The 130,794-nt window shown below is 44.0% G+C and overlaps 4 protein-coding genes and 2 non-coding genes across 17 annotated transcripts; 5 read left to right on the top strand and 1 right to left on the bottom strand.

The window, feature by feature from the left end:
* Window positions 1-1,588: 1,588 nt before the first annotated feature.
* On the top strand, window positions 1,589-28,348 carry NAP1L4 (nucleosome assembly protein 1 like 4). 10 transcript variants are annotated; one of them, XR_011698093.1, is made up of 18 exons: window positions 1,604-1,694; window positions 3,461-3,501; window positions 4,517-4,575; window positions 5,498-5,529; window positions 6,734-6,795; window positions 8,190-8,289; window positions 9,210-9,351; window positions 9,452-9,538; window positions 11,045-11,164; window positions 11,731-11,802; window positions 14,893-15,032; window positions 16,970-17,115; window positions 18,560-18,582; window positions 18,925-19,044; window positions 19,259-19,288; window positions 20,520-20,597; window positions 21,728-21,765; window positions 27,073-28,348. XR_011698093.1 is itself a non-coding variant. In XM_071558820.1 (18 exons), exons 3-17 carry the CDS (start codon window positions 4,573-4,575, stop codon window positions 21,731-21,733), a joined length of 1,140 nt encoding a protein of 379 aa, XP_071414921.1. In that variant the 5' UTR covers window positions 1,604-1,694; window positions 3,461-3,501; window positions 4,517-4,572; the 3' UTR covers window positions 21,734-21,765; window positions 27,073-28,348. The 10 variants fall into 10 exon arrangements, 8 of the variants coding, with proteins under 8 accessions (XP_071414922.1, XP_071414921.1, XP_071414917.1 ...); XM_071558820.1 differs by having other exon boundaries at window positions 20,541-20,597; XR_011698094.1 differs by lacking the exon at window positions 21,728-21,765 and having other exon boundaries at window positions 27,073-27,104.
* Window positions 9,741-9,868, top strand: LOC139673777 (small nucleolar RNA SNORA54). Its single transcript, XR_011698202.1, has one exon. It is a non-coding gene; the product is annotated as a small nucleolar RNA SNORA54 (small nucleolar RNA).
* LOC139673778 (small nucleolar RNA SNORA54) lies at window positions 12,964-13,083 on the top strand. Its single transcript, XR_011698203.1, has one exon. It is a non-coding gene; the product is annotated as a small nucleolar RNA SNORA54 (small nucleolar RNA).
* Window positions 28,349-45,532: 17,184 nt separating the features above from the next.
* PHLDA2 (pleckstrin homology like domain family A member 2) lies at window positions 45,533-47,041 on the top strand. Of its 2 annotated transcripts, none has more exons than XR_011698181.1 (2): window positions 45,533-46,125; window positions 46,607-47,041. XR_011698181.1 is itself a non-coding variant. In XM_071559499.1 (2 exons), the coding sequence occupies exon 1, from the start codon at window positions 45,645-45,647 to the stop codon at window positions 46,041-46,043; it is 399 nt and encodes a 132-aa protein (XP_071415600.1). In that variant the 5' UTR covers window positions 45,534-45,644; the 3' UTR covers window positions 46,044-46,077; window positions 46,607-47,041. The 2 variants fall into 2 exon arrangements, 1 of the variants encoding a protein (XP_071415600.1); XM_071559499.1 differs by having other exon boundaries at window positions 45,534-46,077.
* A 1,436-nt stretch (window positions 47,042-48,477) lies between these two features.
* Window positions 48,478-128,461, bottom strand: SLC67A1 (solute carrier family 67 member 1). Of its 2 annotated transcripts, none has more exons than XM_071558813.1 (11): window positions 128,167-128,461; window positions 109,621-109,855; window positions 107,460-107,557; window positions 105,373-105,518; window positions 104,071-104,203; window positions 72,874-72,989; window positions 72,274-72,384; window positions 67,611-67,711; window positions 57,677-57,778; window positions 53,791-53,911; window positions 48,478-48,773 (listed from the first exon to the last, which is right to left on the bottom strand). In XM_071558813.1, the coding sequence occupies exons 2-11, from the start codon at window positions 109,801-109,803 to the stop codon at window positions 48,586-48,588; spliced, it is 1,299 nt and encodes a 432-aa protein (XP_071414914.1). In that variant the 5' UTR covers window positions 109,804-109,855; window positions 128,167-128,461; the 3' UTR covers window positions 48,478-48,585. The 2 variants fall into 2 exon arrangements, with proteins under 2 accessions (XP_071414914.1, XP_071414913.1); XM_071558812.1 differs by lacking the exon at window positions 128,167-128,461 and adding an exon at window positions 109,984-110,118.
* CDKN1C (cyclin dependent kinase inhibitor 1C) lies at window positions 126,995-128,909 on the top strand. Its single transcript, XM_071558815.1, has 3 exons — window positions 126,995-127,893; window positions 127,985-128,111; window positions 128,215-128,909. The coding sequence occupies exons 1-2, from the start codon at window positions 127,443-127,445 to the stop codon at window positions 128,104-128,106; spliced, it is 573 nt and encodes a 190-aa protein (XP_071414916.1). The 5' UTR covers window positions 126,995-127,442; the 3' UTR covers window positions 128,107-128,111; window positions 128,215-128,909.
* The last annotated feature ends 1,885 nt before the right edge of the window (window positions 128,910-130,794 follow it).

Below are 130,794 nucleotides of genomic sequence, written 5' to 3'. Positions count from 1 at the left end.
AAACTTCTCTTACATCTCTGTAGGAGACAAAGTTTGGAGTTTGTACTCAATATCTGAGTGGAAAGGGGAAATGGCTTTTAACAAAATGGAGATAGACAGAAAAATCTTGATAGCTATAAACCAGCCGGAATACCTTCAGATAAATCCTCCTTTCAGAATTCCTCCTTTGGAATACAGAGAATCAAGTGTAGCCGTTATCATGAATAAAGTTGTCCCAAAATTAAGAATTAATGGAAATATGAGAAGGCTATTAACCTGCTGATGTTGGAAAAACGTCTGGTTTGGAGAAACGGGGAAAGAGAGCTGGAAGCAAAGATAAGAAGGGGGAAAAGAACCTTGTACTGAACGTGTACCCTGGCCCACCAAATCTGCTTGTTTGTGCAACTGGCTACAACATTCCTGCAGTTCTTTAGCTGTTTGAACGCAATTCAAAAATATTTTTTTAATTACAGTATTGGCATAGATTTAATCAAAGATTCCTTAGTTATTCCTGTAACTTAAATTCCTCCCATAACCAAATTAATCCAACATTAATATATTGTTCTTAATTAATAAAACACTGGTCTCATTTTTTCCGATTTTTAATTTTGTCTGTGAAAGGACTGTGTTGCTAAACACTAGTCATTGATTACTTAAATCCAAGCTGCAGACCTGGAGAACACCTTTTCTAGAACAAGGGCATCCCCCGACAGAAGAAAGGATTGGAGGCGTTTCCTGCGGAGTGAGAGATGACTAAAACTCTTCATGTGGCTCCAGGTGCTCGGGGTTGCACTGTGCTAACACCGAACGGGCACAGCATCTGCTGCTTGCGGAGTGCCCTGCACACCCCACGCGGTCGGGGCTTTCCTTGGCTTTCTGTGGCAGGAATTCCTGTGCGGGCAGAGGCGCTGCTGGTGCTGCACCAACCCTGCACAGGCCGGGCCCTGCGCGCCTCCCAGCGCGGATCATCGTGACAAACTGCAATGACGGAGACATGGTGGGAGCTGCCGTGCCGGGAGAGTTGCCATGGGTGGTGTGTGCTGTTTAGGGTAGAGCAGCGAGGGTGTATCGAAGCACACCCGGGGGCAGGTGTAGGGAGAAGGGTGAGGGGCTTACGCTGCTCGGGGTGTTCTGGCGGCCCCGGTCAGGAGGAGGGAACAGGGGCAGCTGGAAATGTCCTGGTGGTCACGGGCCCTGGTTCTCCTGGGGGACGCCCATCACCCTGATATTTGTTGGAGGGACTGCACGGTCCAGCACACAAGGTGCGGGAAATTCCTGCAGATTTTTGAGGCTAACTTCCCGACGTAAGCGCTGGGAGAGCCGCGGGCTCAGTGGGTGCTTCTGGCCCTTTAAGGGCGCGGGCGCGCGCCGCCCCCCCCCCCCTCGCGCCCCGCCCCCCCCCCCGCGCCCCGCCCCGCGCGCATCACGCGCTCGCCCCGCGCTCCGCCAAGGCCGCGCGCCACCCCCACACCCCCCCCCCCCGCCCTCCGGGTCTCTGATTGGCTGAGCGCCGCGAGGCCCGACAGTCAACATGGCCCGCGTGCGGCGTGGCGGCCGCGGCGCCGCGGGGGCCAATCGGCGGCGCCCTTGCTGAGGGAGGTGCCCACTCCGCGACCAATGGGACACGAGCTTGTTGGCGGCGGCGCTGCCTGAGTGAGAAGGCTGCGAGGAGCGCGGCGGCGCTGCGGCCTCTGCGGCGTGAGGGGCGCGGGCAGGTGAGGGCGGGCGGCACCGCCACGGGCCCCGCGCCACGGGCCCTTGGCGGGCACAGCGCGGGCCGAGCCAGTCACTACCACGCGAGGCTGAGGCGGCCGCCAGGGCCCGTGTCGGGGCGGAGCGCGGCGGCGGCGGCCGGAGCCTCCCGGTGGGGGAGGGGGACGGATGGCCTGGGCAGGTCGGGTCAGGCCAGGACAGGCACCATTTTAAGGTTTGTTCGAGGAGTTTGGGCTGAGGAAAGTGAGGCCCGCGCTGCCCTGAGCCTGGCGGAGGGGAACGCAGCGGTTCCGGCCGCATGTATGGCAGCGCTGAGCTGGCACCGCGCCCGCCCTGTCCCCGCCCTCCCGAGGTAGCGGGGAGGAAAAGGGCGGCAGGGGAAGGCGGCTGTTTGTGGCGAGCCGTGACCCTGACACTCGCACGCCGCCGTGCTGGGGTTGAGTCGGGCTCTTGGCCGCTCGGCTGGGCCGTAACGCCTTCGATTGACCTCATCCACAGTCTTGTGTTCCCACAGCGTGGTGGGAGAGTTCGGGGCCTGAATTTCCATTTCGAGTTTCTTGTCTCCCCAGTGAGGGCCTGTTCAAAATTTTCACTGCCGTTACGGTTGTTCGCTACACGTAGTACCAACGCTCGTAGGATTTACCGCACGCCGTTCCTGTAATATCTGCTCAGGAGGCTTCAAAACACAAAGTTAGAGAAGAGAGAGTGTGAGTTATGGGTGAAATCAGAATCACGAGGCGAATTTTTATAACGTCATCTCTAAACCAAATAGCATTCCCTCAAGAAAACTTCCATGTGGAGCCCAAATATTGCTGACGTTTGGGGCTTGTGGAACAGGTTAATGTGTTCCTTCCACTTGACTATTTTTCTCAGGATCCTTTCTGATTTTCCCTACAGAAAGTAACAGACTGTTGTGTTTGTGGCTTCCCACGGGGTTGCATCCCAGTGGCTCTAATGCGGAAGTCACAACTTTCCCTTCTGATTGGTTACAGTTATTAAAAACAGCAACAGCTGTGGGCAGGAACCTTCCTGTGAGGGCAGGAGCCCTTCGGTTTCCTGCCTTGTGTTTGAGCTGTGTTTGGAAGGTTTGTGTAACAAGGCATAGGATTTCCTAGCAGAGGAGATATATCTGTAGACATTCCTGTTTATTAGTGTGTCTTGCCAATGTACAGACGTTTCCTTTAAATTTGTGTCCTTCAGGATATCAGTTGTCCTTGTAATGGACGTTTCCTGTCCTGGTGTGCAACGAGTTCACGGTTTCTTGCAATTTTCAGTGACTAATGGTGGGTGATGTTTGTGCCAAACCAGTTGCAGCAGCCTGTGCTTTGTGGGACAAAGGGTTGATCTGGTCCCTCTTCCCCCAGACTTCATGTTAGTAAGAGTCATTTGAAAGCAGAGAAAATGAGATACTAATTTGGCCTCTTATTGGTAGTGGCGGTGATAATAACGAGCCTTTCCACTGTTATTTCCTTGGGGTTCTCGTACCTTTTTGACGTCTTCATTGGCTGTAAACTGAGCTCACTTGCTTGGAAAGTAATGAAGATGATGAATATGAAGGCTCAGTGCTTTTGTACTGTGCCTTTGCAGCCAGACGTGCACTTTGTCTCTCTAAAATTACCCTTCTCTCCCCTCCCCTGCCATCAGTTTTCTTGGTAACTCTGGCAGTGGAGTCATTGTAAAACAGCTGGAATGAAACTGGGAATCACAAGCTGTTTTCGAAGAAAGTTACTTCTAATTATTTATTTATATACTTCTTTTTACTTTCCAGTTGCAAAAGGCACAACTCTAGAGAGTGAAACAAGACTTGAAGTATGTATTTCCACCAGGGAATGGTGTCTTTCTGTTTTTCCTTTTTTTGTTGTTACTGTTACTTGCGTGAAGCTTTTGTCAGAACATGCCCAATTCTTCTCTGTTCCAGTGGAGATTAGTTCAACTGGTGTTTTAACATTATTGAAGCTATGGGTACCTTTATTCCATGTTTCCAAACATGAATTAGGATTTTGTCATCCCTCAGCAGGGTTGAGAAGTAGTTCCTTGCAGGAAGTGCAGCACTAACAGTGGAGCAGAAGAATTTGCTTTTCCATTAGCCCTGTCACTGGGCCGAGGTTGGAAGCAATAAGTCTTCCAGGGTAATTTTTAAGTAACACAAGTCTGCATTTTCACTTGCTTACTGTTGCCATCTCACATAGTGACTGGGATTATAGAACTTGTTGGCTGAACTCTGTTAGGTCACTTTTCTCTGTCTTACCTTTTCAGCTGTATCTTTTTTTCCCCTTCATTCTGTGTGCTGTGAAAGTGAAGACTCATTTATGCTCCTTTATATCTTCAGCTGTAAGACAGTAAAAATCTTCTGGTTTGCCCTTAGCAGTTGGTTACTGGCAGTGGCACTTGTTGTGTTTGAGGCAAGAGGAAGTGTTTGCAAGTAAGTCTGCCTGAGTGAAACACCTTTTGTTTCTGGGTGTAACCTGTGGGGTGGGCTCAGAGGCTTATTTGGTAGATGTTAAACAACTTCCTGTGGAATAATCTGAAGTACTCTCTTAGTGCTTTTGTAAGTGAACGGAGCTTTTCAGCTCTGTTTAAAGCAGTCCTGAAGGTGTTGCTTTTCCAGCTTAGAGCAGGATTTGGCATTTTCCAGATGGGAGAGTGTGTGCAATCTCTGGATGCTGCTCAAGTTGGCATTAGCACTGAGGTGATTCTCTGGTAGCCCTGGATTGAAAGCTGGGCCTAAGATCAGCTTGCTTGGCCTTTGTAGGACCTAAGAAATCAAACCTGTCAACTCTCACGAGTGACTGAAGCTCCTTTTTGTTCTGAATTTGACTTGCAGACTAACAGCTGCTTTCTTGAAAGCTTGGTAGTGGAAAATATCACCTACTCTTCTGTATGGTAGGTGGTGATTACTTGAATTTGTGATTAGCTGTTTAGATTGAGGGTAAAGAAAAAAAGCAGTATTAATAAAATAGATGTACAGGCTTGGATATTTCACCTCAGTAAAGAAAGAACAGCAAACAAATATAGACAATCTGTCTCCCTCTGGTTTCTCAGAGAGCTAATTTAGATATTGGGGGTTGGAGTAGCTGTGCTAAACTTGGTTCCAGTCATTTCAAGATTTCAAATTCTATCTTTCTTCATTTTCTCACTCCTGATAAAAAAAATTCAAGGGAAATCTTTACATAGGGGATTGTGCCCTTGTAGCTGCTGCCGAAACCCCTTCCCTTCGGTGTTTTTCTTCTCTATGTAGCAGCAGTTTTAGGCTCACTGTAGAGCAGCAGAAGCAGCTTTTCACAAAAATAGGCAAACAAGTGAAAGGTGTTTTTCGTGATAAAAAAGTCATTTGGAAGTTGTTGTAGTTAATTCATTTGAGCTTTCATTGTTTTCATCTCAACTACGCTAATATAGTATAGGCAGAGATTAAAAATTCATTATTTACTATGATACTGTCAAGGAATTAGAAAATAATATATTTGCCTTCAGCTTATTTTTGTTTAATAGAATGCAGAGCTAATCTAGGAAACTGTGGCACTTGTCTTCAGACAGGAGATACATCATTGAGTAGAAATGTATTAGTACGTGGAGTATTTAAGAGAAAAAATAAGTTTTAGGAGGCTTAAACCACTTAACAGACTGTTTAAAACCTGAGCAAGTTCCAGTTTGCATTGGGCACTGTGGTAGATGTTTACTGTAAGGAATTAGGCATGGTGAAGTTCTTAGCAAAACCAATTTGTATTGATGTTTTAGACAATGACCTTCTGTTGAGGTAAACAAATTGCTATGAAAGTATTTTTAAACACTGTTTTTCAACTTGCAGGTGGATACAGACACACAGATGGCAGATAACAGGTATGTTGGACTGTTTTCTTGAGAGATACCTGGTCTCTGTGAGAGAGTTGGTTGGTTCTTTTTAACCTGTGAAGAGTGGATTACCAAACTTGGACAAGAATAGTGTTAATATTTTCTCTAACTGGACTCTTTCTACTTAGAGCAAGGACAAAGTGCTCATTTGATACAGGAGAGGCCGGGATTGTCGTGTATCAGATACCACATTACTCTTCTCTTGGATTAACCTTTGTTGTCTTGATTTAGTGTTTGCAGGGTTCGTATTTAAATGCTCTGAAGAACAGAAGGGGGGGACACTGATCCTCAGTGTTTCTCTAATCTGTGTGATTTAAGCTTGCAAAAGGCACCATTTATTTACTAGTTTGTATAGTACTTTTTGAATAAGTAACAGTGTTATGGAGCAGCTGCAAATCCATACGTGCTGCTGGTCTGTTGAGGCTTGCAGTGCACCAGAGTAAGCTGGATAAGCTGCTCTGTCCAGCAACTAATAATAAACTAATAACAAAACCCATTTGCATATATGATCTCTTCCCATTTTGTGTCTTGAGTTAGGGTTAATTTCAGCAATATCCCATCTGCATTTTATAATCTGTAAATTGGCAGGGAGCACAGGGGGTGCTCGCTGGCTGTTGACTTGTGCTGGACCCCCTCCCACATTCCTCCAGCACAGGAAGTGTGATGGAAGACACTGGGGCAGGGAGATGAGGAGACAGGGACATCTCTGAGAGCACAAGTGAATGCTTTTATTATAAGTCAAAACAGCTTGTTACAGAACCTTGAAACAGCTTTTATCTCTTGTTTATCTTCCTTTCTTACCTGTGTTCTTTCTCATGTTTTTCTTCATCTCTTGGCCTAAAAGTATCTTGTGTTTTTGTTTGTGAGTAATAATATTTTCCTGTGCAGATGAATAACCAGCCATTCACCTAATAAAATGAGATTAGTTTATCTGTCAAAGGTTTTTGGTTTGGGTTTTTTGAGGTTGGTTTGTTTGGTTTTTTGCCTTGCCTTGCCTTTGCATCCTGTTCATCTTAGGAGATCTAGTTTCATGTCCAGACCTTTAAGTTTTCACAAGCTTAAAGACATAAATATGTATCTTTTTTTGGCATGCTTCTTTATAAGACATGTCCTGTGATAAAATGAAAATTCAGAATAGCTCACTTTTGTAATGTGATGCCTTTTTAATATGTTATATTTTGAATTCTTATAGTAAAACGGAAGATACTGCGTCGGATTCTCTGGAGGCTGCTAAAAATGCAAGCAACAAAAAAGGTAAGAAACACAGCAGTAGGTAACAATACAGAAGTGGAATAAGGTACTGCCTTGTGTACCTACAGTTCCAAAACCTTTCCAGTCAAAACTACAGATGTGTTCACAAAGCAAAGGTTTTGAGGATAACTGTTCACTTTCTGGTATTTTCCATGTTCATTGCAGCCAAAAGCAGAATAAAGGCTATATTTTTGTAACAGTGCAAGTATTTTTGTACATGTCGTGACCAGGAATAGGCTTTTAGCACTGCAGAAAACCCAGTCTAAGACTCTCAATAAGGTCTATATAGAACTAGCTTGTAACAACATGTGATCTTTGTCAGTGTAATTATTAAAATGAGCAGTATGTATGCTAGTTCTTCACTGTCTTGTTTGTTGGAAAATGCATCTTCGTAATATGTCCTCTTGGAAGTTTTTGTTCTCTGTTTGGAAGGTTTGATCAGATAAATTAATACTTCTGTATTTGGAAACACTACAGGTCCACTGTTACTTCAGATACTCAATATATAAGTTACAGTGAAACACTTTTCCCATCAGTGATCACTGAATGCTCTTTAGGAAGCCTTTGTGACTGGGAATTGGAAATCACATATGATCTGATAGAGACACCATTGAGTGATTCTTACAGTTGAGTTGGATTGAGAAAAAACAGCACACCCCCAAATAAACAAGAAAAACAAAGCAACACACAAACCATATAAAAGCTTCATAGTGTTAGTGTGTGCTATGCAATTTATTGTTTTTTTAATGTCTGGGAAAAAAGCAGTGAGAAAGAATGGAAAGTTGTGAAAAGAAAATGTCTTTCCACCATGACAGCCTGCATGGTTATTAGTAAGGATTTTTAACTCCTGACCAGAACATTTTAAATGTGACCTCCTGTAAAAAGTCTTACAGATTGTAAAATTATTTTCATGTTAAAAAAATCAGTAGTTGTCAAAGTCATAGTGCTATGCTTATTTATTGTACAGTGCACAAAGGAGTCAGTTTTTTCAGGGGTAAGTCTGACTGAAAAGCAAATGCCTTGGAAGTGTAATTCAGTGGTTCTCCTCTTGCAAATTTTTATGTGGTTTTTAAGATACAGCTGATATAAAGGAAGGATAGAGAAACTCCTGTTTTGAACTTTCTAACATAAGGGGAAAATAGGAAATTTGCTTGGTGCTACTTGTAAAAGCAACTAATAGATTTGCAAAGAGAAGGATGCATTTTTAATCATTATTCAAGATACTTATATTTCTGAAATCTGATCCTGAAATGTTTTCGTGTTATTAGTTAACTAATGTTGTTATCTGGGATCTGAAAATACAGACTGTTTTTACTGTGATTGCTGTAGGACACAGTATAACAAAACCACTATAAATATATGCACATTTGTTTGAAAGATGTTTTCTGTCTTTGTAGAAAAACTGGCAGACCAAGTGATGCAAAATCCACAGGTCCTGGCAGCTCTACAGGAACGTATTGACAACACAACACTTACTCCTTCAAGTTACATTGAAACGTAAGTATTGGGTGTAATAAAATTCTTGAAAGACTGAAAGCATAATAGAATGTTATTACTGAAGAATTAAGGTAGGAAATTAGAACAAATGATTCACTAAGAAAAATGGTTGACTTAAACCATGATTCATAATGGCCTACTTCTGGAAGGAGAAGTCAAGTTTTAGTTTGCTTACGTAAAACTGCTGACAAAATTTTGTCAGGTTCAGTATTTACCTTGGCTATTATTGCTTTGAACAAAAGTAACTCCCCTCTCATCTTTTATTTCCTTCTGTGACCCTTATTTTGGCAAGGCATGTGCTACATTGACAATTTCTGTTCCATTGCTGTCCGTGATGGAGTGGAAAGTTCAGGACCTGTAAATCCCTAGTTTGAAACTTAATTTTATAGTAACTGTAAAGTGGATTTAATTATTGCATTTAGTAAATATTTATACTTTTATTTCTTCTCTGACAATAGCTGGTTGTAGGTCTCTCTTTTAAAAAATATGTTCTTCTCACATGACTGTAGCTAAATGTTTAATAACATAAAAGTGCAGATGGGCAGTATGTGCTTTCTGAGTATGACCCGTGAATCAAAACTTTCCCCTGTAAAATGCACAGTTCTTATTTTTCATAGATGGATCAACACAAATTTAGTCTCAAAGTTTAGGTGCAAACAAAGGTATTAATTTCAGATCTCTGAACTACACGGGGAGGGTGGTGGCCCCAGGGAATGGAACAGAAGACAACACCTTTGAGAACAACTTGGGTAGGAGAGGATTCTTTGAACTTTTTGAAATAGGTTTTGAAGAAACATATATTTGACATGAGCCTTTTATTTAAAAATTGCACTTAGTTATTAGCAGCCTATTTCACAGTGATATGTTAAATAATGCTTGCAGCATTAACTTTTAACCTTAAATAACTGCTTGGGTTTTAGTTTTCCAAAAGCAGTGATAAGAAGAATTGATGCCTTGAAAAAGCTCCAGGTGAAATGTGCCCATATAGAAGCTAAATTCTATGAAGAAGTACATGATTTAGAGAGAAAATATGCAGCACTCTATCAACCCCTTTTTGATAAGGTGAGAAAACTAAATATACAACTTCTGTTTCATGTTCTGGTCAGTTCTGGTTGCATATATGTTTACATCTTCAATTGCATTCTTGATTTTTCTAACATAGAGAAGAGAGTTTATTAATGGAGAGGCTGAACCCACAGATGCAGAGTCAGAATGGCACAGTGAAAATGAGGAAGAAGAAAAACTGGCTGTGAGTACAAGCTGAGTGATGAACTACTGCTATGTTTGATTGTCAGAGTTAGTTTCTGTTCTTTCCTTTGAGAGGCTCATCTCTTTTATCAGTAATGTGTTCCTGTGATGAATACATTGCTATGTCCAATGAAAGCTTCTAAACTATTAGTTCAGCCTTTTGTCAGATTTGTAACCTGAGTGAATTGAAAAGTTGCCTTTGTTGGCACTGTTCGTAACCTGTTACCAGCATCTTCCTGGTAATGGGTTCCATTCCAGTGCTACATGATACCCCAGGATAATAGAAGGCTGGTTGTTTGTCTGCCTGTTCCCATTATTTTGGGGGACATAAATAGCTTTAATTTTCATAAATACAGGTTAGACACATGTCACAGAATCATGAAATGGGATTGGACCTAATGAAATGTGTGCTGGTTAGTGGATTCCTACTTGTCTTGAGTAGGAGCTATCTCGATTTAGGAGGGCTACTTAAGCTGCCTGTTACTTTCCTGTCATCATTTTTGCAGGTGTCTGCTCACGGCTGGCTTTTTCTCAGAGAAATGACCTACTTAGAAAGCTGTGTTTGCCATTCTGTCATGGGGTTTATTTGCATTTTTTTCTTGGCCTGATTTTATTCCGTTTTCTTTGGGTACTGTTCTGTGTACAAAGCAAATTGTTCTTTGTTTTTACTGATCTCCAAAGATTTAGCATGACACGCACAGTACTTTGTGTGCATAAGCAAAAAATGGGTGTTAGTCTTTATGTAAATGTGGCACTGACAGGCCATAATCTGCACAATTACAAGATCAGAAACGTGTCTAGATGGAAAGTAAACTGCAGTTTTCTATTCTTGACTAGTCCTAACCCAGGTAGCTGCTGTCAAGAAGATCTTATGTATCTGCTGCTATCTAGTGGTGTAAAAGGAAAGGTGCAATACAACTAATTCAGACTGTGCATTTCCTGGGATTTTTGGGATGGAGAAATGACTAAGTTGTGTGTAGGGGCTCTTGTATCACAAAATAATAATTTGAATCAGTGTAATAATGAAAAACAACCATGGAAAGCAACATTACCAAGTATTCTCCAAAAATTAGGAAGCTAAAACAGTATTTCAGAGGGTGAAGTTAAATTTTATATTTTTAGTTGAAACACTGTAAATGGCCCATGGAGTTTGACAAATTATATTAGTAGAAAAATAAAAATGTATTTACATTTTTGTCTGTTCATAGGAAGACAGAAATGTTTTAATTATTTCTGTTTGTTGAGTCAGTGAAGCTGTCAGTCTATTTAGTCTTTACATAGAAGAATTTCAAATGAGTTGAAAATAAATCTGAATTAAGTGTGTACATGCTCAGTTGTGTAAGTAAACCTTGTATCTCTTCATTGATGGAGGAAAAAATGTACATTTCAAGTGTTCCTTAAAGACAGTTTCAGAGATGCCAATTGTTTTATATGTCTACCTCTGTTTATTAAATATACTAAGAAGTCACAATTTCGTTTCTCGAGTGTTTCTATATTTGTTTCCCAGGGAGACATGAAAAATGCAATGGTAATAGAAGAAAAAGCAGAAGAGACAAATGTGAAAGGAATTCCAGACTTCTGGTTTACTATCTTTAGGAATGTAGATATGCTAAGTGAATTAGTACAAGTAAGTTTCTCCTCTGAAATTAATAACTTCTGTTGTGTTAAATGAATTGCTACTTTTCCCACTAATATTCAATCCTTGCGGAATGTGTGTGCAAACCTTTGAGCCTTCAGAATTCCTGAAGATGCTTCAAAGGCTAATGATGGACAAGCATTGTTAATTTAGCCCATAAAGGATTATTTTTGCAAGGATATTATAAGAATACCCATGGATTAGTTGAATTAATGTTAAAAAGCTTATGTAGTTTTACACAGAGTTACATTAATTGCTTTTATGCTGTTAGGGCATGTCCTCCTGTGAATCTTGCAGGCAATAAATCCTGAATGAAGGTTCTGTATTATCAGTAGTACTCCTGCAGCCTGGCATTGTGGCACCTTTTTTACTGAAGACAAGGCCTAATGATTGAGAATTTGGCACATGGGATTTGCAACTACGATTAAGAATTTCAGATCCAGATCTTTTCTTTAGTTGAAATTGTTGAATAGTTAAAAGGTTTGGTTTTTTCTTAAGATGAGGAGGTTCTTCCCAATATTGCCTGCTGAATAGGGCTTTGGTTTTCTTCCGTTTAGGAATATGATGAACCAATCTTGAAACATCTGCAGGATATTAAAGTGAAGTTTTCTGAACCTGGACAGCCTATGGTGAGTTTTCTGCGTTTCTCATTGTACTAGATTGTACTAGTGAAGTGAACAGCATTTCAAAATTTTCATTCAACTCTTTGGCTGCAGTGTGTGTGTGAGGTTTCTTTCTAAGCTAATATTTTCATGCTTTGCCTTTTAAAGATTTACCTTCAGCTTTCTGACCCTTTAGTCTTTTATTCTTAGCCTGAACAACTCTGACATGGTTGTAATTTCTAGATTAAAATTCTGGCTCAGTTTTGTCTAGTTTTTGCTTTCTTTTTCTCTCTCACATTCTGGTATATCTGCTCTAAGTAATAAAGTTATGTGTCTGCTTTTGTTTTGAAAATGAATTGTGGGAAAAATTCTGGGTGCTGCTTGCATTTCTTTTCATAAAATATCCAATACAGTGACCTGATGATACTAATCAAAACTGATGATGAATACTATGCTATTGAAAAGGTTAGAAAATATATTAGATCATCTTTTAAAAGTGTACCCAGTGAGTATTTTTTGAAGTAAAACTTTACTTCTTTTTTTTTTAAATTACTTTCTTGTTGAAGTTCAGTGTACAGAAAAGATACTGTTTGTTGAAAAATTGTTCTGTTGCTGATTTAATTAATTCAGACCATACTTACTCCTTAAATTCCTTCTGAGAGGGAGGCAAGGAGGAGGATGGAATCACAGCCTACCCATCCTTTCTTTACATTTTATCATTGTGACTTTTTCCTTATGTTTTATATGTTTTGTTTTGCCTTATGGATTTATCGTCTTGACAATGTCCAAAATAAATGCAAGAAAAGCTTAATTGAAGAGTCACATAAGAAAGATGGAAGGACTTTCTCAGAATAGCTTTTAAATGTTAATATCAGTTGAAGCAAAGGGTTTTTTTTGTTTTTTTCAGTCCTTAAACACTTGAGGTGGTAATAGGCAAGAAAGTAGTACAGGCAGAGAAATACTGAGAATCACATTTCTAAGTACTGCTAGGGCTAAAGGAGGGAATACAAGTTTTATCAAGAAAATCAGTTACTTAAGCACAAAGTAGGGTATTCTAAGAAGTTGGCTGTTTTTATCTTGAAGCTTGTCTATTTGGTGGCATTTGGATGATTTGGTAACAGTTGTTTTTACCTACATCACTTCTGTGTTGAAGAATTGCTCTTAAAACGTCAGTAGATTTATCTCGTCTTGCACTGTTCGTAACCTTTTGACAGCACATTCTGCAAAGAGGTTCCATTCCAGTGCTACATTAAATCCAATAATGGAAGGCTGACAAATTCCATATCCCTTCTGTTTTTGGAGACAAACATTGCTCACAGCTTGAGTGAAGCCTGCCCTCCAGTTGTGTGTGACTCTTGTCTGAAATTCTCTTGCTGTGTAAAATGGGTGCAGCAGTGGCTGCTTTGTAGTGTAAAAACTTGATATAATCAGTGTGTAACAAATACACTAATTCTGTTGGGGGTTACATTTTGCTGCTAAAAGAAATACATGATAGCTGGGAGTTTTCAGAGTTACTGTTGACCCAAGGTGATTAACTGTAGTTACAGCACTGCAAAAGTGAATTTACCTGGCTGCAGTTAAAGTGTTTCCAAGTTCATTTTGTTACAGCCTGTAGGTAGCAACTTTTATCTGCATGAAGCATAAGCGTTTTCTGTACTATTTGCTTTTACTTATTTATAATCATGTGAATAAGTTCTCTTTGTGTGAACTTCATGAGAACATAGCAGATAAAAACACCAAAGATGTCCAAATAAAGACTACTGGGAAGGTTGTTACAATACTTTAAATAGTATGTGAAACTTGAAGCTTCTTGTCTCCTAATTAGCAGGTATACAATGAAATGCTGGAATCTGGCCCCTGCAGATACTGTCTTGCTAGCCCTTGGGATCCTGTGTGCTAAGTACTGCCACTGCTTGCCTATTTATAGCCCCAGTGATGGTTTATGGGATTATTTGGGTATCAGTGTTCGTCACTGGTAGTGGATAAGCTAAGTTTGTAACTCTTCCTCTGGGCATATTTGCCAGAGAGAGATTACCCTTAGCTGAAGAAGCCTCCAAACCATACAGCTGTCTTGAATTGCTTTAAAATGCAAGTAAAGCTGTAATAGGCAATGTGAGGCCAACACACATATTCCAGCATACTCTGGGTCCCAGTGGCTTCCTTTCCTTAAACAGTGAGCACAGGGCTTTGGAAGGCTGCTGTGGCCACTAAATAAATCTCCATCGTTCCTTGACCACTGTCTTTGCAGATTTCAGTCATGTGAGGCAATTCATGGGATCTTAAAAAGATTAAGGGACCTTTGTGAGATGAGCGAGGGATAAATACGTTTGCTGAACAGGCTGTTGTCACCAGGGTTATTTGTCCCTCAGCACATGGATGGCCTCGAGAAAGAGAATGGCAAGGCAGACTTGGTGACAACAGACCATTTTCTGGCCCGACTCTGAAGACTGCCTGGGGAAGTATATTCAAGGCTAGTGTTTGTGACAGTTACACCTGCTTCAGGCTGTACCCGGTTAAGATGTTGTGTGATTGTAGGATTCAGTTTTGAGTCAGTATTCTTTCGCAAGATTTTCTCCTATCAAGTGGGAGAACCCCTTCAGGTTCCTGGTGGAGCATGTGGTTTAAATAAACTCTGGCAATCTAAATTTTGTTGTAATCGGAAATAGTTTGTTTCCATCTCTTTAAGTCATGACATTGATCAGAGCTGGGAGAGTAACAGAACCACATAGTGCTGTTCTGATGTCAGAATGACTTCAGGGTAACATCATCCCTAGTGCAAGGATGATGAATGACTTAATAGAAAATGAAACAAATACTTTTCTCAAAGTACTTATTTCTAAAGTTCCTTCCAAGCCAGCAGTTCTATATGTAAAGGTGAATGAAATGTAATTACTTGCTTAGAATTTGAATGTTAGCCATGGTTGTTCTGGCTTGCACATTCAGAATTCATTGACATTCTTAAATTTCCTGCTTCTGCTGTAGTTTGAAAGCTGTGATTGCCATCAAATTCTCATTTTTTCCTGTATTCAGAGTTTGATCCATGATAATTACACTGATGTGCTATTTTGGTGATAGAAATTAGTGGTAACATATAATTATAATGGAAATTTCTTCCAGTCTTTTTCATTAGAGTTCCACTTTGGGCCCAATGACTACTTTTCTAATTCAGTCCTGACAAAAACATACAAGATGAAGTCGGAGCCAGACAAGACAGATCCCTTTTCATTTGAAGGACCTGAAATAGTTGATTGTGAGGGGTAAGAAAAACTAAATTTCAAAAAAGTTTCTAAAGTAGTAGTGCAAATTTTTTTGCTTACTGTGATAATGATCAATGAAGATAAAATTGTTACTGACTTTCAAACTGGGAATATTTGTAGGGATGATGATGATGATGATGTCAGTCTCAGCATGTACAAGTAACAGATGCCTCGATGTAGATACGTTTTAGCATAGTGTATATTTTAAATCATTCGCCCTTCAAATGTAACAGTTCACTAATCGAGGTATCGAACCTTTTATTTGCAGGTAACTAGGTAAATTAATTTCAGTCATTACGTTTCACAGACCACCTCCCCTCCTTAGTCTGATGAGTAGCCTTAGACTCTCTTGGATTCTTGTCATCTCCTCAGCAGTTTTTATTCCAGCAGGAATTGATCATATGTATCATTGGTTCTTTCAGCCTGTTTTGAGGCAGGAGTGTACTGGCGAAACAGTTTGGTTCTGGCAGTTGTGGCTAATGCAGCAATTTTTAATTTTATTTTTTATTTTTTTGCAAAATATGTTCAGAAACAAACTGTGGAATGGTGAATTCTTATGGTTGTTCTGGAAGTCTATTGAGTTGGACACCACATTAGAGTTTTTCTGGGTGAAAGATTATTTTGTCTAACCTTGCACTTTCTTCCCATCAGTGATATCTGCTCTGTAACTGAATTTTCAGTGCCACACCAGAGCAGAACTGACATAAATGAAAAAGGGGGGTTTTACCTTATTTTTCTTAGCTGCTTTGCTGGTTTTTTGGGGTTTGGTTTTGGTTTTTTACCCTTTCAAGGATATGTTTTCGTGGGGCTTTTTGGGGTTTGGGCTTTTTGTTTGTTTCATTTTTTTTTAACTAACACTTAAGAAATGCTGAGTACATACATTTTTTTTCTTAAAGGCATCCTGACAATCTCAAACCTTTTGACCTTTAGTGCTACATGTTGACTTCTGAGTTGAGTATTCACCTGAAGTGGGGCAAAACGTCTACGTGCATGTTTAGAGAAGGCTGTGCTTAAGTCACAGACTAGTCCATTTTGAAGAAAACTTTATTTAATTACAAAAAAAATGTTTTCTGTTTAAGTATTACACAGAAGGCTTTCCTAAATTGCCGATATGTCAAAACTTTGATTTTGGTTGATGTTTCTTGATGAAAGTGTTAGATACTGGTACACGTAGAGCAAGAAAATACCTCTGTGACTTGTTACACAGATTAAGTATAAAACTGTTGACTTTGACCATTTATGTACGGAACAATATATTCTGAGGCACTTGGGGATTACTGTGTGACACCATTATTTCCACTAGATATGTTTCCCCATCATTCTTTGCCATGTGAAGTTTTGGATAAAACTACAGGTGGATGGAAAGATGTTTGTACTGGAGATAGTGTCAGTTTGTAAGGTAGCAGTTCAGAACAGAGAAGTTGGCTCTTTCCATCTTGCTGTACTTGGCTGCTCGGTCAATCTGAGCACTGCTCTTTGGAGAGCTAAAACAGCCCTTTCCCTGGCCCACTCTTTGTGCATTTATTTTTAAGGTACTGGACACTGCCTTGACCTATAGTGAAAGGATGTAACATATTGTTTCCTGCTGGTCTGACTGTTGAGATTTTTTTCTCAAATAGCTTTATCATGTCCTTGGTTACCAAACTCCAGTAGTTGGGTCAAATGGGTATGGATGGGGTGGGGACAGTGATTACTCTGTGAGGACAAACTTGTGTAGCATTTTCTTTTAGGGAAATACTAGATGTGTCCAACATATGTGTCCTTTGTAGCATCATGATGCGTCCACTTTGCATCTTGACAAGTAGGTTCAGTTGCCAGTGTGTGTAAAAGTAGCTTTATCTAGAGAATGATAAGCCATCTTTGCCTTGATGTTGCTGCTCTGATGCTCAGTTCCTTATTGTCTTTGTAAAATGCTCTTTTCCACGTGTTATCTCTAGGTGTACTATTGACTGGAAGAAAGGAAAAAATGTTACAGTTAAAACAATCAAGAAAAAACAGAAACACAAGGGCCGAGGCACCGTTCGGACAATTACTAAACAAGTACCTAACGATTCTTTTTTTAACTTCTTCAGCCCTATAAAGGGTAAGCTTGGAAATTAAGAATTTCAGATTCTTAAAATATGTTGTTTTATTCATGTGTGTTTGTATCTATGCAGCTGAAACCTTCAAACTATTTATGCTGCTGCATCACATGCTGTCTTCTTACTAGAGGAAGATTTTAAACTGCAACCCATCCAAACAGTTTGTTTTGTTCTGATGTTATTCTGTAGAATTTGGCCAGTAGGTGTGCATTGTAAACAGGATCCTTAGTATGGAAAGTCTCATGTAGAATCTTCTAAAGAAGTTGACGTGTTTTACCACAGGATGGCTCCATGCATTAGTTTGAGGTTTCTAACATGCAAAAGAAGCTCTTCCATTGTCGATCAAGTTATAACATACCGGTTTCATTTAAACCTTTGTCTTAAGTGACAGAACTTCCTGTAGTTTCTTCTGTGATTAATTAGTCCTGTAGTTTCTTCTGTGATTAATTAGTGTTCCCTAATGCTCCATACAGAACCGTCATTTTCTTAGCTGCCTAATGTTGGATGTGTACTCACATATTTAAAACAGTTTGGATGGGTTCCTAAACCTTTTTTTTCTTGGTATATCTCCCATTGTGCTCTTTTGTGAACATGGATGTAGAAAATAGTTTACTTTGTGGACTAAAGGGGTCATACAGGAAAGAGTGGTAAGGGACTTTGGCAAGGGCATGTAGTGACAGGAAAAGGAGGAATGGCTTGAGGCTGAAAGAGGGCAGGTTTAGATTAGATCTTAGAAACTCTTGACAACTGTGAGAGTGGTGAGGCACTGGCACAGATTGCCCAGAGGAGCTGTGGATGCCCCATCCCTGGAAGTGTTCAAGGCCAGGCTGGACAGGGCTCTGAGCAACCTGGTCTAGTTGAAGGTGTCCCTGTGCATGGCAGCAGGGGGTTTGAATGAAGTGATCTTTAAGGTCCCTTCCAACCCAAACCATTCCATGATTCCAGAGATGTACTGAACAAAATGGACATTGGTTCTTCATTCTGATGTAGGCTGTTAAGAACTACCTGTCCCATCTAATTACCACTGCAAATCCCCAGGTACATGGAGATAAGAAACAAATTATAAGTATTTCCAGAATTGGGGGTTGTTTGGTGCAGAAATACCCTTTAAGTTTTGTTGCCGCTTTCAGAAGCAGAGGGAGATTTGTTTGAATCATGTTGCTGTTATATGGGGATTTTAAATACTTAAAGGTCATACTCTGAACGTGGCTGTATAAGAAAGGTAAGACTGTGGCATCTCCTCATAGGTAATACTTCAACTAAAGAGACTGAGCCAAATGATCACCTTTGCAATAGGATCACAGTGCCATGGCACCTGAGTAGAAAAGGGAAATCTGTTTTGGTTTTTGTTGGGGGTTTTTGTGCTATTTTGGGGTTTTTTTTTTCGCTTGGTGTAAGTTGGTTGGGTTTGTTTTTTCTTAAATTTGCTGTCTTTTATTTTTGCAGTTTCTGGTGATGGAGAGTCATTGGTAAGTTGTTTCAAAAATGGCACAATTGCTCTTTGCCACATCCTTTTTACTAAGTCAATCTGCAGTGACTGTTAGGGTTCTTTATTAAGTACTGTATATTGTTCTTTTCGCTTTTGACACAGTAGCATAGAAAGTAGGAAACTTTTACAATAAATCTCAATTCTGCCAATCCAAATTTAAACCTTAGATTTTATTGTTGAGAAGTTAAGTAACCTGAAAGTATATGTGACCTGAAGGTTGATGATGGCAGTTCTTTAAACCTGTAACTTAACAATATTTTTGTCTGCCTCTGTGTAGCACATCATATTTGTAGTAGAAAAATTAAGCTGACTTGCCTTACAGGATGAAGATTCAGAATATACTTTAGCCGCAGATTTTGAAATTGGACACTTCTTCCGTGAAAGGATAGTCCCTCGTGCTGTGCTGTACTTCACTGGTGAAGCTATAGAGGATGATGATAATGTATGTATGCTCTTAGCATTTTGTTTATTAGTCATTTAGATAAAAACATTCTCCTCCTTTTCTGATTACTCTGGTATGAAGTATTAATCTGCTTCTGGGGAAGGGACTTGGTTTCAGTTACTATATATTCAGTTTGAACATTCTACACATATTACTGCAGAAGTTTTCATGCAAATATTAGTAGAGCTAATAAAACCTTGGATTTGTTTTTCAGTTTGAAGAGGATGAAGAAGGTGAAGAGGAGGTGAGATGCACACAGTATTTTTTTATAGATAACTGATTAGCTATGCATTGCAGTACCAGAAATAGTTCTTTATGGAGCAGAAAATAATTCATAAATGCTTTTTCTGCATGATAGTTCTTTCCAAGAGTTCAGCATTCCTGACTTAAATCTGTGGCTGTTTTTCCCTTTTCATAAAAGTACTTTCTGCAAGGACATTTATCAAGATTTTTCCTAGTATTTTGAAAGCTGCTTTCTGACATGAGTCAAAAATCAAAGAAAAGCTCTTTATTTCTTGAGTGCTGCATGATAAGAACCTTCAGTCTGTTACTTTGGTGGTAGTTGAATTCAGCTGTCAGCTTTTAGTTGTCATAAGCTTGAAGACTCATTTTTACTAAATGTAAATTTATAAAAGGGGGAGTGTGCAACTACTTGGGATAAAGGCCTAATTTAGGCTGGAATTTCTAGTATACCAAGAGCTCTGCTCCATTTGCAGTAGTGTTGTATGAATACAAACATACTATGAAAGGCTTTGCACAAAACCACTAAATGTTACCACACTTAAATGAACTTACATGTTTTACAGAGAATTACATTTTTTGTTGTACTGTGGTGTTCTTGCTAATTTGTCAGAGGTGCATACCTAACTGTTGTCAAGTTCACCATTGTGGAGTACCTCAGAAGTTGCCAAGCTGGTGATCTGCTGTGAGCTGGCAGCCTTCAGCATGTTGCCTCTTTTTTGCTCTTTGCTTAGGCTGTTGAATGACTAAACATTTTTGTTCATTATTTAAGCTGGGTAATCAGGGAAGTGTATGTGTATTTTTAATTTGTCTCTCGTGGTAGGTTACTTGGATGTAGTTGTGTATAGAACAGAAAAAATACTGCAAAATCCTCTATAGGAATACATAGCCTGTCCCCAGTGATCCAAATAAACAGGCTCTTTGGAGGGAGACCAAAACAAAGAACAAAATTAGACATATATGTGTTTTACCAGAATTAAAATTCCAAATAATACGGTAGGGAGAAGTTTAAAAATTGCTGGGCATCTGCAGCAGCAGCTTATATAGGAAGGTTGTCTTAAGCCGTGCTGAAACCTTTAAATTGCCTTTTAAAGATTTTACAGATGCTGAGTTCTTGTAAATCAGCCCAATGCTGACTTCTGAAACACTCTGGAAACAGAGATAAAGAAAAATAGCAAATTATGTTTTGTCCATTACAAAAAGCTGCACTTTTAACCTGTTTTAATTTCTGTTAGTTTATCTCTATTTTGTCATAGGAGTTGGAGGGGGAAGAGGAGGGAGAAGAGGAAGAAGATGCAGAGGGTGATCCTAAGGTAAGGATTTTTGTGTGCTTAGTCATAACACAGACTGTAATCATGAGCAGTGTAACTAAGGTTGTAATAGTTTGTGAAGAGATCGATAAATTACTTTAAAAACCCAAAGCCCACACTAACTTCTGACTGCAACGTTTTCATCTTCTTCAGCACTCAAATTGCCCTTAAAAGAAAACTTAATCTTTCCATCAGTTGAGAAGATGTAGGTTTTGTCTTCCAACCTACACCAAGAAAAAGACAATTTCTGAAATGTGTGCCTTTATTTCTTAATGACATCTCTGTGTAATGCTGATACATGTTTTTCCTTTAGAAAGGTCATATTCAAATGTTCTTTGGCTGAACTTCAACTTAGAGTTAGTCTGACAAATCTCAACTTGCTTGTTTATTTTGTTTCCTTAGAATTGTTCTTTAATATTGTCCTGATGGCTGCAGGTTAGACTCCACATATCTGTACTTGGTTAGAAATCAAAAAAAGTCAGTCATCAACTTTGAATTTGAAACTTTGATATCTGGCTTAAAATTCAGCCTTGAGGGCCAGTGCTCCTTCTGGTAGGTCTTTTTCAGTCCTGGTAAAGTTTATACTTATATTTAGTGAAGCTGAGACAGTGATGACAGAGTTTGGTTCGTTTCGTTCTTAAAACATCAGCTTTTAATTTTTTATAAAGACAGATGAAAAAGTGAAAGGCATGCAAAACTGCTTGATCTTTGGATGAAAGTCTTGCCATCAGCCTAATGTGTGACTTCTGGTGTAGTTTTATGTGCTTTTTGTTGCTGCATCAAGAAACAGGTTAGTTTTTCTTTAATGAGAGATACTGTATACTAAAGAAAGTCTGTCTTGTGCAAAGATCAGTCAAGCAGGATTGGAGTGGCAGAAATAAGTATTTCAACTGCTTGGTAGGATCAAGATGCAGTGTGTACCTGTAATGGGAAAAAGCTGGACAATTGAGAAACAGGTTTCTATGTCAATGTATATATTTGTGAAGTATCAAATGTCCTTCTAAATGAATCGTATTCTGTAGGAAAAAAATCTTAGGTTATCTTGGAAGGTTATGGTTGTTGCCTCCTGTATTATTTTGTACATTTCACTTTTCATCCATGCTGACAGTTCCTTTCAATTTTTTCCCATTTAGGTGTAATATAAGTCTGTTTATCATTCATACATTTCTAGGTAAGGTGGAATTCCATTCATACCTAACTTCCAAGAGTCTCATTTGAAGTCATGCAATGTGGTTTGTTTTCTAGGATTTTGTTTTGTTTTTTATTTTTTCCTTTTATGGGAAAAAGAAATGGGGGAATGGTGATGTCAGAGTTTAGGTTTTATTAGTAAAAAATAGAAATGGGTATAGCAATGACTGCCTTTAAATTGTATAATTAAAGTAGATTTTTCGGAATGACTGTGTCTTCCTGCCTTCTGCTTTGCCTTTGTACAATCAAACTGTATTTCATATACATATGATAAAAGATACTGAGACTTGTCAGACTTTATTTTGTCCTTGTTTCTGGTTTGATGTTGCATCTCTTTGCTCTTTCCAGTGTACTTGCAAATTATTTCTTAAACATCTCTGCTCTTAAACTCTTACAAGTCATCAGCTTACTTGGTATGTCTTTTCCAACATCCTGTGTATGCTGCCTGAAAAAGGCAGTCAGTCAATCACTCTTAGAAGCCTTTTCTTGGTCTTTCATGATTCTGCACAGGTATTGTTCTGTTCATCTGTGTCTTTGTTTAAATGAAAAGGTTCCTTCCGTTTAATACTGTCATCTTTCACCTTTCTTTCCATTCCTCATTGAGAACAATGCCTGCAATAGCCTCCATTCTTTCCTCCCCCTATATTTTAGGCTGTGTCTCTTACTTTGCTTATTTAGGAGAAGCTATAATCTTTCCATCTCCTTCCCTCTGCATAGATAATGCTGTTCTTTGCCTTTGTTAAACTCAAAATTGAGCTGTGTTTTTGTGTTGGTTTTTAGTGTTGATTTTCCAGTGGGATGTGGTTTGAGGCACCAGCCACCCTGCCTCAGTATGCCTGTACTGGCTGTTCACCTGCAGGAGTAGAACACACCTTGTCTGGTGTCTTGCTACAGTCTGTTACACAGCTCTCTTCCCTCCTCACAATTAAAAATTGTTAGCCACTGGCTCCAATTTTTGAAGTCAACTTGGAATTCTCTTTTTTGTATTTTAACACTCATACCTCAGTCCTGTTTTCCACTCTTTCTTCTGTTCATCCTATTTTCTGGTCCTGTTTCTCCATGTCCCTGCCTCTTTGCCTTCCCACCCCCTTTTTTCTTACCTAGAATAGTTTTCTTTTTCATGTACAAAAAAATAATTGGTCTGTTTTCCTTTCAAATCCAGTTTCTCCTCTTCAGTCATTTCCATATTACCTATTCCTTTATTGTTACCCTACACTTGCTACATGTCAACACTTTCTGTTGTGTTTACTTTTCCTCCTTCCTTCCACTCACTCCTGTCTGTTTTAAGTACATTTGAGTTGTTCAGTTACGACCAGATTGTTATCATCTCTTACACAAAGCACTTAGATTATATATGAGTTGTGGCTTTGGAAGACTGAGCAATCAGATGATTTGAAGTAGCTTCAGAAGATGCTACAAAATGGATAACATAGCTTGTTTTTGTCTAGTACACTTGTCTGTGTGCTTGCATACCCCATTCCTTTAGCTCCCTTGTTTCACATGACTGAGGCTGTGCTTGAATTGAGAAGTAGCTGACAGGGTGATACAGAGTGTTGGTTTGAATCATGAACGAAAAAGCTGCTGTGGAGAGGGATTGCATGTGTGCTTCAAGGTGCTTTGTCTACTAAGTTACAGTGGCAGAGGGATGTTTGCTCCTATTAGGAGCACATTTATTTTCAGAACCAGTTATGGGCAGAGAATACTTGCTTACTAAACTTGGTTAGCTCTGAGTTTACAACCTGAGTATATATTTGATATCCTTTTTATTACTCATTCAGTAACATCGAACAGAAAGTGAAGCAAGATAAGGTTCAGCTGCAGGACCCCTAACAGGACTATTTCACTAAAGACATTTGAAATACTGAAAGGCTTTCTGACTTTCTAACCTTCTCTGCCAGAATGGGCATCAGCTGTAGTGCCTCCTACCTGTGTTGATCCCACTGTTGGCAGCAGAATTGTTTGGGAGTCAGATGAGATCTTGATTAGCTGCCTGTGCCTGCATGGCTGCTTTAGTAGATGGGAAGTTTCCCAAAAAGTAAGGAGATAAAGACTGGATTGCTCTTTGAATCACCTGAGAATGTATCCTGCCTAATATGTTTAAACATTGAAGACTAATAGAAATTCAGTGTTTCCTTCAATGGTAACTTCATGTAAAAAACGATCTGTCTGGAAAAAATAAAATTGTTAAAATAAATGGCAGGGATATGTTGGGCTTACGTCTGCATCTTATAGGACACCATTTTAACTGGATAGAGGTGGTGGGCTTAGTGTAGGAAAGTCATGAAAACAGTGTTATCTCAGACCTGTTCTCCATTTTACCCCTATGTTCCTGCGAATTTTAGGTGACACTTTTAATTCTGAGCAAGTGATGCAGTAAATTAGAGGCAGTGACAAAAAGCTTTATGTTGATCTTTGTTAGCAAGAGAGGAAAAAATATGTGGGAGTCTCACCTCATCCAGCTCGTTCATCTCAAAGTAGAATCCAAGACCCAGAGGAGTTTAAACTCCTTCCACAGAATAAATAAATATTATGAAATATTTCAGAGATTAAACATTTCTACATATTTTAAAATGAACTTAAGTCTTTTCTCATGGCTACTATAGATAATGTCTTTGGAACAAGAAGAGTTCTCATCTCTGTAGCACTGGTAGTGACCTTCAGTACAGGTGCTTACTGCTAAATTTATTTTAAAATAAGATGCAATTCCTCCTTGTCTTTGCTAGTTAAAGTTGCTCTGGTCTTTATTTGCCTGGCCAATGCACTTCACCACCTTTCTAAAATATCTTTGGAAGTTAATTTAGGGAAATACAGCATTAATAGAAATCATGCTAGACTGGGGTGCTAAGTGGCACAGCGTCTGTCTAAAGGCAAATCAGTGGATTGGTAGTGATTGTCCAAATGTCACCAATACTCTGGGCACCGCAGGAGAGCAGGCTCGAGCTTAACACCCCTTCTTGAGAGTGTGGATGTTGGATCTCCATCACACTCCCGGCTTGGGGTCTGGTCCCTGGTTTTACGAGCCATTAGAGGCCAGAGATAGGGTTAAACATGCACGTACCCAGTGGAGCAGCTGTAACTTAAGCGAAGTGTAGTCTTTCTGTGCTGTTGTCCTCTTGTGAGCAGGCTGTGAGATTCTTTGCATGAGGCTGATGAGAAGCTGAAGGCAGCGTGGAGCTCAATGCTGTGCTGAGGAGAACGAAATGGTGGGAGGAGACTGGTTATGTTGGAATCTGGATCTGAGATACTGTCTTGATACTAACGGCCCATCTAAACATTTTGTGTATATGGTCAAGATAAATATGCCCTCAACCGTAAGCTAGAAATAGCATAATAGTATTTGTTTCAAAATCCTCCAACAGCTGACTCAGATCTGGGAACCCTTCAAACTGTATTTTTTTTTTGTTGGAGAGCAGTAATCAACACTGAAAGGTCCTTAAGAAGGAACTCTGTGATCTCTCTGACTCCATTTTTACAGGATAAAGAGTGATATGCAATAAGTATGATTTAAATGTACAGAATTGAAGCACAAAGAAGATAGTGATCTTTATTAAAAAATATAACATGGGGTTTAGATGATCATTAAAATTTGGCCAAAATGATTGCAGCGGTCTACCTAATTGTGTCTTGATATAAATATAAGAGGTAAATAGGAAGGAGGGAAATGGGAAGATTTTAAGTACAATTTAAACAAGATTTGTTACTTTATCATGGCTCTTATCCACAGCGAAAGGGAGAGAGGAAGTGATGCTGTTCACTACTCTGTGGCCGTGTTCAAATATAAAGCAATTGTAAGAAAAACAAACCTTTAGAAAGCTTTCAATAAAATGCTGCTGCTTTTTGCCTGCCTCTAAATAAAAAAGAATAGTATGCAATGTACTACCAGTGGCAGTTACATTTTTCTTTTTTTTTAAGAACAGGAATACTAATTATGTGTTCCATGTAAACGTATCCCTCTTTTCCTGTATTTAGTCCCTGATCTGTGAAAGTTAATTCACATTAGTGTTAATTGGAATCTCAGTTAGATTAGAGAGAGCAGAGGTGAAGTTAGCCAGATGTGCTGAGTGAGGAAAACCAGAAGGAAGAAGTCTGAGAGGTCTCTGACATACCTGTGCAGAAGAGACGGCATTTGACTGTAATCCAACCTTGCAAGAGGAACAATAGTGACCACTCTAACTTGAAAGCAGTTTAGGTAAAGAACAGAAAAATAGCCTGGATTTAGTGCAGATTATCAAGGGCAAAAGTTAATGATAAGGAAGTTTAAATTAGTTGCAACTATTCTTCCTTGCTACAGGCAAAATTCTTAAGTTTAGCTCTTGGTTACTTGCTGTATAATGAACTCTTGTATGATTGTATCTTTTATAACATATAAAACTCTTCTTGAGGATAGTTACTAAGAAACATTTTACATTGTGGTCAGTGACATTCGAGGGGTCATGTTTTGTACCTGTATGCCTCTTTACTGGAATTCAGGGACTACTATTTGTTTATAATAAACTATATTAAGAATGGTAAGAGGAGAAAAAAAGTGAAAATTCACTGAGTAAATTCTCTGACTTTCTAAGAATGCTGTTTTACAACAGAAAAAGCAAGACGTGCAGTGTAAACCTGAATTAGCTGTTTGAGTACTTGTTTGCACTCCCAAATACACTTCCTTTTGCCAAAGGGAAAGTTGTTTTACTACCTAATGAAGGTGTTTCTACTTTTACATAGTCAGATTAACATATGGACTTCTTGCCCAGTGTTAAATTGTTGAATAGTTACCTGGTGGTGATGCAGAACCTACAAGAAATCAACACATTAATTACATTTTTATCAGCTTAGCAAAAAGGGCAAAGCTCCTAAGGAAAAACTCAAAACGTGCTGCAGAATAAGCAGCCTGACTTCCTTGCCTTCCTCCCTCCTCAGAGTTGGAGGAGGTGGCAGTTTATTGTTAAAATTGTTTAATGGGAACTGAAAGTCAAATAGAGCCTCTGGTTGTAGGGTGTAGGAGGTGGTTTGCTTTCTTATTTGTTTCAACCTTGGCCTACAGGATGGAGTGTTAACAACATGAAAGTAGATTAAAAATTGTCGTACTAAGCAGCCAGGTAAAGGGGGAAACACTATAAATATGGTGACTGCTGATGGACTTCTACGATCTATCCTGAGTTTGCATGTAGTGTTTTAGTACATGCTAATGATACCTAGTTAATTGGAAACTGCATAGCAAATTTCTGTTATTTGTTGAAGTGTGTTCTTAAATGTCATTTTTATCTTTAACTGTTTATTTTCTCTTTTTCCTTTTATTACACAGAAAGATTCCAGCCAACCTGCTGAATGCAAACAACAGTAAAAAGGAAATACCACTTGGAAGTGATATTTGAACAACTTGTAACAAATAGTTGGATACCTGGCCTGCAGTTCAGGATATTCCACGCTGCAGCACAATCTTATTAACAATGCTTACAATTAATTTGTTTTAAAATGCATGATTTTCACTAACTTTATTGCTTAACATGTACAGTGGCAACTTCAATGCATTTGGGAAATAAGAGGTTTAAATAAAGCACACTCTACAGCCGTTGGTACACTAGCGAAGTATGTCAATAGGCCTTTAGAGCCTTTTGCCCTATGCATAGGGGAATAGTCCAGACTACCATGTGAGGATTATCCATTTTCTTGTTAAACATTGAAAATTGTGGAATAGCAATGTGTGCTGAGAAGCTAAAGTAAATGGATTACATGTATGGTAGCTGAAACAGATAGAGCAATATGACTTTTTTGCTAGTTCCCTCCCCCCTTTTTTAATGTTTCTTGCAACCTACAAATTGAACTAATGCTTGAGCAGCTTTAAACGTCATATTTATTATCTCAGTACAACCAGTCGAGTTGAAGTAATTTTACTTCATTGAAGAGGGTGTCATATTTGAGACTTAGTTGTTCATCTTACTATTTATTTATTCATGTTTGTAAGTACTTTGACAGAATTAGTGCTTTTTAATAGTTTTTAATATACTTGAAAGATCTTCCTCTTTTGCATACAATATGGGCACTTGTAAAACAAATAATTCGAATTGGTCTCAATATAGTAGTCTAGACAGAAGAAACAAACTTGCATCAAAATGACAGCTCTTCTGGATGAAGACCAAAATGCAAAGGCCAAACTGTTGCTGTTGATGGAAGTGGGTTACAGCCAAAGAACCAGAACATTTCCAGTACTCTTACTGCTTAGTGTCCAGCATGAAAGGACCTTTCACAAAAATGGAAATTTATCGAAATGGATCGGTTCAATAAATCTGAAGTTTGGGTGTCTTACTTGCAACACTGAAACTAGTCCATTCCACAGTTTGTTTTATTTAAAGTTCTGAAGTCTTCAAAACTACCTTTTGTTGTTGTGCGGCACTTCAGGTACACGTTTCTAGTTTCAGCATCCATTGCCAACCTCTGGCGGCAGTTGAATAGCAGCTGTATCAACACTGTGACCAGGCATGTAGAGTGCTCCAGCCTTACCTTACACATTTGTAACTTAATACGGTGTTTTCAATTTGTACAGAATAGATAGAATATTCTATTAAAGTTGTGAAACATGATTGTTGGTGCCTGTTTGGTCCATGATGTTCCTAAGTTAAATGAACACCTCTTTGACTTTGGTAGGGAATGGTGAAGTGTTTAACATGGCACACTCCAGCTGTGTGGCTGTATGACTCCTGGCTCAAATCCTCCTTTGTTGTCAAAAGCCAAAGAACAGGAGCCCTTGTAAGCATTGCATTATGGAGTTCTTTGATGGAAATTGAACAAACTTGCTTAATTTGCAAGTAAACAGTCTGCAAACTTTTGTAGGATTTGGGGGTTTTAGGGAGGCAGTGTCATAAGATTCCACATTACCTGTGCAGCTTGGTCATGGACTGAATGACAGACCAACTGGTTTAGGGTGTGTTAAGATATTCCCACATCAGTAGCTTGCAGTCACAAAATGTGTAATGCTGATGGTCAGGTGACTTAGTGCTAGGCTAGGAATGAGGGAAGAAGGCAGGAGTAGGGATAGGTTCTGGGCTTTATTTTAAAAAAATAGATTTTATAACCTAGTAGTACAACTGCAGTGCATTTGGCAGGCAAGAGTGCAAAGGCATGTCTGACAAGGGAATAACAAGTGGAGCTTGGCTGTGTGCAGCCTTGCTCAGGTCAGTGCCAGGGATGCTAGCAACATCTAAGAGAGTTGACCAGGTTTGTTCCTCTTTATATTGGAAGAAGCAGAATAATAGTTAACCCCATCTTACAGAAGTACTTTCCACTACATGGTTAAAGAGGAGTGCTGGTACCTGGAGATAAACATCTGCAAATGAGCACACTGAAGTAATTTATGTGCATGAATGCTAAAAGGCTGACTTTAATTTTGAGAAAACGGGAAATTCCAGAACATGTAGAGCAAATGTGCCAGCATCTAGGGAGTGCAAATGGGATGGGTGGGTAGTGAAGCTGCCTAGCGAGATGTTTGCCCTAGGGAAAGTGATGGGAAAGCTAAGCTGGGATTTGTTCAAGCAGAGTTAATGCCAGTCAACAGCCTAATAGAAAACAGATCTTGTCAAAACCCAGTCATGCTCTTCACATTGCAGATCTTGTTGATAATGGCAAAGATGAGCATTTCTTAGACCTCTGCTTTCTATAGACTGTACAGGAAAGGTGCCTAACTGGTACAGCTCATTCCTCTAACAGAAAAGAGTATGGAGAATTGAAGAGTTGTTTGACAGAATGTCATGGCCAGATAAATGCAGGCTGGGTACTAAATACAGGCAGTATGGGTGTGCAAAAAACTAAAACTAATTGTTTGAAGATAATTCTTTTATTAAAAAATCAATATTGGCACTTTTTGGAGACTGGGCCTTGAGACAAATAAATGGGGGGCCCTGTGCAAAGCTAGTGGGAAGTTTTAAAAATGGTGAGGTGATACCAAAAATTGAGTCTTAAATGCTTCCATGCCTGATTGCTATCACAACACCCTGATAAAAACCCTGAAGTTTGAGTAGTTTAATATTTGGGATAACAGAGCTTTTGGTTCGATTTCAGTATGTTCATTTAACTGGCGTTTCCTATCTGGTTAGGATTTGTGGTAGCTGGAAAAATTAAAATGGTCTCTGTGTGTTTCCGCTCTCTCTATTAAACAAGCTTTTCCTGTTTTAAAATAAAGGAGACTTGTAATAAATTCATCCTCAGCTAAATGCTGCCCTGACAGCAGTTCCTCAAGCAGATGAAGTCTCATAAAGGCAGCCAGCTCAGCACAGCACAGTCCAGAGGAGGCCCATGCTGGAGAAGAATGTGTAAGAAGAGGTCAAGGCTAGTTACAGCATGAGGAAATCGCTCACTCCTTGCAAGCTCAGTGATTGAGGAGGTGAGTTCAGGATGCGAGATGTGCCCCAGCTGCCTGATGTTCCATTGAGGTAGCACATAACCTTAGGAACTTGCACTTGAAATTTGCACCTTTTTCTGAAGCATCTTAGCTGGAGCCCTTTTGGAAACAATTATAGCCAGAAAACATCCTTTCTAGTTGAACCATTAAGCCCAAGTGGTGGATTATGCAGTTAGGTGGAAGACTTGCTTCTGCTGCTGTAATATGTTAGATAGCCTGAAGCCTTGCCATCACTCTACTTTACCTGGTCCTGTGGCATTTTATGTCCACCAACATAGCTTTTGGAAAAACATAAAGTTTACTTTGGGCTACACAAATCATGTCTTGCTGAATAGCCTGTTAAAAATGGTCCTCTACTCCACCCTTGTCCCTCTGCTATGGTGAGACCCCACCCAGAGTGACGCATCCAGCTCTGGGGTTCCCAGCACAGGAAGGACATCGATCTGTTGGAGAGAGTCCAAAGGAAACCAAGTGGATTAGAGGAATGGAGCACCTCTCCTATGATGGAAAGCTGAGAGGATTGGGATTGTTCAGCTTGGAGAAGAGAAGGCTCCAGAGATCTAATTGCGGCCTTCAAGTACCTGAAGGGAACCTACAGGAAAGATGGAGAGAGTATTTACAAGGCTGTGCAGTGACAGGACAAGGGGGAATGGCTTCAAAGGGAAAGAGAGTAGGTTTAGATTAGATAGCAGGAATAAATTATTGACAACTGTGAGGGTGATGAGGCACTGGAATAGGTTGCCCAGAGAAGTGAATGCCCCACCCCTGTAAGTGTTCAAGGCCAGGCTGGATGGTGTTCTGAGCAAGCCGGTGTAGTAGAAAGTGTCTCTGCCCATGGCAGAGTGGGTGGAACTAGATGATCTTTAAGGTCCATTTCAACCCAAACCATTGTATGAGTCTATGACAAATGGTATAGTATAAAAAAAAAAGTGCTACATTCATAATTCTTTATCCCCTGCCTCTTACCACAGATAAATAATCTGTATTATTTCCCAAATAAAGTCCATAAGAAGTTGATTTTGTGTCAATATATCTGTTCCAGACTCCTCCCCTGAAGCTGAAGTCCTTACTGTTTTTAGCTTTGTTGCATGGTTTTCACTCCAATTAGTGTGCAAACAGCTTTGTTGCAGTAGCTATGACTGGCACATGGAAGAACCTTCATCTCCCAAACAGTTTACAGTCATCACACTAATAGCAGGCAGAGCTGGTTTTTTCCATGTGATCACATTGCTGTCCTAAATACCACCAGTCTCTCACAGGCCAGGGCCATGAATCCCAAACAATAAATGCTGTAAGTCACTGGTTTGACAAGCATCCAAAAAAAAAAAAGAAAAGGAAAATAATTTAAAAAAAAATCCAAGCTTGTGCATTGTTAATGAGGCATCATGTGAAGACTGAGCTGTTTGCCAAGTGCCAACTTTTGTTTCCAGACCGGCTTTCCTCTCTGCTGGTTCACCTCACCATTACACAAGCAAAAACGCACACTCCACCCAGCAGCGCGCTCGCCTCTTGCACAAGCCACCTTACCCTCCAGATTTTACCGTGGGAATTTGGACACCTTGTGGGGATGCCAAATCGGGTTATTACAACCCAGTGAGCATGTGCTCCAATTGCCAGCGCTGCTCCGCGCAGCCTCCTGGCTCACATGAGCCTTCCTTGTAACAGTCTTGCACTGAAAAAAATCCCTACTAGCAAGTTTTCCTTTCCCAAAGGAGACATCAGCGACACTGGGTCCTCTCACTGACTCACCCTTACCTCGCTGCTTGCCCACAGCATTTGCAAGATAGACATAACCCATACTAGATCCATTGCATCTTAAGAAAAAGGGCTGAAGAAAAGGGAAATAGTAGATAAAGGAATTATTATTTGACATGACCCAAAGGGTGGAACAAAAAAATAATAATTTGCCCCTGTTCAGGGCAGAAATCAATAGCACAGGGTGATGCTGGAAAAGAAGGACCATATTTGCACTGTGCAAATATTCCTTGTGAGCCGCTAAACTGATCTTTTTGCAAAGTAAATTTACTGTGGTTGTTGAGTCCATGTTCATCCACTTTCTAGGGATAAAGGAGGAACTTGCTTAGATGTTTAGCAATAATGTCTATTTGTGATAAGGTCATGGTTAGAAGGGGTTTGGGATAATTTTCCCCTTTTTTGATATTGTTTTTTATTTTACCCAGTTATCTGGTCTTTCTTTTTCCTTTTCATGCTCCTGACTTAAGGCACATTCCAAACTTTTTGATTTGCCTGAACAGAAAGACCATGACAGAAAGAGGTTTGGGTGAAAAATTAGTATTGGAGCTACTACCAAAGCATGCTCCTGAAGTTAGCAATGGGATATAACTTGTTAGGGGAGTTAAAGCACTTGCTGTAAAGGTCACGTAGAGCTCCTGCACACAAGTGAATAGTTCAAGGCGTTTTGATGTAGAGAAAAAACAATTAAGATATAACTGCTGCTGACATTCCCCTAAGCTGTTTCATCTCTTACCGCTTCAAAAAAGCAGGGGAAAACAAATTATGTACTTTCAATCTGAGATTTATATAGGATGGATTGTTGAATTGTGTATGAAAAGATCAAAAAGAAGACCTTTGAAGACAGATTGCCTACAAAGAACACTGGACTATTATTATACCAAAAAAAAAAAGAGAAGTTAATAAGCACAGTTCAGGTCAAAACGTAGGCAAGTGCGTGTATGCAATAAAGCGTTTGCAAGGGCTGCTTGCTCAGGTGTTTTAAAGCTGAGCTGCAAGAGGGTAGATCACCAAGCCGACATCTGGAGCATTCAACCAGTGTTTGGCTCTGCATTTGTAGTCTTAGTAGCATTTCTCTGGAAACTCCTGCAGTTGCAGAGATGACTTGGCTTGTGTTGGGATCTCCTGGCTAAGGACAAGAAGCGATGGAGCCCTCCCTCCTGCCACCTTTAGCTTCATCCTGTGCCTTCTGGGGACCAGGTGTTTCAGTCCCTTTACCTCAGTGAGGCCGAAGAGGCTTCAAATAGCCTGTTTCATTTGGGACTGAACCCTCTGGGAACTGGTTGCTTGTATGGCTAGGGACAGCAAACGAGCAGCACTCTGAATATGCACCCCCACCTCACAGCATGAAGTGGGGTTGCATGGCCCCCAAAAGCAGGAGTGGGAACTGCTTGTATGGGTGCTCCTGGCCCTGGTGAAGAGATGCTTCTGGCTTGGAAGCATCCCTGAGAGATGGAGACCAAAAGGCAGAGATGCAGGAGTCACCTAGCCCCAGCCCAGAAAGTCCCTGGCATGTCCAGGCACAAGGAGTGCTGCCCCCTAGTCCTCCTCTCCATCCCTAATTCCCCAGACTGTCCTTCTTCCACACTGGTCTTATTTGTGGGTGCAGATGAGGAGGAGGAGGAGACAGAGGAGGAAGAGGAGGCAGCCTGACCTCGCTTTCCCACTGCAATGTGGGGCAGCCTCTCCCAGCATCCAGCCTAACCTGTATGTGGGGTTTGCTGGGTGCGAGGAACTCGCCAGCACCATTTCACTCGGGGTCCAATTTCAAAGCCAGCCCTCATGAAGATGTTGGGTGAAGGCAAAGCAAACAGACACCGTAATTGTGGTGTGCTGCTTTCTCATCTCTGCGGCAAGTTGCAAAATGTGCCGCCTCCTCCCTTGTCAGCGAGGCTTTAATTGGCTCTAATGAAGAGACAATTACATGATTTCAATTTTTAATTAAAAGGGGTGGTGGTGTAGGGAAGGGGGGATCAACCCCCTTTGAGCATGTCAGTGGCACAAGGGGCAATCTCTGGGTATGGTGTGCAGTAGGGTTTGGGTGGGCTTCCCCCTTATCCTCCCTGAGCTTCGTTGGGGGCTCTGGGTGACTGGCAGGAGTATATCAAAGCCAGCTGCCTCCTAGCTATGCTCCCAGCACTTTCAGATCCTGCCCCAGCACCCCTAGGCAAACTGCAATCAGCTTCTTTTTTTTTTTTTTTTTTTTTTTTTTTTGTGCCAGAGCCAGCAGATCAAAGAGGTATCAAATAGCTAAAAAAAACCCCAAAACTAAAACAAAACCAAAAAAACCCCAACAAACCTAAACCCAAAAAGTCTTCCAAAGCCAAACCAAGGCCTTCCCACGCACTGCACCAGCCAGAAATGCCTCCTGGATAAAGTATTGGGGGGTTGTTGGCAGGGGGAGGAGCTGCTGGGGTGGGATGGATGTCTGAAACCTAAAGCAGAGCCACAATTAGAAGCTGAATTTATTTTATTTAATTTATTTTTTTATTTTGTTTTATTTTAAATTCTATTTTAATTAATGCCAAGCTGTAGGCAGCTGTCCTCTGATAGAAACATCCTCCCTGTGACCCCTCACAGTGAACACCAAGGTGGGACTGACCCAACCAGCTCATGTGTTCATTTTTCCTGTAGGCACAACCTAGTCTGTCTGTCTTAACACATGACTGAGGAGTTAAAAATGAAGGCACGTGGTAGAAGTCTCCCTTGGGAAACAGTGATAATTGCAGGGACCAAACTGCTGGCTTAGTCTCTACAGTTTATTGCTCTTTCTCGCAGCCAGGAAGCTGGAGCTTTGGCCTTGACTTGGTTCCATATGCTGGGATGTCCTTCCTCATTGTATTTCAATAAAACATCATCACTTTACAACTTCCTCTTGCCAGAGATAAAAAGTCATTAAGAAAAAAGCTGGCGGCTTTGTGGCTGCACTGTGCCCTTGGCATTCTCTCTGCCCCAGCCAGCACTGCTGGGCTTGCCCTTGGCTTGCAGGGGCAGGTGGACCTGGGACCACCGAGCTGCCAGCTGGGGGGCCCAATGCCATTCCAGTGGGGCCTCACAGAGTACCGACCATAGGCGGGCGGTTTGCCACGGAGTGCCACTTCAGGGAATGCGCCTCCAGGGAGAAGAAGGGAAAAAGAAAAGGGAAGAAAAGGGAAAGGGGGAAAGGTCCAAGGTCTTTCTGAGCAATTATCAATTCACCTGCTCTGCAAATATAGCTGGAACTGGATGGTGACTGCTGTGTGAGTGAGCTGAGTCACCCTGCTGCTGTGGCCAGCTGCCCTAGCCCCTCGCCAGACAGAAGAACAAGGTCGCCTTTAACCAAAAGAGAGGTGAAACCTGCCTTTTTAAACAGCTGGATGGAAGCTGGCACTGTCAGCACTGAGCCAGTACTCTCTTCCCCTTGAAGGCTGACATCAAGATTCCACTTCAGGCTCCCCACCAGCCTCCCCACAAACACAAACCTCCTCCCAGCCTTTCCACCTCCTTTGCCGTGTGGGTCCCAGATGCTGACAAAAACTTCAGTGCTCACAACAATCATCCATCACAGCTTGGCCTTGTGGAGGGGTCTTATTTGCAATGATCCACAATCTGTTGATCTCTCAGAGAAATGCAGTCTGCTCCCACAGGGATGGCTGCTTCTCCATCCCAGTACCCAGAACTCTCACAAAGTTAAGGCCTTTTTCCCTCTTGTCCCCTCATTACTCCTGGATAAGAAGTCACTTGATCCAAGATGACTTGCAGCAACTGCTCATGGGGAACGAAAATAAAACCACTCTCCTGCAGATTAGCCTGGGGGGAAAGGGTGCTGCATGTCAGCAGCGCTGACCAGCTGCTCTTCCTTTGGCACAGCCTCCTCCTCATCATCATCCTCATCTTCATCTATGAGCAGACATCACTGTTACAGGCTTGATCTACACCACGAGAGAAGCAGCAGAAGCAGCACAGTGGGCATCACAGGCTGATAAGTGATGGAATGACTGTGGCTAAAGGGGATTTCTGGGCACAGGTGTGGTTGTGCTCCTCCTGCCCCTGGTCAACACTTAAGAGTTTTCCCATGGAGGAGGCAACCAGATCTCGACGCACAAGTGAAACAGGAGCAGCCATGAGTCACCAAAGATAAAGGTCAAGCTCCTTATCAGTCATGGGAGAGGCCGTGGGCTGGGCATGCTGCAAAGAAATGTGCTCAGGGGCCAGCCAGAGCCAAAAATCCTAGTGCCATGGAGACCTCCAGCCAGGGGACCAGCCCAAGGGATGCTCGTTTTCTTCTTCCATTGCCTATTTCCCAGTAGCATCTGATGATGATGGGTTTCAGTGGTGCCATGAGGCAAGTGGCGCCAACAGGAGGGTGGGTAAATAAGCTGTGGGTGGTGAGGCACCCACACAGCTCCCCATAGGGTGCTTGGCTGTTGTAACACACTGCTGGAGTGGCAACAGTTGAGTCCTGTCCTTCATGGGCAGAGGAAGAAAAGGAAGAAAGGAGATGAACTCACCAACATAAAATATTTTTTCTCCTGTTCTCACAAAACATCTCACTTCAGGATCTTGTAAGAGAAGCTAAGGATGGAGAAGTGGCTGTGTAAGCCTGGAGAGGCTTTGAGAAAGAGGCAATGAAACCAGGTTGGCAATGTTCGTGTTGGATACTCCAGCTTCACTTGCCAGTATTTTGGCCAAATGTGTGATATGCTGTTTCTATTCTTTGGTTACTTTTCTTGCAAGCGCACACATTCATGGACATGACTCTCTCTTTTGGAGCTGCCCTGCCCCTGGCCCTCCCCACTGCTCACAGCCCACCACAGCTTTTGCTGCAGACATGGGTCCCACGGTTCTGACCAAGGGTTTCCAATTATGGAAAATGCGTCCGGTTCCATGACTGACTCCTGCTCTAGTAAGGCTGGAAGAATGACGCAGTCATCTTGGCTGCCTGCCAAGGCATTTAACTCCAGTTTTACTCCATTTGGAGGTTATTTCCTGGCGCCAAAGGCCAGCAGGACTCCAGACTTCAAATGTTCAATAGTCAGTCAATGGACTGAGGAAACAAGGAATTTAAAGTAGTTTATCCTGCTGTAGCAACATCCCTGCTTAGACCACCTCAGCAACAGAAAAGCTCAGATAAACCTATCCCAGCTGTTCAGTACCAGTCAGGGCTACCTCTCCTTGCTCACAGAGCTTTACTAAAGGACACCAGTAATTTGGGGTTAATAGCTAAGCTTTTGTGACAGTTGTCCCAGTGAGCTCTAAGCGATTTCCCCACAGTAAGGGGATTTCTATGTTTTAAGCTATCAATGTTAGAATGGTCCTGTGTTTTCAGCTTAATGAAAATAACTTTTTCTCCCACAGCTGTATGAGACATTCAAATGGTACTCCAGTGACCTGACAGAGGGCATGCAGAGGGGAAAGTATGTAAGCCAGGCTCCAGGGGAAAGCCCTGGGAAGGGTGGACAAAGCTATCCCCAGTAAAGCAGTGGGATGCCTTTGGCTGAGGGATACATCTCTGTCCCCTCTGATCCCCTGTGTGTGCCATGGCTGCATCCCCACGGCTTACCATTCAGGAGTTTAACCTCGGTGCTGGCTGCTCTGCTTCCAGAGAAATCTATTTTTGGCTTGTCCCCAGGGAGCAGAGCCTGGCCAAGGTTATGTGCCAAGCACTCTCATTTCCTCCTCTTAAATGCCTCCCTGCTTTATCACAAATTTTCTTGCTTCATCTTTTTTTCCATTGGTGCCTTGAGCAGCACCAGCACATGCTGACCCTGGACCACCAGGCCACCAGGCTCCTGCCCATCTTCAAAAGTGCTGGCTTTTGCTCTCAGCACAAAACACACAGAGGTTTCTGCAAACCCATTCTTTTCTCTAACAGAGCAGGAAAGAAAAATCAAATCCTCAGTTTTTTATGACTTAAGTTCTCCCTTTCCCACCTCCTGATTTGGCCAAGCAGCACAGGGACTGCCAGGAGAATAATGGCATCATTGATGCTCATCCAGCCCCAGCCCTGCAGGACAATTGGGCTTGGCCCCAGGACTCAGGGCTGGGACATTCCCTGAGCTACTTGTTGCAAATATTTGCCAAGGTGGGGCCAGGTGTTTGAGCATGAGATGGGCTGAGTAACCGTCAGAAAAGAAGAAAATTTGACTTTTACATGTTAGCCCCATTGAGGACTGCAGAGCAAGCGAACTGCTGTTATTCCCTGCTGCACAAGCCAAAAGGCACAAATTAGGTGGCACGTGGAGTTTATAAACACCATAAGCTGGAACTCAGGGCTGTAAAACTCACTCCATACCCTTTTATTTGGTGGTTGGAGTGGGGAAACAAAGCAGTGACAGGCTAGATTAGGGAAAACTAACCAAAACTGGAAAAATACACATTGCTGATTCCCCATCTCCATTTTACCCTATGTTTCTAGGATTTTTTCTTCTGTCTCACAGCTTTTGGATTTCACTGAAGCACCTAAAGCTGAAGTATGGAGAGTATATTTTGATTTTTAATCCACCATATCATACATTCATTTCCTTCCAGCCTTCCCAGCACTGCCAGCCAGGCAATATGGCATCCTCAGCTCCCACTGACTGCAGAGACCTGGCCACGGATAGAGATCTGGGGGTAGTAGTGGGGTAATTGTTGCAGGTAAAGGTCAAGGCAGTGGGAATGTTGCCAAGGATGAGAAAACCTTAGGAGAAGACAGCCAGAAAAAAAACCCTAAATCCTCTTTGAACTGCTTCCCTTCATATCTGCCATGATGCAGGGTCCTGGCTTCAGAAAGAAAAATCAGTGGGCCTAGGATGATATGAAACACAAGATCAGCTGTACTACCTGGCCTGCCACACACACCAGATTCCCAGGAGGGAAAGGATGCTCTTTCCCCTCAAGCTACTCCCCACAGCCTGGCTCAGACGGCTGCTGGAAATGATGCACTTTATGAGGGCTTTACTTGTGACAGCTTCTCAGCCTGCCTGGAGAGAGGAAACATCAAAAAGATGGACAATATCATGACCTCATCTTCTCCCCAGCTTCCTAAAGTTTGTTGATGTTTTGGCTAGGCAGTCTTGTGATGCTTTCAGTGTTTACTCTAAAAGTTTACACACTGTTTAAGAAGATAAAAAAGGCAAAAAGCGGGGTCAGGAGGATGTGCTAGGCAGGGAACTCAATCATCCACTGTCAGGACATCTGGACTGGGGTACTGGGACATGTGTTACACCGATGCCAGAGAGTGAAGCTCAACGATGCACTTAGACAGGATGCAGAACATTCACCCATATGCACTTTTCCATGCTGGACCTGCCATAGTCTTCTCATGTAGATAAAAATGAGACAAGGATGGTTAAAAGCCACTTTACTCCTCTTTGTAGATTTCAAAAGGGCAGGTAATCTGCAGTGGTAACGCTCAGTATGGCATGTGATGTCAGCATATTACTACAAGGCCTGGCCCTTCACAATCTCTGGTAAATGTTATCACTGTACCACAGCAGGGTAATAAAAGGCTGGCTGGTACCAGGCAGGCAGTGTCAGGCTGACTGGCATGAACAGTAACCACTGGAGACTTTTTATGCAAAGACCACATCAGTGTTACTTAGGGCTGAGGTCTCAGACATTTATTACTGCTGCTGAGAAATAAAGATATCCCAAATATCTGTCTCAACAGACTGTCTGGAAAATTGAACGCTTGGGAGAAGGAATGTCCCATCATTTCAAAATAATGAGTTGTAGTCTAAACCATCTCTTGAGTTCATTGGACATGAGAAAATGTTGACAGCATTCAGAGAGGCCAACAAATAACCTCATAGTTCAGAGCAGCACTTGGCAAGCCATTGACCAGTCTTTCCATACTCTTAGCAGAAGCCTTTACTGAAGTGGAAGTACTGAGTCCACAGGGGTCCCACAGCACCCAAGGGTGATGGGGCTCTCTCCTCCCTGCTGACAAAAGTCTCAAGGTATTGTGGATCTCCCCGTGGTGCTCAGCAAGCTGCATCATGAAGATGTCATGGGAACAGGCTATATCAAGGTTTTCAGCTTTTAGACAGCAATCCTGGACCAAACTCAGCTTGCTGGGTTAATATCTTCTTTGTCTGCTTGAAGATACACATCCAGGTTCCTTTGAGCTGTGCCTAGCTGAAACTTGTCACCTGCTGTATTTCTGCCACACGAGCTTGAAACTGGGCCAAGAGGCTCAAAGATATGTGTAGGGGACCAGAGCAGGGAACTGTATGACCAACAGCTCGAAAGACCAGGCTGTTTTCCATTTTTATTTTAGTAAGCAAACTAAACATCTATACAATGTCCAAGAGTGGGGAACACACTATACACATGGCCATGTGAGAAAGAGAGAAAGAAACAGTCCCTGTACCCACACTTTTTGATCCCTGTATTGAGTTTAAGTTCCTGAATCTTCCAAAGCAGGTGTGATTTGGCACATACTCACCCTTATTTGGCTGTCTCCTGCAGAGCACAGGCAAGGACTGGCTTACTGGAAATGACATCTTTTTTTTATCCTGAGCCCCTCACAACTGTGCCATGACTCTCTGCAGCAGTTTACAACATGTAATGGTAACATACTGAGTCAGTGGGATGAGACATTTCAAGTTTCTTAGGAAAAAAGAGTCTTAGTCAGATAAATATTAGTAAATTGAGCAAGCGGGGCTACGTGCTATTGCTGATTAATCCATGGATTGCGTATGGTAAAAAAAACCCCTACAGATTGAGCAAAGATGCTTCCACTGCTGCCCTTGTTTAAATTAACCCAAAAGTTCCAGCCTTGCTGCATAACATTTGCTGTAATCACTTAATGAACAACCTTGGCAGCCTTCATCTGCCTGGCTGAGACCTTTCCAAGTGAACTGGCCCTAAGACAAGAGCTTCTTCACTTTAACTTGGGCATCTTGAACTCCCTCTGTGCTCATGGAAAGACCTGAACACCCCCAAAGAAAGGCTGAGTCTCCTCACAGGGCATCACCTTTATGGACAGCTGGCCCTGTTGAGCTCCATGTTCCTCCAGGAGGTCCTGCCTGCAGTGGGTTTGAAGGGACCCAGCAGCACCAGTTTGTCCCAGAAAATTTCTGAAGGAAGAGAGTAATAAGGAAATATAACCCAAAACTTCCCAGAGATACCCTGAAATTGTACAATAAAAAGAAAAACTTAGGAGTCTGAAGATGTGAAAAAGTGGAGTAAAACGTGAAAAGCATGAAAAAAGCACTACTCCTCAAAGCGTTTCCCCAGTAGTAACCCACACTTTTCATTTACAGCTATTTAGGGCTTTTTGAGTACCAGTTTCCTAGGAGACGTGGTGGTCACTATACTGAGCTTCAGCTGGAAGTGCCTGTGGATACAGCTACACCCTAATACAAACACAGAGGGCAACAATTTACAACACAAGGCCATATGTTTCTCTGTTACTAATTGACTTCAGCTGACAGGATTATAATATGAGTCCTGTAAACCAGCTTTTTCCCCTACAGAGGTCATGTTGAAATCATTATAATAAAAGCAGTGTTACAGCCTCCAGTCTCCACTTCCTCTGCTGCTGGAAGTCAGCATTAACACCAGCCAACTTAGGGGTCCTTCTCCAGCAACAGACCCCTTGGTGAGGAGGTGAATACTTCCAGGATTACAGAGTGACAATGGGAACAAAACCAGGACAGCAGCAGGAACGCTGGTACCCTGCAATGGCTGATGGGTGCAGCTAAATCCCACAGAAAGGGCAGCAGGTCCCACCAACGGGTATGTGGGGAAGAGTCACTGTGGTGTTACATTGACAAAACCCTCTTTTTTCTTCTTCTTCTTCTTCATTTCTCCTCACTGTGAGCCTTACTCATCCTCAGTCTTGACCTTAGAGCATGGGCTCCTCCTGGCAGTGCCTGCATTGGTTGCTGTGCTTTGTTACCATGACTCACGTAGCTAAGGCAACCCAATGTTGCCAGAAGCGGGGTACATGATGCCTCATACTCGGAAATGATGATCAAATCCCTCCTTGGAGCAGGGATTCATTTAAGAGACATGTGGCATGGCAGAGCCAGTGACCCAGCCTGCAAAAGCTGGTGCCATGAGCCCACCCATTGAGGCTGAGTGTGACAATCCCATCCCACCCACAAAAACATCGCTATACACAAGACACCCGTCCCCCCATATCCACACCCACATACAAGTATCCCCCCTCAGAGACCCAATGTGTTTCCCTTCATCTGGGAGGGGGATGAAGTCACACTTTTAAAAATACCCTTAATAGAATGGAAATTGCCTTGGGGCAAAGCAGAGGGTGGTACCAGCAACCTTGGTGAGTGCGGGAAGGGGAAGATGGCCATGTGGGGCAAGACCACTATGACTTAATGTCAGTCCATTTCCCATCACCTTCCCATAGTTAACATTCCCTCTATGTTATTTTCCCTTCTTTCTAAGAACAGAAACAAGTCCCTAAACTGTCAAATTCCAGCAGATTTCTTGTATTTGGTGGGTAACAAAGAGCTGGTGCCTGATGGCTTTTATTAATGGCAATCATAGTAGTTGTATGTGGGAGCTCATACAATGTTGAGGCACAGCCACGATGATGTGGTGGGTTGCAAGAAAAAAATCTTTCTTGCTCTCACTGGTAACACAACCAAACCTGAACTAAAGACAGCTAAAGACAGCTGCCAGCCACAGCTTGGACAGAGACAGCAACAGGCACCTGAACTGCAATCAGCCAGAGCTCGTATTAGCAAAAGCTCAATCATGGCCCTTATTGTCAAAGCCATCCACTATCTACAGGTACTTAAACTGCCCTGTGACACTTGTCCCAGACTTCGGTGCCAGGGTATAGTGCAGGGCTGCATGACATCTCTTACCTCTCTCCCTAGGTGCACTGAAGATGAAATTAGCACCCTGCTGTCAGCTCTTCACCAAAGTTATTATTTAAAAAATAATTTTTATTTTAAAAATTAATTAAAAATTAATTAATTAATTAATTGAAAATTAATTAAAAATTTTTATTTAAAAAATACAGCAATATACTTCTTTTTTCTTATTAGCACAGCTAATGCTATTTACTTGTATCAGCAGTGACCAGCTACCATGGCGTGCACTAGGATTAGGGCTGTACTACTTACTTGTAAAAAATTACCATATGTTTCCCAGGTCAGATTGCTCTGAGCTCCTTGAAACTCTCCATTCATTCCTGAGACATGTTCCTGTAGGAGATTCCTCATGATTCAGCTTTGCTGCCCACTTTGGGTTCAATTAGAGTTACCTTTGTTTCCTGTCTTGGGTAAATAGATTTTAAAACTTATTTTACAGAATTTTTGCATGGTCACAATGCCAGAGACCTAAAATTATGATATTTTAATGCGTTGGACTTTCTTTTTATATTGTTCTCCACTTAACAGGCCCATGCTATGCAAAAAAGTGGAGCCTTCATACAATGGACATACATTCAAAACGAGGGTCCCTGCAAAAACCTACCTTTTTCCAACATTGAGAATTTTTTTCACTTTTTTCCTATTTTTTTTCTAGCAGTTTTCTAATTTGGTCAGTGTTAAGGCAAGTTTACTGAGGTGACAGCTGGGGGAGGCTTTGAATATTTCAAAATAATGGATGAATGTTCAAGAAAAATCACTCAGATGAAAGTAAAAGCAGAAAGGCAGAGACGAAAGCAGGCTGCTGACCCAACATTCACAGATATAAGCTTCATTTAAAAGCGAATTCAGGGTTTTTTTACTGGAACTTTTGAAGCAAGGTGTGCACAAACATGCCAAATCCTGCAGGCTTTCCACACTGGGAGCCTTCCACCAGATGTTCCTTGTATGCTCCTGACTTGCTGCCTTATTTTGTTGCTCTTTTTGAAGTGGTGTCCCATTTCCTGTTCACAAAGGCCATTCCCTGTTTCATTTTGGGGCCAAATTAAACATATCCTAATGATTTTTGCTTAAATCCATCCCCTTGTTGGCTCCAGCTCCCTTATTCTTATGAGGCCTTTTGGTCAGGTATTTTTTTTACAGTAGACCAGCATTTGCCCTGAAAATGTATATGTGCAACCTTACTGTAAGTCACTCTGGGCTGTTTGCCTCACTGAAACAAAATAAATCATAGTGAAAAGTGAGATACAGTCAGGGAAGAGCCTGCAGCTCCTCACATGCTGGGGCACAGCTACATGTATGGTCTGCAGCTGCTCCCCCATCCCATAAGCAGTGATGGCCAGTGTGGTCTGCCCAGGGCAGTCCCCAGCCCATTCTGCTCTGAGAAGCTCAACCAAACAATTCCTGGCTCATTCATCTACTCTGGGAGCATCGCACAGGCCCCCCCTTTGTTCTGACCCTCCCCACAGATGTGCACGCTGCAATGAATTATCAAAGTGTGACTGTATACTCCAGTAGATGAGTGATTTGCAGAGGAAACGGGCTTGGCTTTAGCTCTAATTTGTTTCCGGAAATGGGCTTCTGACCCTGCTGAAGTCCCCGGGAATGCTGCCAAACTCTTCAAAGGGGCCAAGCCTCACTCTGTAAACTTACGTCTGGGGTTTGGCTAGCAAACACCTCTGGAGGTGTCGGTCCTTCAAGGAAGATGATGGAGGAGAACAGGGCTCAAAGTCCAAAGGGTGATGCTGCACTAAGTATGTAGCTGAGCAAATACTGATTTAGAAACAGTGTGAGTAAGTTCATTAAGCAAAACCCTGCCCTTGGCTGCAGCATCAAGGTTGGATCCAGACTGGATCCAAGCTGGATCAGCCTTGTGTCAACGATTGTAAAAGAGTGACAAAATGAATGGCATACAAGAGGAAGGACCTGAAGGCTTACACGTGCTTCTTAAATATCACCTCCAGCTGCCATAACCTTTACTGGGCACTGGCCAGATTTCCCTGGGAGGAAGGAGGGGGCTAGGGGGAAGAAAATGAGATAAACTGAGTGATTGCAGGGAAAAAAGATAAGGGGGGAAGGTGTTATATCAAAGCTGGAGAGGTGGGCTGCTCTGAGGAAAGGAAAAAGGAAGGGGCTAATGATGATGGTGCAGAACTCACTGAATGTGGGGTCTCAAATGGAGTCAGTGGGCTTGGCCAGGTCCTGGCTGAGTGTCTTGGGATGACCAGGGCTGGAGTCAAAGCAGATATCCATGGGAGATGGCAGCAGCGCACCACAGGCCCTTCTTGGACATCTCTGCCTGAGGAGGTGATGCTGCCAGGGCAGACCCAGTGTGGTGAAGTTACCCGGGTCCAAGCCCACAGGAGCACAGTTTTGGGAGCATCATGTACCCAGTGTGGATGTGAGAAGAAGCAGTGAGTGCTTAGAGGGGCAAGGTGGGGTCTGCCTCAGGTCACAGTGGCCCCGTCGTCACTGGAGGAGGAAAATGGGCAGAGGAAATGGGGGGAAGTGGGAGAGGCAGGCAGAACTGGGGTCCCCTCATGCTATGGTCGCTGTGCCCCTGCTCACAGTGGGACAGGGATGGGGCACCTCGGGGAGACACCCACCTCTCCATACTCAGTCCAGCCGGGGCAGCCCCCAGTATCCTCCCCTTTACTCCCGGGGGAGGGGAGGCACAGCTGGCCCCCACTTCCCGCTACCCCGCTCCGGCGGGCGGGTAGCGCGGCCCGGGGGGCCGGGCGGGAGGCGGGGCGGCGAGGGGGCGGCGGGCCGGGCTCCCCGGGGGAGGCACCGGAAGGCGTCCGGCGCTGATTCATTGCAATAAATTGTTCCCATCGCGGCGGGGCTCGGTCATCGCCGCCCGAGCAGGAGTTGGGGTAACAGCCGGAGCCGCAGCGGAGCCACCGCCGGGGAACGAGGATGAAGATGCAAGCCGAGGTGATCCGCGAGGGCGAGCTGGAGAAGCGGAGCGACAGCCTTTTCCAGCTGTGGAAAAAGAAGCTGGTGGTGCTGACCAAGGACAGCCTCAGCCTCTTTCCCGACGGGCACAAACGGGCCAAGGGCAAGGAGCTGGGCTTCAGCTCCATCCTCAAGGTGGACTGCGTGGAGCGCACGGGCAAGTACATCTACTTCACGATCGTCACCAAGGACCGCAAGGAAATTGACTTTCGGTGCCCGGACCAGAGCTGCTGGAACGCCTCCATCACCATGGCCCTCATCGACTTCCAGAACAAACGGGCCATCCAGGACTTCAAGAGCCGCCAGGAGATGGAGCAGGCGGCGGGCACCCAGGAGCGGCGGCTGGCCCGGGCGCCCTGAGCTGCCGCCGTCCGCCCGGCCGGCCCGGCCCCAGGTGAGCCCGCTCGGCCCACTCCGCGCGCCTTCCGCAGCTTTTCATGAGGTTTTATTTTTATTTCATTTTTTTAAATGATTTTACTCCCCTGCGCCTACTTCGGGAAATCGGACGGACGTGGGGTTCCTCTTTTTCGCCGGAGGGAACCCCCGCCGCCGCCGCCGCTGCCGCTTCGCCTCGCCACCGGCCCGCGGGTGCCCGGCCGGGGCCGCGCAGGGGGCTCCGGGGCCCGCGCAGGACTCCGGGGCCGCGCTCCGCCGCTCCCGCTGCATCGCATGGGGTTCGGCCCCTCTTCCAATGCACCGCTGAGAATTTCTGGGGGGAGCCGGACTTACGCAATGTGCTTGGGGGTGGGGTGGAGGGAAAAAAAATTGCACCTGGCAGTGCTTTCCTCATAGTACTTGCTAAAAATATGGTATCTGTGAAAATAAGTGCTCAACGCTTACTCTCCCTTTAAAGCCCCTTATTATTTCCTGCGCCTTACTGTCCCCTTTGTTTTAACTAACCCACTTTCTCTTGTTGCCTTTAGATCATACCACTTAATGATAAACCAGATCGAGTGTCTTGGACTGAAATGGGACAGGGTACCAATGAAGGAAAGCAAAGAAGAGAGCTGGAAACAGCTTGGTTTTCTCCAAGCCCGTTGCGGCTGCTGAGCAAAGAGCCCTGAGCTTTGCCTGAGATGCATCAAAGAAAAACCAAAGACTTTCGTACAGGACTTCTAGCAAAGTGTCCACGTGTTTTGAGTGGCACAGCTTTGTGAACTATTATCTTCTATTTATGAGGCGCAAGGAAGATTCAACACTGACTGGTGGTGTTAAACACAGTTTAAATTATTTGTAGTATCTATATTTGTATTTATTTTGTTGAATGTCTTTCAGCAGTTACTGGTCTTAATATTGCTTTTGCATTAATGTGTCCATTCCAAATAAATTACTTGAAATGTTCACTTTTTATTACTGTACTCTGGGCTGCAGTAACTTTTGTTGAGGCTTATTTGTGGATATGGCAGTGGTGAAGTGGCTTAAAAAGAGTGGGTAAAGCTTGGCTTTTTGGTGCCCTGAACTGGGCAGTGGGAGGTGTAGAAAACCCAGATAATGTTTGTGTTTGACCTCCTGTCCTGATCAGGAAGGGAAAGGGTGTTGAGATTCAGTTCTGGTGAGTGGTGAAGGTAGAAGAGCCTATCATAGTTTGGGTAAGTGTTCCTTTTGAAGCGCTTTCCCATATACTCAAGTAATGGAGGCTGTAGAAGGCGCAAGAGCTACCTGCAACAGTAAAGTGCTGGTCTTTGTGAACACCCTGCATCCTCTCCCCAGCCTCCATAGCTTAGTGCTGTGCTAAGGCAGAAAACTGGATTCTTGATTTCAGAATAAGAGTGCCAGTGCTCTGTGGGATTCCTCAGCTTTGCAGCAAAGCAAGCTGAACTCGGTCTCCTCTCTTCACCTTTGCAGTCTCTAGATAGTGTTAAATTTCTCCAGGATAACTCTGAAGAATGGAGACAGGCTCTTTTCCTACAGCCCTGGCACCAAGAAGTTTGGAGAAAAAAGCAGCTATTTTTTTGGATAAAAGTAATAAAGTTTTATTTCATGAGGCTCGATTATCCCTAATCAACCTGGGCTTCTTCGAGAGCAATGCTGCAGCACATGACTCAACTCTGGCAGGCAGGACTGTGAGCTTAGCAGACAAAGTACTTGCTGCAAATTTGGTAATTTCAAGCAGGTAATTTCCCCTTCCCAATATCAGTGCAATTCTTCCACAAGACTAGAGGAAGTGGAAAAGTATGTAATTACATAAGCCTGTAGTAAGAGCAAGAGAGACTCAGTACAGGGAGGAAAAAAGCCTGGAAGGAGGATTGGCTCAGTTTCTGGAAGCAGCAGGTAGGCTCTGACACTGCAGCGTGGTACACTGGGGCTTTGCATCCTCCTTGCTTGCTCTGCTGCCACCTACCAGGCTCGTGCCAGCTCAGGGTTGCACATGACTGAGCTGTGGATGTAGCAAATCTCTGGCCACAGAGTTTGAAAGCCCTGGGCCTTATTTCCCCTCTAGCAAGAGAGGGCTGGAGGTGCATTTAAAGCAGCAAAATGATACCCCAGTTTTACCTTTCCACCCCCTCCCCCCATTTTCCTTGGTACCATTTCAGAGGGCTGAAATAAAGGGCCAAACCAAAGCAGAGGCACTGGCTCCTAATCTCCTCAGTTTTAGTGAATCCAAGCAGGAATGCTGCCTGACAACAGCTGAGGATCTGGGACTATTGCCTACAATGACAGCCACCGCTGCATTGTGGGGTGGGGGAAACCCGATAGCTCCTGGGGTCCTGTGGTCCCCAGTTGCTCCAGCATGGCTCCAAGGCCTTTGCAAACTGAAGTGCCCCTTACTGTAGATGTAAGTGTTGACAAAATGTAAAGATTGTTCCAATTGTTTTATTCTAGGCTTAAAGAATCAAAAATAAACCTCAAAATTATCTTTATTTCCATGGAAAAGTAAGGTGGTTACTGTCTTCCAACAGAATTATTGGCCTTTCATCTCTCTCACTGGGATTTTACTCTTTAAGAGGTAAACAAACAAACCTATATTGACCACTAGCTGTAAATAGCCAAAGGAGGGGACTCCAAATTGTTTATATAAAACTCCACCAATGGTTGGGCCCACCATCCGGGTCAAGGGCTGCACTGAGGCACAAATCCCGAGCATGGCACCTAGGAGAGATGGCAGAGACACACTGGGTAAGAGCAAGTCTTGCGATGGAAAAGGAGAGAAGAGCAAGCAGAATCCCCTTCATTCCTAATAGTGTTCCCCTGCAGTAGTAGCAAATCACTTCAAATAATTTCTTGCACTAATTTATAGTGGTCCAATTAGCATTGTTAAGGTTAAGGACTCCTGGAGGCATGGGGACTAGTTTCTACCACGAACCTTCTCAGCTCTTTACTGAGCCATGGGTGATCATAGCACTGCCCAAAAGGCAAGTTGGGGCTCACCACTGCCGTCACCAGGGTCCAAGAATGCCTTTGACTCAAGAAGATGCTGCTGAACATCGTGCCTGGCAGTGCCAGTAGCTACTGCATGGGATTAGGGATGGAAAGGTAATTTCTAGGATCATGTTTGAGACTTCCAAGCAAATCACACAGATTCTTCCCATCTCATAATTGCATGAGAGGTCTTGGTTTCACCCAAGCTACTACTGCCATTTATTCTCTAGTGTGGAACAGAGAAACAGCTCTTGAGGGCTTAGCAAGAGGGAGAAGTTAAGACCTAACTAGGTCTTTAAGAATAAATAAATAAAACCACAGATAAAGACTGAACCCCCTTGAGATACTCCCCCACCTCCCTTTGCAAGAAGAACAGATATTTCCATTTGGATGGATATGCGAGCCCTTCTCCCAGCTGGGCCGGTTCCCCCTTCAGCAGCCCTCATATTTGCATCATTTACAGGAACCCAGCAGATGGGGAAGCACCTCCAGTTTAGGAAAGGCAGGGTTTTTTCCACACACAGACAGACATCCAGGACATCACCTAGGAAACAAAGCTGGCCCCCACACAGCCAGTATGCTCTTCTGTATTGTGGTCTTTGTGTAGGACACTGTCATGCCCAGGGGAGCAGAAAATACCTGGCCAGCCAGAACATCATTAGCCCCAAACATGGGGAGGAACGGCAAGCTGGCAGCATATATAAGAAACTTGTGCCCCGTTCTGGAATGGTGTTTGCTGTGATTTTTTTACTATCAGTATGACTCTTAGGGCTGCTGGCATCAATTGACATGCACTGAGGTGTTGTCACCACACAAAACCACCAGCATCTGTGAAGGATGAGGAGGATGCTGTCCTATATGCAAGAAGATGCGGACCTGAGTGCAATATTTAACATGGTCAGCCATGGGGAAATGATCCCCAGCTCCCAGAGAGAACAGGCAGCCAGGTGTTCTCATAATGCCAGCCAGTGACTGCTGGGCTTTTATCAGCATGCTTAAAATACTTGTGCAATGAGCCCAAGCCGAGGGTGTAGCCATGTGGAGAGGGAAATCTCTCTCCCAGGAAGCGCTGCTGAGCACTCCTCCCGCACATGGGAACACAAAGGCGATGGGTGGGACCTTGCCTTGACCCTTTGCCAATGGGAACCATCCCACAACCACCGAACTCTCTGAGCAGGTTTTGCAATTATTTTTTCCCCTCTAGATATTTGAATTAAACTAATTACTATGTACAATTGCCAAACTGGCTCTTGTGATTGAGGAGGCACTTTTTCCCCCCTTTCCTTTTTTTGTTTTTTTCTGAAGCAGAAATCTATCCTCTTAAAAGGGTGGGCTTTCCCTCTGCACTTCTTCAACATGTTGCTGAGAAAGAAGATAATTTCTGTTTAATGCATTTAAATTAGATCCTTTATGTCAGACACCCTCAGGCTGGGACATTGTAAATCTCAGATCTGCAGCATGTCCCTTGCTCTGTTGCAAAGCTGCACATGTGATGGCTCTCATTTAAGGCAAGACCTTTAACTGGGACAAGCCACCACGTCAGCAGAAAATTTCCTGCATTACTTTGAGCAGCTCTGCCAACGCACATGCTCACCTTCTTTGTCATGGCTATCCTACTTTCTGAACCTTCCTTGCCCTTTTTTCTCACTCTCCAGTGTTTTTTCCCCCTTTGCCTATACCTGGCATGACCTGTCCCAGCCAGGAACCCATCCACTCCTCCCACCCTGGCCCTCCTCTCCTCCTGCAGGTTTCAGGGTTGGGTGCTGGCGGCTCTCCAAGATAGGCGATTCCTTTCCAGCTCACATCCTGTTGCTGCACTTAGATGGTGGTGCTGGGCCAGATCAGCCACACGCCCATGGGGCGATTGTGGGGCCTGACTTAATGATTAGGTCATCATTGCCAGTGGCTGCCTTCAAACCAGCAAAGCCTGAACTAAGCTGGGGGGTTCAATGCACCAAGCCCTTCCTGGTTGCAAGCTCTCCTCCGAAGGTTCTGATGTGCAAGTAAAATCATGACACAGTGGCCCGTTACACAGGGACACTCTGCTGGGCTTCCTGCCTCCCTCCCCCAAGGGTAGGGGGTGGGTCTGTATGAAAACAAGACCTCCATTCTTGGGGAAGGACCAGAATTGACAAGAAGTGCTTGTGCAAGGATGCAAGTCCCCCTGGGCTCGGGGCTGCCCTCCCACCATCTCATGCATCCAGCTGAACAGCACGTACATGTGTGGCTGAATTTTCTCTTCCTGCCTTTGAAGATGAAGAGAAGGAAAAAGAATATAAAAGGGAAACTAATGAGTAATTTCCACTACCTTTGTTTCAGTGCAAAGCCCCAGCCATAAGCAAAGAGCAAGTACCAAACTCATCAGTCTTGGTAGGAAGCAACCTTGGATCAGTCCTGAAAGCAGGATGATGGGTGCAAGGGATGGTGCCATCCCATCTCCCACTGTTCCCTTTCCAAGCCACCTATTTAAAATGTAAGGATGGGTGACTCAGTGTTGAGCAAGGGCGGACAGGCTATACTCCTCCAATGCCCCACCTGTTCCAGCCCTGTGCTGAGATGGACACCTGAGCTCAGCCCAAAATTCAGCTCCTCGGAAAGCCTTTTCCTAGCCCAAAGAAAAACCTCCTTTGGGCTCTACAGGCCTGAAGCTAACAAAAACATGAGGAAAAGACAGCAGCAAGGTTCAAAAGTGCTGTTTCCAAAAGGCAAATTCTCAGTGTGTGATTTCCTTGCGTTAACTAAAAGTCATTGCAAGTTAGTGCTCAGATTTTTGGCACAGCTACATCAAAGCTTTTTCATAAAAACAGATTTCCATGCTCACAGTGAGGGTTTCTATTGCACCACCAAAAAGCTCTCTTTGCAGAGCTGCTCTCAGGCTTGCATGGGAAGGTGTAGCCTTTAGGAGGCTGTATGGGTGGAGCAGCGGTTGTGGGGTGCCACCCACGGCTAGGGATGGATGTCAGGCATTTTAGTAGCTGCATTTCTCTGCAAGACACCCACGCCATCACTGCTGCAGCTGCTGTGGAGAGGCAGCTTGCTGTCTCTGCTGTGTCAGGAATTCCTGCCTTCGCCTCGGCCTCTGCATGGGTACGTCCAAAACAAGCATAAACCCATTAGATGCCTCTTCCCTCAGAAATGTTGCAAGGAAAAAGCACGGTTTGAAAGGTGAGGGCCAGGCAGGAGTGGCAGAGACAAGGGTTTTGCCCAGCACCACAATGCTCTGTGCTGGAGTGTTCCTCCTTGGCATGCCCAGTTATAAGCCAGCTATAACTCTGCAGTTTGTAGTAGCACTTGGCATGACATCAGCCCAGGATGGATGGGAAGGAGAAAGCTCCTAATAGCCCATGGCTTCCCTGATGACATGCAACGCCCTCCTGACCATCTGCACAGCTCCACTGGCTGCCTTCATCCAGTCTGCAGTCCTGTCCTACTATGTCGACACCATCTATTCCACTAAGGCACAGGCTTCTCTAACGACATACGCAAGCAGGAAGCAGGGTGAGGCAACTAAACCCATTTTCCTCTCTGACCGAAGCTTGTCTTGGGGCTTTAAAAGCCAAGCAATGCTTTGGCTTTCCTCACAAAACCCCTTTGAGAAGAGCCTGGATGAATTCCAGCTTGGTTGTAAGTCCCAAAGCCGCTTGGTGCCCTTCCCCCCTGGCTTTCCCTCACATGAACATTGCTCCAACTCATGAAACAGCAAATTTTTTTCTGGGCTGAGTGAAGGGGCTGAGACAGTTCCCAGCAATGTGAGGACTGAGAATAAGTGGTCCTCCCAAGCAGAAATACCTCATTCGAAAATCACAAGCTCCCAGCATTTGTGGGAGATGCAGTGGGTCAGCTCTACAAATAAACCACTGAAGTGATTTTCAGAAAAGCTCATCTCCCAGAAGCATCTCAAAAGTGCTTTCTAAACTCCACAAATGGGCTGTGAAAACTATAACTCCTTCTCAGTAGGCTCTGTGCAGAGGTGTCTGCTCAGATGGCTGCTAGGGAAGATGAAGGTACAGACTGGCATCCCAGGAAGGCTCACCTAAAGCACAGAGACTCTTGGGTACCTGCTCTGGGAACAAACCTGAAAGAATTTGAGCAAAAGATGTCAAACTGGGTTAAGCCAGCTCCATCCTAGCAGTAACCCAGTAAGCTTCCCATGACAATAATTTAGGCATATTTCCTTCATCGTCAGAACTAAAGCCCCAGGTATAAAGACTTATGTGTCTACAACTGCAATTCAGCTGCCTTGCACAGAGAAATACAGTAACTCTGACTGAAATGACACTGGGGGCAATTACTGCATCAGGCAAAACATGGTTGCAAAGGGTGATCCAGAATACCCTCCTGAGATGCTCTAAGTTAAAAGGTGTGAACAAGCCCTCAGTGTCACAGTGGAAGAGCAGCTTTTTTTTTTTTAACAGACCTTGGCTTTCCATGGAAAGGAGAGTTTGGGAAGGCCTTCCCTTTCTGCATCCAATATGGATGTCAGCAGGTAGCACAGGACTGGGAGCATTGGGTCGTGGGATGCTTGCTTAATGTTGTTCAAGTTCATCCTGCACAGCCCAGCCAGTACCCAGTCCTCTGCTTTCCTAACACCCATCGTATGGAACTGCCCAGCCAGATCTGTTGTGGAGCTGAGTGAGCATTCACCATGAGTGTGCTACAGTGCCTGATAGTGGTGGTGTGAGCTGGTAAGCACCTGATGCACTCAAAACTGAGAAAATACCAGTCTGATCTATTTGATGAGTCTTACCAGTGTCGGAGGAGGGAACAGCTTTGGTGAGGATGCTGTTGGTGATGGTGGCCATCATGCTGAAGGCAAACACCAGTGGCACAGCAATGATGCAGTAGTGCCACACAGTTCTCATCAGGGCCTAAGAGACAGGACACAAGAGACCACAGATCATTAGAGATTGCAGTGACTTTGTGTGAAGAAACAACATAGGAAAAAAATCATGAATCAAACCCATTACTTAAATAAACTGTGGGAGCCACAAATGATACATGATGGTGCAGCTTTGGCTGTTGCAGGGTCTTTCATAGCCTGCCATTTGTATGCAGTGAATTATTCCAAGCACGCAGAGCAAGTAGAAAGTGATACCCTACAATCTGGCAGCACATTTCTCCAGGACTGCTGTGGGTATTTTTAGAGTCTGGGTATTAGTGACGTCCCTGCACCCTTCCCCCTGTCTTCTGTCCAGCTCCTCAGGAAATGTTGAACACCAGATGTATGTGGTGTACTTCAGGAAGCTTCCATTACTTATACAAAACAGCCTAGAGAATGCTTTTTGGTTCATTATCATAAATAATTAAAACTAAACTGAGCTTGTCAAAATAAATGAGCACAGTGCATTATGTAACAACGTACCTTTGGGATTTCTAATCCTGTTCTGCTGCCTCCTTGCTAATAAATTCGCCGAATTCAGTAATCTGGAATAGGTCTTCTGGCCATAAGTGCACATTAGCGAGCATAATTAGGGAGAGTAATGATTTTGTTATTGCACATATTCTTAGCAGAGACATCCCTCCAGCTGTTTAATACTGAAACAAAAGCAGTGAGGCTCCCTGAGCCGTGGGGCTAGAGCGGCTCTCAGCTCATTCACATGCCCTGCTGGTCAAATGAATGGATTTCTCTGGGGCATAAAAAGGAAATTCACCCTTTATTGCAAGTCTCCTGCCCTCACCCATGTCTCAAGGTGTGTTATTGTGGCTGGAAAACATTTCTGTCACTGGTTTAGCCAGAAGTTTCATGCTCTGGAGTTCTCTGTCCCAAGATCTTGTCCCTGCCTTTTGGCTACAGAAGATGGAGAAGCCCAGAGACATTGCTTACTAATGACTTGGAAATGTTGAGGTTTATTCCTAGTTCCCTCTAGAGTCATGCACAGCCAGGCTTTTCTCCTCAAAGGGGCTCTTTGCCTACTTTTTGGTTAAGATCTACGCACTTCTGATTAAGGAGCCGGAGAACAAAGACAAAGGAACAGGTATTTGGTACATAAACAGAAGGAAGAAGAGTAATTCCTTGCTAGGGCAAATGTAATTGCAGGACAACGATGCAGAGTTCAAAGGAAAAATCAGCTTTAATCCCTCCTGCTTTGTACGAATTCCTTCATGGGCTGGAGTAAGTGGGCAGAAAAGAGCAGAGCCACATCTGTGTCTCCTGTAAAACCAGGGGAAATGGCTCCTCACTTTCCTGGGGCTGAGGAAGAACCGAGCCAGGCAGAGCCCTGTCTTTGCTACTCCTCAGCTGCTGGGCAGGTAGCAGTTTTTTTGACCTGAGCAGATCTGAAGGCATTTTTGAGGTGAGGGAGCCAGAACCAGGAGTTTCAGCAGAAAGACTCAGAAAGCAAATGCCTGGGAAATGCAGGCAGCGAGGCAGGATGAGGAACAGCTGTGCCTTCAGACAAAGAAAAAAAGTTCCCTGCAACGGCCAAGCCCTCCTACACCCCTGCCCACACTCTCCCGAATTGTATCTGCAGATCAGGCATTAGTTCTCCCCTCCTCTCCTTTTTCCAGGTGTTATTGCTGAGCTCCCAGCCCACCCTTTCTCTTCTCCATCTGCCTGGTGCTGGGAACATCCTGCAGCTTCTTCCCAGCTGCAGTGCAGTCTATCTGCTGCTGCTTGTGCCAGCCTTCCAAGAACGCTTCAACTCACATCCCAGTGATATAAAGATGGGCTCTGGAGTGTCTTTAACTAACAGCTAGTCTTTCTGCACACTTCCATCCTTTGGGGAGGGGAACTGCTGCATTTGGAGGCCACATGAAGCAAGAGCACAGCAGACAGGATGCTTCTCCATCAGCAGCTGTGGAGGATTAAAAGCTTCACCCATTAACTTCTGCATTTGGGTCTGCTGCTGTGACAGCACTCATCCCCACCCAGACAGAAAGTCATCCCAGAAATGGATGTTTTCTTGGCAGCCACTTAGACAGAGAACGTTTTAATAAGGCATCCTGGGCAAAGAGGGTCACAGCTGCAGTGGCCTATGAATAGTTCTTGTAGGAAGTCCCTTGTCTGCTGACCCTTGTGCCCAGGCTTGTGCTGTGAGGATGTCCACAGCCCTCCAGGCTTGATGTAATTGCCAACTCTAAGATGATTTCCTTTCCTGGCTCCCAGTTCCCTTCCCTATACAGCCAATGTGAGCCTCTCCACACTGAGATACCTGTGCTTCTCTGTGTGCCCCTCCACTGCCACTGAGACTTTTTCTCCTACCTCCACCTGACTCCAGCCTTCCCTGGGGATCAGGGAGACCTCAGTGCACAAAAGCCATTTACTCTATATTGCTCCTATGTCTGATTCCCATGGGAGTGGCATTCAACACAGGGATCCAAACCCAGCAGCACCTTGCTCTGCACCCAGATGGGGATGCTCAGGTCTCTAGATGGGCCAGGTCCACCTTAGTCCCACCTAATTGCTCCCACCCACAACAAAAAAAATAGTTAGACCTTCAAACTACTTCCCAGGCCATGCTCAGGAGCACCAAATGCTGTGCAGAAGTCTCATATTAAGGGGGCACATCAGTGACAGCCAAAACAGGGTGACACCAATTAGAAGGGACCTTTTCAAACCATTCTACACCTAACAGAATCTCTGTGAGCTCCAAAACCCCAGAGAGGGGGACGACGCTCCATCTGCAGAGCCAGCCATTCATCTGCATCCATCCTCTTTCCAGCCTCATCTCAGACACATGATTTAGCCTCAGATTAGCTAAACTGTGTAGGTGCTTCATCTCATGCATGTTGAGAACCACAAACCTGAATACCCTCCAGGACTTGGCCCTTACTTCCTCATGGCTGTGGAATGGTTGTGGGAATGGAACTCATCCTACCTGCACCAGTGGGAGCACCAGTGCGCCAGCAGCAAGGCTCAAGGCTGAATTGTGCAGAGAATGTTGAAAGGCTGATGCAGCTCAATTGTTCTTTGACGGGACACTGATGGGGACTGTGCACACCCTTCCTCCATCCCTGTGGCCTGGGCAGAGCTATCAGTTCACTGAATGTGGCTTATCTGAGCAAACACAGCTGCCAGCAGAGCTGGCTACTTCAAATCAGTTCTCCACTGCTGTTTGAAATTGGCATCAACCATCACCCAAGCAGACACAACCAGGACTGAGTAACATTGCTCACCCCAAAATGGAGGGACAAACTTATTGCCTTCCTACCACCTTTCTCAAATCATCCCACCTTGGGGAATTAGGTAAAAATAAAAGTCCAGAAGAAGAGCGCACAACCTCCACTGTCTCACAGCAGTGTACAACTGCAATGATTTATTTTCCCCACCATAATCTTCATTTACTTTCTGGGTAGTTCAGGAAATGCAGCCATTGACAAGACTAGGGCAGCATTTCTGTGCAAATCCGGTGACTCAGGAGGGACTTACTGAGTTTCTGTGCAAGATTAATACTTTTTTTAATCCCTGTAACTATTACTCACACAGCTCTTTATCATGGTTTGGCGCAATGCTTACGTTAAGTGCAGCTCTGTTTGCGCCGAGGCCCAGGAAATGTGGTTTCCTGTGTCCTGAGGACCACCCAACAAAGCCAGCAGTGGCACTTCAAGGGGCAGAGCTTGCAGACAGGTTTCATGGACCTTGTGTCACTGTGCTATTAAAGGCATCATGGATGATTCCACATCCTAACTCTTACCATGCCTAGACCTACACCGGCAAAGATGAAGACGCTGAGTCTGAGCAGGGTCATCTCTGTGCAGTAGTTAGAGAGTTTTCCAACAACCAAACCCTGGACAACCTGGGAAGAAACACAAAAGTACCATTAAGCCTGATATATAATCATTTAAACAAACTCAAAAGAGAACTGCTACAGTGCTTCAAGCAAATGAAAGGCAGCAAAGGGGTTATTCCATCAGGGTTTTGTTTGTTTTTTTTTTTTGTTTTTTTTTTTTTTTACAAAAAAAGACCTCATTACCCCAGTAAACAGTTGGAAGACAAGATCCATTATTTCAAGCATTTTGCATCCTAGGGAAGAGAGCCATTGCATCAGCTGGAAATATTTACTCAAGGTGCATGCCCGAATTTACCATCACTGTCTCCTCACTGACAGTGAGCAAAACTTAGTAAAAATGCTTGCAGTTACAAATTATTTTTTTTTAGCTTCTGATGTATTTGTGAAATATACTTAATACTAAGGTCTTCATTCTTGGCAAGTTCTTCCAAAGAAAAACTGCACCTTTGTATGCAGAGGAGAAAAATGTCTGTACCTTCTCTTTCCATTATTTTAAACTATAAATATACAAATTGATTCATAGTTTTTAGGTATGAAACAAATATGGTGGAGATGCTAATATCCAGTTCCAGCAGTACATGCAAATGTAAGGAATGGGGAACTGGTTTTCCAAATTTTAAATAAAAACTAGGGGAAAGGGAGACGGAAGGAGGAGCAAAAAAAATAAATCCCAGGAATTATTTGACTTTTCCAGCACTTGGCAAATTTCCTCTTTTATTTCTCTGTTCAGCATCTCCCATACTTGAGGTGATGCTGGTCCAAGTGGACATGAGAAGACAGAGGCTGGAAGAGATCACAGTGAAAACAAACCCTGCAATCCAGGGGAGGGACAGAGAGGAATCTACTGAGTTTCCCCTGCCTTGGAAGGATTTGTATGATCCAAATGAAAATTCCTCCAACTTGAAAAAAGAACTCTAGTTCAAAACGCTTTTTTTGGTGGCATGGTTTTGTTTTTACAGCAGTCTATCCTGCAGAAAACTTCAGTCGTCTGTCTGAACCAAGAATGATACTATGCCACACTCAACCTTGCTGTGTTAGTCCTAAGGCTGAAACCCAAATTCAGCTGAAAGGAAATGAGTGCAAATCAAATGAGAAAGTTATTAAAAAGAAAGGAAATGTTAATCTATAACAAACAGTCCAGAAAAAGCAATTTGATTACTAAAATAAACAAAAAAAAACCCAAACAAAAAACCAAATAGTACTAGAGTGAAAATAAAGTTGACATAAAGAACAATAGCTACAAAATGAATGTATTCTTGACAAGCAATAACTTAATGGAAAAACATAAAATGTAACCCTTCACTTTGTTTCAGAGCACAAAGGGTTTTTGACACAAGGGCACACCACAACAAGCAGACATTTTGGCTCCTGGGAAGTGTTTTTCCTGCCTCCTTTTTGTCCTTGTCCCTGCCTTCAGCCGCGTACCCAGATGCCGTGCATGCCCAGATGCCGTGAGACAGTGGCACAGGCCCTCGGTGTGTTTCCTGGGTTGTGGCAGCCTCTCGGGCAGTGGAGGAGCTGCTGTGGTGCAATGTTTGAACAATGAATGGGGTGACCTGAGTCATCCTGACTGAATGTCCTGCCACGGACATGAGAGGAGGCTGATACCAGCCCCAGCAGCTCCTACTTGGGGGGTGGGTGGAGAAACCTCTGAGTAACACTTCATTAAGCTGAGTGCTCCAAAATTCGTCATTAACTTCTTTCAACTTCCCAGTCCCTCCTACTGGCCCGCCCTAGCTGGGGCTGTGCTGAATCACATGGCATGGGGGCTGAGCCTCCTTGTAGGGCATGGTTTGACTCAGTGGTAGAATCACCTGAACCCCAGTTTGGCTTCACTGAGCCACTGGAGAGAAGGAAATATTTCTCAATTTGCCCAGACTTGAATGGCATATTCAATTGGAATATACCATGCAGGCACAGCCCTGTCCCTGCCCTTCCCTGACTCATTGAGGTATATCATCAGCAATGTCCCAGAGCAGTCCAATCTGCTGGCCACGGGAGTGGTGCACCCAAAAACATCTCCATCACTACATACGAGCACTTAAGCACAGGCAACATGCTCCACTGCAGCAAAGCCAGGCACTGAGCAGGCAGGATCTGGAGATGTGCAGACTAAGCTGTCCCCACAGTGAGCAAAACAGAGGGATGATCCTTGTGCCAATGCTGGCATTCCACATGGGCTTTCCTATCACTTGGGCTGTGGCAGTATAAGCACAAGGTTCAACATCACTGCTGAATCAACCAACTTGGCACTACTTCCAGGGGCAAGTGTGAACCCAAGTCACCTGCTTTGCCTTTGGGGCTGGGCAGCAATCCCTGGGTTATACAGACTGCAGTCTCCCTGATGGGTTATCTGGACTGCCTGCCTCCCTCCCTAGCATGGTTGCTGCCAATCCATCTGTTAATCCCAAGCAGGCAAGGCCCATCATCTTAATTTTGGACACAGAGCCTTGATTTATTCACTTGGTAGTACTTCCAGTCACCAGGAGCTCTGATCTCTCTTTCCAGTCTGAATTTAGAACTGAAAACTCACTACTTCCAGCCTTCAGTTCTCCCTATCTGCTGAGCCCTTGGGTTGGCATGAGTAGCAGCTGCCTATGCAGGCACATCTGGGAAGGTGAAAATGAATGATGGTTCATGTGCACTATCCCATGGAAGACTTTGGACATGTGCTGCCATTACCAGGAGGGACATCCCAGATGACTTGGCCATCACTGCTCCCATGGACAAGCTCTAGTGGCTGACAATGCAGCAATGAGATTTATCATCATTTTTATTGCTACTGCTGTGTTCTGGGCTTTTTCCTTGCACCGAAACTCCCCTTGAGACCAACTGCCATAGGCCTTCCCCTCCTGCATTTCATTTTGCCTGGATGGTGCTTGTCTTTGTAACCTGACCTTCTTTGAAGTCGGGGAAGAGCCAGTGTACCTGGCTGGAATGCCTTCTGTCATCAATAAACAAAAGAGAGAGGAAATTGTTTGCAAGTGAAATAACAGGCACTGCCTGTGGCTATGTACACATGTCACAGGAAAAACCAACTCATTTTTTTCCCTCCCTCCTCTCCTTCTTTAAAGGCAAATAAGACTCCCAATAAATGCATAAGAACAGCCAAATCTCTCCTTGTCATTATGCTGGATGCACCAAACTGGGGATTCATTACACTAATTCAGCAAATCAAATAGAAAAATACTCCCTGCTTCTATTACTGTGTTTTGATTCTGGGAAGGCAGCAGCTCCCATTTGCTCAGAGGAGCCAATTACTCATTTTATTGTTAACCTCTAACAAATTTCAGCAATCCCTTGCAGGATGGAAAAGATTGTTTCTTTTTGAAGGTTTAAGGTGCTAGTTTTTGGAAGGCTTTTGAAGTACTAAACTCACTGCATGGAGCCGCAGCTGAAAAGACCAGCACCTGCAAGCAGCTAACCTCACTGGTGGAGGTTAGAGGAACCATGCAGATGCTCAGCTGGTTCTTCATGCTCAGAGGACACAGAACTCTTTCTAAAGATTCTTCCATTGGCACCAATTGAAAGCTTGACAGAGCCTAGCAACAAAAATAAGTTCCCCTTCACCCAACAGCCTGGAAATGAAAAGATATGAGCAGGTTGGAAAGGCAGGTGCAGCAGGCCAGATAAGCTGGTACAGCCTAATAGAAAAGATGCAGGGCTCCATCCCTAGCACAGATAGTATGATTCACATCAGAAGCAGCCTCCCACGCCCCAGACCTGTATCTCTTGCCTTTGAAACTGTGCCCGGCTGGCAGTTCCCAGGGCAAGTGCAGTGCTGGTTGGGGTGGGACACATGGGTGGGCATTGGCTGGGGCAGACTACAAGGGTCAACACAAATCATGAGGCTTTTCTGCACGGGCTGAAGGTTGTACAAAGGGAAAAGGGAGTTATTTTACTGACATGGTGATACCAGAAATCATTTAAGAAGTAGTTCAGGTCTTGCAGGAGGGTGGTGGGACTGGAAGGAGAGCCGACAGTGAGGACCAAACTGCTGAAGGTAGCATTTCACCAAACAGGGGGAAGAGGATGGTATGTTTTGCAAACTCCAGTCTAATCGCTTTCTTTCCCCCTCCAGCCCGCCCCCCTCCACAGATATAAATCCTTCAAAGCAAGGAAACTGGAGAACTTTCTGTTTGTTGTTCCAAAGTCCTTTCACCAAGTGGGTTTTCCCCCTAGGCATACCTGACTGTAATTAAATCCCCAGCTCTTTAATCATCTTCTTTTGCTGTGCAGGGAAAAAAAAAGTGAGAGGGACAGACTGGTGATAAGATGATAGGCAATGTAAATCTCTCCTCCAGGAATCTCTCTCATCTTTTCAGGATCACTCTGTACCAACTTGTCCCTCCAGAAGCTGCACAACTAGAGGTGGGGTTTGTATAACAATACAAATTTAAATGCAGAAAATAGAACAGATGTCTTATGATTTCTTGATCCTCAGGGTTAAAAATATCTACCCCTTTGTCCCACACAGAATTTTGTTTGGTGCATTTTGCTTTGGGTTTTTTGGTTGTTTGTTTTTTTTTTGTTGTTGTTGTTGTTTTTGTTTTGTTTTGATTTGATTTTTTTTTAAAAGTTCTTAAAGGAAATCTTCCCCCACCCTCTCCTTCAGTTTGAAATCTACACATCAGATGTGACTTTAGATATCAGCTAGGGACACGAGGTATTTCACTTGCCTAATCCACCAGCAGTATTTTCCAAGCCACATACTATAGTTAAAAGTTCTCCATGCTATTGCACTCGCAACTCAAAAAAAAACCCCAAACAAACAAACCTGGAGCCTGGGCCCATTTCTGCCCATTATGCAAAATTAAATTATTTTAAACCATTAAGAAATTAGTTATTATCTGCAGGGAGATTGAACAGCATTTCACTCTCCCAGGCATTCACTAGGAGAGAAATTTCATTCATATGTCTTCTGAGATGAGGGGACTCTGGAAGTCCAGCCCTGGAGGACAGAGGGATTGTGTCCCTGACAGGCTCTCATACATCTTGCCTAGAGACCTACCACTGATCAGATAAAGATGCTTGAAATGTATCATAAGCAGTGGAATCTCTGCAATGCAAGCTGCCAGGCACACAGGTACCTTTCCTGCTGTCTGCCTTTTCCTCATTTTGTTATTCCCACATGGCTTCTGCTCTTCAACTTTCACTGGCACAGTCTCAGTTCATCAGACAGCCCCACACTATCAGGGTGCTTCAAGCATCAGTGCAGAGACCTGGATTGCTTGAATTATTACCCCCACTTGCTATTTTCATTTCCCAATCAGTCCACTACAGCCTCAGTCATATTCCATTTTCTAAGCAACAACTTTGTTTCCTCATCAGACAGTTCTTTGTCTCAATCTTGTCACACCAATGTCCCAAGCATCCTTCTCTGACCTTGCCTGACTCTGTCCTGACCCAGCAGCGAGCCCCCTTCCCACCTTTCTACCCTCACTATGCTTAAGCCTGCCCAGTACTTTCCTGTATCCTCTGCAACTAGATGATGTTCTTTGCCTAACCACAAGGAGTAAACTGGCACCAGCTTTATCCAGAGAGCCAGGAAGTCCCCATTCCCTGTGGACAGGGCTTGTGGACTCCCATGGGACCATTTATAACAATGTATCAGCGGATGTATTATAGTGGGCAACTCAAGTCTCTGCGAGGCAGGCTAGGAGCAGCAGCAAGGCAACCTGTGTCCCTCCATGCAGGGGGACACATTACAGCAAGGAGATGTACCACAGTGCCAGGGTGATGGGTGACCATACTGTGGGCAGCCAACCTGGTGAAGGAGAGAGGGTGCCAAGAATGCCTCATGCCATGAACAGTGGTGGTCATTGGTGCTACATGCATGGTGTTATAGGGGCAAAAGCCGTCACCAGCGCCAGCTTGAGCCACTTCACTGCTAGCCAGTGCCATGAACCATTCCCCATGGATGGAGCTGATGCTCAGAGAGGGAGCCACCAGGAGAGGTGCTCCAGGGATTGGCCAGCCAAAATACATGAGGCTCCCAGGCTTCAAACACTAGTCCCAAATCTGCTTTCTAAACCTCAGGGATCCTCTCAGACTGTGCATGGCACATGCCCCTCCCCCAAGATTTTGGGGTCCTCTGTGGACCTAAAGCAACAAGATGGGACCAAGCATGATGAAGACAGGCTCAGGAGCTCTGGATGGGATCCCTCAGGTGATGCCTGAATTAGTGGTGGGGCTAACTAACATTCTCCACCTGGAAAGGAGCAAACACTTCACATCCTGCAGGGTTCATGTTTCTGTGCCAATCTCCTCATGCAAAGAGCCATTTAAGATACTGATGACAAAGAACTTGAGTTGTCTACTTAAAATAAGGTGGACTATCTCAAAACCTCTCCAGATCTCTTCTCTAGGTACTCTGCCACTGGCTTGAATTGGAGAAATGAGGAGAGACAGATCCTTACAGTGCATTGGCCAGTTCTGACCACAGTAGGTTAAATGAGACTGAGAAGCTGAAAAACTAGATTAAGCAACTGGAGCATAATATCCTTGGGGTGGGAGAGGAAAGCAGGCAGTCACCATCACTATTTGAGTCATCCCAGGATTGCTGATCAGTCTGGGAAAGGGAGCAGCAACATCACCTTCTGTGCAAGAGGAATATGTTAATTTTGAGAACATTTAATTTAAAAAACAGAAACACAAAGAAATAATACTACTAAAACCTGCCAGGATTTGGCAGACCAGACAATGTTTTTGTCAGTGTATGACTTTCAGGGAAGAGCTGAATAAAGGGCTCAGAGAAGATTTGCTTGCTATGCTGTTCCCTCTGCAGCTTTGAAGCCTCTTGGTGCATGCAATATGTGCTGGGAACAGGTGAGACCCTGGAACATGATGCTGGTTGTATCAGCTGGCAGTGCTGTGTAGCTGCCCAGGCACCATGTTCAGTGTCTACAGGGAAATTTAAAATAAACAGGACATGAATGGATACTTATTTTCCTCTTCATTTCTGTGGCAGCCCCTTCAATCTATGAAAGTCCTTAAACACTATTCATTTTCAAGTCCAGAGAGAGATGCAAATACGGGGGACATGTTTCATCTAACAGGAGGGCTCAGAGCAAGTCCAGGAGGATGGGAAAATCCTCACTATGGCAAACTAAGGAACAAGAAATCAAAGCTGAGGATTTGGTTGATGAAATTAATTGAAAATTACATTATATTCCTTATGAATAAAGCTATCATTTACTCAGTGAATGATATCTGCCAGTCAGCAGATATTAATCATCATTCACCTATCCAGGCTGGTGGGATTTACTTGCACCTTAATCTGCATTTATATCTCAGCAGTATCAATTCACTGTCACAGCAGAAACAAATGCATCTGAAATGCCAGCTTAGCAAACAGGAAGCACATAAGCAGCTCTGGGTCTTGGCAGGACAGAGCTGGCACATGTTCTACTCCCTGCACATGCCTTCCTGTGGAGGAACCCCAAGAGAAAGCAGCCATAAAACATTAACCCAGTCACTATCCATGAAAGATATCTTTGGGTATTTCTAGCCAGAGACCTGGAATTAAAGACACAAATTCTAATGTTTTACAATAATTTAAAAGCCAGATAGCGAGAACTTAATGTGGTCCAGTTGAGGATCTTGTTCTGCTTAAACCAGAGCAGAGTTTGGAACTGCCAGTTATAAAGTGGAAAGAAGTACTGACAAAGCAGAAAGCCGTGCTTTACAAGCTCCTGGGAGAGATGGCTTTGCTGCCACCAAGAATCAGGAGTCCTGGCCTTTAAAAAAAAAAGAGTAAAGCATTTTCCCCTTGAATTTTTGGTGTTCTGACAGCAAACCTCAATGCACAAAAATGAAGAAGAGAAGTTTGTACCCTATGATCACTTCGCTCCTATATTTCTGATGTCAATAGTCATGCACTATATGAATAGCAACATGGATAGAAACTGCATGGATAGATGAAAGGAAACTGCCTCATAAAAGCCAGTTTCTGTGTCAAATGTCCCAAGGCAAAGACTCTCCAGCAAAGCAGATACCGCACCTGAGCCTGCAGGCCACTGCTGGGTTAGATCCAGATTGTGGCAGTAGCCACAAAGGGCCTCTGGGGGATGAAACTCTGTGACTACGGGAAGGGTCAAGTCCCTGTTAGCACTGACATTGGATTATCCATTAGGACGCAGAGTGGATGCTGTAATTCTGATATCTTCCAGGGCTGTATGTCTATGTGGGGTGCACCAGCACAGCAGTGTAGGTAACTTTATCTACAGTAGTTTCAACCAAACTAACCTGGGAAACAACAGCAGTAAAGACAGACAGATATTCCAGACATAGCAGTGTCCTAAAGACAGATATCCTGGACCTAGCAGCAGCATCTAAGCTCCATCTAGCAACATTAAGCCACTCCTGTACAAGTGCTGTTGCCATCCACACTACCCAACTTGAAACAAGCATATCACAGCCATGCTGCAACCCCAAATTTTATTTCAGTGTAGACATTTGTAACAGGGATTTAACTGATATGTCTAAGTTAAAAGCACAGTTGTCCCTCTACATTCAAATGGGGAAGAAGATTCACCCCTCTAAAACTTGAGTGATTCCTGTAGATCCTGGTCTAGAAGGCAGCATACATGCTCTTAACATTGGGAAAGCCACTGTAAGCAGTGGAGTTTGGGTCAGAAGGTTGCTTTGGAAATCAGCTGCTGATCACCCCTCTATTCATGCTGTTTCCATGCTACAGTCCAGCAAACTAGTCTTCTTTCCAATAAGACAGAATGGGAGAGTGCATCCAGCTGGTTGAAAATGTTGAGCTCACAGGACCAAGAGACAGCTAGTTCAAAGCCATCCTCACAGAATGGACATGGCCAAGGCCCCATCTCCTCAGCGCCAGCCAGTCTACTCTGCAGAATTCCCTTGCTGATGTACAGCCGTGTTCGCCAGCTGCTCTACCAAAGTGCCCAGATTTGGTGAGATCAGAGCAGAGCCCAAGTGACTGGTAACACTATGCCAAATCTAAATCACAAGGGAACAAACTAAAGCTGTCATTTCTCAGATGAGAAGCTCCTTGAGATCCCACAGGAACTCTGTGGCAATGCCCAGGAAATAAAGGCGGATTTAATAACAAGACCACCCGCCTTCAGGATATTGCTTAACTTGCATTCCTACCTTGAGGCTTGCTTATAATCATCTGCTGTTCTTTCTGCAAAATTATTAGCCTCTTCCTCCAAAAGGAACACTCTGCTATAACACACCACCATATTGTTTCCCTCGTGCTACTGCCAAATTCAGCTGACTTTTCCCTTTTACCCATTTCAGTAGTCTTTTAATGATGTTCTATCACCAACGTTTTTCATCCCCCCACCCCCTCTCTTTTTTTCCCCCTTTTTTTGGAAGTACAAGCTTGCTGTCCTTGTTTCCATGCAGCAGAAACAGGTTCTTCCTCTACACTGAAGGGATCTGTGCAAACACCAGCAAAGATCATGTACCTGCATAAATGTACAGGGTGCTACTAAGTAAATGTAAATCATGTAACCTGCACCAGAAAAAACCTTAGCCAAGACCTTTTAGGTTCAATGTAAATTTTGTTACAAAAACTAGCACATATCAGTCTGAGGAAATTTTAGTTCCACAGCTTAAAGATCCACAAAGAGAGATGAGGGAAAGAAAGCTTTTGGGACACTCCTTGCTCCAACTTCTTCCCATTTCAAGGAACAGAATAAATTTGAATTAAATTCTACTTTGAAGCCTAATATTGTATGGCAGAGCCAGGATTTGCCTGTTAATATTGCACCTGGATTTGGAAGAGAATGTGTCAAAACAGTGGAAAATTATATAGCAGTGTAGCTAATCTGTCTAAGAGGGGAACTTTCACTTCACTTACCATTTGAAGGACACCAAAATATGACATCAGGTATCCAGACTCCACTGCTTCCAAGCCAAAGAAATCCATAGATATGATGGAAAACATAATCATGAACAAACCTAGAAGAAGGGTTAATGTAAAGAATACATCAATATACTAGTATTGGATACAGTGGCCCAGATCCTGCTCTGAATCACTCCCAGTACAAGCCAGTAGTTCTCCTGGGTTGCCAGCCTTGGATATAAACATGAGCAGAATCCTATTCAAAGTCATTGTAGTAATTTAATCTTTAAATATTAGCTTTTCTATCCCACTTACTTTCATCTTTAAATAGTGTGACTATGTAGGCTGCAGTTTCAGTTGTTTATTATAAACTGGTAAATATTTGTATCATCAAAGCCAGACTAACCATTAAGACAGCAAGAAAACATTTGTTCAGACAAGACTGTAACCATAAAAATAATCTGATTGGATTCTTCTCCCCTTTTGCCTGACTTCAGATTTTCACTATGGGGAACAACCCAGCGATACCAGGCAAAGTGCAGTGGTTTAACTGCACATCTCAGCAATGATGTCGGTGGCATGTGAAAAATTTCTTCTGTGGACCTATGGTGGTGTTGACACAAGCAGCCAGGGAAGTAAAGACAGAAACAGCACAGGCTGAATCTGCTTTTCAGCTGAGGTGATTTCTGAAAGTATAACGGAAAATGCCCGCTCAGTCTCAAATGAAAATACGACAGTGTGCGTTTCCCCATGGCCAAACACACACAAATACAGACATGCTTACACATGCTCCCACCCCACACAAAGAGCCAGCAAATTAAAAATATTATGACAAAACATTGCTCTTCAAGCGTGGTATTGGGTAGGAGTCTGCTGCTTCCACTACTGTTTTGTGGACCCAAGACAGACCAAGACAGTAGTAAATCTGGGTGGGGTGTGTGTGTGTGTGGGGGAGGGGGTGTGTGAACAACGCCAAACATGCCTGTTAGAGACCACTGATCCTTTTGGGGACAGAAGAAGAGAGTAGATGAGGTCTTGCCTTTTCTTGTAGGATCTTCTGAGTTAAAAAGACTGGGTAAAAAGGGAGCTGTGGCCTTCTCCTTCCTGAAAAAACAGGAGTCCAGGAGACAAAGTGTGAGGACTGAGAAGACAGCTGGTGGCCTGGGAAAGTCAGTCACTAACCCTGTGGCATGGGAAGGATTTGTGAGCTTCTCCTGGAAGGATGAAGAGAATGATCCCAAATTGCTGGTTAAAATGCCGTGGAGGACTTGCCCCCTAACAAATGAGCATCCAGAAGTCAAACTGCACCACTACCAATGGAGCACCTGCAGTAATAAGGACCTCCCTCCAAGCACCCCAAGTCTTTGCCTTCAGGCAGCACTACCCTCCCACCCCAGGACCTGCCACAAAGCCTTCCTGAACTCCACCAGAGACACATCTTCCTCCTTAATGGGAGCAGCTGCACTTCAGCTGCCCCCATGGCTCTGGGGGAGAGGCATGGGGGGCAGCAAGGGTGCCCTGCTCTGCTGCTCTACAGGTATTAGGAGAAGTTGCCAGGGAGCTGGGGCTCATGAAAATCTATGGCTTTGCCACACCCCTTCATGGAGAGTGCCCTGTCCTTAACCAGTTACTTTGAAATTGCTCACAGCTCGAGCCAGCTTAAGGTAACATGCAAATAACAGTATTTACTCACAACATCCAAATCAGACAACACGGTTGCACAAGTTTATAAAAGGCACACGTGAAGAAAGAAAAACCACACTTCATTTCACCTGTAGGAAGATCAGATTGAAGCGGGCCCTTCATCCTGCTACCCTCCTGCAGGTACTACCTAGGAGGGGCTTGTCCTTCCTACATACCTGGCGCTTCTTCCTGGCACCACATACCAGCTTGTACAGCTCCTCTCCCCTTTGAAGTCCCTTGTCAAGTTAAGGCAGATTTGGATCTTTGTCCTCCAAACAAGCTGCTTTCTTTTGGAGCAGAGGGATAGACTGTGCTCTTTAGTTAGCATTATACATTGCATGACTCCCCTGAAATGCAAAGGTCTGTTTTTCAGATGGGTGTCACCCCCTGTTTCTTCATGGTCTCTTAAAGCTACCTGAAGAAGGGAGACCACTTTGCCTCCCTTCCTTCAACAGCTAAGGGGCTCTTTTCCACTGGCAACACATTTCTTGGTGAAACTTACAAGGGGAGCCCCAGATCGAACTAAAAAAGATTTTATGCTCATCGCAACAAGCATTTCTTCCAGAAATCTCAGCAGGTTCCCATGTGGGTAGACTACAGGTCAGCTGAGTGCAGCCACATGTAATGATAAGGCTCAATCTACACTGCAAGGCTCAATGTATATAAAAAAATGGAAAATGGCAAAAAATACCCTCAGAAACCTTGCCTTTTTTGAGGTCTAAGCAAGGGGTGAACAACTCAGAAAAAAAACCCTGGGATCAGTGGGATGACTAACAAGAAAGGCAGAGAAATGGTTTGAAAGAATCAGAAATGAAGAGGAAAAGCACCAAGGAAGGAAAAACAGGAGTGCAAACTGTATTAAAAAACCAACCAACCAGCCAAAAGATGTGATATCTAAAAGTAGCCTGCTTTGGAGGGCCTCACTGCAAGATGGTGTGAAAAGGCAAGCGCAGCCTCTGGGGGACCATCTCGGCCCTCCTATACTGGACTGAAGTTGTGAAGGGATGCAGAGCCCTAGGGCTCACTGCAAAATCCTGTTTCATACGTGAAAGAAAATCCTTTTAAAAATGGGATGCAGGTGCTAAAACAATTGTGTTGAAACCAGGTTTTCCAAAGGGATTAGACAGCTAAAGATTCATACAAGCAGGTATTTTCAATATAACCAGTATTTTCAAGGCCCTAGTAATTTCTGGTCTGTAAGAGGTATGTTTGAGATTTTTATCCACTTGTTTTTCTTTCTGTCTCTTATCTACCACAATGAAATGAGGCTCTCTTTTCCCAGGTCAGTTGAGAATGTCATTTGCCCATGCTGGAGCCGTCTGCTGCCTGTCCAATCCCTGTCAACTCCCCTCCTGCGAGAGGCACACAGCCCATGTCTCTGTTTTTATGCAGCACAGGATGGAGGTTCCTAACCCTGTAAGCCCTCCTGGGGAGGCTCTTTCGGTCTCAAATAAGCTAATTTTAGACAACAATAAGATCCATAAGGAACAAAAGATTTTCTTTGGTGTATATCACAAACTTGTTTACAAAGTAAATAGAAAACAGTCTATAATTTAGGCAATCTAATTAATATACATTTGCAGCCTGAAGATGAAAAGTAAATGAGTTCATGAGGAGCTCAGCCTCCAGCTGTGAGCTGCAGAGAATAAGGTGATGGCCAGATCCCCTTTAAACTGCCATCAATTGGTCAGTCACTTCAAGTGGGGAGAGACCTGCAAAGAGAAGTCACTAGAATTTTAACCACTTCTTACTGCAGCGCGAGCACTATCCTTGTAGCAGGAGTGCCTCAACTGAACTCCTTTCTATCCTTACAGAAACTGCAAGCCATTCAGTGACACACTATTAAGCCTGCCTTAAATCTCAGCTTCACTGTCTCCATTCTCTTTGCCCAGAAACTGCCTTGCAGTTTGGGGCAGGAAATGTTTATCTTGTTTGGGTGCACATTTTTGCTTTGCATGGAGAAAGAAGAATGGATTTTCTGACAGGCAGAAATTTGCATTTCAGCAGGAATTACTAAAGTGTATCTTGCTTGGCCTTTGGAAAAAGGAGAGCGCACAGGAAATTACTGTGCAGATCTCATATAGATGTGGTCTCAGGCATTTTTAAACTGAGAAATGAATGCTACTTTAAGATGAGAAATGAGCCAGAATCAGCAAAGAAAACCCTCTTAAAATATCTGTCTCATTCTATGAGACACTATTTTATACACTTTTTAAAACACAGTTTTAAAAGTTTATCTTCTTAAGAACCAAAAAAAATGCACTATTAGGCAAGCCAGCGGTGCACTGAGACTGTATCCTGTGTCCAGTGGCAGGGGTAGAACTAACTGGCATAACTGATCTCAGCCAGTGCCAACTGCACACAAAAAGGAAAAAAGAAAATCAGAAATTCTTTACTTCCATGCATGTTATTCTACAACTCCAGTTGGACTTGTTCCCCCAGTGACACAGCAAGGAATAACAGATGAGCCTGACCAAGCCCAGAAATGCCACCCCCTTCCAATTCAGCCACACTCCACAGCCAAATCTACTTTCGTTTGTAAACTGAATTTACAGTTTACAAATTAGAATTTAATTTGTAAATCATGTTCACATTAATTAAACTTCACTGACTGCTCTAGACAAAAATGAACAGGAAAAAGATGCAAAGTCTAAAAGCTAAGGTACCTTAAGTCCTCTCTTAGGATCTCTGTTTGGAAGAGACGTGTCTTAGTTTGTTCAGATGCATGATGTACACATGTTTTGATGGGCACAAAATTCAATTATTGAAATCATCATCAAGAAAAACTGCACTTTTGAGTTTGGCTGGGAATACAATTTCGACCCTCTGTACCTGAGACTATCTGAATGCATCTAACATCAGGTTAGGAGCTGAATCCTTACTCCTTCATGATCAAATGCAACATGCTTTCAGTAACTTGAGACAAGCCTGGTCTACAATGTATGTCATCTTATTTTAAATACATCAGCAATCGCGAGTAATGGGTGAGATTTACCTATGGGAAGTCCAGCAAAGACCTTGACTATAAAAACTTCCATTACTCCTGGAAACTTCATCAGACGCAGGATTTCTCTGATGCTAAACAAGCTGCCAGACTGTGATGTGCCTACAGAAGACGACAGATTGATTGATACTCTATTTATACAGGTTAAGGGTAGACAGCAAGAAACTCTGAGACTGTCTGCTCAGGCTCACCACCCTCTGTCCCAAATGGCCCATCTCTGCTGCACCAGCTTTCTGCTGATGGCAGGAGGTTGGGAGCTGGAGCCAGGTCTACATGCAGAGGAACCCAGTAAGACAGTGGGATTGCCTCCCGTGCCAGATCAAACTAACCCCCAGAAAGGGGTCAACATTTACCTTTTCTGAGATGCATGTCAAGCACTGGGCTGAACGACTGCAATTCTATGTGGCAGAGTGACCGACATATAGGGGATAATAGTCTGCCATAAGCACAGCTTAGGCATTAAAGTGTCATTTCAAGGTCAGGACCTTTTTGCCCCTAAACGCAACTCTCGGGTCCTTCAGCAGTTCTTGCAGCATGTCAATCTGTCATCCTTATTAATGTATATTTTTATCAGAAATACTGAATACTTACTGTGCTCTGTCACATGCTGGTCTGACACTGGTTTAGTCTCCAAAGGGATCCAAACCACTGCTATCAGGGTATTAATGAGACTTCCCACCAGCCCAACATATATTGGAACAAAAATGCTGCAAACAGAAAAAATACAGATAACTGGATAAATATCATGAACAAGACATTTACATCTCCATCCTGCAAAGGCTTGAGCACTTGCATGAGGAACAATCCTCTTGAAGTCATGCTATGTACGGTTATAAAAGAGCTCACATCCTTTCATGGAGGGTTTGGACATGATCACAGTTTGAAATTTCACCAAAAGATGGCTATTGCTATCAAGATAGTTTATTGTTTTTATTAATAACAGACAATGCTTTTAAATACAACACTTTTAAATCTGTGTCAGGGAAAAAGAGCTCTTCTTGGTTTAATAAAGCTTAGAATCTTCCCACAGAAAGAACACCATCTGCTTGTTAGTATCCATCTAATCCCCATCTAATCTCAATTTCATTCACCCAAATATCATCTCACTCCTTGAAATTTCTCAGCGAAATCAAATGAAGCTAAAGAAAATGAAGAAAGTAACTCAAGATGATTAAGGATGGTAGAATACAGCCTGCAACCAGAACTAAACCCACTAGATGGTCTTTAAAAGTAACAAAGGGGCCTTTAAAAGTAACAAACAGGATTCACAAAACCTTCTAAGAAGGTAAACAGCACATTGACTGATGCACTTACTTTTCTCCAGAGGTGCCCACGACCAAAGCAACAACCTTTCAACTGCCCATCAGAGCCCCAACATTGAATCTCTAACAGAAGTGGGGACACATCCTTAGAATGTAGACACAGTGAACAGCAATTATTAACTATAGCTGTACAATGGTAAAAAGGTACAACTACAACTTATCTAAAAAACCCAAACTCAAACATGAAAAAAATCAATAGAGCTAGCAATTAGTCCTCAATTGTTGCTGTCCTCTTAAAAGAGAAGATTAGGGAATGACTCCTCCTAGTCTTTAAGGATTTGTGGGAAGATTTCACACTCTAAAAGGCTTTAACTCTGACAAACACAGGTAGAGCAAAGTCTAGGGCTTGAAGACTGAAACTCAGAGAAGCTCAGCTGAAAACAAAGGGAGAAGCTTGTTTTAACAGTGAGAACAATCATCTACTAAACTAACTCATTAACAGTTTCCCCAGTCATGGGATCCCAGTTAAAGGGTTTCCCTGAATATGTACTTAAAACCCACCCCAGGAAGCAAGTTTGGGGTGGGAATGTCCAGCAGAAACAACAAAGGCTGGTGTCATGCAGGGCACAAGACTAAGAGACCTTGGAGGCATTGAAATTTAAGCACTTGGACTTCAGCAAAGCAGAGAGGGATTCGGGGTCTGCAGATCCATGCAGACTGAAAACATGGTTGTGTCATCCCTGCATTCCCACCAACCCAAGCAGTAAAAAGAAGATGTAAAAGGGAGCTGTGAGCCACCAAACAGTGCTCCCTGTGAGCCTGCTGATGAAGGACCGCTCACTGCCTGAATTTTTACTACTGATTTTCTTGTCAGTCCATGGTGTATGTTTTTTATGAAATAACCAGCAACGTTAATTGTAAATGTCTCAAATTTCCTCCGTGCTAGACAAAGGTGAAGTCTGAATAATTTTTGAAGTATTATTTAAGTCACAGAGCAAAACGATCAAGGATTAAGATGCAAACAAGCAAGGAAAGCATCAAAGAAAAAATACATATATATATATATATATACACATACACACACACATTGCTGTTAATGGCAATGGCAAAAATCACAGTTGAATATTTTAATTCTCATTAATTATTCTTAATAACAACAAAGTCAGATACTATCTTTCTGCAAAGGGACTTCATGCAGTAATTTACACCTGCTGCTTTCCATCCACCAAGCTGTTCCACTAATTAACTCAGACCACAAAATTAGTCATTTACTGGATCATTACTTTTTATTTTTAATGCAGCAGATCGCCACTTTCTAATTTAAAATTATCTGCCAAACAATTCCCAAATTACTGAAATCAAATTTGTGGACAAATTTTTATCCAAGAAATCCATAATTTCTACTTTGCATTGCAATAAAAAGTAAATTTACTAACAAAATAAAAAAGATAAAATAACAAAAGTAGCTGCAGCTGGCTAAATGTTTGGTGGTTTTTTGGTTTGTGGCTTTTTTGGGGGGGGGTTATTTTTGAGGTTCTGTATTCCAGGTTTTCATTCTGATATGGAAAAAAAAAATCACAAAAACTTTCATTGGACAGAAAAACTTCCTTTCTGAACCTATTTTTTTTAATGGGATTGTCCAGAATCCCACATACTACTGTAAATATGTTTTACTATTCACATCCAGGTAGAATTAGAGCAAGCAATGAGGGAAGGATCCCCTAGTAAGCAAATAATGCAGTATTTCACTGCAAGCATATGACAATTCATTGCTGTGAAAGGGAGAGAAAAATCTTGACATTTTACATATTTGGGAAAACTTGGGCTTGATGTAATGGATTTGTGGAATTGTCTGTGGCTGGTCACTGAAGAAAGAGAAATCCAGTAAAATATGGAGCTCAAAACTGTGTTTCCCAGACAATCCTGAAATGTTAAAAATCCTCTGAAAATCCCTCTTCTTAAGCACAGCTTCCTGTAAGTGCTTTATCTTTTCCCACATGTTAAGCACTTTCATTCCTTGATGGAAAGGGAAAGGTGGTGAAGGTACACTCTCAAGTTAGTTGTTCCACAATCTCATCCTTCAGCAGGGATGAATGCTAAAATTTGCTGTAACTCACCTGTGTCCAGGAAAACACCTTTTGCATTTGTTTGTTTGCTCATTTAAGAAACATAAAGCAAAAACAAGGGTCATAAGAGTGCCATACTGACACAGCATGTTAATAATCTTTTTCTGATGTATCTTAATTTCCTTTCTGTTTCTGATGTTTCCCTTACAACCCATGTATTACAGATGATGACACCTCCTGTACCACTCCTTCAGTATGGCATCAATAGAGTGTATCCTCTCACTCCTACAGTGAAAGGCAAGTGTTTTACAAAGCAGCAGTGCTGGGCTGCTTTCCTACCATATTGTCACCTCTAAAGTCCCACAAGGATGGCCTTGGGAAGGTTAGGGGCTGCATACACTGTCTTTTCTTGTGTTGGGAAGACATAAATATTTACACTGCAATGTAAAGGGACATGGGTGCTAAAACCAGGGCACATGTGCTGAAATACTATTTCTGTCAGTGCGGGAGGCAAATGCCACTGGGCTGACAAGACAGTATTCTTGCTAGGATGCTGCTGGATGCTCAGCTAGAGCTGTTCCCTGTCACAGTCGATGGTGAAAACTCCACTTCCACCCTTGGATGTTGTTGGGGTGGGAGCTGCAGCCTTGCAGATGTGGGTGCAAAGGAGGGATTGGTGGCTTGGAGGAGTCCAGCAAGCAGGAGGAGGGAAAGGGAGGGCTTGCACCCCACAGTAGCCCTGAGGAACAGCACTTTGGCAAGGGGTATGGTGATGCTATTGCCACCAGCATAGAAAAGAGCTGGCAGTCAGCACTCTGCTGTGCTCACTGGATCCTTTTCTGCACATTAAGCAAGTAGAGGACCCAGAGGCAAGCTGTTGCTCTTATGGCCGAATGAAGAACAAGTGGCACAAATCAGAGCAACTAAGCTAAAGGTGTGCTGAACAAGGCTTGGATTGTGGTCACTTGTCTGGTTTTTTATTTAAGACTTAAACAATGAACTCTAATCTCTGCTGATATCAGCCAAAGTCCTTCTGCATTCAGTTTTGCCGGTTTGGCTTATCAGGAGGAAGCTTCACCAGGAAGGGATGCAGTGGCACTATTAAAAAGCAAACCAAGCAGGTTGCTCCCACAGGACCTTTTCCCATCCTCTTACCCTTCCTGCCCTCCCTTCCATCCCTCCTGGCTGTCCACAAACCAGCTATGTGGAACCAGAGTGAGCCCTGCCAAAACCAGAAGCAAATTTCCTGAGCAGGGCAGAAGAACAAAGGCTGTGGGCAGGACTAATACAATTAAATTAAAGGGAGTAAAAGGCTGCAGCAGCTTTGGCAGCTGAGTTCATTGTATGACCTCTTCCAGTTTCTTGTTGATTAGTAAGAGATTAAGAATCTTACTGTCCTGGGCTTTATGGTCACAATAGCCTGGGTAACTTTATCTGTGTACTTTAGCATATTACTTATACTTTTGCTTTTTCATCTAGAGGGAGAGTCTCTTGCTGACCTTAGTCAGCAGTTTTCCTTCTCCCCTGGGGATTTCTGATGGCAAAGCCTCTCAGGTTGTCAGCTAAGACCACAGCTGCCCACTATTCTTTGTTTTCAGCCCATGAAATGGAGGAATAAAGCTCATTGCCCTGTCCTGCATGGGACTCACATATCCCAAGGTCCTATCTGTCAGGAGGATGCAAAGATTCTAGCTGCAGGGAGTAAACAGTTGAACCTGGAGGAGGACTAGTTTTTGCAAACAGGAGCAGTTGCAGCTTACCCTGACTTAAAGCTTTCAGGTAAATAAGAAGAAAACATGAGCAGAGGGACCTGGAGCCCAGGAGCCCATAACATCTGCCAAGCACTGCCTATCAACCTAAGGAAAGCCTCTCCTTTTCACTTTCCTGAGGCCATTAGGCAAACGTAGTGGACGCATTAAAAGCATCCTTTTAAAGAGTTCTGAAGGATCTCAAAAAGTGGGATGGCCAGCCCAGGGCACACTTGCCACAGGAACATGGGTGTGCCTTGGTGCAAGACTCACTTGGTAGCCTGTGGCCATGGAGAAGGGACAACTGGCTGACAGTTAGGATTACCCACCTGGAAACTCCATCCTTAATGCTGGTGGGAAGGCAGAAATGATGATGAAAACATAAATAAGAACATCATGGTAAACAGATTAAACCCAAAGAAATCCTAGCATCCAAAGCCTTCTGGAGAAGAGTTGCATTCCTACCAATCTAACACTTAACCAGCCTCTGTATTTCCTGGCAGATAAATCCTAAGGTGCACCACACCTTCCAGGTGCAGCAAAGTGAGGACCTACTTCATGTTACTTCCCAACCTGCTCCCATCAGGTCAGTTAGTGTAAGGCAAATGAATGCAATCAGGGTTCAGTTCCTGAATTAAGACATGACAGTAACAGGTAACAGCAAGGGCTCACAACCTCCAACTCCTGTCACGTGCCCCTGAAGTCACAGGTTACACACAGGAAGGATGAAAAAAATATGGCAAAGCTTATAGCAAATGCAGGTCTTGGAAAGCAAGGCCTAGCCAAACAAATATGTGTGGGTGTGTATACATACATACATATCTACAAACACACGTGCAGAGCATTTCGCAGTAGCTGTGAAGCAATGCTTTCAGCAAAACTTCCATGAAAAACTCAATCCCACAAAGGCATTGCCATGAGGCAGTGTCACAGGAGCAGGAGAGAGGCCACTGATCAGGCATTTACAGGCATATGATATTTTCAACTCAAGACAGGGTGATTGAACAGAGTCCCTGCTGGTACCTGCCAGAGACAGTCCCCAGACAGTGCGGAGCAGAGATGGGCACCAGAGCCTCCTGCTTCCACCATGGAAGGCTACAACAAACCAACAGGCTTGGGCTCCAGCCCAAATTTCAGTTCCGTGCTCTGACCTTGCTGTGCTGCACTTCCCATCTTAGGTTTCCTGTCTGAAAAGGCTGAGACAATCCCATGGAGGTACATAGGGGTTGCTGTAAGCCAGCAGGCTGCATTCAGGCTGCATGTGCCACGAGATGGTATCAGTCGCTTTCTGATTAGCATTCCAGCCACAGACCCTGCTCTGCAAAACCCAGGAGAAAAACATGCTGGTGTAATTGCACAATTGAATGTTGCATCAATACAGTGATTCTTTCAAGGAGGAAACAGTTCCCAAACATTAAAGATCCCTGAGGATTAAAGGATCAATGTGTATTTCAGCAGTGAATGGGATTCTGTTTGTTTTCTTTCTCTTTTTCTTAATAAAGTCAAAGTTGAAGATGGAGACAGCACAGATTGTTTTTTAGTGACTCACTCCTACTTCAGAACTGCACTGCATAAAGCCAGCATTCATAGCTGGCCTAGATTCCTTAAAGGGGTCTGAAAGGACTCTCAAAATATTTCTTTGATTGCAGTTCAGCCACACCATCTGCTCATACCCTTAGAGGGGCAGCTATGGGTGAAAAAGAGCTGGTGAGTTAAAAAGCAAAGAAAAGCAAAAAAACGAAGTGAAAAAAGAAAGTTCAGGTGAAATCATGACACAAAGCCATGTGCTCCAGTAAACAGCTTTAAGTCCATAAGAAAGTGAGTGGTGACCACTATGTTCCTGATAACTTGGCGATACATAAACTTAGTACGCAACTTATTGTAAATTAGTGATGGTTTCATTCAAGGAACCTTGTTTTACTGCTTTGACAATGTTTGCTAAATGCATTTCATCTTTGACCCTTTGTGGCCTGGTCTATATTGTTGAGATTCCTCCTAAAGACCAAAAAAAAAAAAAAATAAAAATTCAAAACAAAACAAAAAAACACAAACCAAGCACAAAATTTCACCAAATTTTCTTGAATAAACAAACCCACAAAAGCCTCAACCAAAAGAAGAGTTATTGAGCCTAAAAAAATTTCACACTTTTCCTAGTATGTTTATGTGAATGTACAGAGCTAGTCCAGCTTCCACAACCCAGGGCAAAAAACAGCACAGTAACACAGATAAACCCAGACAACCCAACACTCTGCAGACTTCAAGGCAGCATTGCTGGTGCAGAGTGACCAGGACCCCCTCAGCACATTAATGGTGCCTTTGAGAGGAAAACAAACAAAAAAAAACCCACCCCAAATCTTTCCTTCTGTGGTTCCTACTCCCTGTCCTCAGGGACGAAACATCACACTAAAACATGAATAAGTGTGCTATGAGTCTGTCCCTGGCTCTCCTGTCCAATGAGAAAATGGTACGTTGAGCACAGAGCACAGTCAATGCCAGTTGAAGGAGCGTTAAATACTAAGAGGGAACAAATGTAGCCTCCAAGGGAGATGTGCCACACAAAGATGCCCTTTCTCACTTGGTTAGTTGTGGTCAGGTAGAAGGTACTTTACAAGAAGTAGGACAAATCGCCTGGGGTAAATCACTGGTATTTCACCATAACCCCTCAGTGAGACTCCTTTGGATGCAACTTTCACATTATTTCACTGGGAGCCTGGAATTTCTCTAGAGACAGAACATAAAACTTGAGTGGACAACCACCTCCACCCATGCATCAGCAGGAAAAGGAGGGCATTTACTGCCCTGATGAAACTGGAAACCATGAGCAGGGTGTCCTTTTTGCCGCATGTGGTTTAGATGAGGAGCAGCAGAAGTTGGCTGCTGATGGTTTGGGGAGAGGAGGAGGCTTTTTTTCAGTTGGTAAACTTGACAGCATTGAGATTTCACATCCATACCCTCACAGGGTGAGAAAGAGACATCTGCAGACAAGTGCTCATTCTACTGCTTATTTCTAATGGCAGCCACATCTGGAAAATTCTGATGATGGGAAAGGAAAAAAATATGAAGAGGGGTATGGGCAGCTTGCATGACCTGTTTCCATCAGACCTGGGCAAGGGAGGGATGCTGATGATTGACACTGGTGCATTAGCAGGGCAAAGAGCCAAGAGTGTAACAGTAAATGTAGGTCAGAGTTGCCATGTGTTGGAGACAACAGACATGGGATGGGACACAGCCAGGACCTCACAGCCATTCCCTAAGTCATTGGAGCCACCTGTGGCTTAACTTCCCTTAAGGGACATTCATTCCTGTGTGTTGTCACTAAACCAGTCAACGGAGGGTTACTAGTGGGACCCGACACTCCATATTGAAGAAAAAACTTCAGGTCAGTGCAAGGCACTGAATAAAAACACCTGGGCTTCTTCCACGGGGAGAAATTTCCTTTGGCAGAGCTCCCTGGGTAAACAGTGCTCTGCATGAGTGGATAAGGTTGGCTGTCCATCAGGGGCTCTGCAGCAACAAAGTGATCTGTCCCCCACTAGCCCCTGCTGCTGAGGAAATCCCAGGAACAAAAAGCAGCTTGAACTAACCAGCCCCTGACACAGCCCCAGCTCAGACACAGCAGATCCTGTTGCTGGGGTGTGAAGGAGATGGTTGTGGTCAGATGCTAATTCCCAGGCAGCTGGAGCAGCCTGGCCACACCAGACTGTTCTGCTGCCTGATCCAGCACAGTGCTCTTTAGAGGAACTTGTCTAATTGCAGAAAGAGGCGTATCAGTTATGCTTCAATAAGATGTGGGTGGATTTGAATGTTTTGCTCATAATCCATCACCAATTTCAAGTATCATTTATACTCATGTGCTGTTTTCTGATAAAATACCCTATTTTCAAATACTGCACTTTTCTAATTCAAAGCTTCACTTGCATGGTGATTGCTGCTTTTCCCTATTGCATGGCATAGACAGTCCTGTTGGTGTCTCGGTGCACCAAACACCTGCACATTTACATGAATTTATAACAAATGGGGGAATAAGATGCATTCCCCAAAAGATTCTAGCCAGCTGGCTGGCCAAGGCATTGCTTGACTCACACGCATATACAGTATCACCCTGTATGTCTAGAAATGGAAAAGAGTAGACAAGGACAAGGTATGACCTACACTCCCTGAATGAGGGCTTGCAACATCTGGCTTTGATCCCAGCAGTGCTAATACCAGATGAGCTGGGGCAGGTGAAGATAGGGACAGAAGTAGATGTAAGGGGTCAGTACTCACACCAGAGGCATCCCACTGGTGAGGCTGGGACATGTGCTCTTCAACTGGTCTGTGAACAATGTGGCACAGCAGTGAGGTAAGAAAGTTTGCCAAGGATACACAACTAAACAAGTACTGGAGAAAAGCGCATTCAGTGGGGAATTGCATATGGCCTTTACAGGGCTGAGGGATTGGGCAATAACATGGCAGCTATAAGTTAGTGCAGATTAAATTTAAAGTGATGAATGCAGGGAAAACAAGTCTTAAATTCACACATAAAATTATGATTTCTGAACTGCTTATTATTACTCAGGAGTGAGACATTTTTACTATCACAGACTATTCCACAAAATCATCAACTCAGTGCTGAGCTAATCAAACATTAGGGATTGCCATGAAGGAAACAGCAAGTGAACATAGAACCTCATGAAACCATTGTATAACCCCTTGGTTCCCCATTACTTTGAATAGTGCATGGAATCCTGGTCACCTTCTCTCAAAAAGGCATCTAAGAAGGGGGACATGCTCAGAGGACGGCAACAAAGGACAATTCATGGCAACTGGTTTTATGCTTGAGAAGGCTGAGAGCCTTCACCCCAGAAAGAAGAAGTACAAGGGACATCTAATAAAGGTTCTCAAGTTTTCAAGAAATCTGGAGCAGGGATTTAGGAATTGACAAACATGGTAATTTTCACCACAACAACTGGGAAGTATCAAACTAAACTGTTTGAGACTGATTTAAAAGAAAGAGAAAGGCCTAATTCTTCTTGCAACATATGGAAGGTCAGTGGAGTTTGTTGCTGCCATTATTGGGGAAGCAAAAGGTTGAGACAAATACAAGGAGAGATTAGATAAATACTTGGAAGAATGATGCATTGAAGGTTACTAAAGAGTCACAAATCACGTTTATTCATTCGTGTCAGGAAATCCCCTGAGCTGAAAATAGCTGGAGGCTGGAAAAGTAATCAGAAGTATTATGCAAGTTTGTCCCATTCTTTCTCTTCCCTAGGACTCTTACCATCATTTATATTGGAAAAGGATAAGGATACCAAATCACATTGAGATGCAAGTGCAATTTCCTCCTCCACAGTGAGAATCAAAGCATGTCTCCACCACCATTTCACAAATCAGACAGGCAATTTTTACTCATTCCCTTGAAAATGCTTCTCTTTTTTTGCAATCCTTAAACATTTCAGAATAAAAATAAGAATAACCACAACTCTTGCTGTGTGCATGGAACATGCTGTTAGGAAAAGATAATGCTACATTTCAGTGCAAGGAATGCTCATGTATCTTACCAAATGACTACTTAACACAAAGATGCAATCACCCATCTCTTCGTCTTTTTCTTGGATACTCTAAACAAAGCAATGCAAAGTAGTATTGCAAATTAATATTTTTTGGCGTTCTCCCCTACCTTCTTCTTCACAGGGGAGCTTTGCTTTCTAAAAGGTAGCAAAACCTTTAAGATTTTTTATTTTTAAATTATTTAATTAAGCAACAAAAGCTACTCTTCCAAGCTCAGAACATGGTAAATTATTAAAACGCTCAGTTTGGGTGTGTCGCTGGGTACGGACTCCCACACACAGACTGGTTAGAAGGTGAGCAGTGCTTGCTAGACTACTTGGTGACTCACCACTGAATGCATCATTAATTATATGTTACAGCATGTCTGACTTCATAGAATACTGTAGGTGGTGTGAAATAATCTTCGAATGAGTTAAGCTTTTTCTAGCTTTTATGAGGTTACAACACTTCAGACTCCAAAAGACTCAGCTGGGCAGGAAACTGTTGAGGATTAGCTATAGTAACCTGAGCTGCACTTGCAGCACATCAAGTCTCGACTCACACCAGTGGCTTTGGAGGATCTGCAAGTTTGGCATCGATTTGGGTTGTTACCTCTCTCCCATCCACTCACTCACTCAAAGCTGGCTCAAAGCAATGTGTGGGCAGAGCTGAATTTTGCTGCCCAAGGATGTGGGGTGGAGTCCGGGTAGTTCCTGAGAGGGGAAGGGATAGGATTTGGCTGGGAAAGAAAGCACAAAGAGAGCTCTAGTGAGCCAGGACCACTGTGTTTTCTGCTGGCACTGAGGAGAGAGGCGGTGACTCCTACTTGCAATCAGACCTCTCCCACCTTCCAAAACCAGACACACCCCCCAGATGCTCTGGCTTTCTGCAAAGAGCATGCCTTCTCGATATCCTGGCACAGGCAGATAGACAACAGGACTGTGGACAAACAGACTGATGCCATAGGTAACAAGCTATTCTACCAATGCTTGGAGGTGTCTCAGCATCAGCCCACCAAAGGAGTCTAGCTTGTTCCTCTGTCAGTCCCTTTTGCAAGCAGGGATCTGGCAAGGCTACTGCAAGAATCCCAGAGAGCAATCCTCATGTCACACAAAAACAAGGACTCCCTCCACACCCCACACCCACAGGCTATGAGGTAAATAAATAATGAAGACATTGACTAGCCAAGTCTGACACTTAAATTTCATCTGTTACCCAGACTGCATTCACGTGACTGACATTTTTAAGCTATGTAATCCTTGGCAAAACAAGTTAATTCTTTACCTTGAGGTAAGTAACTGTAAATGCAGCATCCTACCAGAGGTACAGCACAGACTGATCCAGACTTAGAACAAGTAGTGGCAGCCAACACCTCTTACTTCAAGGTGTGAAAAATCTTGCCATGTTTCATCAAGGGCACCAGCACCTTTTGTTTAATAAGACCTTTTAATGAAATAGGACACATTAGGACTAATTTTGTATGGGAAGCAGTGTTGGAATGCTAATACCCAAAAGTCACAAATAAAGCATTTCACATGACAGGTGGAAGACTTTTCAGCATCCCACTCCAACCTCTCTGGTTGCACAACAGGTCCCTTGAAACCAGTCCTTTCTCCAGCAAAGCAGAGCCTGAGGGCTGTGGTGCAGCTGATTTGATTTCATGAAGAGTTTGACCCCAGAAGGAGGAATCTGCATGAGATGAGTGGGTCACTCCATTTCAATAATGGGCGAAACCATTAATTGAAGGTGCACGGTTTACTTGTTTGGGCAGGCTTAGTATGCTCAAACCAGGAGTGGTATCCCTACTACTGTATTTACTGTACTCCTCCAATTAATTACTTTGTTTCCCTCATCCATAATGACAATGGTTTCTGCATGTTAAATATATTCAGAAAGTAAGCTTCTCTGTGTTTCATAGTTGCAAATTGTAGTAGCTTTCTCCTCTACAGTTTGTAGCAGAAACACTAGCAAAGGAAGGGCTAAGAAACTTCTCACTAATATACTTTCAATTTCTTTGTTTAGTGTAGTAGGAAATCATTTGTTTGGATTAAAAAGCACCTCCAATACTAACTGAAGTTGCTTGCACTTTTTTGAGCAACAAAATGAAAACAAATGTAATGCTTTTCATACCAGTCAAACATAATTGCAGTCACTTCTATGCGTCTTGCATATTTCGGTGGATTCCAGCATTGCCAAAGCCCTGAACAAGAATATCCTTTAGCTGAAGACCTGCTGCAACAATTGCATCTCAAGCTCTGCCTCACAGACCCTTGCTCTCAGTTGAGGCATTCCCCTTAGGGAGAAAGAACACTTCATTCTTCTCTCCACATTTCATCTTGGCCCCACTACAGAGACCACCTACACTGATGCCAGTTAGTATCAGCTGCATTATGCTGAACTGGTATTTATGGGAGCGCTCGGTGGGAACCACATCTTAGGCAGCCTCATGGGCATCTTTCCACCCAGCCACTCGCTTACAGCAGAAGCCTACTCCACTCACCACCAAATGTCAGCAACTGCAAACTACTTGATGGACTTGTACAGAAATCGAGAGCAGAGTGTTCACTGTATTTTTAGTTGTGTTTAATTGCAAATTAGTGGCTGGAAGCAAGGAGGGGTGAGCAATGTGTCTGCCTCCACCTGCCTGTAGAGGAGTTTGGAAACCTCCGATTATCCAGAACCATAGAATATTCTGAATTGGATGGAACCCACATGGGTCATTGTCCCAGTCCAGTTCCTAAGTGGAAGGCCCATACAGGGATCAAACCCACAACCTTGGTGTTATTAGCACCATGCTCTAACCAGCTGAGCCCACCTGCAGTGGGCAAAATGCTGGCCCACTGCACACTTGGGATTTGTTGTACCCGGAGGATTTACATTTCGAGCCATCTGGTGTTGAAAGAGCCAGAGCCCACACACTTTTTTGTCAGAACATCTTAGGGAACACCTGCATTTCAGGTGCTACAAACAGGTGACTGAAGGCAGCAAGGGGCCATGTTATTTAATGGCTGGCAGTAACAATGATTTTAGACTGACACTTGTGATATCCTGGAGCCTTGCAGAAGCTGGCTGCTTTCAGTGCACCAAGGAGGTCCACTTAAACAGATAAACTCACTGATGAGGAAATCATTTAGCTTTTGAGGTTGTTGGCTTTTTTCTTTACAGTGCACAGGGAAAAAACTATCTCTTTTCATCTCACATTGATTTTATTTTCAGCCGGACAGAAACATGAAAACAGACTCAATAGTGCTGCCAGGCCTGTTGGACATACATCTGTATGACACCATGGAAATACTGAGGTGTCCAAAGTACACAGATTCACAGATCTCAGTCCACATCAGTCCTTGTAATAGTTCCATTACAAAGTTTTCCTTTCTTACATACAGAAATAGACCCAATGTAGTGACAGCTGAAAAACTTCACAGTTTAAATCTGAAAATTTATCTTCATAACATCCCTGTGTGTGACAGTGGTATCAACACCCCAGTTGTACTCACAGGGAAATGAAGTTCAGAAAATGTAAGTGCCCTAGTAAGGTCCCATAAAGGTCATGATGGAAAAAAAAGCCCTAAAAATCAGGTGTCTCACATGCAAGTTTAGTGCTCAGACCAGTGGACCACAATTTTCCTCTCCTCTTTCTTTACCCTGGATCCCCCAAAAGCCATTTTCTGCCCCAGCCATAAGTCTGATGCAACAGGAACCCACAACTTGCTGTGTCTTGCAGCACCATGACAACACAACACCAGCAACTACATATTACAGCACCACTGATGAGAGAAGCACACACATGTAGGTTTTTGAATTGTGTGACATCCCTATTACTGTTTCAAGAATTCCTACCCAGGAGCCTTGACATTGCACACTGGTGTTTCCTGGCCCAGCTCAATAGGAACCAGCTGTCCTGGAAACAGCCTTAGTTAGCCCAAGGGACATATCCTGTAGCCCTGACTCAATTTTAAGAATGGATTTGAGTCAGTGGAAACTTGTCTGAGTGAAAACCACAGGCTAAGAGTAAAACAAGCCATGCGGATTCTGTGGAATTAGTAAGAAACTTTGTAATCCTGGCTGCATGGGGGACATAATGGAAAAGGGGTTGAAAAATACCAACTGGGAGCATCATGGAAAAGATGCAAGTTAGTAAAAAGCAAATGGTTTACAGGATCAAACTCAACATGAGAAGTGTAGATGTGCTGACTGCCAATCCTCATCAAAATGGCAGCACCCAATAAAAAGACCTCAGCCAGAGTGCAGAGATATGGATTAGCAGGAGAAAAGGACCTGAAATTCATTGCTCTTCAGTAAGTTATCAGATGGCAGCAGTCGAGTAAAAAAGATGATATGATTTTAGTACCAACATCTTTACCTTTAATCTCTGCTTCAGATTAAGGCTAGTAGTGGCCTCAGACTAAGTCCATATTTTTTGCTAAATTACATGAACTAACCACAAGTTACTGTATTTACAGATATAGTCAACAAATCCTGTATCTCAACTACACTAATACTATGATATCCTAAAAGCAAAGCACCACGGAATTTGAAGGTGTTAGGGATGTTCCTTTGGGGTTGCTTTAAGTCTGGTTAATATTTCCCTTTAATTTCTTCCACAGACCTACTTCTGGTAAAATCCAAACATGACTCAAAAAGAGAAGAGAGTATTAAAAGATCACTAAACATGTGGAAAAAGTTATCCTAGAGGGAATATGAAAGCCATCTGCCCATGACTCCCTCTGCACTGTCCCACAGATGCGAACAGCAAGAGATTGATGCTCAGGTGGTGAACACAAAGTGGTCAACACTGGTCTTGCTGGCATAAAAAAAAAACTGCACACCCAGCTATCCAGAGAGGTTGTTTAGCTAAGAGCATATTAGCCCCTAGGCTAGCCAAGACTTTATCGGTTGGAAAGTCCCAATCATGAGTTCTAGCTGCAACGGGAGAAAAAAAGAAAGAAGCAGGGAAAGAACAGAACAGGCAGGACAAGCCTGAACATGTTCAGTTTGTCCTTCCTACATTACAATTATATCCTCATTCCTCAGAGGAAAAGGCAGATCAAAGATGCAATAAATCCCCTTCTAGTCCTATGCTTCTCAGGAACGTCACTGAAATGGAACTCAAGTGGTTCCCAGAGATAAGGCGACAAAATAAAATTAAACCCTTCCCTACAGCTACACATTGGTAAAATATCATCAGAGAAATAGAGGCACCATTCAGACATAACTGTGACATTCATCTGAGAAGACAGAACTTACCTTGGAGGTTTCAAGCTGATCAATTTCGTATGCTGCTCTCCATTGCCTCTATGGCTCATATTAACTTCATTTTATGGGTTGGATGCAATTTTATTGTCAGGAAATATGATTCCCTTTTGGAGTCCAACTTGATAAATGCTTCAGTTTAGGTCCCAAGAAATTTGGACTCAAGCACTATAGAGCATAGGATGGCTTTGGAGCAGGCAAAGCCTTAGGGACCAGTAAAACAGCCACCAAACAGGAGATTTCCAAAGCTTTTCTTTCATCCCCTCAGGCCAACAAATGGAACAAAGAAAAGAAATAGAGTTGAAAGACAAGGCAGGAAGCATGCTCAAGATGGACCTGAGAGGTCTCCAAGGGCATACCCACCCCATCCTCTCTCCCTCTTAAACCAAATAAAGCAAAACCAAAGGCATGAAACATAATGACAGCACAGGGAGTAAAGAAGTGGCAAGGGGAAAATAATTGGATTTTCAGCTAAAACCATGAGTCCCTAAACAGTCCTAGGGAGAAAAACACTTGACAGTTGCAAACTTAGACATGGATGGGACAGGTAGAAACAAAAGGCTTGATCATCTTTCATCAAACAACACAGAAACCATCAAGCACTTACGTTTAAAGGTTACAACAGAGTGAAACAACATTTTTAAAAAAATATTTTTTAATCTCCTTCACCAAGACTTTGATAGAGTATGGAAATCACTCTGCACATCATCCCAGCTCTAGGGTCTCATTTCTGATGTACTTTGATGTAACTGTTACAAACTTTAAGCTGGCACAGGACAGACACCTTTTCTAACCATAATGGGCCTGCGTAAGAACTTAATTACCCAAATGGGAAGCCATAAATACTGCAGCCTGACGCAGTTCGGGTACACTGGACTTTTTCCTGCCTTTCACTGGGTCAGGGAATTTCTTTCCACCCTACAGTCCTTAGGAAGGGGCCACATGGCTGAAGGAGTCAGCAGTCATGAATAATCAGGGAGGGACTTCTCCAGAACAAGGCAGCAATGTGAAAAAGTCTTTCTTTTGGGGTGACATTTGCATGACTGAGGGATGACATAATAAGTTCACAAACAAAAAAGGCTTTATACCCTCATGGTGGCTTTTGAAACCTCTCTGCACTGACTTAGTCCTTCTTTCTGTACAGAAGCATCACATTTTGGGGGCAGGAATTTAAGATCCATCTGCATCAGGTCAATTGCCTTCTCTGCAGGCCTGGCTGTATCTCATTCTTTCTGACTAACGCAATCCTACAACCTGCATTAATGATACTGTTTTATGGGGCACAGAATTTCACTGTAGGACTGAAGTGATTTATTTCTGCTCTGGTATAAGGGCATAAGAGGCAGGCCTAGAGTGACAGACCTGTTTGGATGGGAGAACCATCAACATACAGCTGCAGCCACCACAAGAAGTAAGGCCAGTGCCTGGACATCAGCTTACAGTGATGGAGCGGAAAGAAAAGGTAGAAGCGGTATTGCCAGAGAGTGAAAGAGGAGCAGCATATTAAGACCACACCCTCCTCCCCATTAAAAAAAGACAAAAAACAATAACAAGCCCCCCCTTTAGATGCTTGGGAGCTACTGAGAGAGTTAAACAGAAAAGGAGTTGCTGAAGTGCAGCCAGAGGAGCTGCATGCCAGGACACATTTCTGCAAAGGCAGGCCAAGCACTGTGTACCACCAGGGCACCAAACTGGTGCTGGAAACCCAGCCAGGGTGTAAACACATGGTGCAGATGATAAGACTGAAGCAGAACTAATGTTTCATTTCCAGCATGGGCTGTTTTCCAGATGTGAACCTCTGCTGAGAGTTAACTGAAAGGCATTCAAAACTCTGGACAAAAAAACCCCTTTACTTTGGAGCTAACTTGTTTTTTAAGGAGAGGGCTGAGCCAAGATCCGAAGACTAAGAATCGCATAGTTTAGACCCCCACAGAAAATTGTCTGGGGACTTTCAGAGTGGTGAAGCAGGCACTACAGGAAAGATGGATGCTGGACCAAACCCAGCCTCCCAAGCCTAAGGGGATTTGCTCATGTTGCCGAGAGCAGGGAAACCGTTTCTCACCAGTATAGGAAATCGAGTGCTTGGCAACAAAGAAGGCAGCTCTCCCACAACTCTAGTTACGCAAACAGCTGCCTTCTGCTGGGTTTCAACATGCTTCACTGCTCCAAAAATAATTTCCTGCTTGATTTGATACCATTAGCAGGAGCACAGAACGCAGCATGAACAATCATGCCACTTCACACTGGATCCAGCTAGCCACTGGATTCTAGCAAAAGCCTTGATTTCTTGTTTTGGCAGAGGGGTCTGATTGCACAGGAGGAAAGGTAAGTGGGGTGATGGCATAGCCTTCTCTTCCTCTGTGAAGGGTTTTGACGCAAGTCTGGACAAAAGTACCTGTCACGTTTCTCCTTCCAGTCCCCTTTCCAGCGCTGACATTTCCCAGCCCTTACAGCTCATAACACTCATAACATATAACCAACACTCATCAACCAAGCAGAAATCAATGCCAATATAAAGTTCAATGACAAAGTCACTGCCTGCTGGGCAATTAGGAACTCTGCTGATCTCAGACAGAATTGCTGGAATTCCCCCACAGCACAAGCACCCAAAAGCTACTATCACACCTTCCTGCATTCCCCACTGGATGACTTCGTGTCCCCTTTGGGTGTTGCTGGAGTAATACCAGTACAGTCCAGCGCTTTGGGAACAGCAGCACTTTCTGTTCCTAGCTGGACTGGAATTTGGATATCAAATTTTGCCCTTAGGTGCATCTGATTTCCTGTTCCCTATTCCCAGCCCAGGCATCTGCATGCCCCCCTCCCAAGGGCATGCCTTGGGGGGATTTCTCCAGGGGCCTTCATCACCAGGGCTTTGAAAACCTCAAGTAGTACAGAGAGTTAAAGATTCCAAGGCCCAGCACATCAGCACCACTCACCATGGCTTGTGCACCACCAACAGCACAGCACACCAGCCTCCCCAACTCAGGGCCTTTACACAGCGGTTAGCTGGTATCTTCTAGATGAAATTCAAGTAATGTTTAGCAAAGAAATGAAGCAGCAAAGTAGAACTCAATGTCACCCATTAAAACAGCAGCTTGAAAGCAGGATACAGAACCTGAGAGCATGACCACAAAATTGGCCAATTTTAAGGCAATTTTGAAATAAAAGTTGTGCAATCATTCATGTTTATACTTCTACATTTTATGCCCAAAGTGACCATGAGGGACCATTTAATCTGATCTGCATCACATGAGTCTCACCAACCTCTTTTGTCCCCGGTCATCCTTTGAGCCACACAATGGCATATAAAAGATGTCCCTTGGCCATGACTAGGAGAGCATAAAGGGTGATGAACCCACCCTGCTTTTGGGAAGCTTTGGCAGAAACTAACCTTGGAAGGTAAAGCCATAAAAAAAGAGGACAAGTCCCATCAGCTGTCCTGCAGAGGACACAACTGCAGGATGACATCCCAGCTTTCACACACAAGACAAAACGTGCATCTGAGCTGACTGAAATGCCAGGTGAAGCCCCTCCTGACACAGCCACACTAAAAGGGAATAACTCTGCAAAGACGATGACTCCTCAGGTGTTAGAGGACTTGAGTTAGGCAGCAGGACAGGACTGGTGGGAAGAGTGTGCAAGCTGGTTTCAGTGCTCAACTGACCCATGTCTGCAGCAGCTGCTGCTGCTGCTCCCACAGCCCGAGGGAGTGCAGATAAGCAGCAGTACAGCTTTTCCAGACATAGCACAATTCCTGTTTACAGCCCCTGGGCTAGTCTTTTCAAAAGAAGGAGATAGGTGTCTATTCTTGCAGGAAACCAGGTGTGTAAACAGTTCAATTAATATACCCAGCAAACTGTGCTCTAGTACAGCAAAGAGGGCTAGTGGAGACAAGCCAAGAGCACAGAAAGGAAGGAAAATACTTTTAAAGAATATGCCTAATTAGAGATGGGCCTGGGCCAAAAGTTCATATTTGAACACCTGGAATAGCCCAGGGGGAGAACGGTAATCTGAACCCAGACCCACATTTTGTAACACACTCCTCTCCCAAATGAAGTAAACCCCAGACCCAGACCCAACTATCACACAGTCTGAGCTAGAGGTCTCCAACAGCCAAAGCCTGGAGTTCTGGCTTTCTACTTCCAACCTGGTTTTGTCCAAATGCTGGGCTGCTGGTGTCCTCTGTTCCCCTCACCCCACACCACCCAGTGTCCTGTTGTGGGCCCACTCTGCCCCACTCAAGAACTTGCTATTGTTCCCTGGCAGCACACCTCTGGATCACTGGATCATGGTAGAGATGCCTGATAGCTCATCCATTTGCTCCAGCAGCCATGGAATTCTCAGCACTGACCAAGCTCAAATTTTCACTGCACTGCCTTCTTCCTGCCCTCACAGGTGACAGTTGCACCTCCTAGTCAAAGCAAGAAGCCTGACCTAATACAAAGCTAAGTACCTCCACCCGTGTCTGTAAGAAAAATATTGACAGTGAACCTTAGTTTTGTGCCAAATCCTCGGATTTACAGCTTGTTTTGAATGGCATAACTTCCATGGCAGGGAAAACCCGCCATGTCCTTTATGAGTGCTGGCAGAAGTAGCAGACTCCCTTTTTTCCCCCACAGCTCCATTCTCAAGAACTGAAAACTTCCCACACACCTTACCATCCCTTTAGACTGTAGATTTTCTTTATAGCAGAATCACATTTGATAAAAAAAGTCAGCCTCATCCCCATAAAACTGCACTGTTAGAGGCACATCACGCATTTCAGACAGCTTGCAGGGCTCAATAAATGTTTACTTTTGGATGGCTCATTTATTAAGTCCAGAGGAAGATCCTAGTCCACAGCAAAAAAAGTGCCTGGATGTGCCATTAGACGGCTTCATTGGCCTGTTACAGTGTGCTGTTTGCAGTCCTGCACTTTCCCCCTTACCGGGTGCCACCACTGAGCTCACTGCCACACACCCCTTTCAGGGCAGCCCTGCAGACAGGTGAGGCCTTACCTCCTAATTGGATTATTCTTGGTAGGTATTTGTCTCTCAATTTTGCATCATCTCACCTTGGGTCCTGTTAGGTTGAGGTAGGTGACTAATGCATGTGGCTCCTGATTGCTTTCCTGGTGGGCACCTGACCTGTCACCAGCACAGAATGGAGTGAATTGGCACAGCTGGAGAAGAATAAATGGGATGTGCTCACACTGGATGCTGCAATAGTCAAAGCAGTATTTATGTTTTGAAAACCTTTGGAACAATTTAGTTCCACTGCTATTCAGAACAGTTTTGCACCATGGATGCACTTTGCAGCTATTGTAAATTCTTCCCTGTCACACCTGAACCTCCATCCCAACGAAATAAAACAATTTAAAAAAATAATAATCACACTTCATACAAAAGTACTGCATGAATCCTACAAGGGCCGAGAGACTCCATCTGAAAAGTGCTTGCCACACAGAACCCAGGCAAAATCAAAATGATGCAACTTTTGGTAGGGTGTACAGATTACAATCAGTCAATTAAACATCCCAGACTGTGTAATCATATGCAATGAGAACACACGTGGGTGTAGTGTGAGGCGTGAGCCTGGTGTCACCAACCACAGGCTCCTCTGGTTACCCTAAAGGAGTTATCCAACCAATGCTTTGAAAATTTCTTTTCTAAACATCAATGGGTCCACCTAGAAGAAGGTCTCTTTCTGTATGAAAAGTAGTTCCTGGAAGATTGGGAAATATCCAGGACTACACTGGAAAACATTAGCTATAAGAATTGATCAATCATCTGTCTCATATCAAGCTGTGTCTGGTCAGTTGGAAAGGGGAGGGAAAGAAACCCATCACACACAATACAGAATCTGTTATACAGCTTTATACCAGGAAAGAGCCTCTCTAAGCTTCTGTAGACAGTAAGTTTAAACATCTTGACGCATGAGCATCCTCAGCTTTAATAACCATTATTGTCTTTCATCTCCCCTTTTTTTAAAAGTCTGAGAACACCATTTAAGACTCTGGCCTCCTGTAAGCATTGCTCAGATGCTCCCCAGATGGCTTTTCCAAGGGGATTTATAATTATTCAGGGGTTTTTTTAAAGAAATATCCTGCAGGAATCCTTAGATTTCTGGGGCCTTCCTTCCTTCCTCTGGAAATATCTTTACCCAGAGCTCAATTTAAAAACAAACTCAAAGGAAACACTTCCAATGACTTCAGTATGTCTCAGATCACATACCCTGGGGTAAAAGAGAAATTAACCAAATCCCATAAAAATAGAGGTGGTGCAGATTTCAAAGGGATTCACGGTGAAGTTGTGTAAAGAAGTAATTAGTCCAAAAGTTTTAGCCTAAAATATCATAAAATAAAGGAACATTTAGTAAGATATTCATACTGAATACAGAGTACAATGGATTAGACATATAATCCCCTCTCCACCAAGAAAAATAAATTAAAATCAAAGCAACAGTTGCTATAACAACTAAACAAGAAAATCTCTGATTCTCAAAAACTCTCTAAGTTTATAGATTCTGAACTACCTTAAATGGATCAGATTTCCAAAAGTGCTCAGCTCCTATCTGTTGAAAATCCATGTTAGACATCCTCAGGTGGGAGGCTGAAATACAATCAGAGTCATTTCTGGAAAGGCTGATGACTGTGCTTCTGCATTAGAGGGCAGCTGGAGAGCAGAGCTGAGCCCATTATGTGACGGTAAAGAAAAGCAAATCATTCTAATGAACATACAAGGTCTTTGTCTCTCTCAGGCCACCTAAGCCACCTCTGAAGCAATAGTTAATTAGAACAAAACATGTTACTACTGCAAACCTGCTGCTACATATCCCCCCAAATGGAATACAACCCTATAGGCACATGTTGTCCTGCCTCCTGCAAATGGTGACTGGGAAATTGAGTACTTCTGGGTTTTGTGGGTTGCATCGTTGCATTTATTGTAATTAAATTGTATAATTCTGACTTATAATCTCTTTTGTGTTGGGTTTGTTTCTCCTGTTGATTTACCTTTAAATCAGCACAGCTGGCCTTGTTGAACTTTCTGAGATTCGCAAAGGCTCACCTCCAGCCTGTCCCTATGGATGGTATCCCTTCCCCCTGTGGTATCAACCGTACCCCCTAGCTTCATGTCATCAGCAAACTTGCTGATGTTGCATTCAAACCCACTGTCCAGATTCTCAGCAAAGATGTTAGATAATACTGGTCCCAATTCGGCTGTCTGAGGGACCCCACTTATTACTGGTCTCCACCTGGACATCCAGCTGTTGACAATAATCCTGTGACTGCAGTGATCCAGACAATTCTTTATCTACCAAGGGGTCCACCCATTGAGTCCATCTCTCTTCGTTTTAGCGACAAGGGTGTCATACAGGACAGTGGCAAATGCTTTACACAACTCCTGATAGATGATGTTACTCATTCCTTTCTCAGCCATCAGTGCTGTATCCCTGCAATAGAAGGCCATCAAATTTGTCAAGCATGATTTGTCCTCATAAAGCCTGTTGGCTATTGCCACTCGCCTCCTTATTTTTCATGTGCCTTAGCACAGTTTCCAGGAGGATCTGCTCCATGATCTTGCCAGGCACAGAGGTGAGATTGACCAGTGTATAGTTGCCCATGTCTTCCTTTTCCCCCCACCTTTTAAAACACAGGCATATTGTTTCCCTTTTCCATTCACTGGGAACTTCACCAAACTGCCACAGCTTTTCAAATATCATGGATAGTGGCTCAGCCATTTCATCCACCAGTTCCCTCAGGATCCATGGATACTTCTCATCAGGTCCACAGACTTGTGCATCTTCAGGTTCCATAGATGTCCTTGAACCTGATCTTATCCTACAGTGGAAGGTTCATTCTCGTTGTTCTTGATTTTGCCTTCTGTGACTTGGGCAGTGTGGCTGAGGCACTTGCCAGTGAAGACCAAGGGAAAAAAAGACATTGAGTACCTCACAGCCTTCTCCATATCCCAGCTAGCTGGGTCTCCTGTTCCGTTCTGGAGAGGGTCCATATTTTCACCATCTTCCTTTTACCACCGACATACCTATAAAAGCTTTCCTTGTTGCTCTTGATGTCCTTGATCAGATTTAATTCTATCAGCTTTTGCTTTCCTAACCTGATCCCTGGCTACTCAGACATACTCTCTATACTCCTCCCAAGCTGCTGTCCTTGCTTCCACTCTCTGAAGGCTTCCTTCAGACACCCTATGTATTTGAGTTTGTCCAGGAGCTTCTTGCTCATCCACACAGGTGTCCTGGCATTTTTGCCTGACAACTTTGTTGGGACTTATCTATCAGAAGCTTGGAGGAGACAATCTTTGAATATTAATCAGCTTACTTAAGCCCCTCCTCCCTCCAGGGGTTTATTCCATGGTACTCTAACAAACAGACCCTGGAAGTGGCCAAAGTCTGCTCTCCTGAAGTCCAGGGCAAGAAGCTTGCTGTGCACCCTCCTTACTGCACTAAGCATCTCAAACTCCACCATTTCATGCTTGCACTTGCAGCAGCCAAGGCTGTCCCTGAGCTTCACATTCCCCACCAGCCCCTCCTTTTTGATGAGAACAAGAACCATTGCTCCATGGTCCATCTCCTCATTGGCTCCTGTATTACTTGTAGAAGGAAGTTATCATCAATGCATTCCAGGAACTTCCTGCACCGCTTATGCCCAGCTATGTTGTCCTTCCAAGGACCTCAGCTTGTGAATATGAGGCCACTTCTATCTCTCTACAGAGGGTCTCATTTTCTTGGTCTTTCTGGTCAGATTGCCTATAGCAGACCCCCACTACAATGTCACTTGTCCCTGTCATTCCTTTAATCCTGACCCACAAGTTCTCGGTTGTCTCCTCATCCATCCCCAGGTGGAGATCCATGCACTCCAGCTGGTCACTGGCATAGAGGATTCTGAGAAGCATCAAGAAGTTTCTGATGCTGGAAATACCTTCTCACTTGGCTGCAATAATACATGGTTTGTCAGGTTGAAGAAACAAGTCCCAACAAATGCCAGGGTTAGCCTGGAGATGGCCATTCAGAAAATCCTTTGCCCTCTGGCTGCTTTCACTGACAGAATGCTTCACATACCTTTGGCTCTGGTGGTGTGGCTGTGAGCAGGGTTTCATAAGGAGACTGCAAGAAAATAAAAACCCTGGGTGGAGCCACGGAAGCTGGTGTAGTTCTACATGTCACACCCTTTTCATTTCATTCTAAACACCCCATTCAATCAGCCTGGCCTTCACCCTGGACCATGGTGAACACTGTCACCCTGTGACAATGGGGTGTTGCATCTCCCCATCCACCCAGCAGACTCCAGCATATCTCACCAATCTGGCAGCAATGGTTGAGATAAGCACTGGGAATAGTTTAAAACCCAACCACAGAGTCTTTCAAAGGGGCTGCTTTTCCACCCATCCTTTACAGCAGTCATATTTCAGGTGGTGGGGAAACCAGGAGAGCAGCAGCAGAGGATGCGCTGCCGCACTTTTTCCCCTGTGACATATGAAGGTCTGTTTTGAAAATATTCTTTCCTTCCAGCCCAAGCCCCTTGGTGTCCTAATCTTACTGCTCCAGGTGACACAATACATCCAGAAGCACTGACTCTGTCTCTTGCAGAGCTTCACTCCTCATCTCCCTAACTCCAGGAGTCTTTTCTCCTCCCAGTCCACCCTTCACATGTCAAATCCACACATTTCCGTTCATCCTGACCTTCCCTCCCTCCCTTGTCTGATAGTCCTTCCCACACAAGCACCACATCCTTCCTGCCCCAGCCTCCCCACAAGGCTGGGTTTGTTCACTGAAGTGCATCAGAATTAAACATAAGCATGACCCTTTTAATCAAAAGGATTAGGAGACATAAAGAAGAGAGCTGCCCATATGAAATGTGCAGACATGAAGGGAGAAAGGTAGTGCCACCTCATATTGCCCTCCAGGTCCCTCTGCTCATTCTTGCTGGGCTCAGCCCTGCACTTCAGCCCTCAGCCTCTGGGACTCTCTCATGATCACCACAGTCTGTGGCTGACTGAGCTTAGTTTTCTCACTGCTTTGCTAAAATATTAAAAAGCTGGCACTGGCTTTTTACAAACAATAGAAAAAAAAATTTAAAAAAGGATGGTAATTGGCTTAGAAAAACTTTGCCTGCCCAGGACATCAAGAGATGAAAAAGAGAATACATCCAGGAAAAACAGGATGTATTCCCTCAAGGTAGTAGGTATTTGCATGAGCACACCTTGTGACAAAGTCTGCATCCTAAAGGCTCTATAATCTAAATAGCAATAGTGTAAATGTATTGGATGAGGGAAGGAAAAACCATCTCACTGCCCTACATTATGCATGAGGAAGAGCAGTGCAGAGGAATGAATGGGATGACTTACTAGCACCACAGGAAAATCACAGCAGAGCCAAGTCCCAAATCCCAATTCAGGAACTTAATCCCAGTGTATTCTGTACTTTCTATTTTCTGTTAACAAAGAAAACAGTATATCCCTGTTTTTCAATTCCCAGTGATACTGCTGGATTTGCTGCCCAGTCATGAAATATTCCAGAAGCGGGAAGAGCAGATGAAGCTCTAGTGACTCATGAGCAGACACTGCCTTATTGTGCAACCTGTACTATGAAGCTCGTGTTCAGCCCTTCAACATAACCTCTGCTAGTGAGGCCAGACCCAAAATACCTTGTGCCTTCTTATAAAATTCTAGTTTTGGTTTTGTTGTGAGTTTCCCCTCCCCTAATTTTTTTTACACTTATTTCTTGGGGCTATTAAGCCAGCCTTAACAAGAAAAATCAGCCACCACCTTAACACAGCCTTGCAGAAACACAGCTAACAACCAGCCAGACAAGGCATCATGCTGCACAGAAACCCAGCACTTTCAAAGCACCAGGAGAGGGGAGCAGTGTTCAAACATCCATAATTGTTTAGCAAGCTGACTTCACAAACACACATGCTTTTGATTGCAATCTCGGACCACGCACACAAACCAGGGTTTCACTCACCCACCGCCCCCTCACTTTCTGACTCAAGGCATGGGGCGGCAAGGCAGGGCAGCCTCCCCCAGCACACAGGCATGATGAAAGCTGGAAAAGGCAGCAGGGAAATTTCTTCAGCTCCCCTGGAGATGCCTTTTCCCCCCACCTTAGAGAATATTGGGACCATGGCTTCCAAAACTAAGATAGTTGACATGCAGAGTATATGAGAAGAATCTCTATATCCTGTTTTATTTTTTTTTTCCAGAAGGCAACAGCTGAGGGCCTCCACACCTTCCCCAAGACATCAGCAACCTGACAAACAGCCCATTTGCTATTCTGACCCCACCTCTCCTGAGGCACCACAGATCTCAACCAACAGTGACAGAACATGTTGCAGATGATGCATGAGTGGCTTGCTGGCAAGCAGTCTACACCTCCCTTTCTCCAAAATCCCTTCACACAATGGACAAAGCAATGCCTGTACAAGCAGCTCCAGTCCTTGATGCTTGGCTGATCAGCATCATCCCAGGCAGAGAAATACCACAGTTTCTGCTGGAAGGGAGCAGGACCAGCTCCCAGAAGCAGAATGCCCTGCTTTGTCCTGAAATGGAGCACAACCCTCTCACCCTTTGCCGTGTTCCCACCCGCCTTCCCAGCTCCCAACCTTCAGCCCTTTCAACACCCAGTTTTTCCACTCTGTTATGAAGTGATCAGAAATTCCCTGCCAAAGGACATTGTTCAAATGGGTTATTGAAAAGAAATGAAATTCCCTACTCCAGGCAAACTAATTCATTCTTTTCCCCATGAGGAAGAAGGAGAACAGCACAGCCAGGAACAAAACAAAACAAAACAAAAACAACAACAAAAAACCAAACTACCCCCAAAGCCTACTGTGATAATATTAAATAAGAAACCAAAGGGTTTTGGCCAAGAAAATCCTAAGTTCAAATGAATAATTTCTCCAAAAAGATTTATGCCTACAGCTAAGTCACAAAAATGACTTCTCTCTGTCCACAGAAAGCAAACAAACCTTGGGTCATGCAGCAGAGCTTCTCTATATCCTTGTTAGAAGGAAATTAAAAAAGAATCCAAATGCAATTAATCATAGTCCTAGAAGAAAAGATGAAAACTCTGTAATTAGCTACCAAGGCTCATCTTTCCACTTTTGAAAACTAATCCAGCTGCCTTTTACCTTTCACCCACAGCACTGCCACAGAAATCTACTACAAATACCAAATCACTTCTCTCCAGGGGTACATTCACTTGTGGCAGGTGGTCCCATAACAGCTTCGCAGTAAGTAACAGGGAGGAGTATATTTTCAGAGTGCAAACAGAGTGTCTTTTGTTAGTCTCCTTTTGTGGAGAAGCTGTGATGGAGTTCTACCTTTCCAAGAACCTGTAGACCTCAGCTGAAGTACAGGAGTTATTTTCAAGACAGGTATTTTATATCCACAATCCTGATCCAACTGATCAGGAATTCAAATTACCAGAAAACACAAAATAAAATGAAAAATTCATACAAACATGAAAACGCTTCCCAAACATTTAAGATTACAACTGCTTGTGTTAATAAATTGTCTTATACCTCATCCTCGGGTAAATTTGTCTGAGCATCACCCTGCCCATAGAAATCCTGTTCTTCACAGCTGTACACGCAGTTTGTACAGAGGTGAGTGTACAGGGCTGTATATTTACCAAATATTCTGAGTTAGAAGGGATCCACAAGGATCATTGAATCCAACTCTTAAATGAATGGCCCACACAGGGATCAAACCCATGGTTTTATTAGCACCAACTGAGCTAATCTCAGGGTATATTAAGAGCAAGATCTCCAGCAATTAAATTCGGTAATGCAAAGCCAGTTCTCAAGCAATTGCAAAAGGCAAAACCACATTTCACCAATGAAACATGTCTACATCTGACTAAAAGTCATAATTCCTTTACTACAGCTTCATTGAAAGTTTTGGCAAACATGATGAGTTAAGTGTAGCACTTCAGAGAGAAGAGGAAAGCCTGGAGCTGGTGGTTACAGTTTAAGAGCAGAGGTCAGGGTCTAACATCCAAAAATCCTATGCAAATCAGAACAGGACATGCAACTTCCCCAGGGCTCCCTTAATAAATAAGGGTTGACAAATATTATTCCAATAATGAAAACAATAACAGACCAGCTCTTTAGGTCAAATACACCAATGGTAAATACAACACAGTGGAATATACCAAAATTACATCAGCTGAGGAACTGATTTCTACTATCTCTATTGTATACAAAGCACTGCTAACATATGAGTAAGGCTGTCAACAGCAGACAGGGAATGCTGGCCAGCTTTGTGGTGAGGGAGAGCAAAGAACATAGACTGGACAGAAATTTCCAGCTTTGCTCTTCCATGACACAGCAAAAACATTTAGTTTTTAACTGGAAGGTGATTGAGTCATCCTTCTGTGAAAAAAATGGAAGTGATTACACAGCTCCAAGTACAGCTAGAGCCTTCCTGTACAAATGTGGGAAACAGGGAGGGATGATTAACAGCCAGACTGTGGGATACAGCAACAAGGCCAAGGAGCCTCAGGTATGTCCATAACGCAACACCCACTCCTTTCCCTCCAGGTCGGTGCCGTAGACACAGCCAGAGGGGCGGGAGAGGCTCCGGGGGCCGTCTCATGGCACAGAGCTGCCTCGAGCTGCTTGCACAGCTGAGTTCCTGCTCATCACCATTATGAGCCAAAACACTAAAGCCCAGTAGACTGCTCCTCTTAATCTTTGCACAGAAATTTAGCAGAGCTGCTAAGCACAGTGTCAAAGCAAAGGCGGGATTTGGCTGCAGCAAGGGTTGCTACCAAACACCCGCAGCGGCTATCTGAGCCTGAAGCTGCTGTTTATTAAATCGTATTAACCCTTTGCACACATCAGGGTGCTCGGGAGGGCTCTGCCAGTACGGTAGAGTTCGCCTCTTGTTAATAGAAATTCCTGTCATCCTTCCAGAGGGATGCACAGATCCTCAAGGAGAAAACCAAATGCTGCCGGCAGACAGGCTCCAGTGTCCTGCCACAGGAGCAAAGGGCAGCCCCAAATGCACTGCGAGCGGCTGTTACTGCTGCCGGGCAGGAACAGCGAGCCGAAGCTGCCCCCCGCCGGATGCGAGGGAAACAACCCCCTCCGTGGGAAAGCCAAGAGCTAAATGGTTTTCCAGGTGCAGGTGCCAGACTTTCCCATAGTTACGGGCAACGTTCAGTTCTCTCAGTGTTACGCTGCAGGCACAAAGTTTAAGGTCCAGAAGCTTTCAGAGTAAGTGGGGAGTCTGGAAGCCTCCTGTTGTCTGACAGCACCAAGCCTTAACACTCAAAAGCCAGACTGTGTTCAAGCAAATGTCTCTGTCTAAATGAAACAGCAGATTTTCTCCCACTGCTGTTTTTTCTATAAACCAGTGACTGATGCACACACTTGAAAGTGAAACCCCATAAATTTTTGCTGGATAACAATGCTGCTTCAATGCTGATATTTAAATATGTGCATATAAACAAAGCTGAGAACTAAGGTAACCTTTACTTTCAGGCAGTTAACACACAGAAGGGACACAATCACTTTACTTAATTAAAAATAATACTTACTAAAACCAGCACTCAAACAGCAACATCTGTAAATACTGTTGAATGCTGATTAATATTATCTATGTCTCCAGTTTTCATTTTATGCAACCATGTAGCAACTACAAAATTAATACTGCTAGCCAGCCTTGTGCCACTTGCCCATACATCACAGGCACCAACCACAGCAGAATTAAAGAAAACCTTCTCAGATTTTCATGCAAGAGATAAAAAATGCCTGAGATCCTGCAACAATTAATTTGGCCCAACACTGCCAAGGTACAACAGCAGAGTTTTCAGGGCTGCTCCCTAAGCCAGCAAGGTTAAATTGCTCTACTCAATTAACTTATGCAAAGCTTTGAGATGCAAAGTAGAATCACTGCAGCACCTGAGCACATGCAGATGCACAACGGGGTTCAAAGAGCAACACATGACACCCCATACCATAACCCAGTATGTTCTATGCAAAACACCTAGGAGATGTATCACCACACACAGTCTGCAGTGCTTTGACAGTAGGACAAGATGAGAGTGATTTTTACCCTCCATCTTTTGTGGTAAAGTTATTTCCCTGCCAACCTAAATCTGCAAAAGCAAGCACCCGTAATAAAAAGATGTAAAAAAAGCCACAAATGCTTGAAAGTTCACAAGAGATCATATTTTTCCCCATGAGAGAAATGCTGGCAAATCTTCCAGGAAGGCTACAGCGACATGTACTTTCCTACCTGTGAAGTTCTCCAACACACTACACCTTTTGAGCTTCTCTTACTATGAATGAATAGAGAGTGGTAAATTCAGTAAAACAAAACATTTCTTTCTCATTGCAGAATATAAGAGAGGGTGGCAGTCTCCTGTGTTGTGCCAGGCTGTGGAAAGCAAACAGGGAAGTGGCAGGCATGTGCTTCACCTCTTTGTGACAGGGCTAAACCTGTTTACTCTTTTCCCCCACTGTCCCAAGCTTGCCTTCCCCTTTCCCAAGGTCTTGCTCTGTATTGGGCATCCCCCAAGGATATCAATTCTTTCATGAGTTTCAGACTGCTCCTAATTTGCATTTTTCAGTTGTACAATATAATTTCGTAAAAGCAGACTATGTAATGAGTACTGCTTTTCAGCACACTCAGCTCCAAAGAGAAGACAATTAGGAGAAAGACAGAATCCGCTTCTCAATTCAGCTTGTTTTTACATCAATTTAAGTAGACAGAAGGTGAGATTTTTCAACAGGATCTCCTTAAAAACAGTGGGAGCAATTCTTTGTAGCAGCATGGAAAGCAAATTTTTGAGCTCTCATACGATCCTCTACTGCCACCAGGAGTAAGATACCATTAAAAGCTGGAGGGGAGCAAAATATCCCTTAGCAGCAGCATCTCAGCGGTTGCAACAAAATCAGTGCCAAACAAGTGAGCCACTCACCCAAATTTGTTGGAGAGAATACCTCCCAGGGCAGAGCCAGAGATGAGGGCTATGCCAAAGCAAAGACCCAGCTTCCCCAAGGCATCAGCACGTTGGGAAGGAGTAGTCATGTCTGTAATTACCTTCTGAGCACCTGCATGGGAGGAAAAAAAACCTCTTGAAGGAAGCTTGCCACAGAGTCTGAGCAGATGCTCAAGCAGTTCCCATGGTTTTCTTGCTAATCCATTAAAAGCTTTTTTTGTTTGGTTGTTGTTTTGTTGGGTTTTTTTGTTTTGTTTTCTAATTAAAACTTTGCTGGGCTGGTTTCTGGCCAGAGACAGTTTCCCCAGCTCACATGTTTTGAACTCTGGATGGAAGACAGCCTTGAAATAAGTGCTGGCTCTCCCCTCTGAGAGTCCCACAGTCCATCAATTTTGAATACAACAGCCTGGTAACAGAGATTGTCAGATGTATTGGTGCACTCCATCATTTTAATGTGGAGACAGAATCTCCTTTGGGAAGTACCTGGTGAGGGCAGGGGGCAGAATTATAGAGACCAGATTTTTGCTGAACGCTGTTCTTAAAGGTTTTTCCAACCCAAATGATTCCATGATTTCATATAGATCTCCAAGCCATGAAAACAGTGCCTGCCACAAAATGGTCCTTTCAACTCCAGGGCAAATGCTCATGTGTGCCACTGAGTGCAATTGGTTCAACCCATCCATCATTCATGGGAAACAAAACCATTCAACCTACTCAAATAAACCACTTCACAAGTGACAAGAAGTAGCTTAACACCGTATCACCTTGAGTCCTCTTGCATGAGTTACAGGAACTTCTAGTAGCTGAAGTTTGTTTTTTACCAGAAAAATAGAGGAAATGTCAACTGAAGCAGAACATCTTGGTGGGTAATGGAAGGTATTTCTCTAATAACATTATTTTTTACAAACATGCTCATTTTTCCAGAAGGGAAAGCTCTAATATAAAATATCCTGGCTGCAAGAAGGCAACTGAGAAGCCTGGGAGGAGGGCACTGCTGTCAGCAAGGGACTTTCACCCATGTCTGGGTGACCAAGGCCAAACAATTTTCTCAAGATTGTACAGGAGGATGGACCTGGAACTATGGGCTACTAAGTTGTGTTTTCCATAACTAATACACCTGCTGCCTCATGTTCTTATCGTTTCATCCCTGAGGACCATTAAATATTCCTCCTGCCCTTCTTCATTCAGTTGGACCTGTTGACTTTCAGAAAAATGAGCAAGAATAGAGGAAACAGGCAATAAAAGCAATTTGGAAAGCCACTCAGCCCCAACTGACCTTACCTGGCACCCCATGCATGAACACTCCTGGCAGCCTGGAGAGGAACAAAAGAGGAATGCTCGTGGAGATGGACATAAGCAGGAAGAAAACACTTCCAGATGCACAGGAGAGAATTAAGGCTGCTCGGGCACCAAATTGGTCTGCAAACCTGATACAGAAATGGTAAAAGGTTGCCAGTTTTCTATGTAGATTAAAAACAAACAAACAAACAAACCCAAACCCTTCCAAACAGTATATCAATTTTGCTTGTATTTGAGGGAAAAAACCAACACCACACAAACAAACAAATCCCCCAAAATACAAACAAACAAAAAACCCCAGCCAGATGAGGTTTATGACCTGACTCCAACTCTTTGCAGTAATTCAGCTCCAAGATACTTTAAAAAGCTAAGCTGGACAAAGTCTGAGAGCACCACAGGAAGGGTTCTGAACAAATGGAGACTAAGATGACTATAAAATAGGCCTTAGATAGTGTTTTTCAATGAAATTCCTCTTTCCTGCATTTTATTGAAGTTGCATATTACAGTTTTCAAAGGAACGTTACTTTGCATAGCAATTAGTTGTGCTTACACTGAAAAGAAAAACCTCCCAGAAAACACCAAGACTGGTCTACAAACAATTCTAAGCACAGGTAATTAAGAGACTTTATTTTGAGGAAGAGGTGCAGGTCAAAACTTCATTGTTTCCATGAAAGGCAGGGAAGTTTATATTTACTGTTTGCAACCTAAAGATCACAAGTTGCTATTTAGTGCAGAGTTCGTGCGGGTTTTGTTGCTTTATTACTTAAGAATAAATTCAATGCTTTATATTCTCATGGCTGTTTAGGACCACCAAATAAGAACACAGAAAACTGACCTAAGCAACATTTTTCTCTATTTTTATCTCCCTTTTTCCTATTTTCTATTTATCTACCTTTACACTGAGGTCAAGGCAGCCTCACATCTAGGAAAATCCATTCTATCTCCAACCTACATTGCAGATTTTGGCCTCAGTCTGGCAATAGACACTCTCAGTTCAAGACAGATTCTGATTTGTCATTTTCTTTCCCTTCAACAGCTCTTCTGGATATTAGCGAATAACACACATAGAGGAAAACCAGATTTCATATTGCACCAGATTGAGCAAGAAATATTACTCTAGGTATGTATATTAATAGAAAAAGCATTTAAAATGGGCCCTTGGCACCATCTCTATTCTCAGAAACACATTTTCTTCCAAGCAGTACTGTAGGATCAAATGTTATTGTTATTTGTTTTAAAATATGTCCAAGGGCTTTTAGAGATCAGATCCTCAAAGTGCCACACACCACGTAGCACTCACAACTATATCAACCAGAAAAGTAAATCCCATGCAGGAAAACTGAGGCACGTACCAGCTCCCTATGTGTTTATTACTTTGTTGATCAATAACAGGACCAAGAAGAAAAGTCATATTTTCTCAGCCTCATTTTAGCTTTTGTGCCGGATTACACATCTCTTTCAAATTTTTTCTGCTCTTTGGGAATGTGCTCTCCCACCACTTAACTTTTTGGGGGCTATATGCATTTCATGAGGAATAGGAAAGTATATCCTGCGAGGTGAAGAGGCAGAAAACCTGAGTCTTTTCCACTATTATTTTGATAGATGAGTTTATAGATGCTCTTAAAAGATCCATGCAAGTCTAGCTTTGTATTCAACATGGATGCAGATACAGTGAAATTCAGCTGTAGAAATTACACAACCCTTAATTATTTTCACTGACAGCTCTATTTAACATCAATAACCTCTTTTTTTTGTTTGTTTCCCAGTCACAAGACATTTCTGAGGTTACACATGGCTATATTTGCAGGATTAAGCTGTTAGGACCTGGACTTTGAGGACTCTGATGGTTTAAACTGTTCCCAGTATATTGTTACATTTAAATGTCTGTCATTAAAATGTAACTGCTTCTTTATTGCATTTTCTAATTATAGTACTTTTTTCCCCTTGCTAGTTATAAAATCTTCAAATATTTCAATAGGACCACAAACCAGAACTAAATTATTTTTATGAAATTATAAAAATGTCTGGCCTTTTTCAGCTATGCAAAGGACCACGAGAATCATTCTTACCTTCCGAAAATGTAACCTCCTACGAGCTGGAGGACACCAAAGGTTGTCTGGAGGTAGCCAAATCCCACGGAATCCAAACCTAGACTCTTTGCCAAGTACTAAAAAAGAAAAAATAACAAACAGGTCAGGGGAAAAGAAGTATGCTACGTTTATGAATAAAGAGCTTAATGTGTGTGGAGAGGACCATAACTTCAAAAAAGCACTTCCTTTAGTTCCCCATACCTACCTACAGATGAAATCTTCACTGGGACAGACACAGGCTGCTTAATAAAGATCAAAAGTCTCTGTCCCACATCCTTAAGATCAGGGGGATGTGATCAAAACCATCGATCCTGCACCAGGTGACAAATGTGTATCACCATTTACCTTTTCAGTCCAACACAATGGAACATATTCAGCAACCGCTAAGGAGGATTAGGGAAATTTTAAGTGCCTTCCTGCCTCCAGACCCTGCACCTGAGGCAGCCCAAGCACCCTCAAGGAGATGACTACAGTAAGCCCTTGGAGCTGTTGTTTAATCAAGCAAGATGGAATCAATGGAAGTACAACATGGGCAAAATACTGCCTTTACTTAAAATCTGGATGATGCACCCACAACCCAAACTTGCAAAAAACCACAGATGCATACCTTGAAGAGCCACAATACTTCAGGTTTGGATTTGTTTTGGATTTTTTTATTCAAATACTGTATATTCAAGGGACAGCTATTTCTGATCATGGTTTTTGTTAGTGCCATCTGCTAAGATTTGTTTAAAACTCTAAGCCAAGTTCAGCTCTCAGAAGGTGTGGAGGTACCCCAGTCCTGCCCATATTCACAATACATGGTCTGCACCCAGGTCCCCACATCCCCTATAACTGATCAATGATTGACTACACCAATCTCCCATACATAAACTGCCTCTCAGGTCTACTGACTCAGAGCACCATAGACTGGTTTAGTTCCAGAAGAAGGGTGCAGTTTAACTCTGGAGGCACAGAACTATCAGAGAGATCTCCCAGAAGGCATGGGCTCTCCAGAGACAGGTGTGGACAGGCATATCATAGATCCCGGAGCTCACAAGAGCAGGAAAGTTGGCCAGCGGAAACATAACTGGGGGTGCTGGTTGACAGCTGGCTGGACATGAGCCAGCAGTGTTCTCAGGTGGGCAAGAAGACCAGGGGCATCCTGGCCTGTCTCAGGAATAGTGTGGCCTGCAGGACCATGGCAGTGATCATCCCACTGTACTCAACACTGGTGAGGCCACACATTAAATCCTGTGTTCAGTTTTGGGCCTGTCATGATGAGAAAGACATTGAGGTGCTGGAATGGGTCCAGAGAAGGGCAACAAAGCTGGTGAAGGATATGGAGCACAAGCCTTACAAGGAGCAGCTGAGGGAGCTGGCATTGTTTAGCCTGGAGAAAAGGAGGCTCGGAGGAGACCTTATCACTATCTACAGCTACCCGAAAGAAGGCTGTAGCCAACTGAAGTCAGTCTCTTCTCACAAATAACAAGCAATAGGACAAAAACCAAACCTCAAGTTGTGCCAGGGAAGGTTTAGATAGGATACTGGGAAAAGTTTCTGTACTGAAAGAGTTGTGAAGCACTGAAACAGACTGCCCAGGGAACTGGTGGAACTACCATCCATTAGGGTATCTAGAAGATATGTAGATGTGGCATTTAGGGACATGGTTTGGTGGTGGACTTGGCAGTGTTAAGTTTATGATCGGACTCAACAATTTTAGGAGTCTTTTTCAACCGAAAGTACTCTCTTATTCTATAAAACCAGACAGAAGAGTGTACCAAGTGAGAAGCAATGAATCCTACTCGGAGAGAAAAACCCACCTCTGATCAGAAACCTAATTTCTGCTAGCTGCTGGTTGGGTCACTCTCACACTGCAAGCAAGCAGACACAAGTTACATCAGCTTTACCCAGAGCCATCAGGCCAGGAAAGGGCTCTACGTCCTACTGCAGTACAAGTAATAAATCAGCTTTTATTGCCTGGGTGTAACCTGAACACAATTATAGCTTGCTTGCTAGGTAAGAATACCAAGTATTCCTTTCAATATCAAGAATACCTTTCCCCTTTTCTGCTAGAAAGTCTATTCTGATTTTACTGGAAAACTACATAGCCTGGTATTGAAGGAAACATGTGCTGTGAATCAAAAGAACCCATACTTACAGGCATGATTCCAATCTGCATGAAGAGAAAGGTCAGGTCTAGGGCTGCAATCAGGTAGGCAACAAGGATCACTTGCCCCCTTTTAAGCTCTCCCGAGTGGCCACTCTCCCCCAGGATCTCGTTCCTCATTCCTGGGGATTCTTCCTCACCTTCAGAGATGGCTTTTGCATTCATAGTGCACATAGAATGACTTGTTGCAGGACAGGCTGAAAAATGACACGAAGGCACTTTCTACCTGAGAACATGAAACACAGATAAGGTGCAGAAGCTGTGTGTACGGTTCAAAGCTTAGTGTGAAATGTGCTGAGTCAGCACGCCAAAGATTTATCGTTTCCTTTTTTTGTTTCTCTTCCTTTTGCTTACTGGTCAGGCAGAATCAAAGGTAACCATGCACCAAACCAAAAATTTTGTTCTTTAGCCTTGCCCCTGGTGGGCTCATTGCTTCAAGTGCCATCACAATGAAGATGAGCTTGTGTGCCCCAGCAAAGTGAAAGTGAACATTGCCCCAAACAAGACCACATGACAAACTCTTCAACTCTTTTAACTGTTTCACTGCTTCACTTCTATTCCCTCTGGTGGCTTGGAAGAAATAACTGTTTTAGTTCTTCATGAAAGGCATCTTGATATTAATTTTGGAGGTTGCAAGTGAAGCTTACAGCAGAACAGCTATTTCCAAGTCCTCATGTTTCTTGCAGTAGATTTATACAGACCCTGGAACACAGACAGGTCATGCATGTAGTTAGAGCCACTCTCTTCAACGCCTCTAGCTGAGCCATTTCCCCTCCTTTATCAGGTGCTGCAAATTTACAAAAAATCTGAGCTAGCAAATGTGCCTTCACTCAGACAACAGATTACCAGCCACGGTCAAAAACATAAAAAAATAAAGTATTAAATCCACAGAAATTATGAGGTTGACTGCAAACTGGCAAATTAAATAAATAAGACTCCTTTGTCCTTTGAAGGTTTTGTTGTTTGCTTGCTTGTTTACTTGGGGTTTTATTTGTTTGTCTGCTTGTTTGTTTCCTTGGGGATTTATTTGTCTGTTTTCTTATTTGTTGAAGCCTGGAAGTCTGGTTGTGAATTATCTTTATTTTAAAGATAAAAAGAAAGTAGGGATACCAATGCTCTCACTTTGTAGAATTACAGGACTTTTGGAAGGAAGGGAACTGGAGATGTCATCCACTCTGCTGTTTGAACACATCAGTTCAACTGTGGTTTTTCTAGGCAAGCCTTGAAAACCTCAAAGAAAAGAGATTTGCTCCCTCCTAATGTCCAATCTGGATTTCTTGAGCTGTGGCTTGCACCTGTTGTTCTTCCTGGTATCTGCTGCCACTACCAGGAGAAGTCTGGATGCATCATCTCTGGAACTGTCCTTCAACTAGTAGCAGGAGACTGTTAGATTACCCCAGCCTCCTCTTTGCCAGACTGAACAAGCCAAACTTCATCCCCCTCTTTCAATATTAGGTACTCTAGACACCTGAACTTCTTGGTAGCTCTGCCATGGGCCCAATCCTGTTTGTCTACACATTTCTTGAACTGGGAGGCTCAACACTGGGTCAGCCTCAGCAGCACTGAGCAAAGGGGTATGACATCTTCCATGAATGTCCTGGTTATGCTCCTCCTGAAATGTCCCATTACATGATTTGCCTTATTCCTAATGATACTGCACCCTTGGCTCACACAGCATCACTGTCACCCATGGTCCTCATACTATGGGTGCTACACCTCCAGTTGGGCCCCAGCATTGGTGCAGGTGGATATTCTGCCCCTGGCTTGGGGCAAACTGTCACCACATTCATCCTGTTGAAAACCTTGAGGTTTTGGTTGATCCAGCTCTCATGTTTCATGAAGACCTTGCAGCCTGAGTCTCCATCACTGACCATGTCAGTTAGTCCCTCTAACATAGTAACACCTCTGTTGAGAAGCAGAAGCTTGACTCACCATGAAGGCTGACACAGACACATTAACACAAAGACATGTACAGGTGTTTGCTGGCTCAGATCTGGAATTGTTGACAGGGCTGTAGGTTTCCAACCATGTCTAGGAAGAATGAACTGTAAGATCTTTGGTCACACCTTTTTATTCAACACTGAGATCTGGGATTTGCTGAGGGCTGCCAGGATCTACTTCCTGGTAAAGAAAGAGGAAGACCAAAGGTTAAATCTTTCGCCAGGTGTGGGTACTGCACAGAAACAACCTCTTACAAACTCAGAGTATGAGTGAAAAAGCACCTTTAAAGAATTACTTTCCTACAGCAATACCAGCACTCAAACAGATCCAACTCACGAGACCCCAGAATGTGTAGCTGTTACTGAAGAAGGATGATTACCCAGCATGTATTCCAGTTTAGCAAAGCATCAGTGCTCAACATTTGGTTCATCTCAGAGTGAAACAATGAGTTTGCCTGCACTTTGAATGTTCTTCAGCACAGTACCAACATCATCGCTCCCTGGTTTGCACTGGATAGGCACAATGTACAAATTACCAACATTGAATAGAAGAGTAAAATTAATGACAGAACTCTGTTTATGGAGGTTTTGGGACAACTGAAAAGGAAACTCATGCAAATGCAATGTAAAACTTCGCTTACAGGAAACCTTGCTGACTTGGACTTTAAAAGTCTCAGTATTTTGACTGGTGAATCTCTCTCAGCAGCAAGTGAAAACAGATCCCAGCAAGGCAACTGAGGGGAGCAATGACTTGCAGATGCAGCCATTCTGCACCAGATATGAGCTTCATCCTGCCAAGGCATGCAGCACAGACAGTTAACCAGCCACATGCTCTTACTCGGATTTAGCTTCTTCAAGGGAAGTAGAATAAAAATAATCCAGAGTTTCATTTCCAGTCTCTGAGGCAAAAGACTAGTTCTAAAAAGTAGGAAACAATTAAGTGCCTTCTGTGGAGGTGTCCATGGAGAAAAAGCTATGATCATCAGGCTTGCTTCCTGTATATCCCTGGATGCCTCTTGATGGCTCAGTACCCAAGCCTGTTCCTTAGCATCCCAGGTCAGGCTGCAAGTAAGAAAGTACCCTGGGGTCAAACTCAGTGATCCTCTTCTTGCAATAGTCTCTCTGAGCAGGATCATTTATCTCCCCATCCCTGCACTTTAGCACAGAGAGGACAAAGGCAAGACAGCAGAAGTCTTAAGCCATCTTTACAAGCCATGATCCAAGTCATGCCCATGCTGCCCTGGGCCCAAGGATGCAGAGATGAGCTGTATTTTCCAAACTTGGCCAAGATGCTGGCAGCTTCAGATCATCTCAGTATCATCTCACAAGGTCTTCTGCACAGGAACTTGGACTTTCCTGACTTTCAGCACCTGATTTTTAAAATCTTGCCCCGTGAATCAGTCAGTCTAAGGGCTAAATTTGGCAGCAGGACCACTGATGGAAATACAGCCAGTGTGACTGACATAAGGCAAATCCTCCTCCTCTCCTGAGTGAGAAGTCTCATTGAAAATGTCTGCAGGAGCCTAAGTATGATGAACATTAGCTCTGTTCCCAGCTGCACTCCACTGAACATCATGCTTGCAACCATCCAGCTCAGGGCCACTTAATTTATACCTGTCGTGATAATGCACCTTTAATGACAGATAAGGCATAAGATATGGCATAAGCTGGCACTGCATTTTTGTCTAAAGGCTCCTTCTGGCTCAGTTATAGACTACACCATGGGTAGCACTTGGTCACTGATGAGCCATCTTTGAAAAATAAAATTAATCTTAAAACTGGGGAGGAACAAGTTGAGAAGAGGAAATGAATTTACTTGGGTAGGATAAATAAACTTTAAAGGGACAGATATTTCAGGGGGACTATGGTGAAAGCAAGTGAGGATATAAATGTCTTCTGATAAAACAGCAGATTAGTCCCTTAGCTATGCATTAAGCCTTGACACATATTCTCAACATTTTTGGAGCATTTATAGTTGCCTTCCCTAGTATATCTTTTCTGAGGCCTATTTATCTCTTGATCTCTGGAAAAAACCCAAACAAACATTGTGGGAAACCTGAGAACATCTTTAAAAAAATTCATAAAGGTTTACTGTTTATGTCACTTGGGCAGAAATCTTTTCTTAAATTACTGGAAATGGGAAGCAAAGCCAGCACATGCATGGGAAGGGGGAAATCCACCCACATCAACATGAGAAGTTGTACATTTTGGTTAAAAAAGAATAAACTGTGGGGAAATGAATCTCAAATCCTTCTCTGAACTTGTATTTTTTCAAAGAGGAAGTTTGGTATGATCTGGAGGAACATGAGGTACCCTGGGTGAGATTCTGCTGTCTGCAGAGGGTCAAAACAAGCTTTACAGCCTCAAAAGAGCCTTGAAGAGGGATGAAAGTGCAGATGTGCTGCCCAGCAATGAAGGCCACCTCTCAGGCCTCAAACCCTCTATGAATACGAGCTAATAGGTCTCCTCAGCTAAGCTAAAAATCAGTGTCATGACCAAAATCTTGCTCCAGCACAGACCAGTCACAAATCCTTGCCCTTGTGGCTATTCATCCATACCCACAGCAAGTGTGAGAGCTGGCTGGGAATGCCAGGGAAGGAATTGCTGCCTCTTGCATTCAGCAAAACTTTCATTTCTCCTTGCAAAGAAAAACTGCATTTCTATGGGCTGTGTGCTGGGGATGCCAAGACAGACATGAGGTGTGAGATGAATAATTATGAGCATACTTCTTCTCCCTGCCCAAGAAGCAGCAAAGATAACCCTTCCTCTCTTTGAAAGTGCATCATGAGGCCCCTACATGAAAAACAGCAAGGCATGCAGATGTTCAGACAAGGAGGGACATAAAAACCCTTTATGGAGACACAGTCCTCAGGGAGCTATTGTCCTAGAGATGTTTCTTAAACTCTGTAATATGAGACAGGAAATGGAAGAAATATCTCGAAGTGATTCCTCAGTAGTGGGAATGCTGAATTGCTGTAATGAGGTAAACTGCTCAACACCAGCTATGGTCAGTGGAAGCCATCAAACTGCAGGATCTGGCCCGATCCCTCTTTTTCCCCAACCCTAAGACTAAGGGAACAGACCTCATTTGTGTTCTGGTGAAAGATTTATACAGTTAAGTAAATAAGAGCATAAATGACCTGGTATTGCCAAAGTTATATTCCATGTTTGTTGACTGATTTATTCTTTTGTCTAATTGTATTCATGAAAAAAGCAGCTCACTAATGAATGGAAAAAGACTCCACATGGCCAGCAAAAAAAAAAAAAGAAAAAGGCGCCATGTTTAGTTTACAGAATAGCACAGTCTTCAGGGATTTTCATAAAAACTGCAGAGAGTCCAAATTGACAATGAAACCATATTCCTGATGGCTGCTAAACTCTTTTGGCTTTTTCTATGTGTGTATTAAATTGCAAAAAGCAATTATTTATAATTTGTTTTTATAAAAATGCTGGTGCGCTTATGCTGCTTGGCAAATTATTTTCTGAAATGGAAAAGACTATTGTTCATTCTCTTGGTAAAGTCTTTGTTACTTAGCATATTAAACTACAAATCACATTTTATCTGAAAGGTCCCTTCCAACCCAAACCACTCTATGATTCTATGAAATATGGCTGGTTATTATTAACTTTTTACTGGTAAAACCCCAAAGCTCCAACTAATATCAAGGCCCCATTTGGTGTCCTGTAAACACAAATAGAAGTTGAGACTCAGATGAGGGAAAAGAATTAAATCCTCCTCATCTTGCTGATGGAACCCTAACAGACAGAGTGGTTTAATGGCTTCCCTGAAAACACAGGGGAAGTCTGTGGAAAAGGCTGGAGTCACATTCAATCATCCTTTGAATGCCAGTTCTGGTTTTTAACCACAGGACAGTTTCTTCCCTCTAATATTCTGGAAAAAATAAAATAAAAGAGAACATTTCTGAATGCTGGAATGTGACAACAAAACATGCAGATGGGGCAGACTGTGTCAATTGTAAAAGAGTTTTGGAAAAATCCCATGGTTTGAATTCAGGAGAGTTACACTAACGTGACCAAATAGGAAGAAAAAGCTCATTTCTTTGTACCCATCCAGTCTTATTGGCTCCAGCAGGACCTCATCAGGGCAGGAGACTCACATGGCTGCTCACACCGAGTGGCACCTTGCTTAGGATGATCTTAGCCCAGCCAGAGGACTCACTCATCTCCCACATGCTGCCATGGCTGTGGCCCACCTCTGTCCAGAATCTCTCCTGAGCAAACAGAAACCCCTCAAGTTTCAGTGAGCTGCTGCCATGCAGTGGAGAAGGGCTGCTGGGCTGCCCAGAGGGGAGTCACTGACCTCCTTCAAGGGAAGACATCAAAAGACAGCAAACACCACCAGTCTCTAGTCTGCTCTGCTACAACATTGAAGAATCAACAAGCAAAAAATTACGCTTCTCTTAGTGAAAACCCAGGTCTGCTGTGTGACCTCTCTCCTGGGCAAGGGATGATCTCCCCCAGATTTGACACTCTTCTTCTTAGTGCTCAAGCCACCCTTGTTTTAAGCAAGCATTACCCATCCATCTCTGTAGGAAAAGGATCTCTGTGATTAAAAAACTGTTTATACCATCAGCTGCTGAGCAGGGTCCAGGCAAAACTCCACACACTAATAAGTGACAGTGACAGCCCAGAAGCAATGGATATTTCTGCTGCCTCTGTGGTTGTGTCTTCAGTTTCCTGGTATGTTGGCATGACCAACCTTCAGACAACTCACTTCTGGATAATGGATGAAGTCCTGGTCTCCAAGATATACACTGTGCATTAGAAATTCAGGGTTTATAGACAAAGAATATGCTAGAAGTGACAAATCTGGATATACACAAAAATAGAGCCTCATGCTTAGCCTGCAGTATGCAATATTTCATTCAGCTGGTATTATACAGCCACCTTCTGGAATTGCAGCAATGTCTGGAATGCAAAAGCTGTTTATCGTTTAAATAACATTTAGGCCATTACAATTTATGTGAGAATTGCAACTGATTGGAGCTGTATGGAACTTCTTGTTGTGGTTTGCTGTAGGAATGCTGCAGATTTCCTCTGCACACATTACATTCTGCACACAATGGGAGTTCCAGACATTTTCAACTAGTCTCAAGCCTTCTGCCTTTACCAAAACATTTTCCTGTGTCAGATTCAAACAATTGCCTGATTTATAAATCTCAAGCATTCAGGAGACCACCAGCAACACAATGTAACAAGAACCTCTCTGTCATTCAGCCTTACAACAAAGCTATACACAGCACAAACAAAACACGGATGTGTATCCAGTGTTTCTGCTAATGTATGTTTCTGTATAGAGCAATTAGAAAAAGGCTAAGCATGTGTCTGTGAAACCTTGCACATCCTGGATACAGCTTCCCCTCACAGAGGAAGGTCTGTGCTACATGCTCAGACAAATCCTTACCAGCTCAGCCCTCTCAGGCTTGATTCGTTCGGCTGGCTGGTTTCACCACACAGACTTGGGACCTGCATGGAACGAACATGGCATGTGGAGGGCAGGGGACAGCTGCCCCCATGCCCAGCAGGCTCCATCCACTCTAGAGGTGGGGGACAAGCCTATGTTGCAAGTATTTGCTGCCTATGGGTGGAAGAGGTGGGACAATGGTATCCAGAGTCATGCAAGGCTGGATTTATCAGCAGCTCAAAATTCATGGAATGTGCAAATATGGCTAGAATAACCCTTGATCTATGTGGGCTCTAAATACCTTACAAACCCTCATACAAGGCCATTACTTTTCTCCTTCTAAGCAAACACCTCATTTCAGATGAAGGCTTGAATGGGCCTGGCAAAGTCAGAGCAAAGCCTGGAATTCACACTATTGCAAGTTGGAGCAGAGCATGCACTCCTGCCTGTCATCCAAGTCACACAGGAAAAACAAAGTTTTTAAAGATCTAGAAGACACTAGCCCTAGTAGGTATGTGCTCTGACAGGTAAGCCTGCATCCCCTGCATTGGCAGTAAAGGCTGTAACCAGGTCTACTTTTAGATGATTGTAAGTCTTGATTTTAGTTAGAAATATAGGAGCAATGACGGTCTTAGTGCTGCTGGTTTTTTGTTCAAAGCATCAGAAGGCTTTGGAGACCCTTCACTGTTTCCTCCTGGCTTTCCCATCCAACCTTTGCTTGAATTCACCTGAGATAAAAAGAAATCAAACCTCCTTTGCTGGAAGTGGAAATTCCTCTTGGACTCCTTAGCACTGAGGTTGCAGTAGGGACCCACTAATGTCACTGGAGTGGGATATGAGGAATCTTCCTAGTGGTTTGGGGAAAATTTTCAAGGCAATTCAGCAAAACCTATACTGAACACTGAATACAACTCTAGCATGGACATACAGATAAAAGTGGAAAAACTTAAAAGCCGTATCTCTACTTTCAATCTACTCTGTTATATAAGTAAGTCAAGTCCCACTTCAAATATACCTCAGACTTTGCTGCTAAGAGGCCAGAACCTACCTGATACCATTTGCTTCTCTTCTTACCAGTTCCACACCTACTGCAATGGCTTTTTTTTGGAGCAAATGATGAGGATGCATTTCTAACATGTTGCAGATATGTCTGACACGCACAGAAGAACCCCAAACCTGTTCATTTGTGTCTCTAAAGTGTTCCCTTGAAAATTCATTACTTACAATAATTCTTCAGAATTATTTTGGAACAACACCAGGAGCTACGGATTAAATTTGGGTCTCTTGTTAAAGAATCAGAGCGAACTTTCCACACCATGAGCATCCAGTCCTGGCATAAGGACATGAGTGGCACACAGGTATTTTCCCAAGAGAAAATCCTTAATAGCTATTTATTTTAAAAAAATATTTCAAAATAATTTTTAAAGCCTGTCTCCAAGTTGATCACAGGCCCACAACCCCAAAAATCAAGCAAGTCCTACACATTTTTAGATTAGCTCTGTAAAACTGCCCCAGGGAGCGTGTCAGGAAGAAATTCGCCAGCTTTCCACACTGGCTGGGTCCTGGAGGCTACTGTTAAAACTGACACCAATCTACTCAGCAGCCCTACTTGGACTTCCTCCTCACTGCATTAAAAACAAACAAACAAACATACATTCAATCAAATAATTCACCAAATTCAGCCATCTCTGCGCAGGTGAAGCAACAACCACCACGAATCCCGCTGGATGTGAGCTCAGAAGCTGCAGGACTGCATCGGGGCCTAGGACCTTATCAGGAACACCAGGGAAGGTCAGAGGAAAATCCTGCGTAATGGCTGGGGTGCATGAAAAGACTCAAGATAAAATTTGCAGCCTAGTAGTTAAAAATAAACAAACAAATAAATAAACATAAAAAGCACCATACTCCCACCTGCAAAGTGAGTGCAATTGATCGACAAAGCAATATCTCCATAAACATAGCACTTCCAGATGTATTTCTTTCCTTCCAGAGCAAACTCACAACCACTTGGCCACTGTCAGCTTAAATGATTTCACCTGGTTTATATTTTCTCTTTGAGTACCAATGATGACCAGCTGACTCATTTTCACTTGTGCAAGATCTAGATTACTTGGCTAGACTGAAACCCTGACCCCAATTCACCAGGAATTTTGCCTTTGATTTTCCTGTCCTCACTCCAAAATTCATCCTAAGTAAAACTGAGGGTTAGGCACCTGGATCTCCCTGCCCTGCAAACTTGTTTTAGCCATAGCTCCTGTAAGAAGTTTTGGAGAAGCTGGAAACAGTAATTTTTTAGACTACAGAAAAATCTGATGTTTTTTCAACCTGATCATAGCACAGGAAAAACATCACTTTCTCCTGATCTCCACCATCTACCAAAGGATGTTACAATCGCATGTATTCAGCAACATTTCTTATCACAGCTCAGCGTAACAGCTCCTTTCAGCCTCTGCCCAAAACTTCAGAACTGGCTGATTAAGAAAAAGTTGTATCAGTGGATATAATGCAAATCACCTCCTCTGCCCTGTTAGGTTATAGGGCACTTCATTTTTTTTTGTATCTATGGGATGCTGAAGGCTAGTGGGATTTGTGCTGACTGCTGTTGTGGATGGCACAGACAAATTCTTAAATGCTGCACCATATATAACACAAGCTGAGCCCTAGCAATGAGTCACAGCACTAACTGATTTGCATTATATAAACGTTATATTCACAGTGTGCGGCTGGATCCAGATACAATTAACTTCTCACTCCATAGGAATACATACCACATTGTGGGCAGGGCAGTCTTATTATAGTTAAACTGCTGTACAATGAGTGATGAACTCCTCCAACAGAGATCATTGAACCACTCCCTTTTCAGATTCACCACTGGGTGATGTTTGGTCCACATTCAAAGCTTGCAGCAAAATTAATGCTACAATTCTAGCAGGGAGATTATAAAGTGATTACTTTTCAAGATTAAGAGCAAATAAAATTTTAGTGCTGTGTCTTCAGAAAGTTACTACACTAAATGCAAATTTAAAGCTGTAGGCAAGAAGATAAAATAATTAAAGAATACAAACAAGAAGCTGGGGGGTGGAGAGGGGGGAAAAATTATCTCATCATGCTGCGTCATTGCATGATATCTCAACACCCCATCAAAGGGAATGCAGGGAGCAAGCCTGAGGGAGAGGCAAATAAGAAGAGGGAATCCGGCCTGGGGAGAAAAGGAAGGAACTGCCAGAGCCCACAGCACTGTATTACTTTGCCACCCGCTTACAGGGAGGGAACTAGCCCCAGAAAAAAAGGTAAAGGAGACCAAACTCCTAGGGTTCCCTGAGATGTGCCAGCCCTGGCATGAAGCCAGACTTGTGTCTCATGGTCCATATCCTCTACAACTGCATGTGCTTCTCTTGGTTTGAGCTGCCATTGAGCTAAACCACTATCTGTCATATTTGAGAAATTGTGGTAGTCCAGTGATGTTCCCAATGACTGGAAAAGGGGAAACAAAATAACCACTTTTAAACAGGAGAAAAAGGAAACCCCATAGAACTACATACTGGTCAGTCTCACCTCTGTGCCCAGCAAGATCATGGAGCCAATCCTCCCAGAAACTACACTAAGGCACACGGAAAATAAGGAAATTATTAGTGATAGCCAACCAGGAAAAACTGAGCCTGACAAATTTGGTGGCCACCTACAACAGGATTACAGTGTTGATGGATGAGGGAAGAGCAACTGACTCATCTGTCTGGACTTGTGCAAAGTATTTGATACTGTCCTGCATGACATCCTTGTCTCTAAACTGGGTGGACCACCTGGTGGATAAGGAATTTGTTGGATCTTTCCATTCAAAAAATTGTCCACATGGAGATCAGTGATAAGTGGTGTCCCTCAGGCCATTGTGGCCATTATTGTTTAACATCTTTGTCAGCAATGTGGACAGTGGGCTCTAGTGCACAAAAATTCAGACTGGGCAGTTAAGAGCAGCCCTGAGGAGAAGGACTTGGGGGAGTTGATAGATGAGAAACTCAACATGATCTGACAGTGTGTGCTTGCAGTCCAGAAAGGCAACATTATCCTGGGCTTGGCCAAAAGCAGCATGGCCAGCAGATCAAGGGAGGTGATTCTGCCCCCCTTCTCCGCTTTCATGAGACCCCACCTGGAGTTCTGCATTCAGCTCTGGGACCACCACCATAGGAAGGATGTGGACCTGATGGAACAAGTCCAGAGAAGGACCAGAAAGATAAGATAATCAGAGGGCTAGAGCATCTCTCATACGAAAACAAGCTGAGACAGCTGGGGCTGTTCCACATAGAGAAGAGAAGGCTTCAGGGTGACCTTAGAGCAACCTTCTAGTACCTAAAAGGGACCTATAGGAAAGATGGGGTAGGATTCTTTATAAGGGAATGTAGTGACAGAATGAGGGATAACTGTTTTAAACCAAAAGATTTAGAATAGATATTAGGAAGAAAATTTTTACTGTGAGGGTGTTGACACACTGGCCCAGGTGGTCCAGAGAAGCTGTGGATATCCCATCCCTAGAAATGTTCAAAACCAGGTTGGATGGGGTTCTGAGCAATCTGGTCTAGTGGGAGGTGTTCCTGTCCATGGCAAGGGGCTTGGAATGAAATTATCTTCAAGGTTCCTTACAACACAAGCCATTCTATGATTCTATGATAGCCATGTTACACCTTAACCTTAATTTTTCACAGAATAAAGTGAATGTATTAATCTTTCCATAAATATTGCCAAAGAATCATGGGGACTTGGAGCAACTTGAGAAATCTCTAGGATGGCAATAAAAGCTACAATGTATTTCATTACTCTAGAAGCGCTCTGCCACACCATAGAGATTTAAAATCTGCACGTTTCCATAACCTGCTCTCCCTTGAGCTGCACAGGGCTGTCTGCAGGTTAGGGGCCTTGAGAGAGCAGTGTTCCCGACAAACTATACGCAGAGCCCACTCATCCAGCTGCGGTAAGTGGGGAGCGTGTTACCATGTACAGCCCAGCCTAGAGCTCCTGTTAAGCGCTGAACAGCGTCTGAAGTCCCCGAGTTGCATGCAGACATCCCCAGGTCACACGCACGGCGTCGGATAACGGGAGAAAACGCCGACAAAGTCACGGGGGGTCTGAGGTGCGGAAAGACAACGGGCTGCAAGTGCGGAAAGAAAGGGGAATCGCGGTGGAACCGAACCCGATCTGCCGCGGGGCGGCGGCGGGGCGAGGCGAGCGCCCGACTCTCCGGGCCGGCGGACATTAGAGGGCACCATTGCCCCGCGCATCGGGACACCGTGCGCAGCTCCGGGACCGCGGCCTGGGCTCGCCGTGACTCGCCGGGGCGGTGCAGCCCGGCGGGGTGGGCAGAGCTGGCAGAGGGCGGGGGTGCACGGCTGGCCCCTGCTCCCCGGCCTGACCCCCGGCAGCTGGGCCGAGTGACGGGGAGACGACGGGCAGAGACCTGCAGAACAGGAGAGTGGAGGTGGGGGACATGGCTGGAGCGCAAACACTTCTCTCTCGGGTCTGGTTTCCGTCAGCTCGGTGCCTGCGCCAGTTGCACGGACTGGGGCAATTAAAATTTGAATTCTTTTTCTCTCCCATCAAACTGTTTTTTAAGGTCTTTGTCGTCAGGATTATTTGGACACCCTCCACTTCTCGAGTGTGTGTTGCTTTCACAGTCACGTTTCAAGAATCTGATAGTGTTTGGGGGAGTTCCCTGTAGGCGTGTGCTAGGATCCAGCTGAAGACGGCCCTGATACACTTACCGCTGCTTTTGTGCTTGCCTTTGAACCAGGCACCTTCCCTCTGCAACAGTCTCGGCCATGAACAATCTCCTTCAGGACTCGTGCTAGACTGCCAGCATTAAAAAACGTGTTTACTTAAGAAACATGAAACAAAAAAATAAAACCTATGTAATGGCCCCTTCACCATCCCCTACAAAAAGTAGAAATAACCTACGAAAAGCTACTCCAAAAATAATATTACCATGGATCAAGATGAAAGGCGAGGGGAATGTCAAAACAAGTAAAATGCAAACCTCTTGTTTAATGCAAAGAGTGGCAATGAACAGGACCTGTGAGTGTAGAGCATGATGTTGACAGAAATGATATCAACAGAAAAGCAAGGAATATAAATAAATGGAGTATTTAACTGCTGCTCAAATATGACTACACAGCAAAAAAAGAGCCAATCCCATGGGTACATACTGTGAGCTCAAAATGCTATTTGGTACCTGCCATTCTCAGCCTGCTTTTCAAATTAACAGCACAGCATTTGTAAGGCTCACCACACTGCAGTTCACAGAGAGCATCCTGCAAACGAGTCAGGCTTCCAATCTATACGAAGGGCCAGATGGTGAATGGACTTCATCCAGTAAAACAACATGATGGAGAGAGCAAAAAAAGAGTGTGAAGAGAGAATGCGATGGCCCCTGGTGCACTGGCACGTCCATCAATAGATTAGGCTAAATTCACTGCTACCTTTGTGCTACCTTAATGATGCGCAGCAGCTGGACAGCAAAGCTGGCTATTCTTTTAACAATCAAGAACAGAAAGAATATAAAAAATATAATTAAACTAAATTAAATTAAATTAAGCATTTTTCTGAGATGTTAGCCTTTGCATAGTTTTGAGAACACAACAGAAAGCAATTCAAATTGAATTAAAGCTGCCAGAATCTTTTCAGGTTTCTGTTCAAATTACCTTTTCCCATTTTAATCCCTGAACTAGTGGGGTTTTGCCCAGCTATCAAATCTAATAATTTGACATTTTTGGAGCTTGTAAAGAAATGGAAAATTCAGAGTTTACACCAGCTTGAATAATTTTGAGGTGTCACTTTGGTGGTAGATCAGTGTGATCAGTCTGTCCTAACCTGAGCTTTATCTGTAATCAGTTTTTTAAGCAGGATTCCAAAGTACCAAGCAAAATTGACAATTGCTTATGATCACAAACATAGTAAAAGGGAAGTGTGAGAGTGAAAAAAGTATTGATGTTTATGGGTCTGTGCCTCTGCTAAAGCCGTTATGGGATATAACTTGTTCTGAAATGAAGCTATCACATGTGGATCACATTTGAAAAACCCAAGTTAAACACTGCTGAGTGTAGAAGATAGCAGTGTATTAAAGGAAATCAGAAGACAGCAAAGCACAAACCTGCAAGCCTCAGGGACCCAACAATAGGTCTGCTTGTCTGGCAACATGCTGAGGACAATTCTTGCAGGAGAAATTCACTCCAAGACTTCTCAAAAGACAGAGGAGTGCCTCTTCATGGCACCATGTCATGAAGACTATTTGCCTCTGTACACAAGCATCTCACTAAGCCCTCTCTTATGAATAAGTTAACCTGGAGCTGTGCAACAGCCAGCCCCATCAGAATGATAGTGGCAAGGCTCTCTTTTGTTACCCTTATAACTTGTTATCAAAGTTCCGTGGTTACTCCTTGCTCATTTTACAGTGCAAGGACCTCTCTTCCCCTATCTGCCAAGTCATCAGATTCAGCTCTGGCTCTGATGGTCAACCTGGACTCTTTCCAAACAGGAACAGTCAAATGCAATAAACAATTGCAGTCTCTTTGCAATGATGCACAAGCCATAAAGGAGTTTTCTTTCCTCCCCCTCAGCCTTTCGAAACAGAGCAGCCAGCCAGAATACACACTAGTTAAAGCCATTATTTTTTTCTGACAGAAGCAGATATGACTTGGATATTTTGAGAAAAAATGTTTCATTTATTATGGGGCATTGTTCTAACCATAGTGGTAATTGCTCAGTGTTCTGGAGCAGGAATTTCTAAAGAAGTGAATAGGCTTGGTGTTAGGAGCTCTTGGGTCAGATTTTGTAGCTCATGTTAGACAAACTACTGGTTTAGAGGATCATAACCTACCCCTCTGGCCTTAGAATTCACAGATTCACCAAATTAAAAACATCTCTTTGTGCATATAGTATTTCCTCCTCAAACACGAGGCAACTCCTGAATGTTCAAACCGTCTTTCGCTGCGTCCCTCAAGCACTGCTTAAATATTGGCTAACCTCCGAAAAGGGTTTGGAAGGACAACGATGTGGATTTTGCAGAGGGCACGCCCACATCTTGCAAATAGCAGAGGATCTTGCTCGCTCAGCTTTCATTGCAGGAGTATATAAAACCGAGCAGGCAGAACACAGGAAAAACAGCCGCTGGCCTCTGCTGGCATGATGATGTGCTCATAGTGATGAGGAACTAGGGGACCCTTTTCATGGCTTACTCCCTAAATTATATCCTTTGGACCAAGACAGATCCACATGGCCCTCTTCAAGGGCCATTTTGGGAAAGAAAGGACAGTGTGGTAATATTCACCTAAAATAGCCACAGTAGTAGGTTGTGGGCCAGCTCACTTGGGAAACCAAGAATGTCAGTTGAGAACATCACATCTGAACAGGTACCTTTAAAAAAAAAAGCCTTCACATTTCCTAAGTTGCTGTGTTACTACTGTTAGTGAAATGAAAGTGGTCTCTCTGTACTCCAAGTCAGCAAAGTCTTCCACCAGGTGTGACTCTATGCCTGCTCAAGAAACAGGGAGGGATATGCACACTGAAAACATTTGCTGCATCTTCTTCTCTCAGGCAGAAAGCTACAGACCTCTTCTGTTGAACAGCACACCTGTCCTCAGAAACATCAGAAAATTATTTTAGGAGACCAAAGGTGCTGCAGTATTTCATAGTTTATCAGCCTGAGCATGGATAGACCTTTCCTGTGCAATGAACCAGGCTCCAACATTGTGTTCTCTCTGCCAGCAGCAGCCAACCCTGGGTCCATGGGTCCAATACCATGGGCACTGCTGGTATCTGCTGACATGGCCGAACTTTGGGAACACCATGAAGGTGCAGTGCCTGAGAGCTAGTTGAAGTTGTCCCAGTTGCCCCAAGCTCCTCATCAGCATGGCAAGGTCAGGAGCAAGTATCCTCAGCAGTGCTGGAGGGCTGCTCTGTCACAGATGTGGGCTGAATGTGGAAACACCACAGAGGAAGATGACTTATTTTGGTGCAGCTGGGAAGGGCTTTCCACGGGTGCAGAGACTGCTATCCATTTTCTTGAAGCTGACACCTGCCTGCAGTCACCATTACCCTAAGGGACCTGAAGCTGCAACCCCTCCAGCCCTGCAGAAAGGCAGCACTGGGCACTCTTTGCAGAGCCAGCACATCCCAAGAATTCATATTAGTTTAATTCCATCTAGGGAATAAAACCATCCAAGCTGGTTTTGCTCAAAGGTTTGAATAGTCCAAAAACAAGAGTCATAGGAACATGGAGAACGAGGGTGTCCCCATAGGCACAGCATGATAAAAGATTCATCTTTTTTTCCCCTTGTTGTTTGCAGATGAAAAACTCACTGTGGCAAAGACCCTCTGAGGCATGCATCAACATTATGATGATGTTCTAGGGCCAATTTTAGCACGGTGTCAATTATGCTCCCCCTCCTTTTCCTTTTCTATTATTCCCCCATCCCAAAACAACAAAAGGCAATGATTGCAGTGACCTGCAGAAAATGTAAAGCACAAACCAGCTGATCTTTGGCAACACAATAGCAAGATTAGTTCATCTGCAGTGCACAAACACGTATAATGTGGGTTTTAAAGTTAGAAGAGGAAAATGCTGTGGGTTTCATGTATTTCTATTCACTAAGGCTGCGAGTTATTACTTCCATGCAGCTGAGAAGCCTTATTTTTAAAAATAGCCTTCAGCTTGTTTTGAAATCTGCAGGCATCTCGCTTTGTTTTGCAGCAGCGTAATAAAATCCCAAGCCGCAAACGATCCCGTTTTCCACCACACGTATCACCTCCCCCGCCCCGAACCCCCGCGGTCCACGGATGCTGAAAAAACTCCTAGGGACACCTCTCGAGGGGGGTGGGGGGAAGCAAACAAACAACAACATAATAAAAATAATAATTAAAACACTCCCACACGCACCCTACGCGCGGAAAAGCCAACAGGGAGAGAGGAAAAAAACAACCCCGAGAGTCGCCGGGTTGGAAACTGCAGCAGAGCCGCAGCCGCCAGCAGACAAAGGGAACGGGACCGGCAGCGGGCGGGGAGCGCGGCGGCCGCTCCCCGGGGCCGGGCCAGCGCCGGGGCCGTCCCCCCCTGTCCACAGCGGGGCCGGGCCGGGCCGGGCCAATGCGGCCGCCAGCGGAGCGGCGCTGCCGCCGCAGCCAATGGAGGGCGCGGGCAGGAGCGCTGCCGCCGGGGGACGGGGGGCGGCGGGGGGGCCCCCGCCAATCGCGGCGGGCCGGCGGCAGGGAAACACTATTATGCTAATGGTGTTTTGCTCGCACTCGCGGCGAGCGGGGTTTAAAAGGCAGCGGCCGGGGGCAGGGGCTCAAAGGCGGGAGGCAGGGCTGGTCTGAGCGGGAGCGGACGGGTCGAGACGGGAGGCGAGGAGAGGAGCGGCGGGGGGTCATCCGCACCTTCCCAGCCCACCGCGTCCTGCCTGGCGGCGATGTCCAACGTGCACCTCTCCGGCGCCGCCGCGCTGGAGCGCCTCTCTGCCCGGCGATCCCTGCCCGGGAACGGCCGAAGCCCCGTCTGCAGGAGCCTCTTCGGACCGGTGGACCATGAAGAGCTGGGCCGGGAGCTGCGGGAGCGCCTGCGGGAGATGGGGGAGGACGACCAGCGCCGCTGGGACTACAACTTCCAGACCGATACGCCACTGCCGGGACCCGGCCGCCTGCGCTGGGAGGAGGTGGAGGCCGGCGCCGTGCCCGCTTTCTACCGGGAAACTCTGCAGGTGGGACGGTGCCGCGTCCCTCTCCTCCAGGCGCCCCCTTCCCCGCCGCCACCCGCCGCCTCCGGCAAGGGGTCCGGGGCACGCCTGAGCCGGGAGAACCGCGCCGCGCCCCGCCGCCGCGAGTTGCGGCTCCGCCGGAGGGGCCCGACGGCCCGCATCACAGGTGCGTGGGGGTCCTGGGGGGGCGCGGGGGGCGGGGGGCGTCCCGCCGCAGTGGCTGACGGACCCCTCCTTCCTCTCCGTCCCCCATCCAGATTTCTTCGTGAGGAGAAAAAGGCCGGCGGAGCCCAAGGCGGTGGCGGAGCGCCCTGCGGGCTGCCCGCCGCCCCCCGCCGCCGTGCCGGCTGAGCAGACCCCCCGCAAGCGGCTCCGGTGAGCCAGGTGAGACGCGCCCAGGGTACACTTTCTACGGCGCTATTTTTTTTATTTCTCTTACCACGATTTTTTTCTTATTTTTTTCCTCCCCTCTTCCGTTCTTCCCCAGACTTTTGCACTACTGCACCCACGGGAGAAGCGCACCGCCCGCGGAGGCGCGGCGGCCCGGAGGCACGGGGGGGCCGGGGCGGGCGGCGCGGCGAGCTGGGACCCACCCCGCGCCCGCCCGGACCGGGAGCGGGAACCGAAGCGGGAACCGGAGCCGAAGCGATGCCGGAGCGCCTACCCGCCGGCCGCGCACGGAGCAGTGTTAACGTACAGCTGTGCAATGTATGACGTTCTGTATAGAAATGTATTATGCCTAATGTGAGTACACTGGCCAGAAGTGTAAAGCTTTAAAAGTCATTTATAAGAAATGTTTAATCTCTGCTGAGCTCTCAGTGCAAAACAAGGAAAAATGAAAAAAACCAAGTGTATATTTGTACAAAACTTTTTTAAAGAGTTATACTAACTTATATTTTCTATTTATGTCAGAAACGTGGATAACTTTGACATCCAATAGTCTTTTTTTTTCTTTTGGTTAAGCCAAATGGCACTATATTTGCTTTTGTTATTTACAAAATGTAAGTTTATTTTTATAGTGGAATATTTTTTTTGCATTCACAAGATGTAGCTACGAATCAGAATATTTTTTAGACTTTACTTGAAGACAAATCTGTTTCAATGGAGCCTGAGCCGGTTTGTACCACTGCCCTTGCAAATAATGCCACAACTTCAATAATAAATAAAAAGTCAGGAAACGCCTGCAAGGCTGTTGGTGTTTGCTGGGCGGGAAGTCCGGAGGGGGTGGCAGGGGAAGCCCCCATGGCTTGGGCAGCCGCCGCGGCTTGGACGGTGGAGCCAAGCCCGGCTCTTCCTGGGGGGAGTCCTCCCTCGCCCCGGGGCCCCAGACGCCCTCGGAGCACGACGGCCCCGGGGAAAGCGCTTCCACCTACGCCCACCGGCATAAAGCTGACCTGCGGGTTCGGAGGGGAAAGGAGGGCATTTTCCCTTAAAAACAACTGTCTGAGCACTGCTGGAGTTAAGTATGAGGGGAGTACACGCCCTTCGTGACACCCTGCATTCGGCCTTTCACCACATTTGGTGGTTAGTTTTAGCCGTTTCCCCTTTCTTGCCAAAGCTGTATCTGCCCCCCCTTTAGGACCCTGGCTATGTTGGGGCAACCCCCCCTAACGCAGTGCACCGGAGTTGGGCCGCTGCCTCTGTCGCTTGGGGACAGCCTCGGGGGCAGTAGTGCGTGCGGGCCACGCTCAGCACTTGCCTTGGCTGTGCAAACTTTCCCCACCCCGGACCCAGGCGCGGGCCCTCAGCCCCCCCCTCCCCCCAGCCCGTGGCTCGGAGCCGTGGCTACTGCAGGGAAACACTTCCTGGTACTGCTTGCCCAGCAATGATTTACAGGGCAAACACTCAACAGTTCTGGGAAAGGTAGCAGTTCCAGCTCGCCTTAAAAGAGGTGAAAAGCAAAACAACAAACACACAAAATAAACCCTTCCAACAGACAAAACAGCCAACATTTTGACATTTAACGCTTTGGTGACAGTGCTGTCACAACCGTGCCTCCACAGCATTTTGCAGTGTCACCTCATGCCCACAGAGCAGGTTAAAGTCACGGGATACACACAGCCCCATGGGATCAGGGCATAATAAACCCTGCTCTCGGTCTCAAACCCTGTGCTGCCCAGGGAGGAGGGACAGACCAAGGCTGGTCTTGACTGCAGGTGATGCAAAGATTGGGGTGCTGGAGAGTACAAACAGGAAGCAGGGATACGAGAGGACGATCAGGATCCTAGAAGCATGGGGACTGACTAGTCAGATTTATCACTTTCAGACCCCACTCCACACCCTTGCACCTCCGTGAAGCGCTGCACCCCCATGCTGGACTCAGCAGGTGGGGGCGACCAAGAGGGCATCACTCCCTGGCTTTATGAGCGCTTTCACGGAGGGGGAGGGAGCTGAAAGAATGAGGTTCAGAGTGAATAAGGCTCAGGGTTTATCCACATCGTCTTCCCCCGGCCCCCAGCACTCCTCGCTGCCCCCCGTCACGGCCGCCAAAGGCTCCTGGCTGTAAAAGTAACATTGATTACCTCCAGCTCCATGATCGCTTAATCAGAACGGGATTATTTTACACGCCCGCATCAGTGGCCGCTGACTCAATACGATTTTCCCCCCCTTTGAAAAGAAAAATAGCTTTTCCCTTTCCTTATAAAAGCCAACAATACCCGGAGTGAGGCAGCTGGATCCTCCAGGATTTATGGGCTTTTCTCTCGCTTTCATGAAAGCAGGTGCCTTTGGGACCTCCATTGTCCCAGCCCCCAACTAATAATAGGACTTTTTGCAATGAAAGATCCCTGCTCCGAGCTCCCAAATACCTCGGCCGGAGGAGCCACCGCCTGCCCCGAGGTGTGCCCAGTCTGGCTCAGGAGGAAAGCTCTCACCGCGGGGAGAGTTTAGGCACGGGGCTCTTCATTAAAGCAAATAGTTCCAGCTCATGAGCATTGCCCGAGAGGAGCCGGCGGGTTTCCAGCCCGCAACAGGGAGGGCCACATCACGCAGCCCCCTGGGCTCTGCTTTCCTTGAGGGCCCGGGGGGTGCAGGAAGGTGTGCGGCCGCCCCCGCGCCCTGCCCCACC

This window comes from Pithys albifrons, chromosome 6 (assembly GCF_047495875.1).
Source record: "Pithys albifrons albifrons isolate INPA30051 chromosome 6, PitAlb_v1, whole genome shotgun sequence".
Taxonomy (NCBI): Eukaryota; Metazoa; Chordata; class Aves; order Passeriformes; family Thamnophilidae; genus Pithys; species Pithys albifrons.
This window is presented reverse-complemented; position numbering and strand designations above follow the sequence as displayed.

Bases quoted from the DNA above. Each gene is read 5' to 3' on its own strand.
- NAP1L4 (XM_071558816.1), top strand. The intron at 8,290-9,209 runs GTAAGTATTGGG...CTTGGGTTTTAG, and splicing joins CCTTCAAGTTACATTGAAAC to TTTTCCAAAAGCAGTGATAA. The intron at 20,598-27,072 runs GTAAGGATTTTT...TTTATTACACAG, and splicing joins ATGCAGAGGGTGATCCTAAG to AAAGATTCCAGCCAACCTGC.
- PHLDA2 (XM_071559499.1), top strand. From the start codon at position 45,645: ATGAAGATGCAAGCCGAGGTGATCCGCGAGGGCGAGCTGGAGAAGCGG.
- SLC67A1 (XM_071558813.1), bottom strand. From the start codon at position 109,803: ATGTGCACTATGAATGCAAAAGCCATCTCTGAAGGTGAGGAAGAATCC. The intron at 104,204-105,372 runs GTAAGGTCAGTT...CCTCCCATGCAG, and splicing joins GTTCATGCATGGGGTGCCAG to GTGCTCAGAAGGTAATTACA. The intron at 48,774-53,790 runs GTAAGACTCATC...CATCTCTCCTAG, and splicing joins TGTTCCCTCCTCCGACACTG to GTGCCATGCTCGGGATTTGT.
- CDKN1C (XM_071558815.1), top strand. From the start codon at position 127,443: ATGTCCAACGTGCACCTCTCCGGCGCCGCCGCGCTGGAGCGCCTCTCT. The intron at 127,894-127,984 runs GTGCGTGGGGGT...TCCCCCATCCAG, and splicing joins CCCGACGGCCCGCATCACAG to ATTTCTTCGTGAGGAGAAAA.